At 38.6% G+C, this 121,896-nt stretch overlaps 1 protein-coding gene across 2 annotated transcripts; it reads left to right on the top strand.

Moving 5' to 3' along the window:
* The first annotated feature begins 5,070 nt into the window (after positions 1 to 5,070).
* Positions 5,071 to 48,679, top strand: BRMS1L (BRMS1 like transcriptional repressor). Of its 2 annotated transcripts, none has more exons than XM_040256743.1 (10): positions 5,071 to 5,441; positions 8,924 to 9,014; positions 12,753 to 12,880; positions 14,888 to 14,967; positions 38,198 to 38,294; positions 39,316 to 39,399; positions 40,086 to 40,150; positions 40,859 to 40,898; positions 42,836 to 42,962; positions 47,070 to 48,679. In XM_040256743.1, exons 1-10 carry the CDS (start codon positions 5,300 to 5,302, stop codon positions 47,185 to 47,187), a joined length of 972 nt encoding a protein of 323 aa, XP_040112677.1. In that variant the 5' UTR covers positions 5,071 to 5,299; the 3' UTR covers positions 47,188 to 48,679. The 2 variants fall into 2 exon arrangements, with proteins under 2 accessions (XP_040112677.1, XP_040112676.1); XM_040256742.1 differs by having other exon boundaries at positions 5,161 to 5,441; positions 42,815 to 42,962.
* Positions 48,680 to 121,896: the final 73,217 nt, after the last annotated feature.

The following is a 121,896-nucleotide window of genomic DNA, read 5'->3' as shown; positions in this document are numbered from 1 at the left end:
ATTTTTCAGGCAAGAATACTAGAGCAGGTTGCCATTTCCTTCTCCAGCAGATCTTCCTGACACAGGGATCAAACCTGCATCTCTTGCATGGGCAGGTGGATTCTTCACCCCTGTACACCAGGGAAACCATAATGAGGATACATCAGATTTTTAAAAAATGGGCTTGTAGCTTCCTCCCTATATCTACTTTATTCCAAATAAAAATGAAATTGAAAATTCTATACACAGAAGTTTTAATCTTTTCTTCTTATCCCTTAGGCTATACTCCCTGAATACACGCACCGTACTTTGGAGACTACTGACCTAGAGAAATCCTCACACACAGGCCCCAAAAGATAAATACAAGGATATTCATAGAGGCAACTATTTTTAGTAATGAAAAAGTTGAAAGCAACCTACCTGTCCATTAACAGGTAAGTGAGTGAAATTTTTTGTGTGCGAGTGAAACTTAATATTCAATGGAATATGTGTACTCAAGGGACTACCTTAGAGCAGATCAAAGTTACCTGGATTAGAGCTACCTGTATCATAATAGATATGTCTCAAAAACATTGTTGAGGATAAAGGAAGTTGTAGTATTATATGTAGCATGATATGATTGTTTAGGTCTTCCCTGTGCCTCAGATAAAGAATCTGATGGCAATGCAAGAGACCCAGGTTCGAACCCTGGGTTAGGAATATCCCCTGGAGAAGGAAATGGCAACCCACTCCAGTATTCTTGCCTGGAGAATTCCATGGACCAAGGAGCCTGGAGGTTATGGTTCATGGGGTCACAAAACATCAGACTTGACTTGAGTGACTAACACTACATACTACATGACTGTTTAAAAGATGTTAAATAATCATTTCTATAATATACAAAAAATGAAATGTACACATAATCATTTCTAAATATAGAAAAAATGAAATGTACACATGCATGGTAATCAAAACACTGAAGTCAGAATAATGGTTATTCTGAAGAGGGAAGGAGAAAATTGGGAATGAAGAGGGATGTGGAACAAATGCAATAAAATGATAAGATCTGACAAAGCTTAGAGGGCATTCTGTTGTTATATATATAATATTCTGAATTACTTTTCTATATGTTTAAATTATCATGTCAATAATAAAATTTTAATAAGGTAGATTGAAAAGTTATACCAAAGAAAGTATAGGAGAAAAACTAGAAAGAAAAAGCCAGAATTATTTTATGTCTACTCTATGCCAAAGTGGGCTTCCCTTGTGGCTCAGCTGGTAAAGAATTCGCCTGCAATGTGGGAGACCTGGGTTTGATCCCTGGGTTGGGAAGATCCCCTGGAATAGGGAAAGGCTACCCACTCCAGTATTCTGGCCTAGAGAATTCCACAGACTATATAGTCCATGGAGTCACAAAAAGTCAGATATGACTGAGCAACTTTCACAAGCAAGAGCAAACCCAGTAGGAAATGGAGTGGTATTCCCTATTTATTGAATACTAAAATGACTATGGATTATGGTGGGCATACCATGGGAGAGAATGAGCCAAGAGCTAGAATCTCCAAAAAATGATGGGGCAATGAGCCTGGGAGGTATGTACAGAACAGCCACAAGTAAAGAGACTGTGTAGTATATCCTGATGACAAGCTGGGGGCTTTTAGGGAAGGGAGGTGGAAATGATCATCTAGAAGGAACGAGGACACCAAGCATACCCACACCATTACAAGGCTCCTAGGGGAGCGCCATGTTCCCATTAGAACAGGAAAGTTAAGGGACCTTTCCAGAGAAGAGGGTAACAATATAGCAGATTCTGCTGATGACTGACCATGAGTTTTAGAAGGCTCTCAATAAATGAGTGCTTATTAAGGATTAATGAAAAATGAGACTTAAAATGTATCTAATGATTGCATCATGCCTACCTTTTAAAATGCCTCAACTGAGAAAACTTCATTCTGCTTTCATGTTTTTTTTCCAGCCTTATTCATTTTTCCTCTTATGGTTCCTCTTACATTTCCTATGTATCTTTTCTAAAATCTGTTTGGGGAGAGGAGAAAGAAACTCCTTTTAAGCAATACATCTTTGTGCAACTCTAATTGCTTAATCTCCCATTATTTTGTCTGCCTTAAACATAAATACATTGATGACAGGAATTTTAGAGCTTGACAAGAACATAAAGATAACATAATGCAACCTTTTCACTTTACAACTGACCAGAGAGTATCAGTTCAGTTCAGTTCAGTCGCTCAGTTGTGTCCGACTCTGCGACCCCGTGAATCGCAGCACGCCAGGCCTCCCTGTCCATCACCAACTCCCGGAGTTCACTCAGACTCACATCCATCGAGTCAGTGATGCCATCCAGCCACCTCATCCTCTGTCATCCCCTTCTCCTTCTGCCCCCAATCCCTCCCTGCATCAGAGTCTTTCCAAAGAGTCAACTCTTCGCATGAGGTAGCCAAAGTACTGGAGTTTCAGCTTTAGTATCATTAAAAATGGATTGGTTGGATCTCCTTGCTGTCCAAGGGACTCTCAAGAGTCTTCTCCAACACCACAGTTCAAAAGCATCAATTCTTCGGCGCTCAGCCTTCTTCACAGTCCAACTCTCACATCCATACATGACCACAGGAAAAACCATAGCCTTGACTTAGATGACCTTAGTCAGCAAAGTAATGTCTCTGCTTTTGAATATGCTATCTAGGTTGGTCATAACTTTTCTTCCAAGGAGTAAGTGTCTTTTAATTTCATGGCTGCAGTCACCATCTGCAGTGATTTTGGAGCCCAAAAAAATAAAGTCTGACACTATGATTTGCCAAATTGTCTTGCCTGCTTACTAAGCAGAACCAGGGCTAGAATGCATGCCTCCTCTCCAACTTCCTTCTGTTTTTCTCTAAACAGCAGAAACACAGAAATCATCTGCTAGAGGGACATTGTGTACTGATAGTTGACTGCAGGCTCTGAGGTCAGACTACTGAAGTTCAGATCTTAAATCTGCTACTTATTAGCTGTGTGACCTTGGCCAAGCATCCTAATTGCTTTGTGCTTCAGTTTCTCCATCTACAAAATGGAAGGCATAATTATATCTATTTCATAGAGTTGTTATAATGATTAAATGAATTAATGTCCTTAAAGCACATACAGTGCTTGGAACATAAAGAGTGACCAGAAATTCAAATTAGCGTTACTATTTAGCACACACTCTGCTAGCTGCTGATATAACAGAGATTAACAGAAGCCAGGGATATCACTCACAGCTGCTTTTGTTTGGTCTGGAGTTTAATAAGCCAAACCAAACCAAAGTAACAGCAAAAAGTGCACTTGAAATAATGTTTACAAATCTGGTTATTTCATGTAAAGTTCTAAATTTCCAGTTTCTCTTGAAAATCAGAAGTTCTGACATCTAGTCCCAAATTCAGATGTAGCGACAATTGGCTGGAGCTCAAAGCAGCTACCCAGCTTTAGTCCACACCACTCACATGATGTATTCACATGCTTGCCTCTGAAACGGCATCCCAGGCTAAGACAATCCCTGTTCTCAAGGAATTCACAATCCAATAGGCGAGATGCATCTGCTAAACAACCCACAACAAACAAGTACAACATTGCCAAGCACTAATCTGAAGGAACAGGGGCATGTACTGAATGGTGGAGGGGTTGCTGGTGATGAATGTTGTCAAGAAAGTGGCTTTGGAAAACAGGAGTGCAAGACGGTTGCAGAGAAATAGGATACACAAAGAACATTGAAATGGCCAACAGTTCGTCTGTTTCTCAACTGATGAGTCCAGTTTTGGAGACTACAATAAGAAAAGGACAAATAGATAATAAAAGCCCCTTAATTTGGATTTCAGCCAAGAGATGGATAGCCCTTGAGATGTTTTCTGTCATTGAATTCTAAATCTAACTTTAATGCATGTATGCTTGGATACTCTTACATTCTCTGTCAAATGTCTTTGGACCTTGTATTTGAGAAAGAAATAATTTAAAACCCACAATATTCTATGAAATCTCTTTCAATAGCAAATTGCCACTTCAGGAAGAAGCCTTGTTTTTATAATTGATAAAATACAGTTTTTAGGTTTGTCTGCAAGTAGTTTCCTTATCTGTAAAATGGGTATAATAGCACCTAACTCAGGGCTAATAAATTAGGAATTCAACTCAATGTAAGTAATGTAAAGAACTTACTAGGGTATTTGATACAGAGTAAAAGTGGTCAATTAGTATGTTGTTATGATTAGGATATATAATGAGTTTTCCTTGTCTATCATCCCTACCATTGAAAAATAAAACATTTCATTAAGTCAAATATGTATTTTTCATTGAAAACTTTAGTTAAGATTGGAGGCATTTTCAGGGTGCATATGGTAAACTGGAACTGTGTTAGTCGCTCAGCTGTGTCCGACTTTTTTTCACTCCATGGACTGTAGCCCACCAGGCTGCCATGTCCATGGAATGCTCCAGGCAAGAATACTGGAGTTGATAGCCATTCCCTTCTCCAGGGGATCTTCCCGACCCAGGGATCAAACCTGGTCTCCTTCATTGCAGGCAGATTCTTTACCGTCTGAGCCACCAGGGAAACCCGCATATGGTCAAAAAACAAATGTAAAACGTACTAGAGAAAAGTGCCAAGATAAAGCTTCTTTTCCTTTCATATTGCAAAAGTTTCAAGAATAATTTAAAGATTTTTGTGCAACATTGAAAGTGCAAGTTGTCTGCAGAAACTAATTCAACAATAGTTTAATAGTGGTAATAAAAGTGCTTAGGTAAAGATATTTCTCCAGTTCCTGTAGCCTTAAAGAGGAGGAAAAGCCCTCAGGCAAAAGACCTTTTCACATCTGACAGTAACATCCTGGATGGCCTGGAAGCTCAGACAAGCACTTGGCGGGAAAAGAATAAATACAGACCAAAATCTCACAATCTGTTTCTGTTTAGTTTATAAACTGCGACCGAGTCTGGCTGCTTTCTTGCCTTGTGGGATTTGAAGTCCAGAGGGGAGAAACGATCAGGGTAGTTGAAGCTTCGAAGCCGGCGGCCCCTGCAGGTCTGAACAGTAAGGACTACAATTCCCGACACACACCGCGAGGCCGCGCCGTAATTACCGGCAACCAACCGGACCGGAGCAGGATTAGCTCCATCCCCCGGCTCGGGAGGACTGCCTCCACCAATGGCAGAGCTCTCAGTGCTGAGCCTGCGGGTTAGGTTGTGAGGCTCCGGCGGGGGCGGGGAGGAGCCGAGGGGGTTCTGAACGAGCTCGGCGGCGGGGTGGGTCGGGGCGTTCGGCGCGCCCTTCATTGAAGCGGCGGTGGCCGGGCTGGGCGCCGGGAGTGGGAAGCGACGGCGCGGCTGGAAAATGCCAGTCCATTCCCGAGGGGATAAGAAGGAGACGAACCATCACGATGAGATGGAGGTGGACTACGCCGAAAACGAGGGGAGCAGCTCCGAGGACGAAGACACCGAGAGCTCGTCGGTCTCCGAGGATGGAGATAGCTCAGGTACGAGACCCAGCGGGCTGGGGACCCCGAGTCCTCGCGCCAGGCTAGCGAAAGGCCGCTCTCCACACGCCGGCAGCTGCGTCCTGCTGGGAGAGCGGGGCGGGGAGAGAGGGAGGGGGCGGAGACTGGCTGCCGGCCCTCCGTGGCACCCAAACTGTTCGCGGGGCGCTGCCCAGCTCCTGGCGGGTCCCGGTTGGCGGGGCGCAGCGGGGCAGGGCGCGGGCCTGGACTCGTCCAGCTCACGGACGCTGCTTGGTTCTGTTCTCGATCCGCCCCGCCCTTGGGACCTCTGGGTAGTGCCTCGGGCTATCCGGAGCGGAAAATGTCCCGCATCTTATCTGGGAGACGCTAGAAATGCCTCCTCTCCCCACACCGCCGACTTCTTATTTTGCACCTTTGCGGCCCTTCTCAGCGTGTGTGGGTTGTCAGGAGCCGAGGGTACTCGCTCTTGGCTGGTTTAGAATTTATTAATGTCAGCTTCCAAGTCAGCGTGTCAGTCAGTAGTTGACATTCGTCCTCTTTCGGGGGGCTGACGTGAGAGCTGGGTCATCTGCATCATTTCTGTGAACTTTTCAAGACTGAGAAGAAGAGCCCAACATCAAGACTGATTGTAGATCTTCATATGCTTATCAGTAACTGGCTGATTTTGGCAGCTTTGAACTTCTCCAAATCTTTTCTTCCCTACAGTCTTTTTTAACTTTGCGCTGTTTCAGATTTTTTTGTTTATTTGTTTTTGTTTTCTGTTTTGAAGGAAGTGGGATGGGGTAGAGTGGGGGGGGGGCAGGTTAACACCGTAAATCAATTTTTGCAATCTTTTAGGAATGGTTATTTTAAAAAGAGATGAAATTTATGATTACCCGGGTTCTTTTCCTTCTATCCATACAACGAAGGTGAGACATTTCTTTGTTTTGGCCTGATTTTGGCTATGTGAAGCAAGGATTGATGACAGGTTAACAACAGCCTATCATCACCGTGACACACTCTTTTTTTAGGCTTCCCTTTCAAAGAAAACCTCCATGGAAGTATGTAATTTCAGGCAATAAATCAGCCACTCCGAATAAGTGTTTCTGAGTGACTTCCTTTTGCAGTATTGGGTTCTGCTCAGTGGATGGTATAAATAGTTATGATCTGACCACAATTAAAGAGCTCATAGGTCAACACTTGAATCAATTGCCAAATGAACGCTTATTTATAAACAATACTGTAAAAATTCAGAGGTAGAGGAAGTCTTTTCAGTACAGGGTGGTCAGCCAAAACTAGTGGGATTACCTAAATTATCTTGAAGAATGGGCGGAATTTGGATTGTAGTGGTACAGTTCAGGTGTTTCTATAGAAGAAGGAATATAAGAAAAAGTGCAAGGCCAGAGCTTAAGCCTTATTTGAAAGAGTGAGAAAACCAGTTTGGTTGGGAGAAGGATTCGAGCTAGAAAAGGAAAAGATATAGGTGTGAAAGACTTCAGAAAAAGCAGAAAGTGGGATTGATGACTACCAGTTTAGGAGTCAATGTAAGAAGAAAAACCCAAATACAAAGAGAGTGGTGGTAGTTTGAACAGAAATAGAAAAAAAAAGATTTGAGATGAAGATAGAAGATAAAGTATTACAGACATGTTGTTTTTGAGGTCTTGATGGTATATTTGAGTCAGAGTGCCCAACTGACAGGTGGTAATATGGCATTGGAACCTGCCTGGGATGGGAAGTATAATTTGGAACAAATCTGCTTAGTCATGAAAATAGGTGAGATTTCAAAAGTGAGGAATACAGAAAACATCTCTACTATATGTGAGTATGTTTTCTGGATCTGTAAAACATTTTATCTTCACATGTTCTTTGTTTTTGTTTTAATGGGAATCAGGATCTCTCAAAATGACATCTATTTACTAAAATTCTGCCTCTCTAATTTTTATGTTGATCCTTGTGGGCTTTTGTTTTTTAACTGTTTTTTGTTCTATCCCTCCAAATAATGGACACATTAATTTATGAAGAATATGATAATAATTTGAAGCACAAGTCAGATTTTTTAAGTACAAAGAAATTAAATAAAATTTCCAGTTGCAGTTGCATCTCTTTTCTACCATTTATCTTGCACGTTAAACTCCCACAGTTTTATTCCTCTCCAGCCTTGGTACTGGGCCAGTCTTCAGGCTACAAAAAAATTCCATCCAGAGATATTAGGGAGTGAGTCATCTTGAGGGACCACATTTTAAAGAGTCAAGGAATAAGCTCTTAAGGGCCAGAAATAATTTTAATCTGTTTCAGAAAAATTAAAAAAAAATCATGCTTTCTTGCTGTAGAAAGTAACTGAACATAATTTTTTCTCATATTTTGACCTTTATTTGATGATGATCAATACAAATATCCTTTTGTGCTTAAGTTATTCTCATGTTGTCAACTATATGTGCTATATTGATAAAAACAGACAATGTGAAATATAGGAGAGAGCTGGTAGCTATCAGTTGTTTTCCTTGAAAAGTTCGCTTGTCTTCCTCCTTCCTCTTTCTCACTGACTGACAGAAATTTGGGGAGAGGGAACAGTGCTAGCCTAGTAGTAGGAAACCAAGATACTCTGTGGTAAACATGACGAGATTAATTTTCTTTTTTTATTTGACTTGGAAATTATCTGTGTGAGCATTCCATAAGTGGAATTCCATAAGTGGAATTCCCTAAGTATTCTTGAGCAATATTAACCTTTAAAGGACATAATCATTTTGGTGCTTAAGTTCTGGTGAGTTGGTGGAAAACAAGCTGAAAGTGGATTAATTACTGTATAGTCATAGTTTAAGGTCAACCTTTCTCTTTTTTGGCCGTGCTACAGCATGTGGGAACTTAGTTCCTTGACCAGGGATCGAACCTGTGCCCCTAACAAGTGGGAGCACCATCTTAACCACCGGACCCCTGCCCCATCAGCCCTTTAAGAAAATGATTTAAGAGTGAATAAAGAGGCTTCCCTGGTGACTCAGTGATGAATCTGCCTGCCAGTGCAGGAGACACGTTTGATCCCTGATCTGGGAGGATCCCACGTGCCATGAAGCAACTGAGCCTATGGACCATAACTATTGAAACTATGCTCTAGAGCCCAGGAACCGTAACTGCGTAGCCCGGGTGCTGCAACTGGTGAAGTCCGGGCGCCATGGAGCCTGTGCTCTGAATCAAGAGAAGCTGCCACAGTGAAAAGCCCATGTGCCGCAACTAGAGAGTAGCCTCCACTCATTACAACTAGAGAAAGGCCCACACAGCAGCAAAGACCCAGCAGAGCCAAAAATAAATAAATAAAATCATTTTAAAGAATGGATAAAATTAAGGTCTAGCGACTGTTTTAACTCTTATCTGTATAAATCTACAGTGGAAATTATTTTTGATAAATGTTTAAGTCCTAATGTAGTTTTTCTGTTTTTTTTTTTTTTCTTTAACCATTCGAATTAACTTTCAGATATATTTGGAACATAACATTAGTTTTATCTTTGATATTTGCATTTTATTAACAGAAATGGATGATGAAGACTGTGAAAGAAGAAGAATGGAATGTTTAGATGAAATGTCCAATCTTGAAAAACAGTTTACCGATCTCAAGGATCAGTAAGTAGTAACTTCTGAAGGTCACTGTTACTGAATCTCAACCTTGTCACATGTATACTAGCATGAGAGAAATTATATTCATTCTAAATTATTTTCCTTTTTGTTTTTTATGGGACTGACTGACCTGAAAAAGGCTTCAACTCTTGTTTTCCTGTTGAAGGCCTCATTAACTAATCAAGGGTTTTGAGGCTCGTTTTGGGGGGGATTTAATAAGATTTTTATGTGGGTATTGGTTATGAAAGTGTTTTCCTTGGATTGCTGCACCCTTGGTTCTAATACGCTTCATTCATTCTTTGTTAAATAACTGGATAAAGATAACATTTTTTAAAAAGTTTGAGAATAAGAGTTATTTCCCAGAGATGGCATGGTGATTTTTATTTATATCTTAACATTGGATAATGTATACATTGCATGTTTTCACATGCATTGTTTAGTTTGCTTCTCTGTAAGGTTGGAAGATAGTTTTGTCTCTCATTTACGCTTCAGAAGATTGATGCTCACAGAGGTTAAGTGATTTGTTCATAGTTTATCAGAAGGTGGTAAATTAAGCTAGGCTTTGCCTCTTAGGTGCTATCGTGTTCCTTCCACTAAGGCACATTACTTTGGAGGAATTGTAGTGGAATCACAGGCCCTGAATCCAGGCTTTCTTGACAGATTTTTAAAAATATAATAATAGATTCTTTATTATCTACTGTAAAGATTGAATGAGTAGTATATAAAATTCTCAGCCATTTGTCTGGCATGTAGTGTGTGTTTATAGATACTGTTTTTTCCCCCTCTTTATAATGCCAGAACTCTTATGTAAAGTTGGTAATGCACGAAGGGGCTCCAGTGATTAGAGAGAATAGAATAGTTGCAGATTTTAAAGACATCTTAAAAGTGAACGTTCAGTTTAAGGTCATGGGGCATGATATACTTTAGGAAACGTAAATGAAAGGGAGAAACCTTTGAGCCCATAGATAGCTTAACTTATTCAGAAGCTGCCTCTTCAGTTTATAGATTCTTTGTGATTTTGCTGCTTATTCTCTTTCTCCTACTTCTTCCCTAGAGAGGCCCAAAGAAGAGATGAAAGCCCATTTAATATCTGGAATTGCCAGCCTGAAATAAGACAGATTTCGTTACCAGATGAATCCTGCTGTTTATGCCATTTCTGGTGTTAACTCTCATTGGTATTAGTGATAAATATATAGATAATGTTCTATGCTAGTGTGACAAATTGATATAAGCAATCCAAAATAATCCATAGTGTAAAATTTTGCCTTTAAAAAGCATGATGCTTTCAATGCTAAAGATTTACATTATTAATTTGAAGTTAAAATTAGTTTGGATTCCCAGGAATCCATTATTTGGGCAACACAGAGAGTTCATTCAGTTCATCTGGGATCATTCTGGAAAAGAGGAAGCAAATTTGTATTTTAGCATAAGAAATCCATGAACGAGTGATTCTTAAACAGTTATTAAAGATATACATGTTGAGCTTTTATAGAGCCCTTTTTGGTTATCCAAGAAATGAAAATTGTTGTAAAGCTCTAGTATAATATATTACATAGGAGAAGTTTGCATCTAGTGAGTCATTTGGTCTAATCTTGTTCCCCTTGGGGCAGGCAGTTGCCTTGGTTTTTGCTTTCTCATGGCTCACCATGATCACCAGCCAGTTCCCCTATTAGCATTATTCATTTCTGAAAGTATTAAAAGTAGACTCATTAACACTATTTAATAGGATTCTTTCTCAAGGAATTGGTATAAATATGTTTTTGAAAAAAAAAATATTGGCATAAGGTTTATAATTATTTTTTTGTCTTGCCCTGTTGCTTTGTTTTTTTATTTTTGTCTTCTCATACTGTGTATCTCTTTAAGCTGTCTCAAATCCTCTTTGGAAGAGGTGGGAAATATATTAATAATAATAATAATAAATACCCTGCTTTGCCTGTTCTAGCACTGTAGGGCACATATAGCACTCTTTTCCTAAGGCAAAAAGTCCACAATTTGCAGTTTGTAAAGTGGTGGAAGGTGAGTTCTTCCACCTTCTTAAAAAGAAAGAGGGACTTGTCCCACCCAAGTGTCCATTCATTTCAATGTTCAGCATCCAACAAACATTAATTAGCTTCTATTCTGTGAATAGTACTATGGTTGCTGCTGCAGGACTCATGATCCTTGCCTTTGATGAGTTTATACTTGATTCCAAGATTGTAGAAATTATACTGATTTTGAGGAATCTATTCTTTTAAAAGTGAGTTAATTGAACACTGTTAATTCGCATATCCTCTTCATTCAGGATGTTCACCTATTCAGGATACTTTATTATCCATATTTTATATGAGTTTGATGTTTTTCAGGTGCAGTCATCTTTTGCATTAGTTTTTTTAGCATTTTGTCTGAAGTTGTATTTATAATTTCAAAAACTATTAGTATCATGTTATACTTTTCGGATTTCATACATTGTATGTTGAGTTTTAGAAAAGTTTAACTCAGACATGATAGTGTATTATTCTGGAAGTTGATTCAGATAATTTTTCCTCTGGTTTTAAAAAAAGAATATTAACTAGTTATTAACTAGTATGAACACTCAAACTTCCTTTATTCCTTTAAAATCATTATATAAATCACTATGCTAAATATAATGATCAATAATAGACAATATTAGTTGTCTTAGTTGGTATTTTCAAGAGGAAAGAGTGGAATGTTACGTGAATGCCAAGTATCATCATGTTTTCAATAGTCAACTGCTATTTATACAAACAACTATAAGCATAATCAGTGGTTTCTTCTGGGAGTTACTATGTGCCATCCTTGTGATGTATTATGACATAGTCACCTATGATGCAGTAATAAATGGCAAACTTTTTTTACATAATGATCTTAAATTGTTAATCTGCTTTGAAATTTTAGGATATCTTTGAAATGCCACAAAACCAGGGTTAGAAGTGCTTCTCATAAAGAATGACAGTTTCAACTTAACATTTTCTTGTTAAAAAAGTTCTATCCTGCAGGACTATTGGTAAAAATAAACATTGGGTTGCCTCACATACCATCTTTGATAATCAAGCTGAAGGTGTTGATGTGCAAGCTGTTACATTAGGCCTTTTTGCATGTAGACTCATAAAAAGAGCAACAGGGATTCTTTGCCCCACTTTTCACTTCCCCATCTGCCAAGCAACTCATGGTGTTATAGCTTCTTCATTCTCAGTCTAGATGAGCTGAGTATGCCAGGTCTTAAGTTCCCTAGCTTTTGGTTTTACCTTCATCACTCTGCTTCTTCTTTGTTCTCTTAAAAATTAAGTATGCTGAATATTTTTATACTGACTCCTTTTCAGGAGATTTGGAGAGGAGGCAGGGAATTATTTATTTTTGACAGCTAGTAATGGCTGTATCTAAATTACTCAAAATAATTTGTTCCTTTTAAACTCAGTGTTTATTTGACCTTTTCTCTTAGAATTGATTTATTCTGCAGTTAAAAACATCTACAGTGTCCAGAGGTAGTTATTTTGGTTGTATTTTTGATTTGTAAATTAACCATTAAAAAGTGATATATCTAAAAAATAGAAAAACATTTCTTTGTGATTATTTGCATAAAAGTCAAATGATGTAACTGTGTTCTTGTTACCTGAGATCAAGGAAAAAATATATTCAGTAGGCTAGTAGAATATGAATGATATTAAGAGATAATGTATAGAAATGATAAATTGTTAGCCTTTGCTGGGCTTTTAAAATTAATATCTTAATTTTTGCTTTGTTAAGACTTTATAAAGAACGATTAAGTCAGGTGGATGCAAAACTACAAGAAGTCATAGCTGGAAAAGCACCAGAATATTTGGAACCACTGGCAACTTTACAAGAAAATATGCAAATTCGTACAAAGGTAGCAGGTAGGAAAGTGAAACATCTTTTCCATATAGTAGAATATGAATTTTTCAATAGATTTAAAAGGTGGTTGTTGTTAATAGAATTACAGATGTATCTACATTGAACAGAATATTATACTATCAGTCAGCCCACAGTTATTTTAATTTATTAAATGCCTCCTGCTTTTCTCTGCTGCTGTGGAGGGTTAAAAAAAAAAAAAAGCCCTCAAATTGCTCACAGTGTTGTTGAAAGGGTATTTCCACATGTGAAACAATTAGAAACCAGGATATTTTCATTAAGAGATACTGTTACTACCATAGTTTATTTTTCTATTAATGTTCAATTTAAGTCCTCTTAGTATTTTTCATCTTTATGAGTGATAAAGAGTTCTTATTTATAAAAACATTAAAAAAAATTTGATCAGGATGTTACAGAACAGGGAATTAACCTTCAAACCTGTAGTTCAGCTATAAGTTTTTATTTTGAAAAGTTTGATGATGCATTTGTGATTATGAATAAATGGAGATGTATTTTATTTGTATGGTTAAATTTCAGTCTTCTGTTTGTAACTGGGATCTGGCCTCAGAATTGTGTCCTACCATGCCTAACAAAGGATATATCTATTTGAAGATCATTTAATGATTTTTCATAGTCAATCTAAAAACTGAAATTTACTGAAGATACTGATTGTTTTCTTTTTGGGGAACAATAATTGATCCTCATACACCTGTTACATATTAATAATACCTACGGCATTGTTGATAATAGGTTCTTCTTATACTGAATCCTCCTTAAACCAAATTTTAGTCTTGAGTGCTTAACATTAAGTGTATAGATAATGTTATGCTTAATCTGCTGTTGACTTAGCACATCCTTAAAAGTAAACATGTCCTTACTTTTCTTTGACATTTGAAAAGAACTAAGTGAGACTTCCTAAAGTTTGGAAAATATTACTTGAGTCAGTTATTCACTTCGCTACGAGGTGGCCTCCTGTACTTTTAGATTGTACAAAGAGTAGTGTGTGTGATTGTGTTGCTGACGGCATAGTTCCAAATATTTGTTCCTTACCTTTACTGTACAAGAAAAAGTATTGCAGTTCTAGAGGCAGCTATTGGAGAAGACAATGGCACCCCACTCCAGTACTCTTGCCTGGAAAATCCCATGGATAGAGGAGCCTGGTAGGCTGCAGTCCATGGGGTCGCTAAGAGTCGGACACGACTGAGCGACTTCACTTTCACTTTTCACTTTCATGCATTGGAGAAGGAAATGGCAACCCACTCCATCGTTCTTGCCTAGAGAATCCCAGGGATGGGGGAGCCTGGTGGGCTGCCGTCTGTGGGGTTGCGCAGAGTTGGACACGACTGAAGCGACTTAGCAGCAGCAGCAGAGGCAGGTATGGCATAGAGTTAAGTATGTACATCTAGACCTCTTTGCCATTTTTGTGATGGCCTATTTTCTGTGGTTTTTTAAGGGTGCCTATTTTATGCGGTGGTCTTGGTACCTCTAAGTTAAACTCGAACATCTATCCTCTAGGTAAAGCTCTGTCAGGAGCACTCAAACATCGTGTTAATTTATAAATTTTGTTATATTAGTTTATAAATTGAGTCTTCTTGGAAGCTTTGGACTCTTTTGTTTCGATGGTTATGGTATCCAGTTGTTAGTTTGAGTATATATGATTGAGAAACCAGAGTTTTTTGACTCTGTTTCCCTTATGAATCCTGAGACATTGTTTTTCATAGGTGGAGTTTTATTTTTGTTTAAATCATTCTCTAACAAGCATTTAGAAATATTTTTTAGAAAAATGGGTAAGAACTAAAATTTGCAGTATAGTTTCTCTCTAGCTCTTAGTTTTCTAGTCTTCTTTGACATATATTTTGACTGAGCCTTGTTATTTCTAGTTTATAAAGGTAAAGTTAGACCCACCAATTTCTTTTTGATTCATTTTATAAAATAGGACAGAATTCTTACAGGGAAGTGATAATGAAACTCCTTATTGCTAACATAATCAGAGTAATTGTGTTTGGTTGCAGGAATCTATAGAGAGCTCTGCTTAGAATCTGTAAAGAACAAATATGAATGTGAAATTCAAGCTTCTCGCCAGCATTGTGAGGTACTGTTATTTTGTTTAACTTTTAAGCTGATTTCAATTCTTCAAGTCTTCTTCTGAGTGCAGCAGTTAAAAAAGTAAAATAAATGAAACAAAATTGAATAGTACTTTAGCTCAGCCCACTTATACAGTTTTTTTTTAATACAGTTTCATTGGAAGCTATATTGGAAATAGGACACAAAGAATCATACAAAAGAACTAAGTGATATAATTTTAGAAGTTTTGCAGCTGTCACCTTAAAAAGACTTTGTAATGATTATGTCATCTGGCATCACCAAAAGTAGTATAATTAGTATAATGTTAAAGACTCAAAAAATGTATGTCCGGTAGTTATATTAATTTCTCAATTTTTTGATCTGTCTCCACATCTTAGGGCAAAATTCTCTATGGGGAAAAATGGATTCTCTGTGTTCTGTTTATTTTTAATAGCACTGGAAAACATAGTGTTGATTTTGCAGATTACTTTTCATAAGACCTAGACAAGATCATAAATAACTAGGGAAAATAAGAACAAGTTCTATGATGATTCTTATCTTAATGTACCATATCTTTATAAACTATTAAAATACTGAGAGTAGATAGATATAAAAATGATGGAGCTTGTGTCATTTTCTTGGTTATAACTGAGATGAAACATTTTGTTTTCTAAGAAGTACCTGTACATATCTTTTGCCTTTATGTTGAGCTTTTAGTCTTTTCCTCATTGACTGTAGGGATTCTTCATATATTCTGGATACAAATGCACTGCTGGTTATAAGCTTTGCAAATATTTTTACCCAGGCAATGGGGAATCTTTTATTCTTTTTGATGACCTTTTAAAACAAAATTTCACATTTTAATGTGGTTGAATGTATCATCTTTCATTTATAATATTGTATATGTTTCTTGTGTTTTCCTCACTTTGAGTAAAATGATATCTTTTCTTTTAAAATTTGAAATTTTCTTTTTGTTGCTAAACTACTAATTCATTTTTGTGTGTGATTAAAGTATGGATCTAATTTTACTTCTTTGCTTTTGGATAGGTAATCTCACTGTTTATTACATACTTCATTGTTTCCCCACTAATCAGAAATTCCATCTCTTTTTTATACCAAATATCCATGTATGTGCTGGCTTGTTTTTAGCGTTTTTTTCATCTGTTCCAGTGGTCTCTTTGGCTCCTCTTGCACCAGTATCATAATTTCTCTATTTGCAGCTTTCATTCTAGTAAGTTGATGAGTCAATAGCCTAATAATTTTACCTTGCTCTTTTCATTCTTACAGATGTTATTATTATTAATTGTATTCGTTGTTTAGTAACAGCTTTTTAAAAATTACCTTTTTTACTTTTTATTTTCTGCTGCTGCATAGAAAAGTGAGTTTTATATATTGATACTATATCCAACCATGTTACCCTTTCTTAATTTAGAGTGTAAATAATATAAATAAATCATCATATAAGTAATAATGTGATTTGTGAATAATGCTGGAGTGAAAGTGATGTATGTATTCTTGGCACCCTTGGTGAAGTTCAGTTGACCATACATGCATGGGTTTATTTTCAAGGCTCTCTATTTCTGTTCCATTGGTCTAAGTTTTATTCTGGTACCATATTGTTATAATTACTGTAGTTTTATAATATGTTTTAAAATTAGAAAACGTGAGGCCTTCTCACATTTGTTCTTCTTTCTCAAAATTGTTTTGGCTACTTGGGGTCCTTTGTATTTTCATATGAATTTTAGGATTGTTTTTTCTATTGCTGTTAAAAAGTCATTGGAATTTTAATAGAGGTTACATTGATTTTTTTAAATTGCTTTGGGTAGTATGGACATTTTAACAATAATAAGTCTTCCAATCCATGAACATGGGCTCTCTTTCCACTTATTTATATTTTTCTTAATTTCTATCAGTGTTTTATATTGTCAGTATACAAGTCTTTCACTTTAGTTTATTCCTAAGTATTTTATTGTGTTAGATACTCTTGTAAATGAGATTTTTAATTTCCCATATCTCCTTAATTCTATCAGTTTTTGCTTTATATACGTGTGTGTGTGTATATATATATATATGTATGGAGAGAGAGAGAGAGAAAGAGAGAGAGAGAACTTCCCTGGTGGCTTAGACAGTAAAGCGTCTGTCTACAATGTAGGAGACCTGGGTTCGAGCCCTGGGTTGGGAAGATCCCCTGGAGAAGGAAATGGTAATCCACTCCAGTACAATTGCCTGGAAAATCCCATGGACAGAGGAGCCTGGTAGGCTACAGCTATGGGGTCGCAAAGAGTCGGAGACAACTGAGCAACATAGAGAGAGAGGGAGAGAGAGACAGAGAGTCTGTATTAGCACACACATATTAAAATTTTTGTGTTTCTAATGAGTGTAACATTTTATCCTTTTTTTATACCTCTGTCTCTGTAACGGTGATTTTTGCCTTAAAGTCTGTTTTGTCTTGACAGTTAAAGCAGGTACCCTAGTTTTATTTGGCTTGGCATCTGCCTGATAAGACGTTTTTTCATTCTTTATTTTTTTCATCTCTTCACTTTTTTCTGGCCTTGTATTTTAGGTGTATTACTTATAAATAACATATACCTTGATTTAAAATAAAACTATTCTAACAATTTTTGTCTTTTAACTGATAAATTTAGTCCAATTATTTTGATATTTAAGCCCAACCTATTCTGTGTTTTTAATTTGTTATGCTTTATCCTTTTTTTAAAATTCTCTCCTGACTTTTTTTGGTACGTATGTGTGATGTGTTGAGTTTTAACATTACATCAGAAGTTTATATTCTCTATTTCTATTTTACTGATTACCTCCACATTTTCCATTTCTATATTTTAAAGGTTATCTTAAATTTTCAGTATACATACCTCCATTAGTAGAATCTAAATACCAATCAATAGCTCTGTTCTCCTCGATAAAATTCCTATATAAAGGATCTTAGAACTCTAACTGCAGTTACTCCCTCCCAAATTACAAGTTACAGTTGTTCACAATTTCTTACCTTTCATACTTTAGATGAGATGTTACTTTGATCTCATAGATTTAGTTGTGTTTAAGTTTATCCATATCTTATTAATACTAGTTACTTGTTCACTGTTTCTTAATTATCAATTAATTTGTCTGTATCAGATCTTAGTTGTGGCATGTGGAGTCTTCACTGCTGCATGAAGGATCTTTCTCTGTGGTGCTCAGGCACTAGAGAGCGTAGGATCAGTAGTTGCCATATGCAGGCTTAGTTGCCTGGAGGCACATGGGATCTTAGTTCCCCAACCAGGGATCGAACTCGCATCCCCTGCATTGGAAGGTGGATTCTTAACCATTGGACCATCAGTGCAGCCCCTTGTTAGCTGTTTTTGAGTTGCAACCCTTCCCTGCAGGTATATGTTTTGCTTTTTGAAAAATATCCTAGGCATTCCTTCCCTGAAAGTCTTTTAGTTCAGTTTTTCTTTGTTCAAAAATAGCTTTATTTGTAAATATTGTGGAACAACAGTTTAGGGAGTTATAACACTCTAGGATGACAATTATTTCTTGTTAATATTTTTAGGATCTTGCTTTCCACAGTCTATGCTAGAAGCCTACAGTCATTTGTAGATAATTTTTTTCCCTTTCCCTCACTGGCTGCAAAAACTCTTCTCTTTGTTGTTCTTCAGTTTCTGTACTGTGTGTCTCCATAGGATTATTTTTCTCTCCTGACTTGGATTTGTTGTGACTTCTGCATCTCAGAATTTGTTTTCCATTCATTCTCTTTTATGTTTTTTTTTTGTTGTTTGTTTTTTTGGCCGAGAGGCATGTGGGATCTTAGCTCCCTGACCAGGGATCAACCCTGCACCACTTGCATTGCAAGGCGAAGTCTTAACCACTGGACCGGCAGGGAAGTCCCTCCAGTAATTCCGAAAATTTCTCAGCTGTTAACTTTTCTGGTATTACCTCTCTTCCATTATCTTTACTTCCATCTTCTGAAACTCTAATAAGTCATATGTAAGTCCTCATTCTGTCTTTCATGCTGCTTAATAGTTAATTCATATTTTTATTCAGTAAGTCATTATCAGACATTCTTAGAGCCTAATTCTGCTGTTTCTTATTTCTGCGAAACCTCACAGTTTGCTTATTTCATGATTCTGGAGGCTTTATTGGTAGGAATTCTGCGAGCCTTGGACAGAAGACGTGGCTCTTCAGATTGTGTGTATGTGTGCGCGTGCATATGCTCAGTCATGTCTGACTTTTTGCAACCCTGTGGACTGTAGCCCTCCAGGCTGCTCTGTCCACGGGATTCTGCAGGCAAGAATACTGGAGTGGGTTGCCATTTCCTCCTCCAGAGGATCTTCCCAACCCAGGGTTCGAACCCTGTCTCTTGTGTCTCCTGCATAGGGAAGCAGATTCGTTATCACAGTGCCACCTGGGAAGCCCCCTTTAAATAGTATCTGCTTTTTTTCTGCTGAGTTGTTTTAGCCAAGTATCCTCATCTGCCACCAGCACGTGACTGCTTTAGTTTTTTGGCTTGGGATTTTCTGTGTTTAAATCTCAGATATGTAGAAATCAGACCTGAGATGATATATGTTTAGGGAAAACTTTTTTCTCCACTTACGCTCTATGCTGAGACAGATTTCCCTCAGGTGGATCGTTTAAGTCAGCCTTTTCATAAAATGTAGTAACCCTTCAGAACCATACAGGGATCTCAGTTACCTCCAAGATCTTTCTCTTTTAACCAAACAGCCATTAACCATTAACATGCTTCTGCTGTTCAGTAACCAGCAAGTACCCTCAAGGAGACCACAGTTTCAGTATCAGGTTAGCATGCTGGTTTCTAGCTCCTTGTTTATGTTTGATCCTTGGGGATATCTCTTATTTTCTTGAGAGATTAGCTATATCTTTAAAAAGATTTTGTGGTATTCTATCTACAGTGTCTAGAGGTGTTGGGAGTTTTATTTAATTTGGTTTTTTGTGAATATCTAGTGCTTCTTCACAGACCAACTCTCACATCCATACATGACCACAGGAAAAACCATAGCCTTGACTAGACAGACCTTTGTTGGCAAAGTAATGTCTCTGCTTTTGAATATACTATCTAGGTTGGTCATAACTTTTCTTCCAAGGAGTAAGCGTCTTTTAATTTCATGGCTGCAGTCATCATCTGCAGTGATTTTGGAGCCCCCCAAAATAAAGTCTGACACTGTTTCCCCATCTATTTCCCATGAAGTGATGGGACCGGATGCCATGATCTTCGTTTTCTGAATGTTGAGCTTTAGGCCAACTTTTCCGCCCTCCACTTTCACTTTGATCAATAGGCTTTTTAGTTCTTCTTCACTTTCTGCCATAAGGGTGGTGTCATCTGCATATCTGAGGTGATTGATATTTCTCCCGGCAATCTTGATTCCAGCTTGTGTTTCTTCCAGTCCAGCGTTTCTCATGATGTACTCTGCATATAAGTTAAATAAGCAGGGTGATAATATACAGCCTTGACATACTCCTTTTCCTATTTGGAACCAGGCTGTTGTTCCATGTCCAGTTCTAACTGCTGCTTCCTGACCTGCATACAGATTTCTCAAAAGGCAGGTCAGGTGGTCTGGGAAGAACTGATGCTTTTGAACTGTGGTGTTGGGGAAGACTCTTGAGAGTCCCTTGGACTGCAAGGAGATCCGATCCAGCCAGTCCATTCTGGAGATCAGCCCTGGAATTTCTTTGGAAGGAATGATGCTGAAGCTGAAACTCCAGTACCTTGGCCACCTCATGCGAAGAGTTGACTCATTGGAAAAGACTCTGATGCTGGGAGGGATTGGGGACAGGAGGAGAAGGGGACAACAGAGGATGAGATGGCTGCATGGCATCACTGACTCGATGGACACGAGTCTGAGTGAGCTCTGGGAGTTGGTGATGGACAGGGAGGCCTGGCGTGCTGCGACTCATGGGGATATGACTGAGCAACTGAACTGAGTGTACTACATTGCCATAAATAAAAACCAACAAGATACATTTAAGCCATGTTTTTTCTTAGGCAATTGTATTGATATTCTTTCTCTTCCATCATTTTTCAGCTTTGAAAGTCCTTGCTTCTTCATAGAGATGCTGAATATTTACCTCAATCTCTTCTGGTTTAGTTATGGTTTTATGTTTTAAATGTTTAATATATAATTACTACTATAATTAATCTGTTTAATTATATAATTAATCTGAAAATACTCACCAGTAGTTAAAGGGCATTTTTAGATAGCAAATAGAAGGTGAATAGGAACTTTAAATATTTAGAGTGTTATGTGTTTTACATTCACTTTCATTTTAATGTTTACAACAATTTTATAGAATAGGAATTGTCTTGATTGTTATGAATGGGTTAACAAAGACTCAGAGTTTAAATAATTTGCTTGGGAGTCACACAGTTAATAAGCAGCAGAACAAGGATTGAAATCCTTTGTTGATTTTTCTAGTTATTTATGTAGTTTAGTGTTAAATCTGAACTTTCTCATACAAGGCTTTGTATCTGCTTATTCCTTAGTTCTTCATTTGACTCATATGTTAATAATGGAAATAACCCGAGGGACGAGGGAAGTGGGAAGAAGGAAGACATACTGCCAGTTGTCAGAATAAAAGATTGATTAGCAGCAGATAGAAAAGAGGGGCCAGGGCCAGAGACTAGATAGGTTCACGCAGGTATGCACACAGAGAGTGTTCCAAAAACCACAGAGGCAATCAAGGCAGCAGATGGTTTGTGTCAAATTAAGGAAGAAAATCATATTTATAGAATACTATAATGTGCCTGAAACACTAAGATGGGTAGAGATGCTTTATTTAGGCTATCTCATTTAAGCCTCCCCATAGAGCTGGAAATGAGTTTTAAGATGTGATGGCAGGTGGTAGCAAGGTTTTAGCCAGGCCCTTAGGGTTCAGGGTTAGCATTCCTATTTTTAAAAATTAGTGAGAGCTCTTCAGAGCTCTGATTTTTTTTGATTTTCAATTCATTTGGTTATTTTTTCTGATTATAACATTAATAAGTGTTTGATGAGAAAACTTGAGAAATAAGTCTAAAGAAGAGAATAAAAGCAACCGTAATCTTACTAAGCAGAAGTAATTACTGTTAATAAGTGTGCATGCATGCTCAGTTGCTCAGTCATATCCAACTTTTTGTGACCCCATGAACTGTAGCCTACCAGGTTCCTCTGTCCATAGGATTTCCCAGGCAAGAAAACTGGAGTGGGTTGTCATTTCCTTCTTCAGGGGATCTTCCCAACCCAGGGATTAAACCTGAATCTCCTGTATGCAGGCAGATTCTTTATCACTGAGCCACCTGGGAAGCCCTAAGTGTGCGTATGTTTGTATAATTGTTTTTCACATAGCTGGTTTGACTCTATTATACTATTTGTATCCTAACTTTTTAATAAGCAGCATTTCATAAGTTTATCCTATTGCTCTAAATATTTTTTTTAAAGGGTCATTTTGTGTTTTTTATTTTTAAAAATTAGAAGATGGTTCTTTTAAGGTGCTAGCCTGCCATCTTCTTGATCAGCTGGCCCCCTAAAAAGGTCTCTTTCTGCCTCAGCCCCTTATCTCTCAGATTCATTGGCCTGTTGTGCAGTGAGCAGATCAAGCTTGGACTCAGTATCAATTTGGCTTAGCCAGCCAGGAGCCTGCTGCTTGTGTCTAGCTGATACTAATCAAAGAATATTGGGGCAAGACCCTAGTAGCTGCCGGGACCATTTGTCCTGAAGTTCTTTTCCTTCAAGATTCCCTGCAGTGGCCTGGCTGCCCCCAGTGCTTGGCAGTTGAGAAAAGGAACAGACAAACTTCTACTAGTTGACAGACTGGGATTTTGTTTGTAGGGATTCATTAATGACAAACCCAGCCCTGCATGAGATAGGTCTATAATCTGTTCAGAAACTTGACATCTTCCAACTCAGTTCAAAATTGAGTGAGCATCCAGGAAACCACTGGCTCATTCACTGCTCTGATGAGATCTTACCTTTGGAACCCAGAACAATGCAGAGTTATGCACTTAAAGCTCAGAAAAGGATGCAGAACAGTATGTGCTAGATCAAGCCACGCTCCTTAGCACTTTAAGAGATCAAGCCATGAGCCTTTGGAGTGGGAGCACTGGCTCCAAGACCCTAGGCTAACAGAGAACTAACCCTCAGTTCAGTTCAGTTCAGTCAGTCAGTCGTGTCCGACTCTTTGCGACTCCATGAATCGCAGCACGCCAGGCCTCCCTGTCCATCACCAACTCCCAGAGTTCACACAAACTCACATCCATCCAGTGATGCCATCCAGCCATCTCATCCTCGGTTGTCCCCTTCTCCTGTCCCCAATCCCTCCCAGCATCAGAATCTTTTCCAATGAGTCAACTCTTCGCATGAGGTGGCTAAAGTACTGGAGTTTCAGCTTTAGCATCATTCCTTCCAAAGAACACTCAGGGCTGATCTCCTTCAGAATGGACTGGTTGGATCTCCTTGCTGTCCAAGGGACTCTCAAGAGTCTTCTCCAATACCACAGTTCAAACACATCAATTCTTCGGTGCTCAGCTTTCTTCACAGTCCAACTCTCACATCCATACATGACTATTGGAAAAACCATAGCCTTGACTAGATGGACCTTAGTTGGCAAAGGAATGTCTCTGCTTTTGAATATGCTATCTAGGTTGGTCATAACTTTCCTTCCAAGGAGTAAGCGTCTTTTCATTTCATGGCCGCAGTCACCATCTGCAGTGATTTTGGAGCCCCCCAAAATAAAGTCTGACACTGTTTCCACTGTTTCCCCATCTATTTCCCATGAAGTGATGGGACTGGATGCCATGATCTTCGTTTTCTGAATGTTGAGCTTTAAGCCAACATTTTCACTCTCCTCTTTCACTTTCATCAATAGGCTTTTTAGTTCCTCTTCACTTTCTGCCATAAGGGTGGTGTCATCTGCATATCTGAGGTTATTGGTATTTCTCCCGGCAATCTTGATTCCAGCTTCTGCTTCTTCCAGCCCAGCGTTTCTCATGATGAACTCTGCATATAAGTTAAATAAGCAGGGTGACAATATACAGCCTTGACATACTCCTTTTCCTATTTGGAACCAGGCTGTTGTTCCATGTCCAGTTCTAACTGTTGCCTCCTGACCTGTATATAGGTTTCTCAAGAGGCAGATCAGGTGGTCTGGTATTCCCATCTCTTTCAGAATTTTCCACAGTTTATTGTGATCCACCCAAAGGCTTTGGCATAGTCAATAAAGCAGAAATAGATGTTTTTCTGGAACTCTCTTGCTTTTTCGATGATCCAGCAGATGTTGGCAATTTGATCTCTGGTTCTTCTGCCTTTTCTAAAACCAGCTTGAACATCTGTAAGTTCATGGTTCACATACTGCTGAAGCCTCGCTTTGAGAATTTTGAGCATTACTTTACTAGCATGTGAGATGAGTGCAAATGTGCAGTAGTTTGAGCATTCTTTGGCATTGCCTTTCTTTGGGATTGGAATGAAAACTGACCTTTTCCAGTCCTGTGGCCACTGCTGAGTTTTCCAAATTTGCTGGCATATTGAGTGCAGAACAACCCTAGGTGGTATTAAATAGTGAGAACTCACACAAAGGAAACCTCTAGAATACAAGACTCTGCATCACCCAACCACCAATAGCACCCTGTGCAGGACGCCTCATCTAAACAACAAACAAAAGAAAAAATACAAACCACATCATCACTAGACAGGAGTACCACCTCATCCAGCCTTGTCCATCCGAGGAAAATCAAACAAGCAAACACGCAGCAGAAATCTCACCCTATATGAAGGTTACACAAACCACTGGGACCAACCTTAGGTGGGGAGAAACCAAAAGGAAGGAATAATTCCACCTTGAAGCCTTGGAAAGAAGACCTCAAGTACAATAAATTAAAAAAGAAAAAATGAAAAGGCAGAGAAATACCACACAAATGAAGGAACAAACTAGAAACAAGTCCAAATAAATGAAGAGGAAATAGGCAAACTGCCTGAAAAAGAATTCAGAATGATGATAGTAAAGATGATCAAAAACCTTGAAAACAAATGGAAAAAATGCAAGAATTAATTAACAAAGTCCTAGAAGAATTAAAGAATAAACATGCAGAAACAGCACAATTACTGAAATTAAAAATACTCTAGAAGGAATTAGTAGCAGAATATCTGAAGCAGAAGAACGAATCAGTGAGCTGGAAGATAAAATGGTGGAAATAACTTCTGAAGAGCAGAATAAGGTAAAAAGAATGAAAAGAACTGAAGATAGTCTTAAAGACCTCTGGGACAATATCATATGCACCGACATTCGAATTATAGGAGTCCCAGAAGAAGACAAAAAGAAAGGGTATGAGAAAATTTTTGAAGAGATTATAGTTGAAAATTTCCCCAACATGGAAAAGGAAATAGTCAATCAAGTCTAAGAGGCACAAAGAGTCCCGTACAGGATAAACCCAAGGAGAAACATGCCAAGACACATACTGATCAAACTAACAAAGACTAAACACAAAGAATATTGAAAGCAGCAAGGGAGAAGCAACAAGTAACATACAAGGGAAACCCTATATGTTTGATAGCTGATCTTTCAGCAGAAACTCTGCAGGCCAGAAGGGAATGGCAAGATACATTTTAAGTACTGAAAGGGAAAAATCTACAACCAAGATTACTATACCAAACAAGGATCTCATTCAGAATTGATGGAGAAATAAAATGCTTTTCAGACAAGAAAAAGTTAAGGAAATTCAGTACCACCAAACCAGCTTTACAACAAATGTTAAAGGGACTTACATAGTCAAGAAATACAAGAGAAGAAAAATGATCTACAAATCAACCCCAACAGAAGGATGGTGCGGGGAGGGAGGAGGAAGGGGGGTTCAGGATAGGGAACACGTGTATACCTGTGGTGGATTCACGTTGATGTATGGCAAAACCAATACAATATTGTAATTAACCTCCAATTAAAATAAATTTATATTAAAAATGGCAATAGGAACATATATATCAATAATTACTTTAAATGTAAATGAATTAAATGCTCCAAACAAAAGACACAGACTGGCTGAAAGGATACAAAAACAAGACCCATATATATGCTGTCTACAAGAAACCCACTTCAGATCTCAAGACACATATAGACTGAAAGTGAGAGGATGGAAAAGTATATTCCATGCAAACGGAAAGCAAAGCTGGAGTAGCAATCCTCATGTCAGACAAAATAGACCTTAAAATAAAGAAGACTACAAGAGATAAGGAAGGACACTACATAATGATCAAGGAATCAATCCAAAAGGAAGACATAACAGTTGTTAATATCTATGCACCCAACATATGAGCACCACAATGCTATGACACTAGATATCAGTTACAAGAAAAAAACTGTAAGAAACACAAATACATGGAGATTAAACAACATGTTTCTAAATAACCAACAGATTACTGGAGAAATCAAAAGGGAAATAAAAAAATTTCTAGAACAAATGACAAAACTCAAAACCTGCGGGATGCAGCAAAAGCCGTTCTAGGAGGGAAGTTTACAGCAATACAATCCTACCTTAATAAACAAGAAGAACATTGAATAGACAACCTACTTTACAGCTAAAACAACTGGAAAAAGAATAAAAAAAACCCCAAAATTAGTAGAAGCAAAGAAATCATAAAGATCCAAGCAGAAGTAAGTGAAAAATGAAAGAAACAGTAGTAAAGATTAATAAAACTAAAAGCTGATTCTTTGAGAAGATAAACAAAATTGACAAACCTTTAGCCAGACTCATCAAGAAAAAAAGAGAGAAGAATCAAATCAACAAAATGAAAAAGGAAACATTACAACAAACAGTACAGAAATACAAAGGATTATAACAGACTATTATGAACAACTATATGGCAGTAACATGGATAACCTGGAAGAAATGGACGGATTCTTAAAAAAGTTCAATTTTCCAAGTTCAGTTCAGTTCAGTCGCTCAGTCGTGTCCGACTCTTTGCGACCCCATAAATCGCAGCACGCCAGGCCTCCCTGTCCATCACCAACTCCCAGAGTTCACTCAGATTCACGTCCATCGAGTCAGTGATGCCATGCAGCCATCTCATCCTCTGTCATCCCCTTCTCCTCCTGACCCTAATCCCTCCCAGCATCAGATTCTTTTCCAGTGAGTCAACTCTTCACATGAGGTGGCCAAAGTACTGGAGTTTCAGCTTCAGCATCATTCCTTCCAAAGAAATCCCAAGACTGAATCAGAAAGAAATTATGAACAACCCATTTACAAGCACTGAAATTGAAGCTGTGATCAAAAATCTCCCAAAAACCAAAAGCTCAGGACCAGATGGCTTCACGGGAGAATTCTGTCAAACATTTAGAGAAGAACTAAGGCCTATCCTTCTAAAATTCTTTCAAAAAATTGAAGAGGAAAGAATATTTCCAAACTCATTCTATGAGGCCACCATCACCTGACACCAAAACCAGACAAAGACAACACAAAAAAAGAAAACTACAGGCCAGTATCACTGATGAACATAGATGCAAAAATCCTCAACAAAATTTTAGCAAACAGAATTCAGCAACACATCAAAAAGCTCATACTCTATGATCAAGTTGGGTTTTTCCAGTGATGCAAGGATTCTTCAATATACGAAAATCAATCAATGTGATACACCATATAAACAATTTGAAAGATAAAAACCATATGATAATCTCAATAGATGCAGAAAAAGCCTTTGACAAAACTCAGCACCCATTTATGATTAAAACTCTTCAAAAAGTGGGCATAGAAGGAACCTACCTCAACATAGTAAAAGCCATATATGATAAGCCTACAGCAAACATTATTCTCAATGGTGAAAAACTGAAAGCATTCCCCCTGAGATCAGGAACAAGATAAGGGTGTCCACTTTCTCAACTGTTATTCAACATAGTTTTGGAAGTCCTAGCTACAGCAATCAGAGAAGAAAAAGAAATAAAAGGAATCTAGATCATAAAAGAAGTCACTGTTTACAGATGATATGATACTGTACATAGATAACCCTACAGATAGTATCAGAAAATTACGAGCTAATCAGTGAATTTCTCAGTTCCAGGATGCAAAATCAATACACAGGAATCACTTGCATTTCTATATACTGGCAATGAAAAATCAGAGAAATTAAGGAATCAATCCCATTCACCATTGCAACAAAAATAATTAAATATCTAGGAATAAACTTACCTAAGGAGACAAAAGAACTGTACACAGATAATTATAAGACACTAATGAAGGAAATCAAAGATGACATAAACAGATGGAGAGATATTCCATGTTCCTGGGTAGGAAGAATCAATATTATGAAAGTGACTATACTGCTAAATGCAATCTACAGATTCAGTGTGATCCCTATCAAATTACCAGTAGCATTTTTCACAGAACTAGAACAAAAAATTTCACAATTCAAATGGAAACACTACAGACCCTGAATAGCCAAAGCAGTTTTGAGAAAAAAAAATGGAGGTGGAGGAATCAACCTTCCTAACTTCAGATTATACTACAAAGCTACAGTCTTCAAGACAGTATAGTACTGGCACAAAAACTGAAATATAGACCAATGGGACAAGATAGAAAGCCCAGAAAGAAGCCCATGGACCTATGGGTACCTTATTTTTGACAAAGGAGGCAAGAATATACAATGGGGCAAAGACAGCCTCTTCGATAAATGGTGCTGGGAAAACTGGACAGCTGCATGCAAAAGAGTGAAATTAGAACACTTCCTAACACCATATACAAAGATGAACTCAAAATGGATTAAAGACCTAAATGTAAGACATGAAACTATAAAACTTTTAGAGGAAAACATAGGCAGAAAACTCAATGACATAAAGCAAGATCCTGTATGACCCACCTCCTAGAGTAATGGAAATAAAAGTAAACAAGGGGGACGTGATTAAACTTAAAAGCTTTTGCACAGCAAAGGAAACAAGGTGAAAAGACAACCCTCAGAATGGGAGAAAATAATAGCAAATGAAATAACGGACAAAGGATTAATTTCCAAAATATACAAGCAGCTCATACAACTCAATGCCAGAAAAACAACCCAATCAAAAAGTGGGAAAAAGGCCTAAACAGTCATTTCTCGAAAGACGTACAGACAACTAACAAACACATGAAAAGATGCTCAACATCGCTCATTATTAGAGAAATGCAAATCAAAACCACAATGAGGTACCATCTCACACTGGTCAGAATGGCTGCTATCAAATAGTCTACAAACAGTAAATGTTGGAGAGGGTGTGAAGAAAAGGGAACGTCTTGCACTGTTGGAGGGAATGTAAATTGATACAGCCACTATGGAAGACGGTGTGGAGATTCCTTAAAAAACTATGAATAAAACCAGCATATGACCCAGCAATCCCACTCCTAGGCATATCCAAAACTGAAATAGACACATGTAACCCATTGTTTATAGCAGCACATTTGTAATACCTAGAACATGGAAGCAACCTAGATGTCCACTGACAGATGAATGGAAAAAGAAGTTGTGGTTTATACACACAATGGAACATTACTCAGCCATAAAAAGGAATGCATGTGAGTCACTTCTGATGAGGTGGATGAACCAAGAACCTGTTATACAGAGGGAAGTGAGTCAGAGAGAGAAAGATAAATATCGTATTCTAATGCACATATAGAATCTAGAAAAATGGTACTTAAGAATTTATTTACAGGGCAGCAGTGGAGAAACAGACATAGAGAATGGACTTATGGACATTGGGAGAGGGCAGGAGAGGGTCAAATGTATGGAAAGAGTAACATGGAAACTTACATTACTGTATGTAAAATAGATAGCCAACAGGATTTTGCTGTATGGCTCAGGAAACTCAAACAGGGGCTCTGTATCAACCTAGAGGGGTGGGGTGGGGAGGAAGATGGGAGGGAGGTTCAAAAGGGAGGGGTTATATGTATACCTATGGCTCATTCATGTTGAGGTTTGACAGAAAACAGCAGAATTCTGTAAAGCAATTATCCTTCAATAAAATTTTTTTTTCTTCTAGTTTTATGAAGATGTAATTGACACATAGCACTGTGTAAGTTTAAAGTATACATCTTAGTGATTTAATTTACAAGCATCATGATATCATAAGTTTAGTGGGCAGCCATCATCTCATATAGATATAAAATTAAAAAATAGAAAAATAAATTTTTGCTTGTGATCAAAACTCTTAGGATTTACTCTTAACAACTTTTGTATATAACACACAGTGCTATTATATTAATCATGTTGTACTTGTTTATTTTATAACTGGAAATTTGTACCTTTGGACGGCCTTCAACCAGTTTCCCCCTCCCTAAATACTCTTAAAAATCTGCTTTTACTGGGTAATGTGTGTACATATTCCTGAAAGCACAGGCTTATAATGCAAAACAGCAGTCTCACTACCATCTCTGTGTTCTACATGCAGGCAGCAATTGTCTATGTAAATCTTTTATCTACTGCTTCTGGAGTTTAGCCTCATTTCTAAATAATATCAGTTTTGGATAGTACGTTTTGAAAGCTGAGGATTCCATAATAATTTTCCTCATCTCATTCTTCTGATATTGTTATGTCATAATTTTTGTTTTTGTTGTAACAATAACTATTTTTTACTGATCCCAGAGTTATGCTTTGCTTAAACTTCCCTTCTTGTACAACTATGTTTTTTTAACCTTGGAATTAATTGCTTCATTTATTGTTTGTTAGTTTTCTCTCGTTTATCAGTTCTCCCCAGAGACTCGAGCAGATTTATGAAAACCCCCAGTGCCGTTTTCCACATGGTCAGATGCGTCAGGTAATCCATGAGACCCGTTTCCTTCCGGAGTTCTCCATCCTGGGAGCAAGTCTTCCATCCCTGGACCCCATTCCTTTCTGCTCCATCTTTCAGATACTTTCTATGCCAGCTGCATCTCTGTCTTCATGGGTATCTCTTCACAAGTAAAGTAATTCCCTTTACTTCTTTCCCTGCTATAGTCTTGTTTTCTTTTTTCAGTTTTGTTGAGTAGCTTCTTGGGAAAAAGTGTATAGAAGTTAGGAGTTTGAGACTTCTTGTATCGGTTATCTATTGCTTTATAATAAATTACTCCAAAATTTAGTCACTTGAAACAGTAATCAGCATTTTATTTTGCAGTCTCAATGGTCAGGAATTTGGGAGCAAATTAGCTGGGTGGTTCTGGCTCAGGGAATCACATGAAATTGCCGTGAAGAGGTCAGCCAGGGAAGCAGCTATTTGAAGGCTTGACTGGGACCGCAGGAACTGCTTCTACGGTGACTGACTTAAAGACTGGCAGGTTGTTGCTGGTTGTTGGTTGGAAGCCTTATTCCCATAGGCCTCTCCACAGGCTGACTGAGGGCCCCCATGACCTTGTGACTAGCTTCTCCGAGGGTGAATCGTTCACAAGAGCAAGACAGAAGTGATACTGTTTTTAATAACCTAGATTTCTGCCACATTATGTTCCTTACAGATGAGTCATTAAGTCCTGCTCACTTTCAGGGAGACAGGAATTAGGGTCTACCTTTTGAAGGGAGGCATGTCAAAGATTTATTGGACATGTTTTAAAACCCTTACATCTTTCATGTCTGGAACCATCTTTTAACTCACCCTTCAGAGTATGGAATTCTAGATGTAAGTAATGATGTTTCCTCAGAATTTTGAAGGCATTTTTCCATTGTCTTCTAGCCTCTAGTATTGCTTTGAGAAGGCTGTTACCATTGTGAATCCTGATCCTCTGTACATGACCTTTTTTCTTCCTGAATAGCTGTAAGATGTTTTCTTTGTCCTTGATGCTATGGAACAGCAAGGTGATATGTGCGTATCTCTTCATTCATGTGAATACTCAAGAGGAACATTTATATCAGGAAACATACCTTTTGCTCTGAGAAGTTTCTTATATTGTTTCTTCTCCATTATTTTCTGTTTTCTCATTTTGGAACTCTTCTTGGTTAGCTGCTGAACCCCCAAGATTGGTTTTGAATTTTCTTATATTTCATATATATATTGTATTATTACATACTATGTAGATCTTATATTTTTATTGTACTTCCCTCCACCTCTTCCCTTCATTCTTATTTTATTGTTTTTCAGAGTGTATTCAACTTTCTTTTCCAATCCTTTTACTAAATATTTTATTTCCATTCTGTATTTAATTTCCAAGAGCTCTTATGTCCTCTGATTACCCATTTTTAATATTTTTTCCAACTCCTGTTCTTTTCTCATGGGTGTAATCCCATCCCTTTATGGGTATTAAATGCAGTTGTTTTGAACTTTTTTTTCTGTATCTTGACTTGTTCCTGTTTCTTTATACTTCTTTTTTGTATACTTTATTTGTCTCTGTGTGTTTCATTTTGATGCTTTTCACAAATAACTAGCCACCTTTGGCCATCATTCATATCTAGGAGTGAGTCAATATAATCTGCCTGTGTGCAGAGCTTGTCAGCTGCTGAGCTCTAGAAGTTTTCTTCTCACTGGTGAGCCTTTCTCTCTTTAGGGCTTCCCATGTATTTTCCCCTATCCAGACCCTTCTTCATTTCTTTGTAGATTTGGAAGTATGACTCAGACTTTTCCAATATTCCCCCCCTCAACTTCTTTCTTTACAGAGTGCCTGTGTGAGTATAGTGTACATAATGCAGATCTTGGGGTTCTGTCTCAGTTTAGTTATCATGTTCAGAGGTTATGGCCTGGCATTGTGCTCCTTCCTTTGTTTGATAACTATAAGTGTAGTTTGTTGATTTATTTTGTACTTGTTTTCTGTTTACTTCATTATGTCTTCGGGACGAGAGAGTTTATGATCTGGATTCATTTGTAATTTTACTGTAGCAGTTTTCCCCTACTTTTTGAATTCTGAATGTTTGTTATCTGCAGAGTAGTAGTATGGATGTACACTAATTTCTGTAGCCAATACTCTGTTATTGGGTTTTACTTTGTTCCTGGTTTTATGTATTACAAGTATTGCTGTTGTGGACATCCTTTTCCATGCAACATTGGCCAAGGTTGTTATTTCTTTAGGATGGAATCCTCAGTGTAATTACTAGATCAAAGGATATAGTCAGTGAAGTCCTTAAAACTTATTTGTAAGTTACTTCCTAAATTGGTGAGTTAGTTTATATTCTCTGTATCAGTTGGCATTGTTTATTTATTTTAAATTAATTTATTAATTTAAATTGGAGGCTAATTACTTTACAATATTGTGGTTTTTGCCATACATTGACATGAATCAGCTATGGGTATACCTGTGTGAAGTAAGTCAGAAAGCATCCTCTCTCTCCCATCCTGAACCCCTGAACCCCTCTCCCACCTCCCTCCCCATCCCATCCCTCTGGGTTGTCCCAGTGCACCGGCTTTGCCCTGTTTCATGCATTGAACTTGGACTGGTGATCTGTTTCACGTAGGGTAACATACATGTTTCAGTGCTATTCTCTCAAATCATCCCACCCTCATCTTCTCCCACAGAGTCCAAAAGTCTGTTCTGTGTATCTCTGTCTCTTTTGCTATCTCACATATAGGGTTGTTGTTACCATCTTTCTAAATTCCATATATATGTGTTAATATACTATATTGGTGTTTTTCTTTCTGACTTACTTCACTCTGTATAATTGGCTCCAGTTTCATCCACCTCATTAGAACTGATTCAGATGCGTTCATTTTAATAGCTGAGTAATATTCCGTTGTGTATATGTACCACACCTTTCTTATCCATTCGTCTGCTGATGGACATCTAGGTTGCTTCCATATCCTGGCTATTGTAAGCAGTGCTGCGGTGAACACTGGGGCACACGTGTCTCTTTCAATTCTGGTGTCCTCAGTGTGTATGCCCCGTAGTGGGATTGCTGGGTCATAAGGCAGTTCTATTTTCAGTTTTTTAAGGAATCTCCACACTGTTCTCCATAGTGGCTGTACTAGTTTGCATTCCCACCAACAGTGTAAGAGGGTTCCCTTTTCTCCACACCCTCTCCAGCATTTATTGTTTGTAGACATTTTGATAGCAGCCATTCTGACCAGCGTGAGATGGTATCTCATTGTGGTTTTGATTTGCATTTCTCTAATAATGAGTGATGTTGAGCATCTTTTCATGTGTTTGTTAGCCATCTGTATGTCTTCTTTGGAGAAATGTCTGTTTAGTTCTTTGGCCCATTTTTTGATTGGGTCATTTATTTTTCTGGTAGGCGTTGTTTATTATAATTGAAAAGAATAAAACAACTTTGCCAAGTGAAGAATAGTATTGCATACTGCACATTTTAATTTGTACTTGTATTTGTCTCTCTGTCTCTTCTTTTGGCTGTTTTTGGTAGTGAGTATGTGACTGCAGCCATGAAATTAAAAGATGCTTACTCCTTGGAAGAAAAGTTATGACCAACCTAGACAGCATATTGAAAAGCAGAGACATTACTTTGCCAACAAAGGTCCATCTAGTCAAGGCTATGGTTTTTCCTGTGGTCATGTATGGATGTGAGAGTTGGACTATGAAGAAAGCTGAGCACTGAAGAATTGATGCTTTTGAACTGTGGTGTTGGAGAAGACTCTTGAGAGTCCCTTGGACTGCAAGGAGATCCAACCAGTCCATTCTGAAGGAGATCAGCCCTGGGATTTCTTTGGAGGGAATGATGCTGAAGCTGAAGCTCCAGTACTTTGGTCACCTCAAGCGAAGAGTTGACTCATTGGAAAAGACTCTGATCCTGGGAGGGATTGGGGGCAGGAGGAGAAGGGGACGACAGAGGATGAGATGGCAGATGGCATCACTGACTCAATGGAGTCTGGGTGAACTCCGGGAGTTGGTGATGGACAGCGAGGCCTGGCGTGCTGCGATTTATGGGGTCGCAAAGAGTCGGACACGACTGAGTGACTGAGCTGAACTGAACTGGTGGACAGTATTTAGAGTTTTCTTACTGATTTATCCATGCTTGTTTAATTTCATCTGATGGTTTTAAGGCTTTGTCATGTTGCAGGTATTTTTTATTGCTTTCTTCTTTTGTTTGCTTTTTAAGGTATCTTTAATTTCGGTGTGCACAAATAGTTCTTTAAAACATAACTTGTCCTTCGGATTTTTGTGCTTTGAAAAACTTTCTTCATCCCAATATCATTCACTATCTTTCCTTACTTCCTTTAAATTTCATTTTGTAAATTTAACTGTTTAGTCCATTGTTTTATATAACATAAGGCAAAGAACCTTACGTTATAGAATTTTTTCTCTATATCAGTTCAGTTCAGTCACTCAGTCGTGTCCGACTCTTTGTGACCCTGTGGACTGCAGCATGCCAGGCTTCCCTGTCCATCACCAATTCCCAGTGCTTGCTCAAACTCATGTCCATCGAGTCAGTGATGCCATCCAACCATCTCATCCTCTGTTGTCCCCTTCTCCTGCCTTCAGTCTTTCTCAGCATCAGGGTCTTTTCCAGTGAGTCAACTCTTTGCATCAGATGGCCAAAGTATTGGACTTTCAGCTTCAACATCAGTCCTTCCAATGAATATTCAGGACTGATTTCCTTTAGGATGGACTGGTTGGATCTCCAAGGGACTCTCAAGAGTCTTCTCCAGCACCACAGTTCAAAAGCATCAGTTCTTCAGCACTCAGCTTTCTTTATGGTCCAGCTCTCACATCCATACATGACTACTGGAAAAACCATAGCTTTGACTAGGTGGACCTTTGTTGGCAAGGTAATGTCTCTGCTTTTTAATAAGCTGTCTAGGTGGTCATAACTTTTCTTCCAAGGAACAAGCGTCCTTTAATTTCATGGCTGCAGTCACCAGCGGTGATTTTGGAGCCCTGAAAAGTAAAGTCTCTCACTGTTTCCATTGTTTTACCATCTATTTGCCATGGAGTGATGGGGCTGGATGCCATGATCTTAGTTTTCTGAATGTTGAGTTTTAAGCCAACCTTTTTTCTCTGTACACTTAAACTCATTTTTCTCTTCTCATTTATTGTCATCTGGTTTTCAAATAATTTGAAAAGTCACCTTTTTTGTAACATTTCCCACAACCGGAGTCTGTTTCTTGGCTTTTAAATCCTGTTCTGCTTATCTTTTTATTCCAGTGCAGCATACTTAAAAAAAAAAGACTGTTGCCTTTTAATATGTTTTGTTCTTTCTCTGGTAATGCTAGTCCTTGAAAATCTCCTAAGACGCTAGGCCAGGTTCAAAACTGTGAGATGCCTTAGTCAGGGAACTGCCAACAGGCAGTTGATTCTGAACCCAGGCCAGAGGGAATACGAGTGCAAACATGGAACCTTGGAGCCACTTTGCTGGCACTCCCTAACCTGGCCCTGATGAGAAGGAGCGTGATCTCAGTTGGTGAAAGGGGTCACTGAGCAGGTTCACTAAGTATACGTGTGAAGATTGGAGGGGTGTGGGATTTTGAAGCCAAATGTGTAGTTATAATTAATAATACTTTAAAAAAGCTAAATTACCTATTGAGTATAGAAGGCTCTACAGGCACCAGAACAAGGGAGTTTGAATGCCTCTTTCTTTCCCAGCTGTCTTTTTACCTGCTTCGGTTATGACTGTCTTTCCTTCTCGTGGAAGGCTCTTGAGGGACTGGGGATAAGGAGGAGAAGAACAAAGAATAATGAGGATAGAGTCAAGGCATTCCTATCTGTGTAATTTAAAGTATACCTGTAATATTTTTTAGAGAAGCCTTCAAAACTTCAAACATTTCTGTCCTATTGTACCTTTTTTTTTTTTAATTGTAAACAATGACTGGTAGGTTTATTTCAGGATTTCTGCTTGGCCTAGGGCAAATATATCAATGGAATACAAAGAGAATTCACCAGTTAAAAGTCCATATTCTTTTTTTTTAGTGGTAATTTTCATAAAACGTTTTTTCATTGAAATATTTTTGAAAGCAAAGGCTTTATCACTCCTACTTAGCTTTCAGAGTCCTCTTTGGTTGGAGAATCTGGCTTTATTCATAGCCATCACACGATCTTGACTGTGACTACAGCCTGTTCTCCCTTCTTATCTGCTATGTAACAGTTCCCAATTCTTGTAGTACAATGTAGATAATGGTAGACTATTCAGTAAAATTTTACCAAAAGCAGAGGAGAAAGTAAAAGGAAGTAAGCATAGAGAGTAACACGTAATGAGATAATTTTTCAAAGGGGATCTAGTTTTAGCCTTCTTCAGCTCTGCTTTCTCTCTACCTCCAGGATTGCTTCAAATTTACAAAAACCATCTTTTCTCTACCACTTGGCAGAACCTTCAAGCATATGTAGACTCTAAATTTCAAACCCAAAAGAGAAGACTTCATGATTGACACTGGGAATGCTCAAAATGGGCATGGCTTATGCCTTCCACAAGAAATCATAACTAACTGTATTCCAGTAGCTACTATGAGACAGGCATGTCTAGCTATATCCCAATAGGCTATTGTCTTTACTAGAGATACACATGTGGTAGGTGGGTGGCAATCTGTCACAGCCTTTTATATGATAAATCTATGTGATTTTATTTATCATATAAAATTATAGTGGGAAATGGCAACCCACTCCAGTATTCTTGCCTAGAAAATTCCATGAACAGAGGAGCCTGATGGACTACAGTCCATAGGGTCATAAAGAATTGCGCACTACGGAGTGCGCACGCGCACGCATGGACACACACACACACACACACACTGCTCATCTTCACACTGATGCTCATCCTCTGGCTTTTAAAATAAAGGATACAGTATTTTATAATTAAAAAAAATGGGATAGAACAAGTGGACCTGGATTCTAGTCTGATTTACTAGTAAATAGTCTTGTCTCTTAGCCAGTGGCTCAGTCTTTCTATAGTTTTGTTGAAAGATTGGGATGTAATTAGTCTGTAATATTATAATTTTATCTTTAATTGAATTGTTTGAAATAATTATAAAATTTATACTTGAATTTTTCTCTTGATGATATATTCGTCTCTTTTAATATGATTGACATATTAGTGAGGAATTGTTCTGATACGAAAAAAAATAATTTGTTTTACAATGATACATTTTACAGGACAGGTTCTCCATTGTGCTGACAGGGGACCTGCCTGTATTTAAAAGGGGCTACAGGAACTCACTATGAGTTTTTTATGAAGTAACTGTTTGCCTCTTTATCACATACAGGTTTAGATATCCTTAAACAATTTAATTGTATGTAGTTCTCCATATACTTAGATTCTTAGTGTCTAGTTTTAGTTCATTCATATATTTGACATTTCATCATTAAAATTTTTAAGTTGAATTTAAACAAAAGCACCATGTGTTAAAATACTTTTAAAAGTGAGTTATTTGGTATTGTTAGCTAAATATGGAACAATTCTTCCTTCCTACTTATGTGCGATCTTTTTTTTTTTCAGAGTGAAAAGCTTTTGTTATATGATACAGTACAGAGTGAGCTAGAGGAGAAGATAAGAAGGCTTGAAGAGGACCGGCACAGCATTGATATTACCTCAGGTGAGGGGAATGCTGTGACTGTCATGTTTAAGTGACACTGAATCTTTGGTTTACTGAGGTGTCTCTTATACAAATGATTAATAAATGAAGTGTCCTAATGAGAGGGCAAGGAGGAAGACTGCTAAAGAATTTGCTGTGATTGTTGCTCTAACTGGGACTCATACTTCAGAAAGATGTAGAAAATGTAGCACATGAAAAGGAATAAAATAGAAGTGTGACAGGAACAACAGGCATAAGAATAATGCACTGTAAGAATAGTTAAGAATATTATTACAACATAACAGTAGTATTGGAAGACAGCTACAGTGTATATTCTTTCCTGTAAGTCTTGAAAGATTGTCATGTGGAAGAAGGAATAGAAGCCTTTTCTCTTGGTCCTGCACAAACTAGGACAAAATGATGGATATTATAAGGAGGCAGATTTTTGTCTCAAAAAGAGGAAATGCTTATTAATAATTAGATTAGGCCAAAGTGAAATTGGCTTTTTCAGGGAAAGGCTTTCTACACCTTGGAAGATTTACTGGGCTATCCTATGGTTCTTGCATGAGTATTATGTTACTTGTTATAAATTCTGTTTGTCTAGTATAGAATAGGCAGAGCAGACGAGCTGAGCTCTCATGCCATTGTTCGACTAGTTGGCTGGCCATGGGTGACAGTTTTAGCTTTTCTAAGTCAGTCTCTTCTTATATTTGAAGTGATGAGACTGCCTGAGAGGTAGCTTCGAAGATTAGTTGAGACCATTCACATGATGAATATTTAAGTGCCTGACATATATGTTCATCAGTTACTAGGCATTAAGTGCCAAATTGAATTTTGCTCTAATGAAAGAAGAGGAAAATTCATAAATATATAGCTGCTCATTAAATTATATATAGTCATATATATATATATATACAGTATATACCCATATTTATAGCATATAAACATAGCCACCAATGCAGTTTTGCTACTGTGAAATTAGTCTTTTTTTTCCTTTGATCTCAAGAAATCAGGTAATACTTAATTTTTATTTACTTGCCAGAGCTGTGGAATGATGAGCTTCAGTCAAGAAAAAAGAGGAAGGATCCTTTCAGTCCTGACAAAAAGAAGCCAGTTGTTGTGTCAGATATCCTTTTTCAAATTTTCTGGGTTTAAAAATTTTTTTTTTAGTTGTTTTAATGTATGTTTTTTCACTGTGGATATCTTTGTAACTTTTATTAGTGTACATTGTCTTTATTTGCATGATCCTGTAATAAGAGATGATTTTTAAAAATGATTGAAAGCAGAAGGGTATAGTTTAGATTAAGCCAGGTACAGAGGATAAGAAATTTAGCCATGATCTCAACACTGAAAATTAATATGGCTCTGTAGATCACAAGGGCTTTGAAATGAAGCAGCTGTTTATTATATAGCATGACTGCTTAATTCTCATGTGTACTTTTTGACATTTTTAATGTCTCTGAAACTGGAATGTCTTTAAATTACATTAATATACACATTCAATCTTGGCATTCCCTATGGTACCTTCCCCTGGCTCCTGCTTTCCCCCTTACCCACCTGAAAACAGTGATTAGGTTGTTGGTTTATCTTACTGTCAGAGACACCATAGGATTAAGAGAATATGGTTATAATATCTGAAGTACTAGAACATACTTAACGCTGGTAAGTTTTTTGAAAAACAATTTGGAGTCAGAATTCAGCATGCTGATGGCTTCTGTCTGAAGTCATTGTTCCAGTCTCTGAAAAACAGAAATTTGGAAGTATAGTTTAAAATTGAAATTCTTACAGCTAAACTGACCTTGACTTTTCAACGTCCGTATATAGTTTATATGTTACAAGATCTTGATATTCTTGAAGACTGGACAACAATAAGGAAGGTATGATTAAAGAGCAATGGAATTCAAGTATATTTTTTGTAGTCTACTTTTTAAGAGTCTATAATTTTTCACTAATACATCAAAATATTGTTGTAAATAAGCTTTACTTTGCAACAGTCTCTCTAGGCAGTCATTACTAATACAGATCACTGTGGATTGCAAGAGTATTTTATGAGAGGCATGTTAGCAGTTTGATTCTATTTTTTCCTGTGATAATGTAATTAACAATTTATGCAAAAGTATGCAAAAGTATTTAGGTTGCCCCAAAATAGTAATGGATTACCATTCTGTGCCTAGTTCTTAGCCTGGTACTGGCTCACAGAAGGCACTCAGATGTATTTGTTGAATGAATGAAAGTGAGTGAATATTTGAACCTTTATTATACATTTTTGCATTTTGTCATTAAACATTGAAATGTTAGAAGATTTTCTGTGCTTGTTTGAAAATGGAGACTTGTTTTCCTATTAAAATTTTCCATTCTCAGAAGCTTCTTAGTTGAGAATTTGAGATTATATTAGGTATTGATAACACCTCTAGAATAAATTTTTATTCTTTTTATATTCCCATGGTTTTAGACATTACCAACTTATTGAAGCAGATCATATTTCACTGTGTTTGTTATTAAGCTTGTAAATTTTATATATTAAATGGATATCAAAATATACTTTGATTTTGAACTTAGACATCTTTCTTCTTTTTTTAATTAAGGCAATGGCTACCCTTGGTCCACATAGAGTGAAAACAGAACGTAAGTCAGTTTGTCTGAGTTCAGAAATCTTCTCTTTGGAGACTTTTTAAGTCAATTACATACTAAACCACTCCCCCGTCACTGGTTTCATTTCATCAGTGAACACTATATGCAGAACTGTGAAAAATTCTTCTGGAGACCTTGCCTCATGTAAAAGTTTCAAGATTTATGAATGGAATGTATTTCTTCTTTAGTGCTTCAACTGCATTACAATTGCTAATAATGGATCAGTAATCTTAAAAGTATTTATTTAGTGTTTTTTAATGGGCTCAATAATTCTATAGGGGAGGTGTCTAGAGTCCGTGGATGGCCTTCAGAGAGCCTGTGAATAAGAATTGTGGACTTTCAATTCCACAAGCCTCTGGAATTGTGCGCAAAATTACTTCTGTACCTATATTTTCTATGAGAGAGATTAGAATGCTGGCAGTAGGGTTCATCAAAAATCCTGAAATCACTGCTGAAGTAGTGATGGACATTACTGTCTAGAATAATTTCTCTGTTTCTACCTTCTTTCACTGTATAGATTTGAGCCATGGATTCCTTTAAGAGTCTGACTACACTGTTGAGTGGGTCTCCTCCCCAGCCCCTGTTATCTTTAGCATGTGTATTCTTTGTTTTCTTCATGGCACTTACCACAATTTGTAATTTTTTGATTGTTTACATGTTTACCTGTCTCCTGAGAGAATCGTAAGCTCCACAAAGGTCAGAAATCTGTCTGTTTCAGTCACAGTGCTCAGAAAACATTTGTTGAATGAATGAATGAGTGAATACTTACTGAAAACCTTTTAAATACCAGGCACTTTTTGAGGTCAGTGAATGCAGTGGTTCAAGAGTTGAATCTCCTGGAACTTCCTTGAGGGAGGCAGAATGATAATGTATATGTAAATAGATAACTAACTAGATAATGACAAATTGTAATAATTGCTATGAAGGAAATATAAAGCTGTGGTGAAGATTAACTGAGGAGTGGGTAGAGTAGTTGGGGAAGACCCTTCTGAGATGGTGACATTTGAATGATGCAGAGGGGTATATTTCATGGTGTGCTTTTGACAGTGTGCTTCCATAAAGAATGTTTTTTTTTTTTTTTTTCTGCATGGGTTTATCTGATGAATCTCAAACCATTTCTAGAATTTCAAAATGAAAATTCTACTGAGGACATTTGCTTTTTAGAATCAAAGGCCTGGGAAATTCTTGGAATATATGTTAAACTTTGCTTTTTTGAAGTGTCAGTTGAGACAATAAAAAGTGTCAAGCGAGACAGTATGAAAAAATATAATTTTCAGTGGAGATATGACAACTCAGATTTTAAATCTTACTTAAAATTGGCACTAGTAAAACATAATGCATTGTCTTTTCTCCTTACACTTGTCTAGTTATTGATTTATTATATATTGTTTGTGTGTGTGTTAGTCATTCAGTTGTATCCGACTCTTTGCACCCCATGGACTGTAGCCTACCAGGCTCCTCTTTCCATGGAATTTCTCCAGGCAAGAATACTGGGTTGCCATTCCCTTCTCCAGGGGATCTTCCCCACCCAGGGATTGAACCTGAGTCTCCCGCTTTGCAGGCAGATTCTTTACCCTCTGAGCCATCAGGGAATTTTCAGTGGAAATATGACAACTCATATTTTAAATCTTACTTAAAATTGGCATTAATAGTTGATAATATATCTGCTCTCTTGCACTTGTCTAGTTAATTGATTTATTATATATTTTTTTAGCTTTATTAAATAGCTCTATTAAACACAGTGAATTATATAAAAAATGTATGAAATGAAATTCTTTGTTTTTATTAGATGTAGGTTTGTTATCTAAAAAAAAATTTTTAGTGTTTTTTCACATATATGGGTGGATTGGTATTAATGCTTAAGTGTTCTGCACTTTTGTTCCTCTGACCATGTCTTATTAATATAACAGTTTTTGAACTGATCCCTTTAGCACCTGTGAAACTGGAAAAACACCTGCACAGTGCTAGATCCGAAGAGGGAAGGTTGTACTATGATGGCGAATGGTATATACGTGGACAGACAATATGTATTGACAAAAAAGATGAATGTCCTACAAGGTAAAAAGCCTTTATTGTTTCAGTGCTGCTCAGTATTAGAGTGTACTGTGTTGTTGTCAGTAAATTTTTGCTGCTTGTTTAGTGCATACATAATACCTTAACAATTGCCTGTGGATTTCTTTCTTTTTGTGACGTATGATTTGATTAGCATGTTTGAACACCAGTGTTAATGTTAACTTTTGGGGGTATATTTTAGTATTTTGTATAAAAAAAATTACATCAATCAGAATGGGAAAGGAATTGAAAATTAATGAAAATTTAGAGTGATGGTAATTAAAGTATAACTTGAAAACTGAAAATTGCCTTTTAAAAGATTCAACCTGTCTGAGCTTAAATAAAGTTTCTATAATTATTTTTAGAGCCTTCTAAGTTTTCTCTGGTGTGGCCTTTGGAAAATATTAATGTGCATCACTTCTTTAGTTCCTTTATAGTTTATTATTTAATCCTCAGAGTTTTTTAATCCTCTACAGTAAGAAAATAACTTAGTAATAGTAAATAAGGTGTTTGCATTTAGTATTGAATACTCATTTCAGGAGCAAACTTTTCTCATAAAGTCCATTGAGCTAATTAATTACTAGGTTACATAGATAATACTCCTGGATTTTTTGTTTTATCTTATTGCTTTTGAGCCATATAACTACTACTACTTAGAATCTGTGTGTATGCATGCTAGTTGCTTCAGTTGTGTCAGATTCTTTGTGATCCCATGGACTGTAGCCTGCCAGGCTCCTCTGTCCATGGGATTCTCCAGGCAAAATACTGGAGTAGGTTGCCATGCCCTCCTCCAGGGGATCTTCCTGACCCAGGGATCGAATCCATGTCTCTTAGATATCCAATATTGGCAGGCGGGTTTTTTACCACTACCACCACCTGGGAAGCATATATATATATATATATATATATATACACACACACATACATATATATATAAAGTACCCCTGGCTTCTTTGCCTTATCTTATTGCTTTTGAGACATATGACTACTACTGTGTACCATAAATGTGGTTAAAAAGGAAATGCTTGTGCTCAGTCACAAAGTTGTGTCTGACTCTTTGCGACCCCATGGACTGTAGCTGGCCAGACTCCTCTATCCATGGGACTTCCCAGGCAAGAATACTGGAGTGAGTTGCCCTTTCATTCTCCAGGGGAAGGCTCCAGGGGATCTTCCTGCCCCATAGATCAAACCTGTGTCTCCTGTATTAGCAGGTGAATTCTTTACTACTGAGCCACCAGGTAGCACTAAAAAGGAGATAAAATAGCATAAAAGAGGATTAAACACAAACATAGTTTTAGAAAGACTTCTGTTAGGTTGGTGCAAACATAATTGTGGTTTTGGACTGTGAATTTTAAATCATTGTTACTATGTTCAAGCACATCTTTATTAATCAAAATAGGAACCATTACAATCAACACATTTTTGCCAACGGGAAATTAGTTTATTTCTGTAGCGTAAAAATCCATGGTTCGAGATGTGATAAACTCTTTCTTGGAAAACATTTTCTGCACCCTGCTGGTTGTAGAAGCATTTTCCCTGCAAGAAGTTGTCGAGATGCTTGAAGAAGTGGTTGTCAGTTGTCGTGAGGTTAGGTGAATATGGCAGATGAGGCAAAACTTTGTATCCCAATTTGTTCAACTTCGAACTGGTGGTGGTGTGATGTGTGTTTGGGGGTTTTTGTGGAGAAGAATTGGACCCTTCCTGTTGACCCATGCTGGAGTCAGGCACTGCAGTTTTCACTGCATCTCATCAATTTCCTGAGCATACTTCTTAGATCTAATGGTTTTGTCAGGATTCAGAAATCTATAGTGGATCAGATGGGCAGCAGACCACCAAACAGTGATGGGGACCATTTTTTGGTGTAAATTTGGCTTTGGGAAGTGCTTTGAAGCTTCTTCTTGGTCCAGCCACTGAGCTGGTCATCACCAGTTGTCGTATAAAATCCACTTTCTGTTGCGTGTCACAGTCCAATCGAGAAATGGTTCATTGTCACTTCAAAACAACGAGTGTTTTGATTTTCGGTCAGCTTGTGAGGCACTCACTTACTGAGCTTTTTCACCTTTCCAGTTTGCTTCAAATGCCAAATGAACACCAGTTCAGTTCAGTTCAGTTGCTCAGTCGTGTCCGACTCTTTGCAACCCCATGGACAGCAGCATGCCAGGCCTCTGTGTCCATCACCAACTCCGGGAGTTCACCCAAACTCATGTCTGTTGAGTTGGTGATGCCATCCAACCATCTTATCCTCTGTTGTCCCCTTCTCCTCCTGTCCTCAATCTTTCCCAGCATCAGGGTTTTTTCAAATGAGTCAGCTCTTTGCATCAGGTGGCCAAAGTATTGGAGTCTCAGCTTCAGCATCATTCCTTCCAAAGAACACCCAGGACTCCTTTAGAATGGACTGGTTGGATCTCCTTGCAGTCCAAGGGGCTTTGAAGAGTCTTCTCCAACACCACAGTTCAAAAACATCAATTCTTTGGCACTCAGCTTTCTTCATAGTCCAACTCTCACATCCATACATGACCACTGGAAAAACCATAGCCTTCACTAGACAGACCTTTATCTCTGCTTTTTAATATGCTGTCTAGGTTGGTCATAACTTTCCTTCCAAGGAGTAAGCATCTTTTAATTTCATGGCTGCAGTCACCATCTGCAGTGATTTTGAAGCCCCTCAAAATAAAGTCAGCCACTGTTTCCACTGTTTCCCCATCTATTTGCCCTGAAGTGATGGGACAGGATGCTATGATCTTAGTTTTCTGAATGTTGAGCTTTAAGCCAACTTTTTCACTCCTCTTTTACTTTCATCAAGAGGCTCTTTAGTTTTTCTTACTTTCTGCCATAAGGGTGGTGTCATCTGCATATCTGAGGTTATTGATATTTCTCCCGGCAGTCTTGATTCCAGCTTGTACTTCATCCAGCCCAGCATTTCTCATGATGTACTCTGCATATAAGTTAAATAAGCAGGTTGACAATATACAGCCTTGACGTACTCCTTTTCCTATTTGGAACCAGTCTGTTGTTCCGTGTCCAGTTCTAACTGTTGTTTCCTGACCTACATCCAGGTTTCTCAAGAGGCAGGTCAGGTGGTCTGGTATTCCCATCTCTTTCATAATTTTCCACAGTCTATTGTGATCCACACAGTCAAAGGCTTTGGCATAGTCAATAAAGCAGAAATAGATGTTTTTCTGGAACTCTCTTGCTTTTTTGATGATCCAACGGATATTGGCAATTTGAACTTAATGATCAATGTTGAGTTCTTCAACACCTTCTTGTGTAGTTGTAATAGGATCAGCTTTGATGATGGCTTTCAATTTCGTTGTCAACTTCTGAGGACTGGCCACTGCACTCCTGATCTTCAAGCTCTCAGCTCCTTTGCAAAACTTCTTGAGCCACTACTGCACTGTATGTTCATTAGCAGTTCCTGGGTCAGGTGCATTGATGTTGTGACGACCCATTTTGAACTTGAATAAGAAAAATCACCCAAATCTGCTTTTTTGTCTAACATCATTTCCCTTGTCTAAAATAAATGTAAAATACACAGCAAGTAATAAGTCATTAGCAAAAAAACATAAAGTGAGAAATGTATGTTAAAAAATGATGTATAACATAACCGCCTTTATTTAAGAATGTATTCCAATATCAAATAGCAAAGTTCAACAATGCAAAACTGCAATTACCTTTGCACCAACCTAATATATAAAGATTAATAGTGTTAAAAAAATATGTATGAGTACCATAGATACTTGACACTGGGAATTAATATTTGTATTTAGAACATATCCTACAACCATATCGATATGAGTTGGAGCTGTGATACCATATAAGAAGTGGTTTTAGCTCCACTTTTTTGTCTTTTGGAGTTGGGTGGGAATGGACAATGTGCTTTCAATAGTTCCAAGAGTAAATTTTACCAACTCTGTTAAGAAAAGAAGGGAGATAATTGTGTTGTTGAATGTGCTATTTTTGGCAGCATGCCCTGCTAGTAGCACTCTGATAAATGACAGTTACATGCCTGAGTCTACCCTGACAGTCCAGCTACTTTGGCTTTATAGCTAGTGCTCTAAAAGTGGAGGAGGCATTTTGTCATTCATTCATTCATATGTTTTTTTTTCTTTTTAGTGCTGTAATTACAACAATTAACCATGATGAAGTTTGGTTTAAGAGGCCTGATGGAAGCAAATCTAAGCTTTACATTTCACAGCTACAGAAAGGAAAATACTCAATTAAACATTCGTAATCATGATTTAAGTGTTATCTAAATCTACCTTATTAGTGTTACCAAGTATGATGTGCCATGGGAATTAAAAAATGTATTCAGTAACTTAATATTCTCATTGAATCATGAGAGACTGTGTATTTATAGGTAGTACTCTAAGTAAACCTCATGTTGATATGTTATTAAAAGAGACAGTAATAAAAGTTTAGTCATGATCATTACATTTATTTGCCTTTTTGATCCAATGACCAATAGGTGTATATGGTAGGGGTTTCTTACTAAACTTTTTCCTTTGGTTTTTATGTAAATCTGTCTTACCTTTAGTGAACTGTGTTAGCAATGGCTACATTTATCTGCAGTTTTCTTGATTTTCAAGATCTTTTCTCTGATCATATATTTGTAAATAAGCCTGATAAAATGTTTCCTATAAATGGTTTGTAATAGCACATTCGTGTTAAATCAGAACTGAAATTGAAACGTATATATGTGAGTATGTATAGATGGCTTCATCAGCTTATTTAGAACTGATGGCCTTACTTTACAATCTTATTTTACCCAAAATTAAGCTATTCGGCTTGAAAGCTAAAAGGAGCACTTTTGTAGACTAGCAGTTTTCCTTCTCCTCGTCCTTGATTGTATGGTGGTGACCTATTTTTACAGATCATACTTTATGTTGATTAGCAAAGTTAGTGTCAAGTAATAACATGCTTCTTCCTGTGTTTCTTGTGAATCTTTGGAGGGCAGGTATTGATGCCTGGTATTTATGATACAGTATGTAAGTGGGTGGACAGTAACTGACAGTATTGTGGTACTTGCTGTACATGTCTGATCTTTTGAAACAGATTTTTAGTAAGCATTTTCCAGAGGTAAAACTAGGTTCATATCCTAATTTTATTTCTAGGGCAAAATAGACAGGGATGATCTCCTTGAATCTATTCCCAAATTAATATTTTTATCTTTGGTGTTTCTACACTTTAAGGCCACTTCGTGCAATTTAGAAAGTATTGGCCTCTCTTCCCCTAGTCACATTCAAAATTAACTTCTAAAACCTCAGGAACAGTACAAAGATCAAAGCCCTCATTATGGCAGCACAATTGGCAATAGTATGTATTAGGGTACAACCAAATCAGGTATTCCTTGTGGTCTTATGCACTTTAATTTCTGTTATTTTGAGACTTAAGAGGATGAAGAAGAGACCTAGTTATTAACACTTAGGGCAGGAATATCTGCATTTTTCCGTTTGTTTTCTCACCGTTTTACCTCTGCAGACATCTTCCTGTGCAGATCACTACTTCAGAGTTGCCAAATGTTAATTAAAATATTTGACTTCTGAAATTCGTTATCAGCAAAGTTATGAATGTTGTTCTGTTTCTAATTAACCTTAGCAAATGTACATAATGTCATAATCTGATAGTATTTGACAGTACTTATGTATACAATGTTTCATAAGCATTTTTAATAAGATTTGTATTTTTAAATTTAGTATATAATAAAAAGATGTGTTTGAGTGTCATTCGTAGTGTCTTGAATGACTGTGCATGAGTTCTTTTATTATTTATAACCTGTCTACTTCTGAGAAGGATTTGAGCCAGTTGACATGAATAGATATGGAGTGTTGAACAAATGTTACTGCTTCTCTGTTTCAACCTTTGTTGCAGATATTTAAGACAGCTAAGTTATACTTAATTTAAATATATGCGCATATGTTCTACTTTAATAAAAATATATTGTATAAGTTCTGAAATTTTAAGTAAAAGTCTTTATAAACCATGATTTAGCACATTTACTTTCAGAACTTCAATGTTTATATCAAATAAAACAAATTCCATAGTATTGATACTGATTCAGGTAAGCATATGCTTGTCTGTGATTGAAGTACTATAAAATAGATTTCATTGTTGTCAGTTTGCCATTTGACTTCTGCTCAAATAGTTTAGGGGAACTGTTCAGTTCAGTTGCTCAATCGTGTCCGACTCTTTGTGACCCCATGGACCACAGCACGCCAGGCCTCCCTGTCCATCACCAACTCCCGGAGTTTACTCAAACTCACGTCCATTGAGTCGGTGATGCCATCCAGCCATCTCATCCTCTGTCGTACTCTTCTCCTCCTTCCTTCAATCTTTTCCAGCATCAAGGTCTTTTCAAATGAGTCGGTTCTTCACATCAGGTGGCCAAAGTATTGGAGTTTCAGCTTCAACATCAGTCCTTCCAGTGAATATTCAGGACTGATTTCCTTTAGGATGGACTCGTTGGATCTCCTTGCAGTCCAAGGGACTCTCAAGTCTTCTTCAGTACCACAGTTCAAAAGCATCAATTCTTCAGTGCTCAGCTTTCTTTATAGTCCAACTCTCACATCCATACATGACCACTGGGAAAACCATAACCTTGACAGATCTTTGTTGGCAAAGTAATGTTTCTACTTTTTAATATGCTGTCTGGGGGAATTGTTAGAATCTGCAAAATGTGATGTAGCAGCTGCTGATAACCCTACAATCAGCCTCAGTGTTAGGATCAGTATGAGGACTTTTCCTGTCTCAACTTCCATGATTTCATGTTTAGTTATCCCTCCCCAACATTTCCCATTAAAAGAATCTAATCATTACTAATCTGGTTCATCACTAAAATTAGTTAGCGAACAGTAAATGCACACTCCTTTCTGTCCCTTCTTCTCACTGGCCACTGAGTACTTTTCATTGCAAACTTTCACATAAAAGTCATTTTGATATATGTATTGTTAGTACTCAGATACCCCTGGACAGAAACATACAATCTTAAAAAATTGATAATTATTTTAAAAGAAGAACAAGAATGTTGTCTGTTATTTCTGATTTTGATTTTGGATCCACTAAGTTCAGTACACTAAAATTGAATTAAAATGAATTTATAAGATAAGGAAAATGGATGTAGGATGAATGAATATACTAGTTAGGATTTATGTAGTTTCTTGCCAGGTTGGAATATAAACTATTTTAATTGCTAAAGATGAAGAAATCTGAAGTATTTTTAAAAGAACATGCAAGCTCAGAATGGAGTTAGGGAAAACGCATGTTCTTTACGTTGTCTTCATGGATGAACTGCCAGAAGTATGCCTGATACATCAGGTGGGATTAATTGAGTCATTTCCGTCATTGGTCACTGTGGCTCAGAGTCTTGTCCTTTACCTTCATAGGCCCCAAACTTAAACTTTATTCATATGCCCTTTTGTGTCTGCCCCCGCCACCAAATTCATATATTAAAGCCATCACACCCATTACCTCAGGACGTGACTGTATTTGGAGATGGGGCTTTTGAAGAGGTGATTAAGTTAAAATGGGTGTTTACATTAGGCCCTCATCCAATCTGACCAATGTTCTTATATTTTTTATTTTCAAAATTTCTTTTGAGGAAATTTGGACACAGAAAAATTTGGATAGCAGATATGTGCACGCAGAGGAAAGACCATATGAAGACAGAAGTCCACCGCCTGCAAGCCAAGGAGAGAGGCTTCAGGAGAAACCAAACCTGCTGACACTTTGATCTTGGACTTCTGACCTCTAGAGCTTTGAGAAAATGCATTTCTGCTGTCTAAGCCACCCAGTCTGCGGTATTTGTTATGGCGAGTCTGTCAAACTAGTAACACGCCCTGAGTTGACCACTCTGGGAAAGTTAGACCAACTCACTCACGATTGAAGTGACAGCTGCATGTCAATTTAATAATTTACATTGGGAAATATAACTGAGAAGGAGACCTGACTCAAGTCAACTACTTGGCATATGGTTTCCTTCTAGGAAGATCTGTGTGAAATCAAACTTGGAATCCAAAGATTGTTTTGTTGAAACCTTAGGGAGTCCACCTGTCCTCTCATTATGCTGGACACATTGTTATAATCTGATTTTTAAAAAATGCTATTGAAGTATAATTGATTTACAATCTTATGTTAATATCTGTTCTACAGAAAAGTGACTCTTGTACACATATATATTCTAATTCATGTTCTTTTCCATTATGATTTATCACAGGATATTGAATATAGTTCCCTGAGCTGTACATTAGGATCTTTTCATTTATCCATCCTGTATAGTTTGTATCTGCTAGTCCCAAACTTCGAATCCATGTTTCCGCAACATTGCTTCCCCCTTGGCAACTGCAAATCTGGTTCCTATGCCTGGAAATCTATCTCTGTTTTATATATATGTTCATTTATGCTTTATTTTAGATTCCACATATAAGTGATATGATACGATATTTGTTTTTCTCTCTTACTTTGCTTAGTATGTTAATCTCTATGTCCATTCACATTGCTGAAAATGGCATTATTTCATTCTTTTTATGGTTAGTAATCCATTGTACACATACACCACATATATTTTTTTTAATGTGTATTTTTACTTAATTGGCTGTACTGGGTCTTAGTTGCAGCATGTGAACTCATGTTGAGACATATGTGATCTGTTTCCCCACCAGAGATCGAACCCAGGCCCTGTGCATTGGGAGTGCAGAGTCTTGGCCACTGCATCACCAGGAAAGTCCTAACACCACACCTTCTTTTTCCATTCATTTATTGATGAATATTTGGGTTCTTTTTATGTCTTCAGTTCAGTCGCTCAGTTGTGTCCAACTCAGTCGTGTCCAACTCTTTGCGACCCCATGAACCAGAGCACACCAGGCCTCCCTGTCCATCACCAACTCACGGAGTCCACCCAAACCCATGTCCATCGAGTCAGTGATGCCATCCAACCATCTCATCCTCTGTCATCCTCCTCTCCTTTTGCCCTCAATCTTTCCCAGCATCAGGGTTTTTTCAAATGAGTCAGCTCTTTGCATCAGGTGGCCAAAGTATTGGAATCTCAGCTTCAACATCAGTCCTTCCAGTGAACACCCAGGACTGATCTCTTAGGATGGACTGGTTGGATCTCCTTGGAGTCCAAGGGACTCTCTCCCAGCACCACAGTTCAAAAGCATCAATTCTTCGGTGCTCAGCCTTCTTCACAGTCCAACTCTCACATCCATACATGACCACTGGAAAAACCATAGCCTTCACTAGATGGACCTTTGTTGGCAAAGTGATGTCTCTGCTTTTTAATATGCTATCTAGGTTGGTCATAACTTTCCTTCCAAGGAGTAAGCATCTTTTAATTTCATGGCTGCAGTCACCATCTGCAGTGCTTTTGTAGCCCCCCAAAATAAAGTCTGACATTGTTTCCACTGTTTCCCCATCTATTTCCCATGAAGTGATGGGACCAGATGCCATGATCTTCGTTTTCTGAATGTTGAGCTTGAAGCCAACTTTTTCACTGTCCTCTTTCACTTTCATCAAGAGGCTCTTTAGTTCTTCACTTTCTGCCATAAGGGTAGTGTCATCTGCATATCTGAGGTTATTGATATTTCTCCCAGCAATTTTGATTCCAGCTTGTGCTTCATCCAGCCCAGCATTTCTCATGATGGACTCTGCATAGAAGTTAAATAAGCAGGGTGACAATATACAGCCTTGACGTACTCCTTTTCCTATTTTGAATCCTTTTTTCCTTTGCTTTTCGCTTCCCTTCTTTTCACAGCTATTTGTAAGGCCTCCTCAGACAGCCATTTTGCTTTTTTGCATTTCTTTTTCTTGGGGATGGTCTTGATTCCTGTTTCCTGTACAATGTCTTTTTATATCTTAGCTATTGTAAAATACTGCTGCTATGAACATAACATAGAAGGGCATGTATCTTTTTTTAATTACAATTTTGTCTGGATGTATGCCCAAGTGTTGGATTTCTGAATCATGGCAACTCCGTTTTTAGCTTTTGATTTGTTTTTTCCTGGTGTGCTGCTGACTGGGATCTCACTGTGAAGGCCAGGTGCACAACCCCCCTCTAAGTTCTTTCTATACTATGTACTTTGCCACTCTGCCCTGTTTATTGGACTAGTGTGATCCCTGGCTCATGACAGCCAACAATAATAATGCTTGTAATTTGAATGCCTGCCATATGCCAGGAACATTTTTTTAAATTTATTTTTAATTGAAGGACAATTACAGAGTTTTGCTGTTTTCTATCAAACCTCAACATGAATCAGCCATAGGTATACATATATCCCCTCCTTTTTGAACCTCCCTTCCACCTCCCTCCCCACCCCACCCCTCTGGGTTGAAACAGAGCCCCTGTTTGAGTTTCCTGAGCCATACAGCAATTCCCGTTGGCTCTGTATTTTACCTATGGTAATGTCAGTTTCCATGGTACTCTTTCCATACATCTCACCCTCTTCTCCCCTCTTCCCAGGCCCATATGTCTATTCTCTATGTTGTTTCTCCACTGCTGCCCTGTAAATAAATTCTTCAGTACCATTTTTCTAGATTCCATATATGTGCATTAGAATACATTATATGTGTGTTATCTATATTTTTCTGACTCACTTCACTCTGTATAATAGATTCTGGGTTCATCCACCTCATTAGAGCTGCTTCACATGCATTCCTTTTTATGGCTGAGTAATATTCCATTGTGTATATGTACCACAACTTCTTTTTCCATTCATCTGTCAATGGACATCTAGGTTGTTCCATGTTCTAGCTATTGTAAATAATCCTGCAATGAACAGTGGGATACATGTGTCTGTTTCAGTTTTGGTTTCCTCAGGGTATATGCCTAGGAGTGGGATTGCTGGGTCATATGTTGGTTTTATTCCTAGTTTTTTAAGGAATCTCCATACCGTCTTCATAGTGGCTGTATCAATTTACATTCCCACCAACAGTGCAAGAGTGTTCCCTTTTCTCCACACCCTCTCCAGCATTTATTGTTTGTAGCCTTTTTGATGAGGGCCATTCAGACCCCTGTGAAATAATATCTCATTGTGGTTTTGATTTGCATTTCTCTAATAATGAACTGTGTTGAGCATCTTTTCATGTGTTTGTTAGCCATCTGTATGTCTTTGGGAAAATGTCTATTTAGGTCTTTTCCCACTTTGTAATTGGGTTGTTTGTTTTTCTGGTATTGAGTTGTATGAGCTGCTTGTATATTTTGGAAATTGATCCTTTTTCTGTTGTTTTGTTTGCTATTACTTTCTCCCATTCAGAGGGTTGTCTTTTCACCTTGCTTATAGTTTCTTTTGCTGTGCAAAAGCTTTTAAGTTTAATTAGATCCCACTTGTTTACTTTTGTTTTTAGAGGTGGGTCATAGAGGATATTGCTTTGATTTATGTCTTCGAGTGTTCTGCCTATGTTTTTCTCTAAAAGTTTTATAGTTTATCGTCTTACATTTTGGTCTTTAATCCATTTTGAGTTTATCTTTGTGTATGGTGTTAGGAAGTGTTCTAATTTCACTCTTTTGCATGTAGCTGTCCAGTTTTCCCAGCACCATTTATTGAAAAGGCTGTTTTTGTTCCATTGTATATTCTTGTCTCCTTTGTCAAAAATAAGGTACCCATGGTGCATGGGTTTCTTTCTGGGTTTTCTATCTTGTTCCATTGGTCTATATTTCTGTTTTTGTGCCAGTACCATACTGTCTTGATGACTGTAGCTTTGTAGTATAATCTGAAGTCAGGAAGCTTGATTCCTCCAGCAGCATTCTTCTTTCTCAAGACTGCTTTGGCTATTCGGGGTCTTTTGTGTTTCCATATGAATTGTGAAATTTTTTGTTCTAGTTCTGTGAAAAATCCTACTGGTAATTTGATACAGATCACATTAAATCTGTAGATTGCGTTTGGTAGTATAGTCATTTTCACAATGTTGACTCTTCCTACCCAAGAACATGGAATATCTCTCCATCTGTTTATGTCATCTTTGATTTCTTTCATTAGTGTCTTATAATTTTCCATGTACAGTTCTTTTGTCTCCTTAGGTAAGTTTATTCCTAGATATTTAATTTTTTTGTTGCAATGGTGAATGAGGGTGATTCCTTAATTTTTGATTTTTCATTGTTAGTATATAGAAATGCAAGTGATTTCTGTGTATTGATTTTGTATCCTGCAACTTTGCTAAATTCACTGATTAGCTTTAGTAGTTTTCTGATACTATCTTTAGGGTTTTCTGTGTCCAGCATCTTGTCATCTGCAAACAGTGAGAGCTTTACTTCTTCTTTTCTGATCTGGATTCCTTTTATTTCTTTTTCTTCTCTGATTGCTGTAGCTAGGACTTCTAGAACTATGTTGAATAATAGTGGTGAAAGTAGACACCCTTGTCTTGTTCCTGATCTCAGGGGGAATGCTTTCAGTTTTTCACCATTGAGGATAAAGTTTGATGTAGGCTTATTATATATGGCCTTTACTGTGTTGAGGTAGGTTCCTTCTTTGCCCATTTTTGAAGAGTTTTAATCATAATTGATGCTTTTGAACTGTGGTGTTGAAGAAGATTCTTGAGAGTCCCTTGGACTGCAAGGAGATCCAACCAGTCCATCCTAAAGGAAATCAGTACTAAATATTCATTGGAAGGACTGATGTTGAAGCTGAAACTGCAATACTTTGGCCACTTGATGCAAAGAACTGACTCATTTGAAAATACCCTGATGCTGGGAAAGATTGAAGGTAGGAGGAGAAGGGGATGACAGAGGATGAGATGGTTGGATGGCATCACCAACTCAATGGACATGAATTTGAGTAGGCTCCTGGAGTTGGTGATGGACAGAGAGGTCTGGTGTGCTGCAGTCCATGGGGTTGCAAAGAGTCGGACATGACCAAGCAACTGAACTGAGCTGACTGAATCATAAATGGGTGCTGAGTTTTATCAAAGGCTTTTTTACATCTGTTGAGATTATCATATGGTTTTTATCTTTCAGTTTGTTAATATGGTATATCACATTGATTTTCGTATATTGAAGAATCCTTGCATCCCTAGAATAAACCCAACTTGATCATGGTGTATGAGCTTTTTGATGTGTTGCTGAATTCTGTTTGCTAAATGCTGTTGAGAATTTTTGCATCTATGTTCATCAGTGATATTGGCCTGTAGTTTTCTTTTTTTGGTGTTGTCTTTGTCTGGTTTTGATATGAGGGTGATGGTGTCCTCACAGAATTAGTTTGGAAGTGTTCCTTCCTCTGTAATTTTTTGAAAGAGTTTTAGAAGGATAGGCGTTAGCTCTTCCCTAAATGTTTGATAGAATTCTCCTGTGAAGCCATCTGGTCCTGGGCTTTTGTGTTTTGGGAGATTTTTGGTCACAGCTTCAATTTCAGTGATTGTAATGGGTTGTTCATAATTTCTATTTCTTCCTGGTTCAGTCTTGAAAGATTCAACTTTTCTAAGAATCTGTCCATTTCTTCCAGGTTATCCATTTTATTGCCATATAATTGTTCATAATAGTCTGTTATAATCCTTTGTATTTCTGCATTGTCTGTTGTAACCACTCCTTTTTCATTTCTAATTTTGTTGATTTGATTCTTCTCTCTTTTTTTCTTGATGAGCCTGGCTAAAGGTTGGTCAATTTTGTTTATCTTCTCAAAGAACCAGCTTTTAGTTTTATTAGTCTTTACTATTTTTTCTTTCATTTCTTTTTCATTTATTTCTGCTCGGATCTTTATGATTTCTTTGCTTCTACTAATTTTGTTTTTTTTTTTTTTGGTTCTTCTTTCTCCAGTTGTTTTATGTGTAAGTTAGGTCGTCTGTTCGATGTTTTTCTTATTTCTTAAGGTAGGATTGTATCGCTTTAAACTTCCTTCTTAAAACCGCTTTTGCTGCATTCCATAGGTTTTGAGTTGTCGTGTTTTCATTATCGTTTGTTTCTAGAAATTTTTTTATTTCCCTTTTGATTTCTTCAGTAATCTTTTGGTTTTTTAGAAATGTGTTGTTTAATCTCCATGTGTTTGTGTTTCTTACAGCTTTTTTCTTGTAATTGGTATCTAGTCTCATAGCATTGTGGGCAGAGAAGATGCTTGATATGATTTTGGTTTTCTTATATTTACTGACGTTAGATTTGTGACCCAAGGTGTCTATCCTGGAGAATGTTCCATGTGCACTTGAGAAGAAGTTCAGTTCATTTCCGTCACTCAGTCATGTCCAACTCTTTGTGACCCCATGGACTACAGCACGCCAGGCTTCCCTTTCCATCACCAGCTCCCGGAGCCTCCTCAAACTCATGTCCATCACATTGGTGATGCCATCCAACCATCTCATCCTCTGTCGTCCCCTTCTCCTACCTTCAACCTTTCCCAGCATCAGGCTGTTTTCCAGTGAGTTGGTTCTTCGCATCAGGTGGCCTAATTACTGGAGTTTCAGCTTCAGCATCAGTCCTTTCAGTGACTATTTAGGACTGATTTCCTTCAAGATCATCTGGTTGGATCTCCTTGCAGTCCAAGGGACTCTCAAGAGTCTTCTCCAACACCACAGTTCAAAAGCATCAATTCTTCAGTGCTCAGCTTTCTTTATAGTCCAACTCTAACAACCATACATGACTACTGGAAAAACCATAGCTTTGACTAGATGGACCTTTGTTGGTAATTCTTCTGCATTTGGATGTAATGTCCTGAAGATATCAATGAGATCCATCTCATCTAATGTTTCATTTAGATGGTTTCATTTAAAACTTGTGTTTCTTTATTAATTTTCTATTTTGATGATCTGTCCCTTGGTGTGAGGGGGGTGTTAAAAGTCTCCTACTATCATTGTGTTACTGTTGGTTTCTCCTTTTATGTCTGTTAGTGTTTGTCTTCTGCTTTGAGGTGCTCCTCTGTTGGGTGCATAGATATTTACAGTTGGTATGTCTTCCCTTTGGATTGATCCTTTGATCATTATGTAGTCTTTCCTTATCTCTTATAATCTTCTTCATTTTAAGGTCTGTTTTGTCTGATGTGACCATTGCTACTCCAGGTTTCTTTTGCTTCCCATTTGCTTGGAGTATATTTTTCCATCCTCTCACTTTCAGTCTATATGTGTCTCGAGGTCTGAAGTGGGTTTCTTATAGACAGCATATATATGGGTCTTGTTTTTGTATCCATTCAGCCAATCTGTGTCCTTTGGTTGGAGCATTCAATCCATTTATGTTTAAAGTAATTATTGATATAAATGTTCCTATTGCCATTCTTAATTGTTTGGGGTTGATTTTGTAGATCTTTTTTCTTCTCTTGTATTTCTTGACTATATAAGTCCCTTTAACATTTTTATAAAGCTGGTTTGGTGGTACTGAATTCTCTGCACTTTTGCTTATCTGAGAAGCTTTTTATTTCTCCATCGATTTTGAATGAGATCCTTGTTGGGTACAGTAATCTTGGTTGTAGATTTTTCCCTTTAAGTTCTTTAAATATATCCTGTTATTCCCTTGCCTGCAGATTTCTGCTGAAAGATCAGCTGTTAAACGTATGGGGTTTCCCTTGTATGTTACTTGTTGCTTCTCCCTTGCTGCTTTAATATTCTTTCATAGTGTTTAGTCTTTGTTAGTTTGATCAGTATGTGTCTTGGCATGTTTCTCCTTGAGTTTATTCTGTATTTGACTTTTTGTGCCCTTTGGACTTGTTGACTATTTCCTTTTCCATGTTGGGGAAATTTTCAACTATAATCTCTTGAAAATTTTCTCATACCTTTTCTTTTTGTCTTCTTCTGGGACCTCTATAATTCGAATGTTGGTGCATTTAATATGGTTCCAGAAGTCTCTGAGACTCTCCTCAGCTCTTTTCATTCTTTTTAATTTATTCTGCTCTTCAGAAGTTATTTCCACCATTTTATCTTCCAGCTCACTGATACATTCTTCTGCTTCAGATATTTCTGCTATTGGTTCCTTCTAGAATATTTTAATTTTAGTAATTGTGTTGTCTCTGTATGTTTAGTCTTTAATTCCTCTTCAGTTCAGTTCAGTCACTCAGTCGTGTCAGACTCTTTGTGACCCCATGAATCGCAGCATGCCAGGCCTCCCTGTCCATCAACATCTCTCAGAGTTCACTCAAACTCATGTCCATCGAGTTGGTGACGCCATCCAGCCATCTCATCCTCTGTTGTCCCCTTCTCCTCCTGCCCCCAATCCCTACCAGCATCAGAGTCTTTTCCAATGAGTCAACTCTTTGCATGAGGTGGCCAAGGTATTGGAGTTTCAGCTTTAGCATCATTCATTCCAATGAACACCAAGGACTGATCTCCTTTAGAATGGACTGGTTGGATCTCCTTGCAGTCCAAGGGACTCTCAAGAGTCTTCTCCAACACCACACTTCAAAAGCATCAATTCTTCAGTGCTCAGCTTTCTTCAGAGTCCAACTCTCATATCCATACATGACTACTGGAAAAACCATAGCCTTTACTAGACGGACCTTTGTTGGCAAAGTAATGTCTCTGCTTTTGAATATGCTATCTAGGTTGGTCATAACTTTCCTTCCAAGGAGTAAGCATCTTTTAATTTCATGGCTACAGTCACCATCTGCAGTGATTCTGGAGCCCCAATAAATAAAGTCTGACATTGTTTCCACTGTTTCCCCATCTATTTCCCATGAAGTGATGGGACCGGATGCCATGATCTTCATTTTCTGAATGTTGAGCTTTAAGCCAACTTTTTCACTCTCCTCTTTCACTTTCATCAAGAGTCTTTTTAGTTCCTCTTCACTTTCTGCCATGAGGGTGGTATCATCTGCATACCCGAGGTTATTGATATTTCTCCCAGCAATCTTGATTCCAGCTTGTGCTTCTTCCAGCCCAGCGTTTCTCATGATGTACTCTGCATATAAGTTAAATAAGCAGGATGACAATATACAGCCTTGACGGACTCCTTTTCCTATTTGGAACCAGTCTGGTGTTCCATGTCCAGTTCTAACTGTTGCTTCCTGACCTGCATCCAGGTTTCTCAAGAGCCAAGTCAGGTGGTCTGGTATTCCCATCTCTCTCAGAATTTTCCACAGTTTATTGTGATCCACACAGTCAAAGGCTTTGGCATAGTCAATAAAGCAGAAAGAGATGTTTTTCTGGAACTCTCTTGCTTTTTCGATGATCCAGCAGATGTTGGCAAGTTGATCTCTGGTTCCTCTGCCTTTTCTAAATCCAGCTTGAACATCTGGAAATTCACGGTTCACGTATTGCTGAAGCCTGGCTTGGAGAATTTTGAGCATTACTTTACTAGCATGTGAGATGAGTGCAATTGTGCAGTAGTTTGAGCATTCTTTGGCATTGCCTTTCTTTGGGGTTGGAATGAAAACTGACCTTTTCCAGTCCTGTGGCCACTGCTGAGTTTTCCAAATTTGCTGGCATATTGAGTGCAGCACTTTCACAGCATCATCTTTCAGGATTTGAAATAGCTCTACTGGAATCCCGTCACCACCACTAGCTTTGTTTGTAGTGATGCTTTCTAAGGTCTACTTCACTTCACATTCCTTTAGGTCTTTGTTAATTGATTCTTGTGTGTTCTCCCTTTTGTTTTCAAGATTTTTTATCATCTTTACTATCATTCTGAATTATTTTTCAGGTAGTTTGCCTAATTGCCCTTCATTTGGACTTCTGGTTTTCTAGTTTGTTCCTTCATTTGTGCAGCATTTTTCTGCCTTTTCATTATTATTATTTTTCTAAGTTATTGTGTTTGAGGTCTGTGTTCCCAGGCTTCAAGGAAAGTTGAATTCTTTCCTTGAAGAAAGTAAAATTCTTTCTTCCTTTTTGTTTCTGCCCTCCTAAGATTTGTCCGGTGGTTTGTGTGAGCTTTGTTTAGGGTGAGATTTGTGCTGAGTTTTTGTTTGTTTTTCCTCTGATGTGCAAGGCTGAGTGCATTGGTAATCCTGTCTGCTTATGGTTGGATTTGTATTTTTGTTTTTATTTGTTGTTTACATGAGGTGTCCTGCACAGGGTGCTATTGGTGGTTGGGTGATGCATGATCTTGTATTCAAGTTGTTTCCTTTGTGTGAGCTCTCACTATTTGATACTCTCTAGGGTTAGTTCCCTGGTAGCCTAGGGTCTTGGAGTCAGTGCTATACTCCAAAAGCTCAGGGTTTGATCTCTGGTCAGGAACAAAGATTCCACAAGTGGTTTGTTATGGCATTACATGAGATAAAAACAAATTTCCAAAAATGAGAAACCAAAGATGAACCCCAGACAAATGGCAGTTAAAAATCAGGCAAATAATAATTAAAATAATGGAATATACACATATACACCCATGAGCAACATGAAAACAGTCCAACAAAAATACAGTAGATTGACCCAGTGAACAAAGGACATCAAAAATTATATTTGTCAGTTAAGAAGAAAACTAACTTAAGCACAAACTGGAAAGCAAAACTCCAGCAAGGTGCCAAGTGGGGAATAAAGCAATGAAAACAAAACTGACAAATATGTTGAGAGGAAAGGAAAGAAAGAAAGAAAGTCTAGATATCCAGAGTTAATTAGAGGTTGATGAAGATTTACATATATTAAAGATTAACTGCAAGGGGAAAAGGACAGTAGGAAAGGTAAACAAAGGAATAAATTTATAAAAAATATAATAGGTTTAAAAAAGAAAAGAGAAAAAAAATGGAAGAAGAAAGAAAAAAGGGAAAATTCCACAGAACTGCAAAAGCCCAACGTAAAGGCAGAGGTTTATGACAACAATAGAAAGTGTGAATGAATATACACATATACATATACACACATAGTTAGAATCAAAACAGTCCAACCAAAATGAAGTACAATAGACTGACCTGGCAAACAAAGGAAACCAAAAATTAAATCTACCAGAACAAAACTAGTTAAAGCACAAACTGGGAAACAAAACTAAAGCAAGGTGCCAATTGGGTAATAAAGCAATGAAAATAAAAGTAACATGTTGAGATGAAAGGAGAAAAAGGAAAGAAAGAATAGATATGCAAAGTTAAATAGAGGTAGATAAGGAAGATTTATATACATTAATGATTAACTGCAAGGGGAAAAGAACAGTAGGAAAAGCAAAGGAATAAATGTGGAAAAAATAATAGTCGGTTTAAAAAGTTAAAACTAAAAAAGAGAAAAGAAAGAAAAGAGGAAAATGCCACTGCAAAAGCCCAACATATAGGCAAAGGTTTGTGACAACAAAAATGTAACTGAGAAAAAAAGAGAAAAAAAGCTCGGAAGCTTAATTGGATTTCTTAGTGCCAATACATTCGACAACTACAACAGAGGGGGTGGAAAAAAAAAAGAAAACCCAAAGAATCTACATAACAAGTCAAAAATTAAGAATAATAAATGTTTTTCTTGAGTCACTGCTGTCAGACTCCTTTCCCTCACTGGGAGTCACAGTCCAGCTTACCTCCGTAGGATGACCTCCAACACTGTGCTGATCTCTGGACCTGCTGTGGGTGTAGCTTAGATTCTAATCTGGTCCTACGCCTCTGTGTTCTTGTCTCCAATGTCAACAGCTATCAGAGCTAGTGTGTTTTCTTTTGTGGGAGCTCTCAATGGCCTTTCATATATTCCGTCGACAGAGTCTGCTTAGTTGATCGTGTGGATTTAATCTGCAGCTTGTATAGCTGATAGGAAGGTTTTGGGTCTTCTTCCTTAGTCACACTGACCCTGGGTTTCAATTGTGGTTTTATTTCCACCTCTGCACATGAGTCATCCTTTGGAGTTTGCTCCTGAGGCTGCCCTGGAGGACTTGAGCCTACCCAGGTATGGGGGTGGTGCAGCTGCTTGGATCGCAGGGGTTCTGGCAGCACCAGGTATTCAGGGGGTTTGTCGGCTAGGGCAGCAGGAAATATAGTGCTCTAGAAGGGTATGGCAACCAGTATTGGCTAATACCCTCCAGTATTCTTGCCTGGAGAACCCCCTCTCTGACAGAGAAGCCTGGCAGGCCACAGTCTACGTGGTTGCGAAGTGTCGGACACAACCAAAGTGACCTTGCGTCCATAGATGCAAGACTTTTTCTTTTTGCTGGGGGCAGCTCTGTCCCAGTGAGAGTTGAGCGTGAAGGTGGTGCAGCTGCTTGGCTTGCAGGGACGCTGGTGGCGCCAAGTGTGCAGGGCATGAAATGCCTCAAGCGCAGGAGTTATGGCCCTGTCAGGGTCTTTTTTCAAGCCTTTCTAGCTGGCGATCAGAAGGCCTCTTTGGCCAGTCTTTCTCCATAGCTCCATCCCATTCAGGCACTTAGAGGGTTCCCTTGCCTGGGGTCCTTCTCTGTTGTTTGGTGCATCAGGCACATAGAGAGGGACCCCTGGTTGGGGTCCTACTCTGTAGGTCAGCACATCAGGCACTTAAAGGGGCACCCTGGTGGGGTCCTACTCTGTAGTTCCATGGGTCAGGTGTTTGGTGGGCCAGCCTCTCTATTGTTCAGCTATGGATACTGGTGTGTGGGAAGAGAGGCTATGGTGATGGCTCTACCCTTACATGTGACTCAGCAGTATTGCCTTGTTCCATGGCTGCCTAGCTTTCCTCCACCGGCATTTCCCACCACGATCCCCTCCCTCACATCCCCTCAACCCATCTCTCCACAGTCAATAGCATCCCTTGCCCTGGGATTGCTCCACAATCCCTAAACTCCAGCTCCCAGCTGCTGCCCCTTCCCAGAGACCAGGGTTCCTGTCTGGGGTATCTATGACTGTGCCAAGGACTGTCTGATTCTCATTCCATTTAGGCTGCCACAGTGTTTCAGTCTCAGCCTTAAATGTTTCTCCTCTGACTCAGACAGTTGCCTCGCTGTGGGGATCAGACCCCTGCTTCAGTTCCCCAACTCCCTGAGGGCAGATCCAGTCCTAGTAACAGTCCTGTTTTTCCCCCTGGTTCCTTCCTCCTGCCAAGTTTTGCGTGGTTTTATATATTCTTTTCCACTGGTCAGGTCCTCCTGTCCACTCTCAGCTGGTGTTCTGCATGCAGTTCTGTGTCTGAAGGTGTATTCCTGATGTATCTGTGGAGAGAGATGTACCCCACGTCCACCTACTCCTCTGCTGTCTTGTTCTCCAAGGAGTGATTTCTGGAACTATGTTTAGTATATAAGTAGAAATTCCCTAGTGGCTCAGACAGTAAAGAATCTGCTTGCAATGTAAGAGACCTGGGTTCAATCCCTGGGTCTGGAGATCCCTTGGAGGAGGGAATGGCTACCCACTCCAGTATTCTTGCCTGGAGAATTCCATGGACAGAGGAGCCTGGCGGGCTACACACAGTCCATGGGATTGCAAAGAGTTGGACACAATTGAGTGACTAACATTTTCACTTCAGTTTTCATTTCAGAAAGTTATTTGATATTTTTCATGTTTAAAACAAAATGAACCTAAATGTTGGAATTCTGATATGCTTTCTTTATAAAATTACTATTTAATAGGAAATTTCTGGTAACTTTTTCTCAAGGTATGGGAAGCAAAAGATTGTGGCAGAACTTATATTTTGAATGTTTTTAAACTTAGTTGATTAGAGAAGGCAGTGGAACCCCACTCCAGTACTCTTGCCTGGAAAATCCCATGGATGGAGGAGCCTGGTAGGCTGCAGTCCATGGGGTCGTAAGAGTCGGACACGACTGAGCGACTTGACTTTCACTTTTCACTTTCATGCATTGGAGAAGGACATGGCAACCCACTCCAGTGTTCTTGCCTGGAGAATCCCAGGGGCGGGGGAGCCTGGTGGGCTGCCGTCTATGGGGTCGCACAGAGTCAGACACGACTGAAGCGACTTAGCAGCAGCAGCAGCAAACTTAGTTGATTATCTCAAGTTTCTAATCTTTCTGAAAAATGTGTATTTGAAACATACATTATCTATTATCTATTTATAACTAGGAAGCAAGTATAAGCCTAAGATTTCTTTTCTCCTAAACTTACAGTTAATATATACTCTTTCAAAGACACAATTTATTAAATGAAGATCAAGAGGAGAAGGTATGTAGTAACTGTCTTTAGAGTTCACCTTTCCTTTCCTTTTCCATTTTTTTGTATCTAATAGAAGTCTGAAGTGGGTGAACTTACCAGGAGACATTGCATACTCTTGAAGAGAAAATGCCGTAATTCTAGTCCAGAAGCAGGTCATCTGTTCTAGTAAAGATTACAATTTACATTAGACTGCTTAGAAAACCAAATCCTTAGGCAGAAGCTAAATGATATCTGCTGTTAGTGGGATGGTGAAAGAAATGTATTTTGCTTATTATTGAACAAATATGGAAATGGTATTGCTAGTGGCAAAGATAGTGAAGTGCTCACTTTTTTGAAGATAAATTTATGGTTTCAGTATATTTTAAGTACATTTATGGATAATTGTACTTATTAAGGAAAGATGATTTTAAAAAAAAGATTTCAGGCACTGTTTAAATTATTCATTGGCTATGGCCATTTTTGATTTGAAGCTTACACTCCACAGTGTTAACCTATACATATTTTATCAACATACTTATGTTTGTGTAAATAATAACAGTACCCACTACACCAGGGCAAACTTAGTTTGGGACTTTCCTACACACCCTTGAGCTGTCCCTCCTCACTCTGTCCCTCATGCGCAGGAATATCTGTTGGGGGTCTCAGGCTTCTCATAGTCAGGGGAGCCCAGGGGTTTTGTCCACTCATTCCCCTTCCTCTCCGGTACAGCTCTCTTCTCCCTCCTCCTTGTGTGGCTGCTCAAGGGACTTCTTAGTACGGGTCATGGTCATGGCCCAGGTCCACTCTCTACGAGGCTACCGAGGTGGGAGGAGATCCAAGATGGAGAGGATGCTGGTTTGTCCACTGCCTGCAAGACCTCCCATGTCCTCTCCTGATTCTCTGGACTTTCTCTTTTTCTCTTTGCATTTTAAGCTTTAAAAGACTCTATAATATTCTGTGATGTATAGTGGTTGTTTTTCTGCCAGGTAGATAAAATAGGACATAGCAGGACCCATTATTGACACTAAAGGAATATCGTGTGTACTCCTCTGTACCTTTTTTTTTTAATGTCAGAACTGATTAATTGCCTTTAAAATGTTTTAAATTAAAAAAATATGTATTTTCAGATTCTTTTCCATTATAAGATATTGAGCATAGTCCTCTGGGCTTATACAGTAGGTCCTTTTTGGTTATCTATTTTATATATAGTAGTGTATATCTGTTAATCCCAAACTCCTAATTTATTTCTCTCCACATCCTTTCCCCTTTGGTAACCTAAGTTTGTTTTCTATGTCTATGAGTATTTCTGTTTTGTAAATAAGTTCATTAGTATATATATACATATATATTTAGATATCACATGTAAATGATATATTTGTCTTTCTCTGACTTCACTGAGTATGATAATTTCTAGGTCCTTTTATGTTGCTGCAAGTGGCATTATTTCATTTTTTTATGGTTGAGTAATATTCCTCTGTGTGTGTGTGTGTGTGTGTGTGTGTGTGTGTGTATGTACACGCACACTGCATCTTCTTTATCCAGTCATCTGTTGATGGGCGTTTAGGTTGCTTCCATGCCTTGGCAGTTGCAAAGAGCTGGTGTTTTATTTCTAAAACCCAAAACTGATATTTTTCCACTCTTGGCTGAACTTCAGTACTTTTACCCAGCACTTCAGTTCTACTTTTTCCGGAAAATGCTTCTTCCCCAGCCATGTGGTTCCAGTGGAGCAGCCATCTCTCGCTCATGTTCTGCCAGTCGTGGTCATAGTTGTTCAGATTAGGTGGGTCTGTAACTCAGGCTGCCCCAGTTGGAACCCTTCCCTAGGAGCTTCCAAATTTTTTCTGTGGAAACTGGGAAGACAAGCAGCGGGCAGTTAAGTTTCTTGTGGTGTGGAGAAACATACTATAGAGAGCTGAAGAGATGAGAGATGGACAGGCAGTTCTTGGCCCTTAACTTCCTGCTTCCAGCTCACTCACAGTCCACCTGCACCCTTGTCTTCCTCATGTTAAGGAATCTTCAAGTCAATACCCCCTTTCCTAATTTCTTTTAGTTGACTTTCTGACACTTAACATTTATCATGAACACTAGGGCTTCAAATTCTATTGATTGGGGTCTTAAAAATAATAAACTTCTTTAATTTCACCACAAATTCAAGGAATAAAACTAAAGGTATTTTTAGAATTGTTCACTTGAGAAGGAAAAGCAGTCCCTGTCAACTGGGAACTGTCTGGTGCTTATTTTGGTATTCTGTTGAACATCAACAACTGCATAAAACATCATCACCAAACAAGGCTACTCTGTGTCCCTGATGAAGTGAGACAAAATACCAAGACCCTGCTCCCCCCATAATCTTGTGTAAGTAGAGACAAAACCAGGGTCGGCCTGCCAACCACAAAAATCCGAAGCCTTCCCCTGTCCTGACTAATAGGAACAGCTGCTGCTGTCCTTCCAGTGATGGCTTTGGCCTTGTTTCATTCCTCCTGCCTTATTAATAAGACTTATTAAGATTTCTAATCACAGAAGTGCTGCACTTCCTGACAGAATCCTATTCAGAGCAAAGCCCCACTTCTGTGACTCCAACGCCAAATCTTCTACTACAAGCCCACATCTTTTAAGTCCTTTCTCACACCTTCTTTCTCAGACACCCGCAGTTCCCATGCTGTGCTGTGTTCCCTTATGCAATGAGCAGAAAACGCAACTTGTTGAACTACAGGTGTGTTTGTTACGAATGGTCTTTGGCTGGAGGGTGTTAACACATGGAACCTTTAAACCTGTTTTGCTTGAAGAGTTCTTGTTAGGTTTAGTCTAAAGATACTTAGGTGTATTCTAGACAGTGTTCTGTCTAGAGCTCCCATTGTGTGATTATAGTTACATGATAAAATATGGTAATCTTTGACTTTTCAGTTACATTGTAGAAGAATAATAAAAGACAAGGTGAAAGGGCATTTCATGAAAGACACTTGTACTGCAATCTGACTTACATCGCACTTTGTTTCCCCCACCAGAAAATAATGTTAATATTTTAACTACTTTAACCAGGGACTGTCTCCTGGAAATGTAAAAGTTGTATTATGATTGCATTTTGATTAAAACCTGAAGGTGGCAGTAAATTCCTACAAGTCTTAGGTGCTTAGTTTAGAATTTGTAATTTTTCATCTAATCATTCAAAATTGTACAGAGTCCACAGTCGCATTTAATTCTGTTTCATACTATTTAAGGAGTGTTCGGGAAGAAGATAAAGTTCTAAACAAGCATTACACTGTTATTACTGTTTACTGATTAAAAAAGAATTTACCAGGTAAAAGGCTTAGGAACATTGCAACAGATTATATGCTTTAGAGTTACTACAGAAACAAAGTATGGAATAAAACAAAGGAAGCATTAGAACTTTTCATACAGATCAAAGTGCTTTGAAGGGATATGGTAGTAAACAGTTTAATTTGTCTGTTAAATTAATATCCCTGTTATGTGCTTTTCTTCTCCACTTTCCCAGTTTTATCCTCAACATTCTTTAAATAGTTTTGTATGATTGTGTTTTACCCAATGATCTACCTATAATCAATAGGATTTCTAGACTATTATTAATCAGGAATAGCCTAACTGATAATTTCATAAAGGACATTTATAAATGGCAAGTTTATTAATATTAATTCATATTGGAAAATCGATTATTTCACAGATCTTTAACATAAAGATCTAAAACAAGACCAGTTCATAGTTCTTTCTCATACTCATTCTCTTCATTGTCATTGTTACGTTATCTCTCATTGTCATTGGTACATTGATTTATACCCAAATTTAGAGTTACGTTTTTAGTGATCCCAGTATGTAGACACACAGTTATTTGAGCTTTGAAAACTGGGAGATAGGACTTCTGTAACCTTACTAGGTTAAAGGTAAAATAAACAGGAACTGTATGTCCTGGGGCTTCCCAGGTGGCTCAGCGGCAAACAATGTCCCTGCCAGTGCAGAGGATGCGGGAGGCACATGTTCACTCCCTGGGCTGGGAGATACACGGGAGGAAGGGGCGGCAACCAGTAATTACCCGCTTAGAGATTATTACAACATGGATGGTCTGAAACTTTAAGACATTATTTTATCTCTTCACTTAATTTTATTAATGATTTTAAACTATTTAACTCTATTCTTAAGGTTATAGTATAGCAGTAAATGACTTTGTTAACCACAGTAAATACAACTGTAATTTTCATAATTGATATGATTTATTTTTATTATTTTTTTATGGTAGTTTCTCTTAGGCAGTCAGAAATTTTACATGAAGAATGAAAGAGATTAGTCACGAGTTTGTTTATTTTTGACCAGGGGAAAATATAAAGTTAGAAGCAAATACGTCCTAGGATTTCCCTGGGGGTCCAGTGGTTAGGACTCTGTGCTTCCAATGCAGGGGACATAGGTTTGACCCCTGGTTAGGAACTAAGATCCCACATGCCAAAGGGTGAGCCAAAAAGTGTATATAAATAAAGAAGCATAGATATCTGACATGTATATTTATTCCTGAAATGTTAATAACTCTTCATAGTATAAAATTTCCAAAAGTTATTTTTAATATGGCAGTTATTCTCAATAGTTATACATAACTAGTTTATTTCATTTTCAAATAGTGTTTTGATTTATTTGTAATACTTGAAAAAATAGTTTTAAAAAAAGTGTTTTTTAATATTTTCATTATAGAATATATCTAACTTAGTAAGACACCTATAACATTATCCATCGTAGAGAGCCACTAATTGTGCTGTGTGTGTGTGTACTGACTTTAAGGACATTATTTTTAAAGATCTATCGGTGTCATTCAAAAAGAAAGTCTTTTAACTGTAGATTCAGTGTATGTTAGAGCTATTTTTAGCTTATGTGCTTTAATTCCATTTTTCAGATGGAGAGCATAACAGTAAATATAAATATGACTCTCTATTTGAGATCCCCAGCTTAAAATGTAGTTATTACAAAGTAAGTCTCCATCAGTAATTATTTGTAATTATTGACTCTAGTGGTGATTAATACTGGCTGTCAGCAGAGGGCGCTTTGAGGTTTTCCCTAGTAGAATCCCAAGATACTGGCAGCCCGAGTCTGAACTGTTTGCAAATTGTCTTCATAAAAGTAAAGACATTTCTAACATTTCTTCATTTTCTGTCTCAGTTTAAAAACTCCCAGACTGTCTGGCAAGGGATAAGAAGAGCTTCAAAAAAAAAAAAAAAAAAAAAAACCAGCTGCAGTCCCAGCTGATAGCACAAACAGGTGTGTGATGATCCTATGTGGTGAAATCTGATGGGTGTGGAAACTCCCTGAATTCTTTCTCCCAGCCGCTTTCAAACTCCATCATCACTGTCAGTAGCTCTCCTGTAGAGATCAAAATGGCAGCCAGAAATGAGAGCCTGTGGTTCTATAACAGTCTAATTTAGTCCATAAGAAAGTAAACACCGAATGGAAAAGAAGACACCTGAGGGGGACCCAGTGCCTAGGTAACCTTCTGGATGACCTAGGGCAGTGGCTTCCTTTCTGACAGGGACATTTGTCCTAACTCATACACATGTATGCACACATACCTACCACGCACACAGACCTACCACTCACACATACCTACCACTCACACATACCTACCACGCACACATACCTACCGCGCACACATACCTACCGCTCACACATACCTACCGCTCACACATACCTAAAACGAAAGTATCTTGAAACAACATTTACCCTTATAAATGTATGAAGGAGGGATCTACATTTCTAAATACTAGAGTGAAATATAGGGAAAAAACAGGATTTTTCTCAAGAAACCTGACACACTTGACTTGAAAGTGTGTTTGGCAGAAACAAAAGGCCAATAAGCACCTCAGACACTTCCAAGGAAGAATAAGGTAAAGGGATATGGTCTTGCCAGATACTAGAATTTTAATAAAGATTTTGTAGTTAAACACTGAGGTATCATGGCAAGACTGGATGCTGAGATCAGTGGGAGAGAACAGAGGAGGAGGAGTGCACGCAGCCCGCTGGACATCTGTGGATGCTTGATACACAAGAGAGGGGGAACCTCAGAGCCGTGGGCAAAGAGTGGACTTTCCATAGTGGTTGTGGAAAAACAGTTACCCCTATAGGAAAATATGGAAGCTGGACTTCTACCATCATACAAAAATTGGTTTCAGATGGAGAATTCTGGAGAGATGGTGATGACAGCAGCGTGGTTTTTCAGTCTCTTATTTTTCACATAAAAGCAGTGCGAGAAACCAGATAGCAGAACCAAAAGTTCATGGATTCCATTTATGATAGAACAAAATGGAGAATTTTTCCTTCAGACCCTGAACTATAGGTGGATGGGCCTAACCCACCATGAGCCCCAAAACACAAACAGCATCTGGGTAGGAGGAAGAGGGAAGCAACATGGAACAGGAGACTCGTAAAATAGCTGACAGGCGTTCACTGGAAAGCAACACGGGCTACTTAGAGAAGAGCGGCTGACCCTTGCAGAGGTTTTGCTCTCTCCACTACCAAGGGCCTCGAAGGAAGATGGGCTGACGGTGTGGAGAAACTCAGCCCCAGGAACTTTCCAAATGGTCAGGGATCCACTCTGAGGAGAACCTTCTGGGAATATAATCAAAGTTGACCAAGATAGAGACAATAGAGACTGAGGAGAGAGAAGGTACAGACAGAAGTGGGGTGTGGTAACAGAAGCAAAAAGAGCTCAAAAGGTAAGCCATCATATTTTAAAGCATCACACAGAAACAACTCAAGAGGAAACTCTAATATTGGAGAAGGTGTCCTGTGCCTTGCTTACTCTAGCTGTCCAGAAAAACCATTTTCATATTAAAAGAAAGTATTAAATTCAAATCCCATACAAAGTCAGTGTAATGAAAAGATAGTAAGAAGTAGAATAACATCCCTATGCTGGAAAGACATGTCTACAAGTCACATCAGAACAGTGATCTACTATTTCAAAAGCACTCGCAGATAATTTAAGAGATAATGTCAAGTTACAAGACATGAAAGAACAAAATATTTCACAATTAGAAAAACTCAGAAATGAGGTGACAGAACTCAGCAAACAATAAAAAATAAAAAAATTTCAAAAGGGAAGATGAAACTAAGAGGAGCACAAGAGTGAATAAACCCAATACATATTCCTTAAAAGAAACAGAAGGTGAAAAGAAAATTAAAAAGTCAGGAAAGTAGGAGTTGAAAGGGATTCAAGAAGAAATGACAAATATTGAAGGCAAAGAAGATTGATCACATGGATTATGATATCCCAGAAGAAGAAAGCCAAAGACAAGGCATAGTTCAGTTCAGTCACTTAGTTGTGTCCGACTCTTTGCGACCTCATGAATCGCAGCACGCCAGGCCCCCCTGTCCATCACCAACTCCCGGAGTTCACTCAAACTCACGTCCATGGAGTCAGTGATGCTATCCAGCCATCTCATCCTCTGTTATCCCCTTCTCCTCCTGCCCCCAATCCCTCCCAGCATTAGAGTCTTTTCCAGCAAGTCAACTCTTCTCATGAGGTGGCCAAAGTACTGGAGTTTCAGCTTTAGCATCATTCCTTCCAATGAACACCGAGGACTGATCTCCTTTAGAATTGACTGGCTGGATCTCCTTGCAGTCCAAGGGACTCTCAAGAGTTTTCTCCAACACCACAGTTCAAAAGCATCAATTCTTCAGCCATCAGCTTTCTTCACAGTCCATCTCTCACATCCATACATGACTACTGGAAAAACCATAGCCTTGACTAGACGGACCTTTGTTGGCAAAGTTAATGTCTCTGCTTTTGAATATGCTATCTTGGTTGGTCATAACTTTCCTTCCAAGGAGTAAGCATCTTTTAATTTCATGGCTGCAGTCACCATCTGCAGTGATTTTGGAGCCCCCCAAAATAAAATCAGCCACTGTTTCTCCATCTATTTCCCATGAAGTGATGGGACCAGATGCCATGATCTTCGTTTTCTGAATGTTGAGCTTTAAGCCAACTTTTTCACTCTTCTCTTTCACTTTCATCAAGAGGCTTTTTAGTTCCTCTTCACTTTCTGCCATAAGGTGGTGTCATTTGCATATCTGAGCTTGTTGATATTTCTCCCAGCAATCTCGATTCCAGCTTGTGTTTCTTCCAGCCCAGCGTTTCTCATCATGTACTCTGCATATAAGTTAAATAAGCGGGGTGACAATATACAGCCTTGACGGACTCCTTTTCCTATTTGGAACCAGTCTGTTGTTCCATGTCCAGTTCTAACTGTTGCTTCCTGACCTGCATACAGATTTCTCAAGAGGCAGGTCATGTGGTCTGGTATTCCCATCTCTTTCAGAATTTTCCACAGTTTACTGTGATCCACACAGTCAAAGGCTTTGGCATAGTCAATAAAGCAGAAATAGATGTTTTTCTGGAACTCTCTTGCTATTTCCATGATCCAGCGGATGTTGGCAATTTGATCTCTAGTTCCTCTGCCTTTTCTAAAACCAGCTTGAACATCTGGAAGTTCACACTTCACGTATTGCTGAAGCCTGGCTTGGAGAATTTTGAGCATTACTTTACTAGCGTGTGAGATGAGTGCAACTGTGTGGTAGTTTGAGCATTCTTTGGCATTGCCTTTCATAGGGATTGGAATGAACACTGACCTTTTCCAGTCCTGTGGCCACTGCTGAGTTTTCCAAGTTTGCTGGCATATTGAGTGCAGCACTTTCAAGCATCATCTTTCAGGATTTGAAATAGCTCAACTGGAATTCCATCATCTCCACTAGCTTTGTTCGTAGTGATGATTCCTAAGGCCCACTTGACTTCACATTCCAGGATGTCTGGCTCTAGGTGAGTGATCACACCATCATGATTATCTTGTTTGTGAAGATCTTTTTTGTACAGTATAGAGCAACATTTAAAAATGTAATTACAAAAAACTTTTCTGAGATTAAAAAAGGATTTGAATTTTATGTTCAAAGTATGACTGAGAATATCGAATCAGAAGAAACAGTAACAAGACATATTCTAGTAAAATTACTAAATTTTGAGGAAAAATATTTGGAGGTTATCTAAAAAGAAAGCATATGACATATAGAAAACTAGATTATCACTGGAGTTTTCAGTGGAGTGCTTTGTCCCAGAAGAGAATTGAGAAAGATTTAAGATACTCAAGGAAAGAAAGTGTGAGACAGACTTTATATTCAGCACACTTGACTTTAAGAAATAAAGGGCACAAATTATCAGCAAACAAGCACTCAGGGAACAGTACAGATGTACTTGGAGGTTGCAAGCCCGGTTCCAGACCACTGCAAGAAAGCAAATATAACAAGAAAGTGACTCACATAAATTTTTTGGTTTCCCAGTGTGTATAAAAGTTATATTTTCAGTATACTTTAGTCTATTAAGTGTACACTAGCATTATGTCTAAAAGAACAGTGTACGTACCTTAAATAAAATAATGCTGTTGGGAAAACGGTGCCAATAGACTTGCTTGAAGGAGGTTTGCCACAAACTCAATTTTTTTGGCCCTACTGCATGGCTTCTGGGATCTCAGGTCTCTGACCATGGATCGAACCCAGGCCGTGGCAGGGAAAACACCAAACGTAACTACTACCACCAGGGAACTCCCCCATCAATATTTTAAAAACTCAATATCTACAAGGTGAAGTGTGATAAAATGAGGTATGCCTGTATTCCAGTGAACGCTGCCTAAACAAACTATAAGAGAATGAGCTTCAAACAACCAAAATGACTAGAGAGATGTCAAAGTACAGGTATTAAATATATGATTAAGTGTATAACTAAGACTGGGGGTTAAGAGTTGTGTATATTATTTTAGAAATAATATACATTTCAAGTTAAAACACTGTTTTTCAGACTATATCTTTAGTGTGAGATGCTGTTTCTTGCAAAATCTACTACCAGTTTTAATAAGTATCTTACCAACAGTAGTGTTGCAAAAGTCAAACTTGAATAAATTCAGTTCCATTCAGTTCAGTCGCTCAGTCGTGTCTGACTCTTTGCGACCCCATGAATTGCAGCACACCAGGCCTCCCTGTCCATTGCCAACTCCTGGAGTTCACTCAAACTCATGTCCATCGAGTTGGTGATGCCATCCAGCCATCTCATCCTCTATCATCCCCTTCTCCTCCTGCCCCTAATACCTCCCAGCATCAGGATCTTTTCCAATGAGTCAACTCTTCACATGAGGTAGCCAAAGTACTGGAGTTTCAGCTTCAGCATCATTCTTTCCAAAGAACACATCTCCTTTAAGATGGACTGGTTGGATCTCCTTGCAGTCCAAGGGACCCTCAAGAGTCTTCTCCAACACCACAGTTCAAAAGCATCAATTCTTCGGCACTCAGCTTTCTTCACAGTCCAACTCTCACATCCATACATGACTACTGGGAAAACCATAGCCTTGACTAGACGGACCTTTGTTGGCAGAGTAATGTCTCTGCTTTTGAATATGCTATCTAGGTTGGTCATTACTTTCCTTCCAAGGAGTAAATGTCTTTTAATTTCATGGCTGCAATCACCATCTGCAGTCATTTTGGAGCCCCCCAAAATAAAGTCTGACACTGTTTCCACTGTTTCCCCATCTATTTCCCATGAAGTGATGGGACCAGATGCCATAATCCTAGTTTTCTGAATGTTGAGTTTAAGCCAACTTTTTCACTCTCCTCTTAATGCCTGATTATTATCTGATTCAGCAAAGAAGTCATTCAGATCACTAATGAATGTGACTCCTTCTAACATGAATATTGGTTGATTTATATGTATGTATATATACATTAAGGTGTAAGACAAATGTGAAGATGTATATCACAAGTTCACTCATTTGTCAATGATGCAAATGACCTCTTTGATGAATTGGGTAGTGGTTCTTAAGTACTTTCTCATTTTTGGGGTGGTATTCCAAAATGTAATGGCTATAGAACCCTATACTTTTGAGTTTAATTTGCATTATTAACATTTCCTTCATCACTTTCTTAGGCCTGCTGCTGCTGCTGCTGCTGCTAAGTCGCTTCAGTCGTGTCTGACTCTGTGCGACCCCATAGACAGCAGCCCACCAGGCTCTGCTGTCCCTGGGATTCTCCAGGCAAGAACACTGGAGTGGGTTGCCATGTCCTTCTCCAATGCATGAAAGTGAAAACTGAAAGTGAAGTCACTGAGTCGTGTCCAATTCTCAGTGACCCCATGTACTGCAGCCCACCAGGCTCCTCCGTCCATGGGATTTTCCAGGCAAGAGTACTGGAGTAGGGTGCCATTGCCTTCTCTGTTATTAAGTCTAGGGAATCATAAAAAACAATAAATCAAGCCCAAATTTGTAGCCTTTGTCAGTTTCTGTGATGTGCATACTGCCACCATGGTCGATTTCAGGCTGCCAATGAGTTGTCACTGAAGGCAGGGTTGAGAAGAGTTGTGAAGCCTCTCTCCATGATAGAGTAATATGGTGTTTCCACCATGCAGTTATAATTGATGTAAAAGCATAGCTAGTGATAACATATAGTAAAATATTTAGGAGATGATGAGTTTCAGGTATTTTCTATCTTTTCTTTCTTTATAATTTAATTGTAAGTTTATATAATTTAATTTTTTATAATGGATATGTTTAACAACCAGCTTGCAAACTTCCTGAAGATGTAACAACTGGCTCTCCTGAGCTGATATGAGTTGGCCCTAGCATACCACTTGATAAGAGGGAAAGAGTATATGTAGTATGTAATGGCTTGAGGAAGTGGAGTATACTATTTTAAGAATAGGAAGAGTATATGAATTTTTAAAATGTTTTCTGTATCACTGATGTTTATTTTGGCTGTTCTGGGTCTTTGTTGCTTGGCGGGCTTTTCTCTAGTTGCTGCCAAAGGAGGCTACTCTATAGCCTTGATGTGCGGGCTCCTCTTTGCAATGGCAACTCCTGTTGCAGAGCGTGGGCTCTAGGGCACGAGAGCTTCAGGAGTTGCAGCATGTGGGCTTAGTAGTTGCAGCTCCCAGGCTCTAGTGCACAGGTACAATAGTTGTGGTGCACGGGCTTTGTTGCCTTGCGGCATATGGGATCGTCCCAAACCAGGGATCAAACTTGTGTCTCTTGCCTTGGCAGGCAGATTCTTGACCACAGACAGAATCCTCTGCATTCTTGAGAATCAGAATTCTCATATGGAAGAAAGGAGATATAATAGAAAAGTGGTTACATAAAAGCTTGAGTTGTAATTGGAATTATCCATATCAATATGTGATATTATCAGTATCAGTAACAAATATTTTGTATATATTTTGTAGTTCTGTCCAATGAACAGTCCAAAAGCAATAATCAATCCAGAAATAGCGTGCATCCTTTATGCTTAGATTGTGATACAGTGTAAATTCTCATTATAATTTCTTATTAAAAGAAAACAGGGCTTTGGGGAGGAGTGGTCAAATTGAGGACTTGGGCATGAAATGAGCAAGACAAGCCTACAGCATATCCTATATCACCAGAGAAAAAGAAAACTTCAAGTACTGCTAGGGTTACATCAAAAGGATTCAGAAGCCGGCTTTAAAGGGCTCCTAGTGGTCAAAGATGGGACAATTTGAGCTCAAACATGATGATAATTACAATGGATTGAAGCTCATAAAAATGTTTACATTGAAAAGCTTATAATGATTGTGTGTATGTGCACATATGTGTGTATACCTTTTGGAGAATGATAAGGAAGCAACTGGAGAGAGCAATGGCAACCCACTCCATTACTCTTGCCTGGAAAATCCCAAGGACGGAGGAGCCAGGTAGGCTGCAGTCCATGGGGTTGCGAAGAGTCTGACACAACTGAACGACTTCACTTTCACTTTTCACTTTCATGCATTGGAGAAGGAAATGGCAACCCACTCCAGTGTTCTTGCCTGGAGAATCTGAGGGACGGTGGAGCCTGGTGGGCTGCCATCTATGGAGTTGCACAGAGTCAGACACGACTGAAGTGACTTAGCAGCAGCAGCAGCAAGGAAGCAACTCATTATCTTGAAAACTGGTGAATAAAGAGAATGAGTCCAACGTTTAACCTGCTTTGCCTGTATGAGCTATACTGCTTGGTAACAAAAGAGTAGATTATTATAAAGGTAATCTAACAAATGAAAATAATATCACTATTTGGCAATTTCTAGTGAATGGCCATAAGCATTAAACATTAATGACTGCTAATATCACAAAATAAAGAGATAATCAGAAATTATATGCCTTTTATAGTCTTGAACCTGAGTCTAATCCAGTTTCTGTATGCAACTGACAATTTGCAGAAATTCAGAGAACAGAAGAAAATTTGGGGTTGTACCAACAAAATGCAATCACCAAAATCCAGTCTGTGGGAAACTCTACAGGTTAAATGGCTTAGGTTCTTCAACTGAAAATGCATAAGCAAATGAAAGGGATAAAGGGAGAACTTACAGGATAAGAGAACTCAAAAGACATATTTTAAAAAAAATGAGGCAAGAATAACTGATAGTGTGTGGACAAAATTATTTTTAAAAAGCAGAGGAATGATTATCATAAAAGCTAGATGGGAACTTCTCTGGTGGTTTGGTGGTTCAGTGGTTAAGAAATCACCTTCCAATGCAGGGTGTGCAGGTTCAGTCTCTGGTGGAAGAACTAAGATTTCACATGCTGTGGGGCAACTAAGCTCATCTAAAGTCTGTACTTCAACTACTGAATCTGCATTCTCTAGAATCAGTGGTCTGCAATAAGAGAAACCTGTGCTCAATGAGAAGCCCTTGTGCCACAACTAGAGAAAACCCACATGTCGTGGCAAAGACTCAGAGCAGCCAAAGAATGAAAACGCTAGATGGGAAGCTTCTTCATGAGGGAAGAGGAAGAGTGGCGACTGGGTTGGGACACATGGAGGAAGCTTCTGGAGGTGCTGACAAGATTCTACTTCTTGACCAAAGTACGTTTGCCTTATAATAATTTCTTGAGTTTTGTGTGTGTATTGCATGCTTTTTCTGTCTTCACATTTTATTTTACAATAAAAATATTTTAAGCAATTAATTCCAGATGAATTTTGAGCTTGTGCCAACGTGCTTATGTATCTCACCTGTGGCCGAAGCCTTGGCTCTTTCTTCCTATCAGCTAATTGGAGGGAACATCTATTGGGTCACAGGTGTGAACTGAAGAAGGGGTGTTGGTTCTCAGAGGCAAGTGAGTCGGGGGACTGGGCAGTGTGTTTAGTTACTTATCTGTGCCTTCTGGATCTGCTCAGTCCTCCCTGATCCTCTCTGATCCCCAACTTACCTCCTCTTGTATGCAACTCCTGAGGAATGGTTCTGGTCCCATAGTCCCTTGGTGTCCCGTGATCAGGTAGTCAGTCTCTACTAAGGGCTAAAAGAAAGTCAAAAGCTGCTTTACAAATGATATCTAATTCCCTGCTATTGTTCCAGAGCCCTGGTGGTCTGAAGTCTGGCTCTCCTCTGTGAGACTTGCCAGAGACTGCAGGGCATCCTTATCTACCACAGATACCTCTAGCTCATAGGATTTGACATATCCTAACCCATGTGGCAGGCCTGCTTGGAGCATAGCCTACAGCTGATGCCGACTCCTCCCTTACTACGGAGGCCATTCAAAACTAGCAATGTATGGAGTCATCTGGCCAAAAGGTTGGATTCCCCAAAATGCACAGTCTCCAAAATCTGTAGAGGACTACTGTTTGGTGTGCTTCCTTCTTAGCAGTAGATTGTACAAGGTGCCATAAATTGGTCTTTTCTTGGATGGTATGTTTCAGCAGGACTCAGGCCACCCAGTCTCACTCAGGACAGCTTCATTAACAGGGCAAGTCCTTGAATGATTGTGTAGTCATCTTCCACTTTCTAATACATATATTTCTAATCAGCATTTAGAGGCCTCCATGATTCCCACTGCATCCTCCCAGGGCTCAAGTAGTTTAACAAAATGTCATTAATGTAAGCGACCAGCGTCATATTCTGTGGAATGCCCAGATAATCAAAGTCCCTTTGGACTGTATTGTAACAGAGAGCAGGAGAATTAATGTAACCCTGGGGCAAGATCATGAGTGCATATTGATAGCTGTTGCAAATGAATGTGATTTGCTTCTGATCTTTTTTCCTCATAAGGATTTAAAAGACTGCATTTGCCAGGTTAATAGCTACATACCATATGCTGGAGTTTGTCAATCTGTTCCATTAAACACAGCACATCAAAATCATAGCACAGCAGCTCAGATTGGGGCTATCGCTTGGTTAAGTTTATAGCAGTGCACTGTTCTGCCCTGATCTGTGTGATTTTTGCTGGGCCTGTGACAGAAGTCTGTCTCAGATTGCCTGCAGAGGGATTCTGCAAGGATTAGGGAGAAGGGTGTGTAGGGGACAGAAATCAGAAAATTTGAGAATAGAGATTTTATCTGTGTTATAGAGATGTGAAGAATAGAAAATTAACATAACTAGAAAAACAGAATTCCATAGTTTCTTCTCAGTGTTGAGAGCCCACGTTTGATTATGACCCTAAACCATAGTTGCTGTTGTTCAGTTTCTGAGTCATGTACAACTATTTGTGACCCCATGGACTCTAGCACGCCTGGCTTCCCTGTCCTTCACTATCTCCCAGAGTTTGCTCAAACTCGTCCATTGTGTCAGTGATGCTATCCAACCACCTTATCCTCTGTTGCTCCGTTCTCCTGCCCTCATTCTTTCCCAGCATCTTTTTACAGGCTTTTCACATTAGGTGGACAAAGTATTGGAGCTTTAGCTTCAGCATCAGTCCTTCCAATGAATATTCAGGCTTGATTTCCTTTAGGATGGACTGGTTTGATCTCCCTCCTGTCCAAGGGACTCTCAAGAGTCTTCAACACCACAGTTCAAAAGCATCAATTCTTCTGCTACTTGACTGTGATTTTCTTCCAGCAAAACTCAGAGGACAGTAGGAAGAGTCAGAGAGTTGGGTCATCCAGGGTCAAAGGGACTATAGGACAATGGAATTTTAAGGCTGTACTCCAGTATTCTTGCCTGGAAAATCCCATGGACAGAGGAGCCTGGTGGGCTACAGTCCATGGGGGCCACAAAGTCAGACACAACTGAGCAAATTTTTTTTTTTTTTTTGCCACACCATGGGACAGATTTTAGTTCCCTGATCAGGGATTGAACACTTCCCTGGCAAAGAAAGAGCAGAGTCCTAACCACTAGGCTGCTAGGGAATTGCCCGAGGCTGTGCTTTTAATACATTGTCTATTCTGCCCTTGACATTTTCCATTTCTTCCATGGATGTTGATCTGGTTAAGTAATGCTTGTTATTTCTATTTTTTAAGAAAAGTTTGTATTTATACATATTTTTAAAGTTTTAGCATAGAGTGGTAGGTAGTATTTTGTAAAGAAAAAAAAAAATTCCATCGTCTGTCCATGAATTCTCCAAGCAAGAATACTGAAGTGGGTAGCATGCGCTTCTCCAGGGTATCTACCCAACCAAGGGATCAAACCCTGGTCTCCCGCATTGCAGACAGATTCTTTACCATCTGAGCCACCAGAGAAGGCCCATATCTATGGTTAGCTTCCCCATATCTTTCCTGCCTGTCTGTATATATTCCTTTTTCTTGACTAGCTAGAGATTGGTGTTTTCATTTTGCTCCTCAGGGAAGCTGTTCTTAGATTTACTTTTCAGTTGCACTGGTTCTAAGCCCCTTTTGGGGCTATTCACATCTGGTTCTGTTTCCTGCATTAGACAGTAGGCTGTGAGTAGAAAGAGACACACCTGGGGTTTCCTCTGACCCCCAGGAACACTTGACTCCAGTGTCTTCCACAACCATGGATTCAGTTCATTTTGATACGATTGACTTAAATCTTCCTGTTTGGTAATTTTCCTTTAGATTCTAAAAGAAATGACAAATTTTATTAAATCTGCCCTAGTTTTTTAGGTGTAGGGCTTATCAGTATAGGTTTTTCCACCTCCAACAAATCAATGGAAAACTTTTACACATTCTATCTTATAGGTTAAACAGATCTAGGCAAATTGTTGTATATAGGTTGGATAACAACAAGGTCCTACTGTATAGCACAGGGAACTCTAGTATCCTGTGACAAACCAAAATGGAAAAGAATATATATATGTGTGTGTCTGGGTGCTTCTTGAGAAACCTGTATGCAGGTCAGGAAGCAACAGTTAGAACTGGACATGGAACAACACACTGGTTCCAAATAGGAAAAGGAGTACATCAAGGCTGTATATTGTCACTCTGCTTATTTAACTTCTATGCAGGGTACATCATGAGAAATGCTGGGCTGGAAGAAGCACAAGCTGGAATCAAGATTGCCGGGAGAAATAGCAATAACCTCAGATATGCAGATGACACCACCCTTATGGCAGAAAGTGAAGAAGAACTAAAGAGCCTCTTGATGAAAGTGAAAGAGAAGAGTGAAAAAGTTGGCTTAAAGCTCAACATTCAGAAAACGAAGATCATGGCATCTGGTCCCATCACTTCATGGGAAATAGATGGGGAAACAGTGGAAACAGTGTCAGACTTTATTTTTGGGGGCTCCAAAAGCACTGCAGGTGGTGACTGCAGCCATGAAATTAAAAGACACTTGCTCCTTGGAAGGAAAGTTATGACCAACCCTGACAGCATATTAAAAAGCAGAGACATTACTTTGCCAACAAAGGTCTGTCTAGTCAAGGCTATGGTTTTTCCAGTAGTCATGTATGGATGTGAGAGTTGGACTATAAAGAAAGCTGAGCACCGAAGAATTGATGCTTTTGAACTGTGGTGTTGGAGAAGACTCTTGAGAGTCCCTTGGACTGCAAGGAGATTCAACCAGTCCATCCTAAAGGAGATCAGTCCTGGGTGTTCTTTGGAAAGACTGATGCTGAAGCTGAAACTCCAATCCTTTAGCCACCTGATGCAAAGAGCTGACTCATTTGAAGAGACCTTGATGCTGGGAAAGATTGAGGGCAGGAGGATAAGGGGATGACAGAGGATGAGATGGTTGGATGGCATCACTGACTCAATGGACATGAGTTTGAGTAAGCTCTGGGAGCTGGTGATGGACAGGGAGGCCTGGCGTGCTGTGGTTCATAGGGTCTCAAAGAGTCGGACACAACTGAGTGACTGAACTGAACTGAACTAATACATGATGGAGTCACTTTGCTGTACAGAATGAATTAACACAACATTGTAAACAACTATACTTCAAAAAAAAAATTGTTTTTTAAGGCTCCATTTACTCGGGGTAGGGGACAGGGCATGCGGGAAGGGAAGGAGATGTCAGAAAACTCTATTTTATGATTTCTGAAATTGGACTTAAGAACTGATGTTTGAATTGTTATCCAGCTAGCAACTTGCTGGCTTTGGGTATAGCTTCATTGCACAGTACTAATGGTATGAATACAATAGAATTGAAGAGGTTAATTTTCTTTCTGCAAGAGTGTTTTGGTAGAGTGTTTGTAAGTGGGTGAGATAATGGGCATTTGGGCTTCTTGTATGGTGTGTGGGGAGATGAATATCATTACAGCCAGTATGATGGACTATTTGGTAATATCAAAAGACTTAAATGTGCACATACCCTTTGTCCCAGAAATACTGCTGCTAAGAATATATCCTAGGATAATAATACAGACAAAAGGGCAAAGATATATGTGTGTACATGGGTATTCATTGCATCACTTTAGAACAGAAAAATGGAAACTGGAAATTTTGAATAATAGTAATTTGTATAGATTCTGATATAGCTATACAATTGCTAGAGAATTATGCTGGTATTTTGCAAAAACATGAATATGTGTTTGTATGTGTGTGTTTATATATAATTGATACTTAAAAATATGGACAGGAGTTTTAGTTAAGGTACCAGCAGGACCCAGATGGCACACTGAATTTGAGTAATTTGGGCCAGGCTCCATGTAGGGGTTATTCACGAGGTGTAGGCAGGACACAGAGAAACAATGAGATGTAGTACAAGAACCTGCACCTGATAAGGGTGTGGAGGGTGGGATGTTCTTGCCACATCTGTGCCTGCCTGGAGCAGCAAGCTGTGCTTGTGTCGCTTCTTCCTGACCTCACGGACTGTAACCTGCCAGGCTCCTCTGTCCATGGGATCATCCAGGCAAAAATACTGGAGAGTGGGTTGCCATTTCCTACTCCAGGGGATCTTCCTGACCCAGAGATCAAACCCATGACTCCTGGACCTCTTGAGTTAGCTGGTGGATTCTTTACCACTGAACCACCTGGGAGGCTCGAAGGAGCCAGAGGAAGAGGCTATTAGGGAGAACTATAGTCTGAGTGAACTCCGGGAGTTGGTGATGGACAGGGAGGTCTGGCATGCTGCAATTCATGGGGTCGCAAAGAGTCGGACACGATTGAGCGACTGAACTGAACTGAACTGAACTGATGTGGCCTTTTGACAGGATTTGTGAGTTTTCTTAAAGTGATGGAGTCTTCCCAGAGAGCTCCACAGTGTGGTTGCTGCAAAATGAGTATCTTGGCCTTTCTTTCCTTCTTCTCCCTACTTTCTTACTGGTGTCCTTCATTCATTTGAGCTTAACCAGAATTCAGACTGCAAAAGGTCCATTGATGCAGTCCATGTAGATCAACCCATAAAACACAGAGCAGGGTGGGCAGGATTCAGAGGAGATCCCAAGGGGACAATCAGAAAATACCAGCTCAACAGATGTACAGCAATATATTAACAGAGGTTATGCTGGAGAGTGGGATTCAGTTCAGTTCAGTTCAGTTCAATTCAGTCACTCAGTCGTGTCTGACTCTGCGACCCCATGAATTGCAGCATACCAGGCCTCCCTGTCCATCACCAACTCCTGGAGTTCACCCAAACTCATGTCCATCGAGTTGGTGATGCCATCCAGCCATCTCATCCTCTGTCGTCCCCTTCTCCTCCTGCCCTCAATCCCTCCTAGCATAAGGGTCTTCTCCAGTGAGTCAACTCTTTGCATGAGTTGGCCAAAGTTGGAGTTTCAGCTTTAGCATCAGTCCTTCCAAAGCACACCCAGGTGGATTCATATTCTTGTCTGTTTCTTCTAATTTCTTGACAATGAACATATCTGACATATGAGTTTTAAAAGTTGTATGGGTTTTTGTGTGTGTGTGTGTGTATGTGTGTGAAAATAGTTTACCTTAAATTATCTGAAAATTATGAACTTGCTTTACCAATATTTAGTTGTTTTGTATCTGAATGCCTTCTCTTAGTCCTTAAACCTTATTTACGTAAACAATATCCTCCTTAGGGTTTCTTAAGTGACAAAACAAGGAGTAACATCTTAAATAACATCTTGCCTAATTCCAGCAGATGTTAACAACTGGAGTTGGGGTAGGGATTTAGCTTTATTTGGGAATGCTTATTGCCTTTTGATGAAATTATTGGTGCCACCGTGACATTTAAAGCCATTGTATGGAAAAGCAGTCTTAATTTCTCAGAAGAAAGGAGCTTTAAAAGCCGAATGTAATTCTTTAATCCTGATAGAATATGGAATTTAGTTGGATTAGTAAATAGCATTATTAAAGCATTATTCTTGAAATGAATTTATTAGACCAGATTAAGATAAAGTAGCCTATTTTATGTCCTTCAGGGGTGCATATAGAAACATTTATGTTATTGATTTTTGAGCACTTCTCTACCATGGAGGAGCCTTAATGTGTATGTAAGTTCATTTGTATCATTTCTTTTTAGATTCCACATATACAGGATGACATACGATATTTCTCCTTCTCTGTCTGACTTACTTCACTCAGTATGACTCTCTCTAGGTCCTTCCATGTTGCAGCAAATGGCATTGTTTTATTCTTTTTGATATTAATACAATATTCCATTATATATATGCACCACATCTTCTTTATCCATTCCTCTGTCGATGGACAGTTAGGTTGCTTCCATGTCTTGGCTGTTGTACACAGTGCTGCAATGAATACTGGAGTACATGTATCCTTTCGGATTATGTTTTTCTCTGGACATATGCCCAGGATTGGGATGCAGGGTCATATGGTAGCTTTTTTTGACCTTTTATACAGTTCATGTGGTTCTAACGGCAAGTATATTGGGGTGGTTTCCCATTCCCTCCTCCAGAGGATCACATTTTATTAGAACTCTCTTTTGTGACCCATCCATCTTGGGTGGCGCTGCTTGGCATGGTTCATAGCTTCATTGACCATAAAGAAGGCAGAATGTCAAAGAATTGATGCCTTCGAACTGTAGTGCTGGATCTCCTGCACAGCAAGGAGATCAAACCAGTCAATCTTAAGGGAGATCAACGCTGAATATTCACTGATATTCAGGACTGAAGGCTGAATAGTCCATCAGGAAGGACTGATGCTGAAGCTGCAGCTCTAGTATTTTGGTCATCTGATGTGCATAGATGACTCAATGAAGTCCCTGACGCTGGGAAAGATTGAGGGCAGAAGGAGTAGAGGGCATCAGAGAATGAGATGACTGGATGGCATCACCGACACAATGAACATGAACTTGGGCAAACTCCAGGAGATGGTGAGGGACAGGGAGGCCTGGCATGATACAGTCCATGGGATCACAGGGTTGGACACGACTGGGCAACTGAACAACATTGTAACTCTATTTTTAGTTTTTTAAGGAATCTCCATATGCCAAAGCCTTTGACTGTGTGGATCACAATCAACTGTGGAAAATTCTGAAAGAGATGGGAATACCAGACCACCTGACTTGCCTCTTGAGCAATCTGTATGCATGTCAGGAAGCAACAGTTAGAACTGGACGTGGGACAACAGACTGGTTCCAAATAGGAAAAGGAGTACGTCAAGGCTGTATATTGTCACCATGCTTGTTTAACTTCTATGCAGAGTACATCATGAGAAATGCTGGACTGGAAGAAGCACAAGCTGGAATCAAGATTGCTGGGAGAAATATCAATAACCTCAGATATGCAGATGATACCACCCTCATGGCAGAAAGTGAAGAGAAACCAAAAAGCCTCTTGATAAAAGTAAAAGAGAAGAGTGAAAAAGTTGGCTTAAAGCTCAAGAAGATCATGGCATCTGGTCCCATCACTTCATGGGAAATAGAAGGGGAAACAGTGGAAACAGTGTCAGTATTTATTTTTTGGGGCTCCAGAATCACTGCAGATGGTGACTGCAGCCATGAAATTAAACGATGCTTACTCCTTGGAAGGAAAGTTATGACCAACCTAGATAGCATGTTGAAAAGCAGAGATATTACTTTGCCAACAGATGTCCGTCTAGTCAAGGCTATGGTTTTTCCAGTGGTCATGTATGGATGTGAGAGTTGGACTGTGAAGAAAGCTGAGTACTGAAGAATTGATTCTTTTGAACTGTGGTGTTGGAGAAGACTCTTGAGAGTCCCTTGGACTGCAAGGAGATCCAGCCAGTCCATTCTGAAGATCAGCCCTGGGATTTCTTTGGAAGGAATGATGCTAAAGCTGAGACTTCAGTACTTTGGCCACCTCGTGCGAAGAGTTGACTCATTGGAAAAGACTGTGATGCTGGGAGGGATTGGGGACAGGAGGAGAAGGGGACGACAGAGGATGAGATGGCTGGATGGTATCACTGACTCAATGGACGTGAATCTGAGTGAACTGTGGGAGTTGGTGATGGACAGGGAGGCCTGGCGTGCCGTGATTCATGGGGTCGTAAAGAGTTGGACACGACTGAGCAACTGAACTGACTGACTGACTGATACTGTTCTCCATAGTGACTGTGCCAATTTACATTCCCACCAACAGTGTAGGAGGGTTCCCTTCTCTCCATACCCTTTCTGCTGCTGCTGCTGCTAAGTTGCTTCAGTCGTGTCCGACTCTGTGCGACCCCATAGACGGCAGCCCACCAGACTCCCCTGTCTCTGGGATTCTCCCGGCAAGAACGCTGGAGTGAGTTGCCATTTCCTTCTCCAATGCATCAAAGGGAAAAGTGAAAGTGAAGTCACTCAGTCAATACTCTCTCTAGCATTTATTATTTGTGGATTTTTTTGATTATAGCCATTCTGGCTGGTGTGAGGTTATATTATGTGGCTTTGACTTGCACTTCTCTAATTAGCATTGTTGAAATCTTTTCACGTGCCTATTGGCCATCTGTATGTCTTCTTTGGAGAAATGTCTACTTAGGTCTTCTGCCCATTTTTTGAGTGGGTTTTTTGTTTTGATGCTGTTAAGCATTGTGCGCTATTTGTGAATTTTGGAGACTCATCCTTTATCGGTCACATCATTTGCAATTATTTTCTCCCAATCTCTGGGTTGTCTTTTCACTTTATTATTTCCTCTGCTGTGCAGAAGCTTTTGAGCTTAAGTAGGTCCCATTTGTTTATTTTTGTTTTTATTTCTATTTTTCTGGGAGATGGATTAAAAAGGATATTGCTGTGATTTATGTCAGAGAGTGCTCTGCCTCTGTTTTCCTCTAGGAGTTTTATTGTTTCCAGTCTCACATTTAGGTCTTAAATCTGTTTTGAGCCACAGTCTTTCTCTGACTCTCATTTACTTCTTTCACTTTTAAAGACTCTTGTGATTAAATTGGACCTCCCCCCTTCCCCACCCCAGATAATATGAGGTAATCTCTCTGTAATTCTAACTGCAACCTTAATTACTCTTTCGTGTAATATAACATATTCAAGGGTTCCAGGAACAGAATATGAACATCATTGGGAGTCATTATTCTGCCTAGCATAGTCTATTTTCTGGACCTTAAGTATGCCAATACACATCCCATGTGTAAAATATATTAATCACATCACAAGATCTCCAATTAAAGCATCAACACAAATAAAAAATTCATCTAAATCTTATTAGCTCAAAAATCCCAATCACAACTATCATCTAAATCATGTATGGGGGATTTTTCTGCCTACCACATACATGTTACATACTGAGGAATGAGAATAAGTAGATGAAGATAAATAAATGACAGTATATTTCTCATCTGAAACAATAAAAATGAGAAAACAGTGGAAGAGCCTCTTTCAAGTACTGAGGGAAAAAATTAATTAGAATTCAATACCCATCAAAATATATGTATTTTATTCAATCTCAAATAAGACAAAAAAGAGAAGAAAAAACAGCAAATGGGATATACAGAAAACATAGTCACATGATAGACTTTAACCATACCAGTGATGGCATGAAATGTAAATGTTTGAACACTCTAATAATTACAAGGTATAGATTACCAGATTGGATTAAAAGAGTAAAACTCAATTATATGCTGCTTACAAGAAATACTTTATTTAAATTAATTTTTATGGGAGTATAGTTTGTTTTCTATGAAATAAGTTGTTTTCTTTGGTGCCAATAATATGATATTTTTCAAATCTCAGGATGTAAAAAATATTTCTGAACAGTACGTATTTGGCATTCCTAGAAATTCTAGAGAGCAGAGATTCTTCGTGAACTTTCTTTTTGAAGAACAGTGACAATTGGGAGCTTTTTTCTCCCCTACCCCCAAGTGTAAAGATTAGTTGAGAGACTGCATCTTCACTTAAAGATTATTTCAAAACTTTCTTAATTAGTGTTTTTCATTCCTAAAGGAGTGGAACCAACCTCTTTACAGTGAGTTTTACATCTGTTCTCAACTGATCTCTCTCAATTGCTGGCTATTTCTAATTTCAGCTAAACTGTATGGTACCTGACGCAGAATCTACAATAATTGTATTGCTCATTTTTGTCACATTTCACATCTCTGAAAGTGAAACCGGGCAGTGCATGTGCAGACATCAGTTGACATTACCTGGCTTTTTCTCTCCCTTTCGTCAGTTATGTACATTTATGGCTCATAATGAGCACACTTGTGTGATATTTCTAGTTAGAGCCAATTGAAGCAGATGGTTCATCACTTTCTAACGTAGCTATTAAATGTCTCTGCATTTAAGCCCTACATGCATGCCTTTGGCTCAACTAACACCTTTTAATATGTTTGGTTTTCATTTTTTTAGAATCGGAATTCTGGTTATATAAGTTGAAGTTTTGCACAATACTCATTAAATTATTTTACCCTTTAAAAATAGCACAAATATGTATGTTAGCCTATGCATATATATGTATATGTTTTAAAACAACTGTTTTGATAGGAAGCTGTGAAAATGCTACAATATTGTCGTTCAGTTGCTATGACATGTCCCCCTCTTTATGACCTCTTACTACAGCACGCCAGGTTCCTCTGTCCTCCATTACCTCTGGATTTCGCTCAAACTCATGTCCATTGGGTCAGTGATGCCAGCCAACCATCTCATCCTCTGTTGTCCCTTTCTCCTCCCACCTTCAATCTTTCCCAGCATCAGGGTCTTTTCCAGTGAGTTGGCTCTTTGCATTAGGCAGCCAGACTATTGGAGCATCAGCTTCAGCAACAGTCCTTCCCAGTGAATATTTAGGGTTGATTTTCTTCAGGGTTGATTGGTGTGATCTTGCTGTCCAGGGAACTCTCAAGAGTCTTCTCCGGCACCACAATTTTAAAGCATCAGTTCTTTGGCAGACAGCCTTCTTTATGGTCCAGCTCTCATATCTGTACCTGACTACTGGAAAAACCATAGCTTTGATCATATGGACCTTTGTTGGCAAAGTGAAATCTCTGCTTTTTAATATGCTGTCTAGGTTTTCATAGCTTTTCTTCCAAGGAGCAAACGTCTTTGAATTTCATGGCTTCCACATTAATTTTGTGATCCACACAGTCAAAGGCTTTGGCATAGTCAATAAAGCAGAAATAGATGTTTTTCTGGAACTCTCTTGCTTTTTCCATGATCCAGCAGATGTTGGCAATTTGATCTCTGGTTCCTCTGCCTTTTCTAAAACCAGCTTGAACGTCAGGGAGTTCACGGTTCACGTATTGCTGAAGCCTGGCTTGGAGAATTACTAGCATGTGAGATGAGTGCAATTGTTTGGTAGTTTGAGCATTCTTTGGCATTGCCTTTCTTTGGGATTGGAATGAAAACTGACCCTTTCCAGTCCTGTGGCCACTGCTGAGTTTTCCAAATTTGCTGACATATTGAGTGCAGCACTTTCACAGCATCATCTTTCAGGATTTGAAACAGCTCAATTGGAATTCCATCACCTCCACTAGCTTTGTTCGTAGTGATGCTTTCTAATGCCCACTTGACTTCACTTTCTAAGATGTCTGGTTCTAGATTAGTGATCACATCATCATGACTATCTGGGTCGTGAAGATCTGTTTTGTACAGTTCTTCCATGTATTCTTGCCACCTCTTCTTAATATCTTCTGCTTCTGTTAGGTCCATACCATTTCTGTACTTTATCGAGCCCATCTTTGCATGAAATGTTCCCTTGGTATCTCTAATTTTCTTGAAGAGATCTCTAGTCTTTCCCAATCTGTTGTTTTCCTCTATTTCTTTGCATTGATTGCTGAAGAAGGCTTTCTTATCTCTTCTTGCTATTCTTTGGAACTCTGCATTTAGATGCCTATATCTTTCCTTTTCTCCTTTGCTTTTCACTTCTCTTCTCTTCACAGCTATTTGTAAGGCCTCTCCAGACAGCCATTTTGCTTTTTTGCATTTCTTTTCCATGGGGATGGTCTTGATCCCTGTCTCCGGCACAATGTCATGAACTTCATTCCATAGTTCATCAGGCACTCTATCTATCAGATCTAGGCCCTTAAATCTATTTCTCACTTCCACTGTATAATCATAAGGGATTTGATTTAGGTCATACCTGAATGGTCTAGCAGTTTTCCCTACTTTCTTCAATTTAAGTCTGAATTTGGCAATAAGGAGTTCATGATCTGAGCCACAGTCAGCTCCTGGTCTTGTTTTTGTTGACTGTATAGAGCTTCTCCATCTTTGGCTGCAAAGAATATAATCAATCTGATTTCGGTGTTGACCATCTGGTGATGTCCATGTGTAGAGTCTTCTCTTGTGTTGTTGGAAGAGGGTGTTTGCTATGACCAGTGCATTTTCTATTCTATTAGTCTTCGCCCTGCTTCATTCTGCATTCCAAGGCCAAATTGGCCTGTTACTCCAGGTGTTTCTTGACTTCCTACTTTTGCATTCCAGTCCCCTATAATGAAAAGGACATCTTTTTGGGGTGTTAGTTCTAAAAGATCTTGTAGAAAAACATCTATTTCTGCTTTATTGATGATGCCAAAGCTTTTGACTATGTGGATCACAATAAACTGTGGAAAATTCTGAAAGACATAGGAATACCAGACCACCTGACCTGCCTCTTGAGCAATCTGTATGCAGGTCAGGAAGCAACAGTTAGAACTGGACATGGAACAACAGACTGGTTCCAAATAGGAAAAGGAGTGCGTCAAGGCTGTATATTGTCACCCTGCTTATTTAACTTCTATGCAGAGTACATCATGAGAAATGCTGGACTGGAAGAAACACAAGCTGGAATCAAGATTGCCGGAGAAATATCAATAACCTTAGATATGCAGATGACACCACCCTTATGGCAGAAAGTGAAGAGGAACTAAAAAGCCTCTTGATGAAAGTGAAAGAGGAGAGCAAAAAAGTTGGCCTAAAGCTCAACATTCAGAAAATGAAGATCATGGCATCTGGTCCCATCACTTCATGGGAAATAGATGGGCAAACAGTGGAAACAGTGTCAGACTTTATTTCTGGGGGCTCCAGAATCACTGCAGATGGTACTGCAGCCGTGAAATTAAAAGACTCTTACTCCTTGGAAGAAAAGTTATGACCAACCTAGATAGCTTATTCAAAAGCAGAGACATTACTTTGCCAACTAAGGTCCATCTAGTCAAGGCTATGGTTTTTCCTGTGGTCATGTATGGATGTGATAGTTGGACTGTGAAGAAGGCTGAGCACCAAAGAATTGATGCTTTTGAACTGTGGTGTTGGAGAAGACTCTTGAGAGTCCCTTGGACTGCAAGGAGATCCAACCAGTCCATTCTAAAGGAGATCAGCCCTGGGTGTTCTTTGGAAGGAATGATGCTAAAGCTGAAACTCTAGTACTTTGGCCACCTCATGAGAAGAGTTGACTCATTGGAGAAAACTCTGATGCTGGGAGGGATTGGGGGCAGGAGGAGAAGGGGACGACTGAGGATGAGATGGCTGGATGGTATCACGGACTCGATGAACGTGAGTCTGAATGAACTCGGGGAGTTGGTGATGAACAGGGAGGCCTGGCATGCTGCTATTCATGGGGTCGCAAAAAGTCCGACACAACTGAGCAACTGAACTGAACTGAACTGAACAGTAATTTTTGAAGCCCAAGAAAAGAAAATCTGTCACTGTTTCCATTTTTTCCCTTTCTATTTGCCATGAAGTGATGGGACCGGATTCCATGATCTTAGTTTTTTGAATTGTTTTAAGCCAGCTCTTTTCACTCTCCTCTTTCATTTTCATCAAGAGAATTTTTAGTTCCTCTTCACTTTCTGCCATTAGATTAGTGTCATCTGTGTATCTGAGGTTGTTGATGTTTCTTCTGACAATCTTGATTCCAGCTTGTGCTTTATCCGGCCCAGCATTTCACATAATGTACTCTGCATATAAATTAATAAGCAAGGTGACAATATACAGCCTTGTGGTACTCCTTTCCCAATTTTGAACCAGTCAGTTATTCCATGTCTTCTTCTTGACCTGCATACATGTTTCTTAGGAGATAGGTAAGGTGGTCTGGTATTCCCGTCTCTAAGAATTTTCCACAACTTGTCATGATCCACATAGTCAAAAGCTTTTAGTGTAGTCAATGAAGCAGAAGTAGTTGTTTTTCTGGAATTCCTTTGCTTTCTCTATGATCCAGTGAATGTTGGAAATTTGATCTCTGCTTCCTCTTACTTTTCTAAACCCAGCTTGTACATCTGTAAGTTCTTGGTTCATGTACTGCTGAAGGCTAGCTTGAAGGATTTTCAGCATAAACTTGCTAGCATGTGAAATTAACCCAATTGTATAGTAGTTTGAACATTCTTTGGCATTGCCCTTCTTTGGGATTCGAATGAAAACTGCTTTTCCAGTCGTGTGGCCACTATTTAAGTTTTCCAAATTTGCTGACATATTGAGTGCATCACTTTAACAGCATCATCTTTTAAGATTTTAAATAGCTTACCTGCAATGATAAAGGACAGAAATGAATAAGGACCTAACAAAAGCAAAAGAGATTAAGAAGAGGTGGCAAGAACACACAGACAAACTATGCAAAAAATATCTTAATGACCTGGATGACCATGATGGTGTTGTCACTCAGAGCTGGACATCCTGGAATGTGAAGTCAAGTGGGCCTTAGGAAGCATTACTATGAACAAAGATAGCGAAGGTGATCGAATTCTAGCTGAGCTATTTAAAATCCTAAAAGATAATGCTGTTTAAATGCTACATTCAATGTGGCAGCAAATTTGGAAAATTCAGCAATACTGCAGTCCATAGCATCACGAAGAGTTGGACACAACTTAATGATGGAACAATAACAACAGCAAGAATGTCCAGATATTTGAAATATTTGTGGCTTTTTTCTTCTAAAGATCAAAATATTTAAAAAGAATATTTACTTTAAGAATTATCAGTGTTCAGTTCTACATATAAGAGAAAAAGGACCAAACTGATAATTAAAGTTTAATAAAAAGTCAAATTATATAAATTTAAGGTATATGTGAATCTCTTAAACATTTTGAATCTAACAGTCTGGGATCTCATACTTTTCACCTTGAATCTTGAAATATCTTTTCAAGGTCCCTAATCAATTGACTTCAAAATCAGTAGATCATCAAGATTATCCTGAATGGGCCTGGCTTAATCAGGTGAGACTCTTAAAAGCTGGTCTGGACCCTCCCTGAGGTGAGAAACTCTCTTTCTTGCTGGCTTTGAATAAATAAGCTGTCACAAAATAGTGGTCATGTGGAGAGGTCCATGTAGCAAAGAACTGTGAGTGACTCCTTTGGAGCTGAGGGTGGCCTTCAGCAAGAAACTAAAACCCTCAGTTCTTGACTGCAAGGAACAGAATTCTGCTGATAGTATGAGGGAGCTTGGAAGTGGAACTCTGCCCAGTCGAGCCTCTGATGACCCAGTGGATGCTTGGATTGCAACTCAGTGAGCCTTGAAAGCAGAGGGCTCAACTTAGTTGGCTTCTGACCTGTAGAAACTGTGAGGTAATGGACGTGTGTTTTGTGTAGCTGCTAAGTGTGTGGTAACTTGTTATACAGCAACAGTGACCTCACACAGTCCCCTCGTCTCTAATCTCTTGTGATTTTTCTTTCATGCTTCAGATAGCATGGTTTTTCTGAATGAAAATTTTGGTAGTATTGAGATTTCTCCTCTGCGTAAAATCTTGCAATAACTCCGCATGGTCTAAAAGATGACGTCGACACTTGCCAAGTGTGTTAAGAATCTTCCTGACCTGGCACTCACCTACCTTTTCCTCTCCTCCTCACACTTCTCTTGTGCATCCTGTGCTTTTATAGTAGAAACCACTGTGTGCCAAACACTTTCACTCCCATGCCTTTGCGTGTGTCCTTTTCCTTGGTTTGCTTATCCTTTCCACCCCCTTGTAGGCAGTAGGATTATATCCTGGTGTTCCTGTGTCTTACTTCTGGGTATATTGTAGGATGGCACTTCCTTCTCCAATAAAGGTAGATATGGCCATGTAACTTGTTTTGGCAAATGAAAACAGTGCAGAAGTGACAAATATCTCATAGATAGAGACTCGAAGAGCCATTGAATAATTTATGAAATCCCCTTTTCTTGCTGTAGTACTTAGTGGTGCTCTGGACAAAGGAGACTCTGTCTGTCTGGGTCCCAGAGTGAGGAGACGTGAAGGGTCCCCAAGCCAAGCTGACAGGTTTGGGAGCAACTATAAATCTTTGTTGTTATAAGCCATCAAGACTTGGGGATTTGGGGTTCCTGGGGGATAATTTATGTTATACTGATGGATATGTCACTCCCTCTTGTCGGGATATGCATCCTATAGACTCAGCTCAAATTCCTGACTTCTCTAGACAGTGAAAGATTTTCTTCTCTTTGTTCCAATAAATGTTAAACCCACCTCTTTATCTCTGTAGTATCTATCTCATAGAGTGCTGTGAGGGTTACTTGAGTAAATAGATAAAGTGCTTATTAACAATAGCTGGCACATTCAGTTCAGTTCAGTTCAGTCACTCAGTCATGTCCAACTCTTTGCGACCCCATGAATCACAGCACGCCAGGCCTCCCTGTCCATCACCAACTCCCAGAGTTCACTCAAACTCATGTCCGTTGAGTCCGTGATGCCATCCAGCCATCTCATCCTCGGTTGTCCCCTTCTCCTCCTGCCCCCAATCCCTCCCAGCATCAGAGTCTTTCCCAATGAGTCAACTCTTCGCATGAGGTAGCCAAAGTACTGGAGTTTCAGCTTTAGCATCATTCCTTCCAAAGAAATCCCAGGGCTGATCTCCTTCAGAGTGGACTGGTTGGATCTCCTTGCAGCCTAAGGGACCCTCAAGAGTCTTCTCCAACACCACAGTTCAAAAGCGTCAATTCTTCAGCGCTTCTTCACAGTCCAACTCTCATATCCATACATGACTACTGGTAAAACCATAGCCTTGACTAGACGGACCTTAGTCGGCAAAGTAATGTCTCTGCTTTTGAATAAGCTATCTAGGTTTGTCATAACTTTTCTTCCAAGGAGTAAGCATCTTAATTTCACGGCTGCAGTCACCATCTGCAGTGATTTTGGAGCCCAAAAAATAAAGTCTGACACTGTTTCCACTGTTTCCCCATCTATTTCCCATGAAGTGATGGGGTCGGATGCCATGATCTTAGTTTTCTGAATGTTGAACTTTAAGCCAACTTTTTCACTCTCCTCTTTCACTTCCATCAAGAGGCTTTTTAGTTCCTCTTCACTTTCTACCATAAGGGTTAGTTTAGACAGTGCTTATTTAGAGAGCAAGGACTATGTTCTTTTTTGTCGTATCATAGACACCTGGCCCAGTGCCTAGAACATAGAAGGTATTTACTATATATTTGCTAATAAATGTTTATTTAATATATTCCAGAAATCCCAATTTCTACGTTTTTCACGCAAAAATCCCCAATTTGTATTTTGTTACCATAATTTATAGTGTGTTTGAGAAAGTTATGCTTCTCATTATTTTCATAGCTGTTGAACAATGAGGGACAGTTACTAGATTATATTTAAGATTTTAGTAGACCTAAAGTCAGCCTGTGACCTTTGACAAGTCGTTTAATCTTTTTAAGCTTCTTTATCTTCATCTTTAAAATGGATGCCTACCTACCTCATGTGATTGTTATAAGGAATTAACTAAGTGTGTGTGTGCTCAGTCGTGTCTGAGTCTTTGCAGCCCCATGTAGCCCTCCAGCCTCCTCTGTTCATAGGGTTTTCCAGGCAAGAATACTGGAGCAGGTTGCCAGTTCCTGCTTCAGGGGATCTTTCCAACCCAGGGATCAAATCTGTGTCCCTTGTGTCTCTTGCATTGGCAGACAGATTCTTTATCACTGAACCGCCTGGGAAGCCCCATTAACTAAATAATTTTTTTGTAAAATAGCACAGTACTTGGACAAAGGAAAACAATGAATTTTTTAATGGTTGACTTACATATTGTGAAATGATTACTAAATAAATTTAATTAATATCCATCATCTCATATAGATACAATAAAAAAGAAGAAAAAACTTTTCTTAATTATTTATAATTTGTTAATATTAGTTCTTATATTTACCTTTGGCTTTTCTTAGCTAGCTTTAAGTGTCTGTTTGAAAAATCAGGAGTTTAATACTTCCCCCTTTATTTTTCTTAGAAATGATATGACAATAATTTTTGCCACATGCCTTGAGTTTCATACTCTCATTGTAAGTAACATGAAATAATATTGTGTATATTTAACTATTTGAATTAAAAACAATACCAAATGTTTCTGTTGTCATTGTATGAGAAATTCACTCATGTAGTTAGCATTGTCAATATAATACAATTCTACAAAGAACACTCGGCTTGTCCAAAGAGATGTTAGGTGTAAAAGCACACTTTACCTATCTTTTCTGCAATATCACCATTACATTGTTTCTATCTCAAAGAACCAAATATTATCTGTATTAAATCTAGATGTACCATTTTTTACAGCTCCTTGCATCTTTAAAGGTAGCTGCCAAAAATACCAGAAAAGGAAATGGCAACTCACTCCAGTATTCTTGCCTAGAGAATCCTGTGGACGGAGGAGCCTGGTGGGCTGCTGTCCATGGGGTCGCACAGAGTCAGCCACGACTGAAGCAACTTAGCAGCAGCAGCAGCAGCAGCCGCCAGTATTCTTGCCTGGAGAATCCCAGGGACAGAGGAGCCTGGTGGGCTGCTGTCTGTGGGGTCGCAGAGTCGGACACAAAGTGACTTAGCAGCAGCCAAAAATACCGTCAGTGGGTAATCTTTAAAACCTTCTAGAAACCCTGTTCAGGTCTTTTCAAATGAAATTGCGATCTAGTTAAAACTAAATATCCCTTTAGAAATAGAAGAGTGAAGAAGATTAAAAAAGAAAATGGTTTAAAATATGACTCATTCTTCTGGTTTGAGGTTTTAAAGAGACATGCAAGGAAGAGCAAAATATAGATTTTTATTTCATGATGAGTAAAAAAAATTACCTTAGTGGTAAAGTGATACCATTTTGCATGAAATACTGCAATTTCTTGAAAGAGTAATCAAAAAACTTATTTGGATCATTGTTAGCAAAGTTCACACTAAGTTTCTTCAAAACATAGCTCCTAATGTTTCTCCAAGCTTTTCATAGATCTATAATGGTAGAATAAGGAAAATATTTGATATTAGGAGATATTTCTTCTGCATCATAATGAAACTTCCAGTTATCATTTTCACTATTTTAGCAAGATTTATATTACTGTACATGAACTTTTAGTCCTTTTTTCTTTTATATACCACTTTCCAAAATTAATTACAATAGTCTGAAGTATAAATTGTGGTGAATGAGTCTTTGGAATTGATTTTTTCTTATAAAATACTTTAAAAGTTAGAAGTAGCCTTAAGTGGTTGAACCAGTTTAAGTTGTACTTTACTTTTAGTATAGCTTCCCTGCTGGCTCAGACGGTAAAGCATCTGTCTACAATGCGGTAGACTCAGGTTTGATCCCTGGGTTGGGAAGATCTCCTGGAGAAGGAAATGGCAATCCACTCCAGGACAATTGCCTGGAAAATCCCATGGACAGAGGAGCCTGGTAGGCTACAGTCTATGGGGTCGCAAAGAGTTGGACACAACTAAGCGACTTCACTCGCTTACTTTTAGAAGAAACTAAAGCACTTTGTTTCACCATCTATTATAGCTTTTCTTTGTCAGTTTCTTCTGTTGTAAAGAATATAGTTTGTTGTTATCATAATCAAAATGATAGAATGTATATTTGAAAAATAGGATTCTTATAAATTCTTGACTCAAAATTCTCCAAGCCAGGCTTCAACAGTACATGAACTGTGAACTTCCAGATGTTCAAACTGGAATTAGAAAAGGCAGAGGAACCTGAGATCAAATTGCCAACATCTGGTGGATCAATGAAAAAGCAAGAGAGTTCCAGAAAAACATCTACTTCTGCTTTATTGACTATGCCAAAGCATTTGACTATGTGGATCACAACAAACAGTGGAAAATTCTTAAAGAGATGGGAATACCAGACTACCTGACCTGCCTCCTGAGAAATCTGTATGCAGGTCAAGAAGCAACAGTTAGAACTGGACATGGAACAACAGACTGGTTCCAAATAGGAAAAGGAGTGCGTCAAGGCTGTATATTGTCACCCTCCTTATTTAACTTCTATGCAGAGTACATCATGAGAAATGCTGAATCGGAGGAAGCACAAGCTGAAATCAAGATTGCCAGGACAAATATCAATAACCTCAGATATGCAGATGACATCACCCTTATGGCAGAAAGTGAAGAACTAAGGAGCCTCTTGATGAAAGTGAAAGAGGAGAGTACAAAAGTTGGCTTAAAACTCAACATTCAGAAAGCTAAAATCATGGCATATGGTCCCATCACTTCATAGCAAATAGATGGGGAAACAGTGGAAACAGTGACTGACTTTATTTTTTGGAGCTTCAAAATCACTGCAGATGGTGACTGCAGCCATGAATTTAAAACACTTGCTCCTTGGAAGAAATATTGAAAAGCAGAGATGTTACTTTGCCAACAAAGGTCCAGATAGTCAAGGTTATGGTTTTTCCAGAAGTCATGTATGGATGTGAGAATTGGACTATAAAGAAGACTGAGTGCTAAAGAATTGATGCTTTTGAACTGTGGTGTTGGAGAAGACTCTTGAGAGTCCCTTGGACTGCAAGGAGATCCAACCAGATGATCTTGAAGGAAATCAGTCCTAAATAGTCACTGAAAGGACTGATGCTGAAGCTAAAACTCCAATACTTTGGCCACTTGATGCAAAGAACTGACTCATTTGAAAAGACCCTGATGCTGGGAAAGATTGAAGGTGGGAAGAGAAGGGGACGACAGAGGATGAGATAGTTGGATGGCATCACTGATTCAATAGACATGAGTTTGAGTAGGTTCCAGGAGTTGGTGTTGGACAGGGAAGCCTGGCATGCTGCAGTCCTTGGTGTCACACGACTGAGTGACTGAACTATGACTAACTATAAATTCTTGACTCAGATGACTTAGTGAATTACTGTTGGAGCTGTTATTTTCATACCAGGAAATTTCCAGGTTAGAAATTTCATATGCAGAATTGGCGATTCTATGTTTCTTTGAATACACAATGATGTGATTACAGTGCCACTGTTAGCAATATTTTCTGGTGCCTTAAAGGTTAGCACTACAATCAAAAAATGGGCCAAAGAACTAAATAGACGTTTCTCCAAAGAAGACATACGGATGGCTAACAGACACATGAAAAGATGCTCAACATCACTCATTATTAGAGAAATGCAAATCAAAACCACAATGAGGTACCACTTCACACCAGTCAGAATGTGCGATCCAAAAATCTGCAAGCAATAAATGCTGGAGAGGGTGTGGAGAGAAGGGAACCCTCCTACACTGTTGGTGGGAATGCAAACTAGTACAGCCACTATGGAGAACAGTGTGGAGATTCCTTAAAAAATTGCAAATAGAACTGCCTTATGACCCAGCAATCCCACTGCTGGGCATACACACGGAGGAAACCAGAATTGAAAGAGACACATGTACCCCAATGTTCATCGCAGCACTGTTTATAATAGCCAGGACATGGAAACAACCTAGATGTTCATCAGCAGATGAATGGATAAGAAAGCTGTGGTACATATACACAATGGAGTATTACTTCAGCCATTAAAAAGAATACATTTGAATCAGTTCTGATGAGATGGATGAAACTGGAGCCAATTATACAGAGTGAAGTAAGCCAGAAAGAAAAACACCAATACAGTATACTAACACATATATATGGAATTTAGAAAGATGGCAATGATGACCCTGTATGCAGGACAGCAAAAAAGACACAGATGTGTATAGTGGACTTTTGGACTCAGAGGGAGAGGGAGAGGGTGAGATGATTTGGGATAATGGCATTGAAACATGTATAATATCATGTAAGAATCGAATTGCCAGTCTATGTCTGATGCAGGATACGGCACGCTTGGGGCTGGTACACGGGGATGACCCAGAGAGATGTTGTGGGGAGGGGGGTGGGAGGGGGGTTCATGTTTGGGAACGCATGTACACCCGTGGTGGATCCATGTCAATGTATGGCAAAACCAATACAGAATTGTACAGTTAAAAAAAAAAAAAGTTTAGCACTAAACACTTAAAAATGTGACTGTTAGTTAACACGTAATGATGTAATTGGTTTGTGTTTCTAGCACTTATTGTACTCATATAAACAACAAAATAAGAACAAAAGTAATTTCTTCTGGTATCCATTGTTTACTTCCTTTCCTCTAAAGGTAAATGCGGCGCTGCTGCTGCTGCTGCTGCTAAGTCGCTTCAGTTGTGTCCGACTCTGTGCAACCCCATAGACGGCAGCCCATTAGGCTCCTCTGTCCCTGGGATTCTCCAGGCAAGAACACTGGAGTGGGTTGCCATTTCCTTCTCCAATGCATGAGAGTGAAAAGTGAAAGTGAAATCGATTAGTCATGTCCAACTCTTAGCGACTCCATGGACTGCGGCCCACCAGGCTCCTCTATCCATGGGATTTTCCAGGCAAGAGTACTGGAGTGGGGTGCCAGTGCCTTCTCCGAATGCTGCACTAGAAAAGTAATTTAGAAAAAAAAAATTTTATGAACAAAACATGCCATGTTTCAACTTTTTAACTCATAACAGCATCTGCATTTTCAAAAGTATAAATTGTCAATCATGACAAAACCACCATATTGCCATCTAATATAGCAAAAAGGTAAACATCATTGCCAGAGCCATCCTGTACACAGTGCAGGGTGTTCCACGTGCTGGGGTTTGGAAATCAGACAGACCTTGTTTCTCTCTTCCCTAGTTTCTCCTTCTTGCTGTGTGAAACAGCCAAGTGACTCGGGGTCCTTTGGTCTTAGGTGTACAAATTTTAAAATGGTGATAAAAACATTTCAGCCCTAGAGTATGGCTCAGATGGTAAAGAATCTGGCTGCAATGAGGGAGACCTGGATTCGATCCCTGGGTTGGGAAGATCCTCTGGAGAAGGAAATGGCAACCCACTCCAGTATTTTTCCTTGGGAAATCCCATGGACAGAGGAGCCTGGTGGGCCCCAGTCCATGGGGTGGCAAAGAGTCTGACACGACTGAGTGACTAACACACACACAAAAGCATTTATCTTCCAAGGTTGCTGTGACGGTAAATAAACCCTTGTAGAATATATTGTTTGGTACAGGATAAGTACTTAATCCTCTAGAGGAAGAAATGACAACCCACTGTAATATTCTTGCCTGGGAAATTCCGTGGACAGAGCAGCCTGGTGGGTTACAGTCAGAGTCGGCCATGACTTAGCACACACACACAAGCAGTTAATACTATTCCTATTATTATTACAACTGTAGTATTTTATATTTTTATACTTTATACACTACTTTCAGCTTTTATCACAGAACTATGTACAAGGATTTAATAAGCATGAGTGCTACTGGATGTGTTCAAATGAAAAAGCAGCATATTCCCCTTACTTGGATGTAAGATCACAGTGTATGAAAAGTAATATTTTTTACTCAAATTGTTCCTGACTTTAAACCATTTAAAGGTACAATTTCATTCATCTGCCCTTGTGAGGCTTTATTCCACAAACTGTCTATTACCCCACTTTATAAATGAGGAAGAGAACTGTGAAATAATTTCCCTAAGGTGAAAGGCCAATCAGCTCTATAACCCACCTTCATTGGATGATGAAATGTTTGAAATATGTTGTTATCTTCTTGTCTGGCCCTTGATAAATCCTGAAATTTTCAAATCTAGTTGAGGAGCATCTGAATACACAGGAGTGAAAAGCAGGCTAAAAGAGAGTGGTGGTATGAAGCCTTTGGTAGCTACCCAGCCATCCAGTCTTGGCCATTTCTGCCTTTAATCTTCTCAGTAATCAGCAAGTGTTAAGTCCATTTAAAAACTATCCTGTAACCTCCAACCTTAAGAAAATGAAGAGAATTTTTTTTTAGTGAGAGTTCTTGCAAACACATTTCACCCAGAGGTTGAGAGTTTTTTTCCTCTCTTGATCTGGGTGGAGTTAAGTTCTTGCCAGAAGGAAGCAGAGTGGCATGACCAGTTATGACCTGCTCTGGGAATGACCTGGCGGACATCTTGCTGTAGGGAGTATTTCTAGCTGTGGATGACAGTTGCTGCCGTTCTTTTACACCCAAACATGTTAGTGACGGTGGTGGCCAGTTTACTCAACAAAGATGTCTAGCTAGCTGACAAATTTCAGCTTTTTCCTGGGGACAAAATGTTCTAAGAGTCTTGTGGGAAAAGAGGACAGACATGGAGACTTTATTATTTCATTCTGATTTGTGCTTGTTGCTATTTATGAATGGCTTCCATTTAATTAGGTGTTTTTAAAATTTAAAACAGTGTTTGTGACTCTAATAACACCCAAGCACAAACTTGGGACATTAACTCTTGTGGGGGGGAGGGTATTCAAAAAGTCTTTCAATCACAAGGCTGTAATTGATTGTATAGCACATGAAAGAAATATTTATTATTTTACAGGATAATTATGGAAACATGGAAAACAGCTTCCACTGCTAAGTAAAACCCAACTTCCATTTTTCAGAATTAGAAGTTTTGTTGTAAAAATTTTTAACCCAATGAACATATTTGCTTTAGATTTATGAGTTAAGGTAAGTCAGAGGGGGTCTTTCATTTGGGTGTTTAACCAGGAAACTTATTTTGAAAAGGAAAAAATAAAACTAATTTAAAATTTCTTGTTTCTTTGCAGATAGTTTCCAAACCTGAAGGCACAACTGAGGATAAAAGTAAATGGAAAGGGGCATTAAGGAGTCAATGGTCATAGGAAAGAAAGCACACTGAACAGTGTCATCAGTAAATTACTATAACCCCAGGACACTAACACCCTTGCAAAAAGTGCATGGCCAATAATGCTTTTATGGCTATACTTAATAATTTTCTCCCATGATAAAAATTAAAACCGAAGTATTTCATGGAGTCATTCTGAGATAATCTTTGAAATATTATTAAAAAGGAACTGGTCTGTTTTATACTTTGGGAGAGGGGAAAATGTTCGCATTTTAGAATAGCATTCTGTGATTATTTTTAATGGGAAAATAAAATATAGGTGACTTCTCCAGGAATCAATATCCTCTTTTCTCCATTCTTGGTGTCTTGCAGGCTGATTAATTTGCAGAGGTTGAGTTTGATTGCCGCTGAAGTAGAAAGCATTATAGATTCTCTGTTATTCTTCAAGCCACTTGGCTAAAGTCTATGGTTCTGCCTCTATGTATTTATTTACCTTTCCACATGGCGCTTAGCACTGGAGCTTTGGGCCTCTCCTAAACATATTGTGAAAATCTATTGTGCTGAATTCTCAAGTCTTGCTGTGAATAGGTAACTACCCCCCCCAACCCCCACCCAAGATAGCTGTTCTGTGAGGTAAAGGTAAATAAGCCAGAGAAACAGGCATTTATAAAGCAGCTTTGTGTGTCTATGAAGAATGTATCCAGCAAAAATTTGAAAGCAAAAAGGGGAGGCTCTGAAGGTCATAAAATTTATATAAATCATGTAGCAATTAAAGAAATAATGACTGAAATAAAACTTGCTCAACATCTAATGTGTGGTATTTTTAAATGGTTGAATGGAAGAATTCAGTATTTTCAACACTCATGGTATACTGTCTTGGTTATGGTTATTGGCTATTAATCAATCCTGGATAAATAATTTTTTTTCAGTTTCTAATGAACAGTTAATTGAGTAAACTATATCATTAATCTTCTTTAAATCACCTCTTTTCAAATGTTTGAAACATTTGAAACAAAGCATAAACAAAGCAAAAAGCAATGTTTTTTGATAGGTCAATTCTTTAATCAAATATTTCAGCATTAAATAATGGGATTATTGCAAATTGTTTGACTTTATAGATATTCTCAAAGTTGCATAAATATGTGTGTTGGAAAAAAAATTTGTATAACATTTGTATAGCTAGCTCCAAAGGTTAATCTGGCTTAAATACAAACTGAGTCATGTATTATAAAAGCCTTTCAATATATTTGTTCTATTTTTTGGGAATATGATGATAAGTTATTGTACAGCTTGTTAGAGTGATTGTCAAAATACATTAAAAATACAAACTACATAAAGTCAGGCCCTTTTTGAAGGAAAACTCAGTTATAAGGTAAATGTATTTTTTATGCAGATAGAGATTTATACTTTAATAATTATGGTGATGTTTAAATAATGAAAAATGGAAAGTTCTTCAGTTTTGGTAGTTGTTGAAAACGTTAATTCATTATATTTTCTGAAACATATAAAGAAGGCATTAAATACTTTAATATAGAGTCTACACATAAAATAATCTGAATTCTTTCCCAGAAGCAAATCTAGAATCAAATTGGTGAATCAACACCATTATTGCCACTGCAAACAGCTACTTAAGAAATCTGCTCCCAATTAACCTTATAGACAAATGAAAAACCATCTTCTAAAAACAGACACATTTATTTCTGTAAATATGTAAATTCCTCAGCATTTCTACAATGTTGAAATAAACTGTTTTCAATCTGTATTTATAGATTAGAGTTGGGAGCAATTTCTCTATCCTTTACAAACAGCCTTGACTGCCTACTCTGAGTTCAAAACTGCCTTAAAATGTGTAATTTTTTGTATACAAAAGGCATTCTAAAATTGTATTATGCAGTTATTGTGCTAAAAGAATGACCCTTGCCATGCTTTGTTTACTGAATGTCAAATTTTCATTTGTATTACAGCTGTGTACCACAGCAGTTTCGGTTTTGTATGAAGGGCAACTAATGCACAAAACAGTCAAACCACAGAGCAGTAATTAGTCTGGAAAAGATCAAAGTGTGCTCTTCTAAATCCAGCCAATTTGCTCTGGGTGTGCAAAACCAATAGTCTTTCTTTTGCTAAGGTCTCTTATTAATTTTTGCTTTCGTTTGCTGCAGAGCAGCTGCTTTACTGTCAATCCAACATCCTGCTTAAAAAAAATCCATTTTGATGCCACAAATGCAATTTCAATGGGTTTAGGAATAATAACCAGCTTTTTTTTCCTATCCCACTTCTAGGAGATAGAAACTTGAAAGTTTTCAGCATCTGTAAAGTGAAAGCAAGCAACAGAAGGCATAGCACTGTTTGGATTTGTTGCTCTAGAAAAAGCTGAAGATGAATGATCTGTAAATATTTCTGCTTTTAGTGCTTTTAACTAGCTCTGTTCTTATCTGCTGCTTGCCTCTCCTTTTAGTATGAGTTTTTCTTATCCTTTTTATAGTCACATTATGATTTTTAATGGAGATATTGAATGATCCAAACTATTAACTAAATTGATGGCAGGAAAAAAATTAAATGAATGGGTTACATCTCTTGGAAAGCAAACACTAAAATAAGGAGTATCACCTGCTATTTTCTTGATGTAATTATCATTATTTTTGACTGAGTATGGAAGTGGTCATTGCAAATGATAAATAAACTTTATTAGAGGAGGTGATTCAAACTTGTGAAGATGAAAAAGTACATCATCACTTAAAAAATGAAATATAATCCTGGAGAATATACTCTACGTGTAGTGTATGCATTTCTCCCTTTCTCCATTTCTGTCATTTTGCTTATAATAGTCTCTCTGGCAGAAAGTAGAGAGAAAAAAGTTGGTCAGTTTATTGATTCCTATTTACATGGCAGCTTTTCTGTACTCGTTACCTTGAACTCTGCTCAAATATTTTCTTTCCTCTCTCTCTCTCTATATATATATATATATACATACACATATTTCTTAGTAAATTTCTTTACCCAAGCAACAGATAGTAACATGTATTAGCTGAGTAAATCTGTTTTTATGTGTTTGCTGTCTCAACAATTTTCCTGACTTCACAACAAACCACTTAAATTTTATTCTGAGTACACTCCAAATGTATGCCAAGTATTTGTTTTAGTGTCAATATAACCAGACACTGAAATACAGCACCCCCAAACCAAAAAGTGTAATGATACAGAGAATTTGCATAATGAAAAGAAGCATAATAATTCAATCTCATTTACAATAATTGATTCATAAACAAATGTGTCACGTCCATGAAATAACCAGATAGGTTTATTCTGAAAATATTTTCAACTGAACAAAAATTTAGTGCTTTTGAAAAATAACAAAATGATCATACAGAGGTTATCTCTTTCTTCACACAGTATGCACAAATCAGGCACTAACTACTGATTTTACTCTGAACTAACCATGACATCGGAGAAGGCAATGGCATCCCACTCCGGTACTCTTGCCTGGGAAATCCCATGGATGGAGGAGCCTGGTAGGCTGTGGTCCATGGGGTCGCTAAGAGTCGGACACGACTGAGCGACTTCACTTTCACTTTTCACTTTCATGCACTGGAGAAGGAAATGGCAACCCACTCTAGTGTTCTTGCCTGGAGGATCCCAGGGACAGAGGAGCCTGGTGGGTTGCTGTCTACACCACTGAAGCAACTTAGCACCAGCAGCAACTATGACATACTAAATTAACTTCAGCTTCAGAGCCCTCATCCTTTTATTGTAATATTTGGTGTCTTATTAAAATTTGTCATTACCCAGGTGACTCAATGGTAAAGAATCCTCCTGCCAGCACAGGAGATGCAGGAGATATTCGTTCAATCCCTGGGTCACGAAGATGCCCTGGAGGAAGAAATGGCACCCACTCTAGTATTCTTGCCTGGAGAATCCCAGGGACAGAGGAGCCTGGTGGGATACAGTCCATGGAGTCACAAAGAGTCAGACATGACTTAGTGACTGAGCATGCATGCACGCTATAGTCCTTATGATGCATTCCATTCTTTTTCCACTCATCATTTTTGGAGGGGCCAACTCTGAGGATAATAATGTGATAGGAATACATCTATTGCTAGACATGAATTAAATATATTTAACCTATGTTTATAGCTGCTATTATAGAGTCTTTACCTGAATCTCTTAGAAGACAAATTGAAACATGACATTAGGCAGATAAAATAGTCTCAGGGAATGTACACAAAATCTCACTTAGAAAATTGTTTAAAATCTGGGCTGAGATTTTTTCGTTGTTGAGGTTTGATTGGTACACAGCATTGTATTAGTTTCAGGTGTACAACATAATGATTTGATATTTGTATATATTGTGAATTGATCACCATAATAAGTCTGTTTGACATTCATCACCATACACAATTACAGAATTTTTTTTCTTGTGATAAGAAATTTTAAGATCTACTCTTTTAGAAACTTTCACATATGCAGTACAATATGGACTGAGATTTTTAAAAAAGATTCTGAGGAGAAAGAGGTTCTAGAAAATTTAACAGACTTTCTTCCCAGAAAAAGAAGAAATGCTAATTTATAAACTGTAAATTGGTAGTCACTATCAATTTGTATTAAATTGTCAAGAGAGTGGTTTGTGAATTCTTGCAAAAGTTATTGCCATTGGCCAGTGTAGTAAGGCAAGACAAAGATGTAAGAAATGTTAAGGACAAAAAAGAAAGACACAGAAAACTTTAAAACAACCAGCAGAGTATTAACACAAATGGAAGGGTTCAATGAAGTGCTGGATAGCAGACCAACAATAACAATAACAAAAACATCAACAGAGTTCTTTTATATTTGCACTGGTCAATTAAAAAATAATGGAAATTGTGCCTTCATTATAGCAACAAAACTTGAAATATCTAGAAAGTGATCTAACAAAATGTAGAAAATACTTGTAGAAAAATATTAAAATTCTATGAAAAGGCCCAAAGAAACTTTTGTCTAATATGATCACAGTTCAGTTCAGTTCAGTCACTCAATTGTGTCCGACTAGTTGCGACCCCATGAATCCACAGCACGCCAGGCCTCCCTGTCCATCACCAACTCCCGGAGTTCACTCAGACTCACGTCCATCGAGTCAGTGATGCCATCCAGCCATCTCATCCTCTGTAGTGCCCTTCTCCTCCTGCCCCCAATCCCTCCCAGCATCAGAGTCTTCTCCAATGAGTCAACTCTTCTCATGAGGTGGCCAAAGTACTGGAGCTTCAGCTTTAGCCTCATTCCTTCCAAAGAAATCCCAGGGCTGATCTCCTTCAGAATGGACTGGTTGGATCTCCTTGCAGTCCAAGGGACTCTCAAGAGTCTTCTCCAACACCACAGTTCAAAAGCATCAATTCTTCAGCGCTCAGACTTCTTCACAGTCCAACTCTCACATCCATACATGACCACAGGAAAAACCATAGCCTTGACTAGACGGACCTTAGTCGGCAAAGTAATGTCTCTGCTTTTGAATATGCTATCTAGGTTGGTCATAGCTTTTCTTCCAAGGAGTAAGCGTCTTTTCATTTCATGGCTGCAGTCACCATCTGCAGTGATTCTGGAGCCCCCCAAAATAAAGTCTGACACTGTTTCCACTGTTTCCCCATCTATTTCCCATGAAGTGATTGGACCAGATGCCATTTCTTAGTTTTCTGAATGTTGAGCTTTAAGCCAACTTTTCCACTGCTTTTATTTATTAATTTCTTTGTATTTATTTGGTCATGTTGCATGGCATCTTAGTTCCCTGGCCAGGGATCAAACCCAGGCCCATGGCAGTGAAAGCATCAGGTCCTCATCACTGAACCACCAGGGAAGCCCTGATCATAGCTTTTAGAAGAGAGTTTGAGACATGGTAGACACTGAAGAAATATTTTTTGAATTAATGAATGAATCTGAATAAATGAAGGGATACATCCTTGTAATCAGTGGGAAAGTAAAGGTTGTAGAGCCCTTAATTCTTTCTTTTTCCAGTGCAGTTCCAATACTGTAGAGGGAAGCTTTAAGGAGGATAAGTGGGATTGGAAATGTTGTATAAGGGAGAGTAACAGCAACAATGGGCCTCCCTGGTGACTCAGTGGTAAAGAACCTGCGTAGTAATGAGACGTGGATTCGACCCTTGGGTGGGGAAGATCCCCTGGAGAAGGAAATGATAACCCACTCCAGTATTGTTGCCTGCGAAATTCAATGGATGGAGGAGCCTAGTGGGCTACAGTCCATGGGGTCACAAAGAGTCAGACACAACTTAGTGACTGAACACGCACACAACAGCAATAACATAAAATAAAAAGCAGCTGGGCAGATATTGATGATAGGATATGATGAACCAATCAACTCAGTAACAGGTACCTGGGAGCCAGGAGGGGCAAAATGAAATAATACAATTTTCAGTTAACAGAAGCTATTTTGCCTGGAGAATCCCAGGGACAGAGGAGCCTGATGATCTGCCATCTATGGAGTCGCACAGAGTTGGACACAACTGGAGCGACTTAGCAGCAGCAGCAGCAAGTGATGAAATAAAATTGGAGACTCTGTCTGATGGGCTTGATAGTTGTCACTATCCAAACAGCACTTGATGAGTCAGTTGATGGATTGTCTTGAACAAAATGAAATAGGATAAGCACAAGGGGGAAGCCTTGTTCTTAAGTCCAAAGACTCAATGACAAAAACACAGTAGAAGAGAAATGCCTTAACATTCAGTTCAGTTCAGTTCAGTCGCTCAGTCGTGTCCGACTCTTTGCGACCCCATGAATCGCAGCACGCCAGGCCTCCCTGTCCATCACTAACTCCCAGAGTTCACTCAGACTCATGTCCATCGAGTCAGTGATGCCATCCAGCCATCTCATCCTCTGTCGTCCCCTTCTCCTCCTGCCCCAAATCCCTCCCAGCATCAAGGTCTTCTCCAATGAGTCAACTCTTCGCATGAGGTGGCCAGAGTACTGGAGTTTCAGCTTTAGCATCATTCTTTCCAAAGAACACCCAGGGCTGAACTCCTTCAGAATGGACTGGTTGGATCTCCTTGCAGTCCAAGGGACTCTCAAGAGTCTTCTCCAACACCACAGTTCAAAAGCATCAGTTCTTCGGCACTCAGCCTTTTTCACAGTCCAACTCTCACATCCATACATGACCACAGGAAAAACCATAGCCTTGACTAGACGGACCTTTGTTGGCAAAGTAATGTCTCTGCTTTTGAATATGCTATCTAGGTTGGTCATTACTTTCCTTCCACGGAGTAAGCGTCTTTTCATTTCATGGCTGCAGTCACCATCTGCAGTGATTTTGGAGCCCCCAAAAATAAAGTCTGACACTGTTTCCACTGTTTCCCCATCTATTTCCCATGAAGTGATGGGACCAGATGCCATGATCTTAGTTTTCTGAATGTTGAGCTTTAAGCCAACTTTTTCACTCTCCTCTTTCACTTTCATAGGTCCTCTTCACTTTCTGCCATAAGGGTGGTGTCATCTGCATATCTGAGGTTATTGATATTTCTCCCAGCAATCTTGATTCCAGCTTGTGTTTCTTCCAGTCCAGCGTTTCTCATAATGTACTCTGCATATAAGTTAAATAGCAGGGTGACAATATACAGCCTTGACGCACTCCTTTTCCTATTTGGAACCAGTCTGTTGTTCCATGTCCAGTTCTAAATGTTGCTTCCTGACCTGCATACAGATTTCTCAAGAGGCAGTTCAGGTGGTCTGGTACTCCCGTCTCTCTCAGAATTTTCCACAGTTTATTGTGATCCACACAGTCAAAGGGTTTGGCATAGTCAATAAAGCAGAAATAGATGTTTTTCTGGAACTCTCTTGCTTTTTCGATGATCCAGCAGATGTTGGCAATTTGATCTCTGGTTCCTCTGCCTTTTCTAAAACCAGCTTGAACATCAGGAAGTTCATGGTTTACGTATTGCTGAAGCCTGGCTTGGAGAATTTTGAGCATAACTTTACTAGCATGTGAGATGAGTGCAATTGTGTGGTAGTTGTGCCTTAACATTACCACAGGTAAAAAATTTAAGAGTTTAGTTAATTTTAAGCTCAGTATGAATTAGCAAGATGAAATAACTGACCTTTCTCCTTCCCCAAATAAAGCAAAACAATCATTTTTAAGCCACATTAATCAAGAAACAAAGTATAATTATATAAGCTGAAACTCTCAATTCTGTAAGCCCAGCCTTCTGATATCAATACTATCTCTCATAGCAATTCAGATTCAACAGATAAATGAGGTTTCTCTCCTAAATCCACTGTTCTCTTAATATTTCTTGTCTGGGAGGGCCTGTCTTTGTAAGTACTCCACTACCAGTGAAAATCCTTATGCCCCTAGCTATTGAGTCAAGTCATCCACATTTCAGATCTTTTCCTTATCCCCACATACACTTGGTTTTCCGTGTTTTGTCTTTGTTTTTCCTGTTAGCCGTTGCTCATCTCTCTCCCTTGCTGTCATGTTGTTTTAGGCCTAACTACTCTGTTGTTGTTTAGTCGTGGACAAAGTCGTGTCCAACTCTTTTGTGACCTCATGGACTGTAGCCTGCCGGGCTCCTCTGTTCTCTATCCTACTCAACTCTGTTTCCTAGCTTGTCAGTCTCCAAACTTGCGTGACTAGCTACACAATTTCTAGGGTATGCATTCTTAAAATGCAAATATGATCTTATTTCCCACCTCTAAACACTTCCATAGGTTTTCATTCTTCCTTCCCATTACCTGTGCTCTATTCATAACAGTATTTGGAACATGCATATCCAATATAAATATAAATGTACATATATCAATATTTATTTTGTACATGATAAAACATACACAAAACAGAATTTTTTAAAAAATGAGGCACTCTAAGAATTTAACTCATTCAAAATATCATTTATTAATAGAACATCTATTTTGCAATGTATTTAAATAGGTTTCATTAATTTTTAAAAACTTGACTTAAATTTTTTTTTGATACAGTGATTTGTGGTTCAGTTTTTGGTGTTTTTTTTTTTTTTTATGCTTGCTTTTGATTGCTGCAGTGGCTAAACACAGGGTACTTCAAAAACAAAAACAAATAGAAATGCATCATTGGCTATGATTAGAACAGTTTGTATTTTTCAGTCCCATCCAACAATTATCCAACCTTTTTTCTAAAATTTGAGTAATACATTTCTAACTTCCATAATTTCAATCAGTTGTTCTTGTGAACTAACTAAAAGGCATTACATTTTAATTTTTTTTTGAACAAAAAGAGCTCCTATGAAATCCTTTATTTACAAAATTTGAGAATGTTAGAAAATCATTTTTGTGCTTTTAAGTGTGCAGGTGTGAGAACAACACTTTCACATTGTTTTTACTAATGAAATTGCATAATAATAGAAATGGTGCCATTTCAAATATGCTCTGTCCATACTTGTTTCTTTTGAAAAATTGTTTCTTTCTCACTCATGGCTAAACTCTCATTTTTGTTCTGAAAGGACAGATTAAGTCTATTTATTTATTAAGGACAATTTTTCTGCAGCAGTTTTAGATTTATAACAAAATTGAGAGGAAGGTCCAGAGATTCCCCATATACCCCCCTAAACAATGCCTCCTTGATTATCAACATCATTCACCAGAATGGTACACTTTTGACCAAAAATGAACATTTTTGACATTAAAATTGAACATTTTGACATCATAATAACCCAAAGTCCACGGTTTACCTTAGGGTTCACTTTTGATGCTGTATATTCTGGGTTTTGACAAAGGTATAATGATATATATCCATGCTAATACCATTCAGAGTATTTCAGTGCCCTAAAAATCCTCTTTGTTCTATTAATCTCTCTTCTATCCCTGACTCTGGGCAACCCCTGATGTTTTTATTGTCTCCATAGTTTTACCTTTATCAGAATGTCATATAGTTGAAATCATACAATATGTAGCCATTTGATTTTGGTCCCTTTCATTTAGTATTACAGTAAGTCACCCACATATGAATGAACCTTCAAGTTGTGAACATTCAAAGATGTGAACGTGTGTTCACGTGTCCAGTCACGTAAGTTAGTTTATGTGTTTGGTTTATATTGTCATATGTGTGCAGCATCTACAAGTAGAGCAGGAAACGGCAAAGGGATTTTCTCTGTTTGAGGAGGCACTGTTGGTTTTTGAGGCACAAGACCCAAACGTAGAACTCTACACAAAGGTTACAGCTGGTGTTGTCAGTGTTTCACATTTTGGCCATTCTAATAGATGTGTAGTGTTATCTCATTATTGTTTTATGTTTCTCATTGTTTGCATTTTCGTGATGACATGTGATGGAGAGCATCTTTTCATATGTTTATTGTCCATCTATATGTCTTCTGTGGTGAGGTGTGTGTTCAGATCCCACTTTTCAATTGAGTTGTTTGTTTTCTTGCTGAATGTTAAGAGTTCTTTATATATTTTCAATAACAGTCCTTTATCAGATGCTGTCTTTTTAAAGTACTGTCTCCCAGTCTGTGATTTGTCTTCTAATTCACTTGATGTTGTCTATTGCAAAGCAGAAGTTTTAAACTCTAAAGAAGTCCAGCTTATCAATTGTATCTTTCATGGATCATGTCTCTGGTGTTGTATCTGAGAAGACATCACCATACCAAAGGCCATCTAGGTTTCCTCCTATTATCTTCTAGGAGTTTTACAGTATTTTGTTTTACATTTAGATCTATGATCCATTTTGAGTTAATTTTTGTGAAAGGTGTTGGCCTGTGTCTAGATTAATTTTTTTTTTTTGCATGTAGATTTCCAGTTGTTCCAGCACAATTAGTTTAAAATATAATCTTTACTCCATTGTTACTCCATTGTTTTGCCTTTTCTCCTTTGTTAAAGACCAATTATCTTTATGTGTGTCTATTTCTGGGTTCTCTATTCTGTCCTTTGATCTATTTGTTTATTCTTTTGCCAGTTCCACACTGTCTTAATAAGTAGTTTTACAGTAAGTCTTGAAGTTTAGTTTCATCAGTCCTCTAACTCTGTTCTCCAAAACTGTGTTGGCTAGCCTGGTCCTTTTCAGTTCAGTTCAGTTCAGTTGCTCAGTCATGTCTCACTCTTTGTGACCTCATGAATCACAGCATGCCAGGCCTCCCTGTCTATCACCAACTCCCGGAGTTCACCCAAACTCATGTGCATCTAGTCAGTGATGCCATCCAGCCATCTCATCTTCTGTCATCCCCTTCTCCTCCTGCCCTCAATCCCTCCCAGCATCAAGGTCTTTTCCAATGAGTCAACTCTTCGCATGAGGTGGCCAAAGTACTGGAGTTTCAGCCTCAGCATCAATCCTTCCAATTAATACCCAGGACTGATCCCCTTTAGGATGGACTGGTTGGATCTCCTTGCAGTCCAAGGGATTCGCAAGAGTCTTCTCCAACACCACAGTTCAGAAGCATCAATTCTTCAGTGCTCAGCCTTCTTCACAGTCCAACTCTCACATCCATACATGACCACTGGAAAAACCATAGCCTTGACTAGACGGACCTTTGTTGGCAAAGTAATGTCTCTGCTTTTGAATATGCTATCTAGGTTGGTCATTACTTTCCTTCCACGGAGTAAGCGTCTTTTCATTTCATGGCTGCAGTCACCATCTGCAGTGATTTTGGAGCCCCCAAAAATAAAGTCTGACACTGTTTCCACTGTTTCCCCATCTATTTCCCATGAAGTGATGGGATCAGATGCCGTGATCTTCATTTTCTGAATGTTGAGCTTGAAGCCAACTTTTTCACTCTCCTCTTTCACTTTCATCAAGAGGCTTTTGAGTTCCTCTTCACTTTCTGCCATAAGGGTGGTGTCATCTGCATATCTGAGGTTATTGATATTTCTCCCAGCAATCTTGATTCCAACTTGTGCTTCTTTCAGTCCAGCGTTTCTTATGATGTACTCTACGCATAAGTTAAACTCGCAGGGTGACAATATACAGCCTTGACATACTCCTTTTCCTATTTGGAACCAGTCTGGTGTTCCGTGTCCAGTTCTAACTGTTGCTTCCTGACCTGCATATAGGTTTCTCAAGAGGCAGGTCAGGTGGTCTGGTATTCCCATCTCTTTTAGAATTTTCCACAGTTGATTGTGATCCTCACAGTCAAAGGCTTTGGGATAGTCAATAAAGCAGAAATAGATGTTTTTCTGGAACTCTCTTGCTTCTTCCATGATCCAGCAGATGTTGGCAATTTGATCTCTAGTTCCTCTGCCTTTTCTAAAACCAGCTTGAACATCTGGAAATTAATGGTTCACGTGTTGCTGAAGCCTGGCTTGGAGAATTTTGAGCATTACTTTACTAGTGTGTGAGATGAGTGCAGTTGTGCAGTAGTTTGAGCATTCTTTGGCATTGCCTTTCATAGGGATTGGAATGAACACTGACCTTTTCCAGTCCTGTGGCCACTGCTGAGTTTTGTGGGCCTTTTACCTCTCCATAAAATCTTTAAAATTAGTTTGTCAATATCTGTGAAATAACTTGCTGTGATTTTGATTGGTGTTCATTTACTTTAAAAAAATCTTCTAGGTAGTGTGCTAATGACAATCTATTTTCATCATAGAATAGGTAAGCAAATTTTGGACATTTGTTTATTTGTAAAAGAAAAATGTGCAACTCATCTTTATATGTGAAAGTTCCTTTTACATTCTTTGCTGTGAGATAAATGTCTGCTAACCTCAGATTTGCATGATAACTTTCACCTCATTAAAAGGTTATTTTAAAATATTTTAAAGATATGGGCTACATTTTAAAGGATTTGTTTTTGTAAAATTAACGCCATCAGCAAAATATTCGTCTGGGTTCATCATTTTTGTACCCGAATTTGCCTTTAATGATGCAGGTAATGAACAATTTCCATTTATCTTAAGATTTCCTTTTTTTTTTTTCTTTTAGTCAAGTTTGTATTCCTACTCAGTATTTCCTTAATGTAGCCTTTTTAAAAGAGGTCGGTACTACTAATGAGAACATATATTCTCCACTACACTTCACTGTATTGTCTTGCAAAAAAGTTCTTCACATAATTTATTATTGACACAGTGTCTAGCAAACATTAAAAATAGAAACTTGTTAGAAATATCTATAGTTTATCCAATGGTCTAGTGAATATTCTAGTACTTATTGCTTCAAATATTTAGCTCTTTATCTATCTATCTATTTAACATTTTAACTAGTCACTGTCTTAGGCTAGGTTCCCAAAGAAGCTGATCTTGAGGCAAGAATTTGAATGGTAGTAATTTATTTGGGAGGAGTAGATCCCAGGAAGCATGGATGAGGGATGGCAGATGTGAGAAAAGAAAGGAGGGGATGATCCAATAAAGGAGATGTTATCAAGCACGTTCCTGCTGTGGGAAACTAGGGATCAAGTACAGAATTTTTCTGAGGGCTGCCCTGGTGGCTCAGGGGTAAAGAATCCGCAAGCCTTCAATGCAGGAGACAAGAGCTTGATCATGCCTCTGAGCAACTAAGCCTGTGTGCCACAACTATTAAGCCTTTGCTCTAGATCCTGGGAGGTGTAACTACAGAGCCCAAGTGCCACAGCTCCTGAAGTCCATGCTCCTGAGAGCCTGTGCTCTGCAAGACGAGCAGTCACCACAATGAGGAGACCACACACTGTAACAGAGCGTAGCTCCTGCTCACCGCTACTAGAGAAAAGCCTGAAGAGCAACAAAGACCCAGCACAGCCAAAAATGAAAATATTTTTTTTTTAAAAGAATTTTTCTCAGTTGTTCCACTTGAAGCAGAGTAAATATTCTCTGACTCTTTTCTGTCATTGGCTAAACATTAATCACCCAGTAAAAAATTCCATGGATAGAGGAGCCTGGCAGGCTATAATCCATGGAGTTGCAAAGAGTCAGACATGACTGAGCAACTGAGCCTGCACACACCTGGCTCACACTTTTGGCCTATCTATTTGGAGATCTAGAGGGAACCCTCAGATACAGGGACACTGGTGCTGCTGTAAGATGTTCACAGGAGGAAGAAGACTCTTGAGAGTTCCTTGGACTGCAAGGAGATCAAACCAGTCAATACTAAAGAAAATCAGCCTTGAATAGTCATTGGAAGGACGGATGCTGAACTTGAAGCTCCAGTCCTTTGGCCACCTGATGTGAAGAGCTGACTCACTGGAAAAGACCCTGATGCTGGGAAAGATTGAAGGCAGGAGAAGGGGACAACAGAGGATGAGATGGTTGGATGGCATCACTGACTCAACTGACATGAGTTTGGGCAAGCTCCGGGAGATGACGAAGGACAGGGAAGCCTGGCGTGCTGCAGTCCATGGGATCAAGAAGAGTCAGACACGACTGAGCGACTGAAAAACAACAACAAAAAGTTCTGGCTAGAGTCCTTGCATCATCTGCTGAGGTCTCCACATGGCCTTGAGAATGCTTTTGACCATGTTTCCGAAGGCAGGAAGAAAATAACCAAAGTTAGTAAGTAAAAAAACTCTGCAAAAGAAGCTTATAAACTTTATTGAGTTTAGTAAACTTTGTAAGGTCTTCATATTCTACATGTAAATTCATATCTTAAGTCATATGTCAATGACTTAACAGATTTGAATGTGTTGTTAGTATTTTTAGATTTTACATGGAGTAGAAGGATTAGCTCTCCCTTTTTTTTTAACTCTTATTTTGCTTATCTTATTAGAGTTTTTAGTTTTGGCTTTCTTTGATGAGATCTTTCAAAAGTCACTTGTCTATTTTGTGAGGGTTATTTACTTTAAAGTAGCTAATATATGCAGCATTTTAAATAAAAACAAAATGGTGATGGCTAACTGTCCAGGGCTTCATGTGTGGAATTCCCATTTTTCTTTCAAGTTGCTTTGCTTACATGTCACTGTTTGTGATATGTGACAGTTTGACATTTAAACCTATTGAGGGTGCCAGTGTCCATTCAAATGAAATATTAGTAATGCTTAATATTCGACTAGTTCTTGGGGTAAAAATCAATTAAAATAGAAGTTCTCATACTCAAATGCTTCTTTGAGTATGTATAGTGAAGTAGCTCAGTCGTGTCTGACCCTGCGACCCCAGGGACGGTAGCCTACCAGGCTCCGCCATCCATGGGATTTTCCAGGCCAGAATACTGGAGTGGGCTGCCATTTCCTTCTCCAATATGAGCTCATATTTCCCATGCTTCACAGCCAGCATTTCATGCCCAGTTATAATGAACTTTTTCGAGTTCCCTGAATTATCATGTTGAGTCTTTATGTCAGGGCTTTTGCTTATACTATTGCTTCTTCCCAGAAAGCTCTTTCTGTGTGGATTTCTTGTAGTATCTCTTCTATGAAACTTTTCCTGGCTCTTTCCTACACCCCAGAGAGCACTGAAAACATACTCTTGAAATGTTACTGTATTCTCCACCTTAGCCCTCATTCCTTTTGTTGAACATATTTGCGGACATTCTTGGCTCCTCATCTAGACCATTGTCTCCCTGAAAATAGAGATGTTGTCTAATTTATCTTTGTATTTCCAGCACAGAGCCCTAAACAGACACATAATCATGCTTGTTGAATTAACCTCTGGAGGTGATAGTCATCTATTATATGCACAGTATCATGGATATGAACTTGGGCAAACTGGGCGACTGAACAACGACATTGGTCAGTTAGCATAGAGGATTGTGTGTAGCTCTGGGTGCCTCTTGAAGAAAGTCTTGGAAAACTTATATGTACTCAGAGGAAAAGAATTCCAAACAATGTCATGAGACCAGTTCTAGCCTGAGACTTGTATAGAATAACAGGGAAGGGGGATTTTGGTTTTAATATAAGGAAGAATTATCTAACAGAGCTGCTTGAACACGGGATGAAACCGGCTTTGGGACATGGTGGGTTTCTTGCCATTGAAGGTGTTGAAATAAAGCCTGAGTGGATAACCTCCTTGAGCAGGCTGAACAAGGGCTTAAAGCATCTGGAGTGATCATAGTGAGTGGAGGAGAGTTTAGATAATCTTTGAATTATAAACAATCAAGCTGAGATTTGAAATCATTTGATATGTCTAGTGATAGGTCTAAACTTTAGTAGATACTATTTCAAATAAAAACACACACACACCACAGTGAGGCTATTGTAAGTAAACAATTTCTGTCATTCAGAATCTCTAGACCTGGATGATACACAACAGTAATGTAGCTTTGCCTCTCATGAGTCAGGCTAAGCAAGGTTTTGAGCATGTACTGATGCTGTTATTATTTTTTTTTCTGAATATATCTAGACATTTAACTTACTTCCTCTTTTCATCTTAGAAGTAGAACACCTTCACTCCATCCAACTATGGATTTAGAATTTACAGTCTAAGAGTCCATAACAAAGTGAGTATTGAAAAGGCAGTTATCTTTATACATTTAGGATTGCCTAAGACAGAATTCTAAAAGAAAAGATGGAGCAATTAAAACTGAATTCAGGAAATAAATAGTATATCATAGGCCTAACACTGCAGAGAGAAGAAAATAATCTAAAAATGACATCCCTAAATGGTGACTCTTATAGAAACTGAGAGGTTAGCACATATAAACTATTATATAGAGACTAGATAAACAGTAAGATCCTACTGTGTAGCATAGGGAATTATATTCAATATCCTGTGATAAACCACAATGGAAAATAATATGGAAAAGAATATATATAAGTGAATCACTTTGCTATACAGTAGAGATTCATACAACATTGGAAATCAACTATACTTCAATAAAATCAATTAAGAAAAGAAAGCAAGACTCAGTGAGATTAAAGGGACAAGGCTAAATGCTGTACAATGCATTGTTTCAGAACCTAGACCCCAACCCATCACATGTAATTCCCCTTCTATGGGTTTCTCCTTTTTGCTGCCTCAAAAGTTTAAAATGTGGCCCCTACCATGAACAGACTTTTGCAGTCTCTTAAAGGCATAAGCCATATGCATAAAATAATTAAAGAATAACAAAAATACAATCAAGTGCAATATATGTCTTACAGCTGAAGAGTAGTTTGGAAGGTCAACAAGGTGAGAAATCACAGGCTAGAGGATGTGGATGTTTTATTAAGAACAACTTTGAAAATAGCTCTGAAAGATAATTAGGCTTACAAATTTTTTCTTTGGTTCCCAAAGTTCATGTTGGCTTTGTCCACATTCATCAGGGCTTTTTGCTCTCTTTTATTTCTTTCTAGTTTCACTACTACTCATACTGGCCAATAGGATGCAAGCATCTAATTGCAGTAAATTCTTATACATTCCAAGTGACCCCCACAAAACAGGTTGCCATGGTAACCAAACAAAAAGGGATTGGAAACAGAAGTAAAGTATATTTACTTAATGTCTGATGGGCTCTCGGCACAATTTTCATGAGACCTGTTGCTGGCTTTCTTTTAGGTTTCGCTGCCAGTCACCACTTACTTTTTAAGCCGTTAAAAGATTAAAAACATTATGTGGCCTTTCTAATATAGAAAGTTGTACTGAGCAGTGACGTTACCAATATTTATTTTTAAATATATAAATCTTATTTAGAAGTGTTGATTTATTACATAGAATTAACACAGGAGCTTGCAGTTCTTGTCAATGGAATTGAAGTGAACAGAAGGTTCATTTGATGATGATAAAGAGTCTTTAAGAATGCTAAAGAAAGGGAAGTGACAGTAGATTTGAAATAATTTTGTTAAAGGCCCTCTTATTTTTTTTTTGCCACATCAATAATAAAGATGTTCACTAACCAGTTAAGATAGAGACTTCATTGATAGTTATTTTATGTAGAAAGTCTTAATCAATAGACTACATAATTAACAATTTATTGTGTTCTGGCTAGTTTTAATCCTTTGGTGAAGGAAGATTTTGACAATGAAACAAAGTCATTTAGGCTCATAAAATAAGTCTAACATTTTTTGAACTGGGGACTAGGACCCACACTCTACATCCCATCCATTGTCTTGGTACCTCTTTGAAGTGCAA

This window comes from Oryx dammah, unplaced genomic scaffold (assembly GCF_014754425.2).
Source record: "Oryx dammah isolate SB20612 unplaced genomic scaffold, SCBI_Odam_1.1 HiC_scaffold_16, whole genome shotgun sequence".
NCBI classification, from domain to species: domain Eukaryota; kingdom Metazoa; phylum Chordata; class Mammalia; order Artiodactyla; family Bovidae; genus Oryx; species Oryx dammah.
The sequence above is the reverse complement of the archived record's forward strand: the minus strand, read 5'-3'. Positions and strand labels throughout refer to the sequence as shown.

Bases quoted from the DNA above. Each gene is read 5' to 3' on its own strand.
- BRMS1L (XM_040256742.1), top strand. From the start codon at position 5,300: ATGCCAGTCCATTCCCGAGGGGATAAGAAGGAGACGAACCATCACGAT. The intron at 9,015-12,752 runs GTAAGTAGTAAC...TGCTTTGTTAAG, and splicing joins TTTACCGATCTCAAGGATCA to ACTTTATAAAGAACGATTAA. The intron at 38,295-39,315 runs GTGAGGGGAATG...TTTACTTGCCAG, and splicing joins CAGCATTGATATTACCTCAG to AGCTGTGGAATGATGAGCTT.